The sequence below is a fragment of the Cygnus atratus genome, chromosome 14 (genome assembly GCF_013377495.2).
Source record: "Cygnus atratus isolate AKBS03 ecotype Queensland, Australia chromosome 14, CAtr_DNAZoo_HiC_assembly, whole genome shotgun sequence".
Taxonomy (NCBI): Eukaryota; Metazoa; Chordata; class Aves; order Anseriformes; family Anatidae; genus Cygnus; species Cygnus atratus.
This window is the reverse complement of record NC_066375.1, coordinates 18,387,959-18,532,137: the sequence shown is the minus strand read 5'-3', so window position 1 is coordinate 18,532,137 and position 144,179 is coordinate 18,387,959. Positions and strand designations below refer to the sequence as shown.

At 36.1% G+C, this 144,179-nt stretch overlaps 1 protein-coding gene across 7 annotated transcripts; it reads left to right on the top strand.

The window, feature by feature from the left end:
• The first annotated feature begins 66,085 nt into the window (after positions 1-66,085).
• Positions 66,086-108,754, top strand: GABRG2 (gamma-aminobutyric acid type A receptor subunit gamma2). Of its 7 annotated transcripts, XM_035563959.1 has the most exons (9): positions 66,086-66,142; positions 67,125-67,345; positions 71,303-71,385; positions 71,603-71,740; positions 99,150-99,188; positions 102,769-102,921; positions 104,980-105,185; positions 106,968-106,991; positions 108,449-108,754. In XM_035563959.1, the coding sequence occupies exons 1-9, from the start codon at positions 66,101-66,103 to the stop codon at positions 108,722-108,724; spliced, it is 1,182 nt and encodes a 393-aa protein (XP_035419852.1). In that variant the 5' UTR covers positions 66,086-66,100; the 3' UTR covers positions 108,725-108,754. The 7 variants fall into 7 exon arrangements, with proteins under 7 accessions (XP_035419852.1, XP_035419857.1, XP_035419851.1 ...); XM_035563964.1 differs by lacking the exon at positions 99,150-99,188 and having other exon boundaries at positions 102,772-102,921; XM_035563958.1 differs by lacking the exon at positions 99,150-99,188.
• Positions 108,755-144,179: the final 35,425 nt, after the last annotated feature.

Here is a 144,179-nt window from a genome sequence, read left to right as displayed (position 1 = left end):
TCATAGGATGAACTGGCCCATGAGAAATACATGGTAATTAAATACTGGTGAAAGTTTGTAGTTCGTAGGTCTCGCTATTATTTTTTGATGTGAAAGTAAATCATGTACTGTCTATTCTAGAACTGCTTGAAGTGACCCATTTCACTATTAGAACTGGACAAGTTAATTGCAGCAAATATTAGTTTAATTCATTCTTTTAAATTAATTTAATAGATGAATTAATTGAACTTATCTCTAAGCTATACAAATTTGCTTATTTTAAATTATTTAGTGAATGGTTTACGTAGGCTAATCAGACTAAGAATTAAGTGTTAAATTTAAGTTCATCTAGACACCTTGAATATATCGACTCTTAAAATGACAAAAGCTACCCTAATTCTGTTAGAAACAGCCTTCTCCCAAAACAATTTGAGAGGCAGCTTATTTGCCTTTCAGACTTGAACAATTTAAATAAAATAAATCAACTCCACTGTAAGTCACTCTTCATGAATGGAGAACCTTTCACTTCAGGAGATCTGGCAAGTTGTAAGGACTAAAATTTGCTATGAACAAATGTTAAAGAAATGTATATTAGCTGTGCTGATCCCTTGTTCAATGCTAGCAAAACTATACTTCATGACTACCTTTTAATGATTTTTCTGACTCAGATTGTAAAGAATATATTATCATTACTTCTCTAGGTCCCAGAGCTGTGTTGCTGGAAAGCCATTTGCTGATGGAATGGTGTCATCTGCCTGATCTGAATTTAGTCCTTCCTTCACCTTGTTTTATTTTTATTTTTTTAAATTATTAAACCATTGGAGAGCTGACCAGACCCTCATATACTGCCATAGCTCAGTCAGTTCTCTGGGTTTCAAAGAAAGAAAAAATAGAATCGGGCCTACTGTGCCTTAGCTGAAAATTACCAGCTGTTTTGAAATTTTGATGTTAGCAACATATGCCATTTTTATTTATCACAGCTACCATTCTGGAACATGCAAGAACCAAACATATGCACACATTTTGGCCAAGCAGTTAAAAATACCCATGGAAAAAGTTAGAGAACAGACTTGGCTTGCATTACATCTGCTTTTTATCTCACATGGCTGTCACTGCACAAATTAAATATAGCCTTTATCTGAATAATAATTTATGTCACAGGATTTGAGAAGGGGTAGAGAATATCACCATAAAGTCATGTATACTTCTATTGACAGCCTTCAGCACAGGAGAGGGGCAACTTTGTGATGATGTCTGCCTGTGAAAACAGCCCCTCCGAGATCACTGCAGCTGGATGTGAAACACCAGTCTCCAGGGAGCTCTCATTTACACCTGTGATTGAAGTGCCCAGCAGTAACTTTGTGATAGAAAACTCCTTTTTGCCGTAACTGCCATCTGTTTCTTTGCCAAGCAGAGCGCCACTGATTCAAATGGCCCCTAAAGCTTACCATAGTTCTTTCGGACAAAGTTTCAGTCTTCACTCACAGCCCATAGATATCATTTAATGACAATTCATTAGATTGCAATGAGAGTTTACTTGAACAAGCTGTGATTTCAAATTTGTTTCAAGGTGACTTTGCCCTATATTAAAATGAAAGAAAACAACAACAAAAATAAAAAGTCTCTCCCTATCAACCTGCCACAGCCTGCTGTACCCAGTGAGCCCATTCTTTTATTGCTGACTGTTTGAATTAAAACATGGTCATCTGTTTGCATTCAGCTCAAGAGGTGAAATAGGACTGGAATCTATAAAACTGCATTGTGAGCCAAATATTGAATTTAGCCCAGCCATTTTTCCATTATGTAAATGCTCACTGCATACAGACTGTCTTTGCAAAAAGAATAGCTTTGCACTTAATTTCCTGCATACTAATGTAGTCAGAAAGAGGAAACATTTGTGATAAGCTTAGTATGTCACTCAATCTTTCCAGCAAGACTTTTTCAAAGGAAAACTGCACCAACTTACACACACACACACCTGAAAAACCTTTTGAATGCTTTTCTCCAGGTATCCAAATATGGATTTCACTCTAAAATCATTTTCAAGATAAATACTTTTTTTTTTTTTGTGAAGTATTCCAAAGTTCTTTCAAATAAATACACACCAAAATTCTTCAGTAACACGATGAGATGATTCAGATTAGGAAATAGAGTAACAATGCTGGGAAGTTCCCCTCTACTCCCTTCCCAAGCCCCCCCTCCCCCCCCTTTTATTTTTGCATGATGTTAGCTCCATTAGGAGGAGCTCTTTCAGTATTTGGCCTATATAGGATTCTGGTTTGGCTAGTTATATTCAAACTAATTACCTAGTAAAAAGGGACATGGCTTTAAAAGTCAGAGTGACAACATTTGAAGATGTGTGTCTTCAACCTTACAACTTTCATTATCATCACTCTCAGAAAACAGAAAGGTGAAAAGCAACAGAACTGCTTTAATAGTAGTGCTGGCATTTGTTTGTCTCAGGGCATACTTTCAGACTTGCCCACAACATACCAGCCCTAAAAAAGTGTCACAAACATATGCTGGGAACATAAAAATGTTAAATTACAGGACATAGGTAGAGTCAGTCATGAGCCATACCCTTTGTGTTACCACAGTAATAATATATTTTCCGCAAAAAGAAAGTAATGGCATATCCTGGCATGGCAGTAAATACTAGAGTATCAGTCTGACATCCATTAAGCTTCCTAACTCTATTATATGCCTCAATGACATAGAAATGGCAAAATTTAATATAAAGGTGCTTCTGGGAGATGTATCCTGAAAGAAATTGAATTCATTTCCAAAGAAAACACAGAAACAGCTGTACAAAGCCTAGTTCCTGCACACAAGATCACTGTACATTGGATGCAGTGGTGAGACAACATTCAGGACCAGAACAGAATTTCAATACTACCGACTTGGGTAGTCTTTATTATTCAGCAGGTACGACTACCCAGCACATCTTCTATTGCTTATCTGACCAAGACAAAATCAGACATCTCATGAAGACGGAAAAGCCCAAAAGTAATAAGCTTCAAAGCACCTACTGCAAGTCCCTTTAGACACGTAACTGTACGCAAGTCAAAGTACAAAAGCTGGAAGCTTAAACTCCTTCATACAGTCAACTGAGACACACAAACCTCAACGCACATAGTTCAGTGCTATAAAATAACCTAAGGAAGAAAGCGTCAAATGCTCTGTGAAGCCAAGCTACCAAATGTATAGATGAAGTTAAAGATAAATTTCACTAATTGTTTTTAGAAGAGTTTTCATAAACATTTCAGTTTTGCCAGTTATGTCCAATTGCATGTTGATTTTCACGATACTTCTTCTTATTTAAGCTCCACTTGGCAGTCATGCACCATTAGCTTTTTCTCTAAAACAGCATTTACTCTACTGTTTGGAGAAAGGATACCATACATCATAAAACCTGCCCAGTCTGATTAAAACGTCCAATAAGACAGCAACTTTCAAAGTTTCTTGTTTGAAGAAGCTTGCGTTAAGTTTCTCAGAATATGTATTAATAGCAAGGAAAACTGAAACAACATTCTGCAGTGGTGGAAGCTGTTACTTCATTTATTTTTTCCTTTTAAGCTGCTATAATATCCAACTCTAGGAAAAAAAAAATCTGACTACCTGGTAAGTTACTTTTTTATTTACTATATACTTTTTACGAAGAAACACTTATAATGTGCTTTTATCTTCTACAGAATGAGGAGGAAGTGACACAGCAAGAAAGTTAAGAACAAAGTCTGTAATACTTTAAGGTCTAATTTCAAATATAAGAATGGTCATATTAGATAAATATCCATAAATCATATATATCCTGCTGGACTTTTTTTTTTATTATTATTTTTAAGTCAGTAGCAAATTAAATCCTTTTTAAAGTGCTTCAGCTACTATGCTGGCAAAGACAGAAAGAATGAGTTAAGTTCTAGTTCTGCAACTGAATTTATTTGTACTTGTTAGTTCATAGTAAATTCTTAATGAAATTTTAACAATTTTTTTTTTGGGGGGGGTGGTATATATAAACAACAGTGTTAATTACTTTTAGGTACCCCATTCATTTTAAAAAATACAAATACTTGGTTAGTTATTATAAATAATTCATGTAATTCAACTTAATGCGAACATCATTTCTTGCATGACAAGTTATGAAAAATGTGGATTGCCTAGGTGCTATTTTTCCTCCTTGATTCACTACTACTCCTTTGGAAATTCAGGCTAATTTTATGCTTAGTAATATTTTCAGACCCTGTATTTTCATTAATTAAATAAATGTTTCACAAAGACAGCTCTAATGAGAGATCGTATCTTGAGAGACGAGTTAAAAGAATAGCCCAGTCCTTTCTGTAATCAGGGCTCTTCTCTAATTAGATTTATATAGTATACGTAGTGTCATTGTCAAACATCAAGTACCATGGAAGTAAAAGGTCCAGTCACAGGAGCACTAGAATAATTATAATGTTTTGATTTAGCAAACACCCTCCAAAATGAAGAGGACAGCATTACCTTGCTACTTCTTGACAATTGAAAGCTTTTGACAGAGAATGATAAAATATAGCATCCTGAGAACCTACACAGAGGCTTAGATATAATACAGCTTAGTGATGTACTGGAATTGTTTGCACTACTCAGTGACTGTCTCAATGAGCAGCGATAAAGACAGTTACAGATGACATTTCAAACTCAGTTCAAAATATGTTTACATAACATTGCTTCATATTTCATAGGTTCTGAATCTGAAATGCCTTGAAGACACAAACGAACAATGGGATAGTATTAACCAGCAAGATCATGAGTAATTACAGCATTTTAGATAACCACCCTATATTTTGTGATATAATTAAGGATATTTAACCTTGACATTTTTTCCTCTACAATTGTTACTGTACTCCGTAGCTGGGTTGGTAAAATTTAAAATCCACATTTGACAGAAAACTGCCTCTGAAAAAGTTTGAAGAATTGTGCATATATGAAAATAGGAACAAAAAATGAAGCATGGGAGGCAGATGAAAGAGCTGTAGTCTTTGAGAAAGGAACCAGTATAAGGCTATCTTATGTGTTTTTGTCTAAAGAGGCAGTAGAGTCATCTGCGAGGACAAGTCAAGAAAACTTGCTGTGATTTCACATTCAGGCAGTGAAGTTATGTCAGACTGCCGTTCTAGAAGCAGGTTGAAAAGAATGTTTGCAGAAAAGAACCTCCAGATATATGACACGGAGCTACAAAAATAAAAGCACAAATGTTTAAGAGAATATACGTGAAAAAAGTGCTGAGGAAGTGAGTGACAGAAGATTAAAGTCAAGAGAAGATTGCTGAAAATGAAAATAGACTTGCTCAGATATTGAGATGATTCTGCAAGAACACTTAACTCTAATGGCTGGATATAATCCTTTATAAAACCAAAGAATATGAATGGTATCAGATCAGATACAGCTGATGATCATGATCACCAATGGTCATGATCCCTAGACATGAGTGATAGATCAATATGTATTCTCTGGCAGTGGCTATAAAATTGTTTCAAATTTTCATCATCCTGAACTTGACCCTGGTTGTAAACTTGCAAGGATTTAGAATGTGTAACTCTATGACTGCTGTGTATCACACTGGCCAGCTTGCATACACACTAGATTTAAAACCATGGGATAGAAAATGTTTTTTTCTTTACAAAAATCTTACTGCAGAGTCCAGTAATGACGATATGCGTTCCAAGAAAAAGTACAGTTATGGCACAGCTACTTGCATAACAATCAAAAACAAAAGAGACAGCTACACAGATTTTTAAGACCATCATAAATGATGAATCATGTTTCAGAATACTGAATATAGTGTTCAATATTTTAAGCTTCCAAACCTACATGTAGGGGTATCATTTAAAAGCTTCAAAAAAATTATTCCTTAAATGGTAAATTCTTTAAGTTTTCTATTGTCTTTTTCCACAGATGCTTTTTAATAAAATGGTTAATTTGTCCTGTGCAGCAAGTTACTTTTCCTACCTAACTGCCAAAGACAGGATAGAGAATATATCATGTATTTTTCAGTTCTTTAAAAAACAGAATTTTGAATCTAAAATAATTAGAAATATGCCACATTAAATATTAGATCTCTTTATACATTCATATAATTAATCAAATACTCCTAAAACTGTTTATAATTAGAATATTCCTGTCCCAGTCATTATCAGATGTTATTTCAGTAGAAATACTAAGTTTTGAAGTTTCTTCCTTCAGATCTACATTGCGAAGTATATTTGTCAAGCCACTTAGATACAGAATTTCCTCCACATTGTATCTATTAAATTATTGTAGTGCTACTGGGCCATGTTGATGCAGTACATCTTTAAAACAAATTTGAAGAAAAATATATTCTTTTCATGAGGTCACAGAAAAACCTGTTAAGATGGATGCTATCATGCCTACCTGACAGATAACTAAACTAAAGCAGTACACTGGTTTATTAAAGCTAACAAGTGTGTTTTAATGGGAGTTAAACCTGAACGCATTGATCTTAATCTCATACCTCAAATGCTAGCCAGTCTTCCAGGAAGCACACTCCAGTAATGCTGCTGAACATCTATTGCATTGTTCTTTAACACATTTGAACACAATTTCATGCATATAATTCAAACATCATACTTAAAAGTTGTTACAATGAAAACTGCAGGCACTTAGAAATACTATGGCGAGATACCTACTCTCAATTAAGTAACACTTGAAAATGAGTGCAAAAATAGAATGGGAGCAGAAAGGGTGCTGCTTTAACTAAGTTTCATCCATAGTATTTACAGAAGTTACAGCAAAATTACCGAGCTCCTTCAATGTCCATACATTTGGATAGCTTCAGGCAGCATAACAGTTACAGTGCTTGTGCTGGACAGACCCTGCAGAGATATTAGAGTTCAAGCAGTTTCTAAATCAACAGCTGACCTGCTCCCCCCATTCCCTGTAAAAGTCTGGAAAGATGGATAAACATACAAATCATTATTTTTATAGACAGATCATAATATTTCAAATAAACCATAGTAAATCAATCACCACAAAATCCAGAAGTTAAATTTCACTTCTTTTTTTAAATGGTGCTACTAAATTCTCAAAGTAATATTACACACCTAATTTATATAAGTTTGCATCATATTTGCCCATTTCCACTCTCTTTATGAAATATGCCTACCATTCTGCTTTTAAACCATCAGTTGCAGAAAGATAATCCAAGATAATTATTTGGTTTTGACTTACTATATTTCTGGTAATATTCATCTGTTCTACTTTTTAAAATTTATAATATAATCTTAAGAACAATTAAAGCAAATTACAAGAGGAAGTTGTTATTGAATTGGATATTCCTTTATGGGCCAACAAGCTTGGTATAAAGAAAGTGTCTTGAACTCTAATATTGGGAATTACTTACCCTATCACCGGATCAAAAAAAAAAAGGATGTCTTATCTCCTTATCTCAAGCTGACCAGCATTATTTACAAAGCCACAAGGTGTACTGGGTGTAGATGCCGATGTTTCAGCAATGGGGGGTCTGCAGGGCAGGAAAGGCCTCTCTGTGAGGAGAGGCTGGGACCACGCCACACAGGCCACACCTGGTTCTGACTGACCCAAGCAGCAAAGCTGCGGAAATGCTTCCAGGTGCCCACACCCAGACCACCCTGTGGCCCAAGGAAGTGGCCACAATAGAGCAGATAGCCACACTGGAGCATAGGTGGAAGTTTCTGACAAAACTGCAGGTCCGTGGGGAGCCCACATCTGAGCAGGTTTTCCTGACAGAAACAACCTGTGGAGGATTTGTGTGGGAATAGCTTCTCCTGAGAGAAACTACAGCCCACAGAAGACACCCACTGAAGCAGATTTTCAGGGAAAATGTGTTTTTATTTTGTTGTTGTTGGTTTTTTTTTGTCTTTATTTCTCATTACCCACTTAAATTGGCAATAAATTAAGTTTTTAAATTGTTTTCCCCAAGTTGAGTCTGCTTTCTTTGTGACAGTAACATAAAAAAAAAAATGGTGGGAGAGACTGTTTATCCCATTTCCCCCCATCCAGCTAATAAGGGGCAGCTGGGTGAGCACCTGGCTGCTGGCCAAGGTTAATCCACCACCACAGGTCAGTCTTTCTACTGCTTGATTACACATAAAGGCTGTGGCTAAACAACCTAGCGAGAACAAGCCACATGATGTGTTATTCAGTGACTGCATCATTTTTTATTTGTTTTTTATTTAATAGTATGAGTGAGTGTTAATTACTGGTCACACTGAGGAATGTTTTAGCTGTTACTGTAAGTTTAACAGCCACAAAAAGTGAGATCTAAATTTCACTTACTCATTGTGGATCAAAGGAGTAGCCTTCACTTGGCCCTCACCTCACAAGAGCAAGGAGCACTAAACATTCAGTTATATTTTGATTGCCTCCCTATGAAATTCAAGGAGCATAAGAAGTCACAGTAGATTAGAGACAGTAATGTAAATTAAAAGAGATTAGAGATATTTGAAAGATAATATTTTAGAGAGTTTTTCCATGGACCTTCAGTAGATACAATAACTGTTTTAGCTTTCCTTACTAGAAGTGGTTTCACTATAAAAATATATAAGATTTGCTTCAGCTACCTACAGACTTTCAACTACTACTGAACTACCATGTCAATATGTCTTCTGAATGCATGTGTTATCAGCCTCTTCAATATGCAACTCTATTGACACAATACAATCACTTCGGCTCAACAGGCTAGAAACTGCTCAAGTAGGAATAGATAACTTCAAATCCACAGAAAAATCTATCTTGCTCATACTATGCTTATTTCTCAAGTTTAAAAGCTACTGTGTAAATTATTACACACAAAGTAATTCTGCTACCTTTTTTTTTTTCCAGAAGTGTATTATTACTGAACATTCTTTAAGAAATCACAGTAAATTAGGCTTTTTACTTGAAAAAGAAAAACAAGTTCTTGACAAACCCGTGAAGACAAATACATAATTCTTTAAAGAAACTAGTCATGATCAGAAGTACCAGTTGCACTCAATATAAAGAAGATAGGCTTGTATACTACCTTTAGGTTACCTGAAGAATAACATAAGTAAAACATGTCAACAAAAAGATTATTATAGGCTCCTATGTTTTATCCATTACATGGCAACTAACATAAAATGACAACTGAAATTTGATCATTTACTTCCTTTTAATCACCTCTGAGACAAATTCTCTAAAGACCCACATTACAAGACTTACCTCCTTCTCCTTTCAGTAAGTAAGCCCAGATTTTTATCTGCTAAGTAGCCTACTTTGATACCAGACTTTCATAGACTGAAGTTTTACCAAAGAGCCAACACCTGAGAACACTCTTTCACTAAAGATACAGTCAATCAATTGCAAACAGGACCTCTTAATTAGAGACTGCTGCTTAGAAGATGCCCTCTCTATTTCCCTAACATCTTCCTATAAATCAGAACTGTAGAGAGATGACTTTCATCAAAAATGACCAGGGGTTCAGTTTCAAGAGTATTTACGGTGCAATTTCCAAAGTACCTTCCTCACCCCATGTGTCATTAATTAAGTAATCAGTAAAAGCAAGGACTGATGTGTATCCAAAAGCAAACAAGTGATTCTAATGAAACATCATTTTCAAGATCTAACTAGTAAAAAGAGCTCATCTTTATTTCATATTGATCTTATAATTCATCACAAAGGAACAGATTATTCCATGACCTGAACAAATTCAATTCATGAGACCCTGAAAGTAAAGCAGTAATTAAAGTATATGTGAAAAGATGTCATTTTCTCTACTATTCCTCTTGATGAATTCTCCTCCTCAGTGTTTTGAATCTGAATATCCTGGCCCCCTATAGTTTGTCTAAGGAACTTTCCTTATTTTTCTTCTTCTTTAATCAAAACTACTTGCTAGATACTAAAAGGAATTTCAATTGGTCAAATTCAAGATAGCCTTAAATGTAGAAAAAAGAACTCTAATGATTTCACCATACATTCCTTGATTCCACATTTGGTTCACAGTAAATCTTTGGAGTAATTCACATATGGAGAAAGGCCCTATTATCCACTGCCAAAAGGAAAATAAGTTTTAGAGTTGTCATCTCTTTTTTAAGAGAGAATAAGAGGAGATGGCTTCTATCAACTTTGTTAGAATACGCAACCTCATGGTACACGACTGGGAACTTCTACAGCTAATCTAAGAAAACGTTAAACTTTACACTGGTGAAAGAACATGAGGAACAATCTGAGGACAGAGTACATTCTGATATTAAGTGAATACTATCACTGATATTTGTTTACTGTTTACACATTACCACTAAATAAATAGATAAATAAATAAGAACTGTAAATAGAGCAAAACCTATATGAATTCAGAAATAGCTTCCTGGGAAATGTGGAAAAAGCAAATCCTGATATAACTAAAAGCAAATCTTGGCCTAGAATCTTTAATACATTTTATTTCAGCAGATGATGACCAAGTTGAAAGTGGAAGGCTTGAAATTTATTTTCAATGCAGTGGGGCCAGTGCTGTGTCTTCTCATTCATGGTGTTTTTATTGCAAGCCTTTCAATGTACCTAGATGCCGAAAAAAAATCCACTCTAAGAAGAAAATTACGACCGGTACATTTGTGTCCAGAATGAGGTTTCTCCATTTCATGTGACTAGCACAGAAATAATAACTCTACGATGAATTAGTCTCATACTGTTCATAACTGGAACTGACCATGGACTGAAATTCTGAAATCGTATACTTTAAAGAATAAAATTTCAAGACAAAATGTTCTCTTCCTGTAATACTTAACCTTTATCTCTCCTTGAAGTTCTGTATTAAACACTACTTGTTAAATCAAATCCTTAACCATCAAAATATTTTCCTTGAATGTTTCTCTACCTTACAGAATATTTTTCTACCTTCGTATCATTTCTCTGTTAAGTGGCAGACAAATGTATTTTTCCCTTTAGTCTCTTGATTAAATTCAATGAATAATTTCCTCCAAACTACTGAAGAAAAGTACTTAGCTTGTTTTATAAATAGGTACTATTTAGTTACTAATGTTAGCAACTTATGGTCTGTGTTTTACAAGAATTATGTGGAAAACATAAGAAAAATTCAGGAGCACAAGCAATCAGTGGACAAAAACAATTCATCAGGAAGTGATCTTTAGCATCTAGCAATAAACCCCCTCAAAGGAAGCTAAACCTCAATTTAAAAGTTAAAGCAAAATGGATTAAAATTCAAAGAATTACCTTATTGCATGCATGGCTTTATTCTACTAAGAACAAGTTTTGTGAGAGGAATGAATCAGGCAGAAACAGAAATCAAAATAATCTTTTGGATGTCTATTATTTAGTAGCGTGGAATGTTCTCTTGTCAAGGTCACCTAACTGTTGTATATCATTACTGAAGGGGAACATTAATTAAAACCACTGATGATGTATACTGCATCTTTAGATGTTAATAAATGAAACTAAATGCTTGTTAGATTTTCCAGAAGTCAATCACAGCTTTAAATTAAATATCACACTAAATACCCCAAACTGGCACACAGTGCTTCTTCTAAAACCAGTACCAGAATACAAATTAAACAGAATGGTAAAGTAATACATCATTCTGAGCAGATTTTTCAGTTTTTTTTACTTATTTTTCTCTCTTGCATTTGATAATGTTTTTTTTTTTTTTAAATATATGATAGATTCATTGGCATTATCAATGTTTCCATTAATCATGTATCTAATGAATGTTACCTCCTGTTACTCTTGGGCACAGTACTGTCATGCAGGTTATTATATTGCTATGGAAAGCCATACAGTTTCCATTTAGGCCCCCTGCCCTTTCGAATAATTAATTTTAGAGCTAGCACATTTTCTCCATTCCTCTCTCTTTATTAGATCTAAGACTGTAGGGTTTGTGGTGTTTTTTGTTTGTTTGTTTGTTTGCTATGATATAAGACATTCAGTGGAGTCTAATTCAATCTAATTCAACTCTTCCTCTTTTCATTCAGTAGTCTATTGTGGTAAGTGCAGGATTTAATTTTTGAGAACATTAGTAGGTTTCTTGCACTTAAGTCCGTATGTCCAAGCCCAACAACAGTACTAGGGACTGACAATGACAGTAAAATAAGCAATGTGCTCTAACATAAATAAAGCTACCAGACCTGATTCCTACAAAGATTTAGAGACTGTATCTGTCCCCACTACTTATACACAATGTTTTTCTCTCAAGCTAAGATTTCTTGACTGCAGTTTTGCTGTTTAGACTTCAAAGGAAAAGGCCAGCAGTCACGTTTTCAGTTTAGGCCTTGGGGAGCCTGATTTCAACTACATTCTCTGCTGTTGACTTCCCAGTGACCAAAGGAGAGATGCTTGTTCCAAATACCCAATATTAGCTTGCAATCTAAATCGCGTTGATTTCAACAGATCAATATACTATTAGATGATAGTATCTTTGTGAATATGGAGCTAAGATTAAAAATGTCATGGGTTTCCTGTGACAGACAGCACATTCCATCTGCACATACAATTTAATAGAGTATTGGAGCCCCAATAAATGTTAGAAGCAGTTACTTTCCCAGTTCCCATAGTGCTCTCTGTAATATTTTTTCCATCCTATATTAGTGCCTGGGAGATAAAGTAAAATCTTAATCCCAAATCCAAAGCAGTGAAAGTACACACCAAAAGAGATTCTGCCTTAACAGAGAGATATCATGCCCTGAAGTACTTTTACTAAACATTAAGGTAGCTTTAAATACGTCAAGTTCTTAGATTTCCTAAGTAACTTCCAATGCATTACTTTGTTTGTTGTTTATTATGAAATACAAATCGATTCTATTTCTAATTTATCTTTCTTGCCAGCCCTAAATACTGACTCTAAATTCACATCAGGCTCACCTTCTTCAATAATATGCCTTATTTCTTGGCTATTCAACCTCCCTTCATATTTCATTATGTGATTGTTTTTTTGTTGTTTGCTTGTTTGTTTTTTGTTTGTATGCTGATTATTATTATTTTTTTGTCTTCATCTTAATGAGAAATAAAAATGTTATTTACCCAGTGGTACCAAAGAACCAACAGTTAAGAGAAGTTCCCTGCAATTTAAATACCAGAGTAATTAATTACCTAACTCTGTACTTTCCTTCCTAGTACATCACCTCTCAGGCTCAAGCAAAACTGAAGATTATCTGAGCACAGTTCACCTGAGCAAACACTCAGGCAACAAAGGCATTGCAGGGAGAGAGAACAACAGTTATATAGGATATAATGAAATTACGCTTTCTGTGGGTTGGACTTGTTTCAGACCATTGTGAAGATCATTTCTGTTTCTCTTTCAAATCCCCTAGTTAGAGAAAATCACATCTAGAAAACCCCATTAATGTTCATTATTATGCAATGGGATTCTTAAGAATGAGCTCAGGAATAAACTCTGAAGCAATAGAAGTTAATGAGTCTGGCCAATAACTTCCGTAGCTGTGCTCATTTCTTGAAAGTTTATCCCGGGTCCAGAACTTTAATTTTCAGATACTTAAGCTTTCTGAACTGCCACATTTTACTATGCAATTGTACCACACCTCTAGCATCTGTGACAATTAATAGTGCTATTCCCTTGCTTCTAAGAAATCAACCCCCTTTTTAGCAACAAGAGTTAAGAAACTAAAAAACAAACAAACAAAAACCAAAAACAAACAAACAAACAAAAACATAAATCAATGCAAACAAAACAAAACAAAAAAATAGGGGGAGCTGTTGGGGTGGCAAAAGAAAGGTCAGACGGAGCCTCTTTGTTTCCTCCATCCTTTGCACAGTCACCTGCGTTACCGTTTGGAATGTTGTAATTGTCCTTGCATAGAAGGACATTTTCTTTATTGAACTGAGAACTTCTGGTCTTGTCAAGGTCTGCAGAATGATATGCTATTGAATTTTGTACCAGTCAGGCCCAGCTCAACTCTTTTTCCTACTCTCAGCTAGAGTTCTCCTAATCATTCAGAACTGGAAAGTTATTATGCATTCAACATATCCTGTCTTACCATCAAGTTCAACTACCCCAAGAATTCCTGTCCAAGTACTGAGCAAAGCTGCCAAAGACACTGTAAAATCTCTTCATTTGCTTGTTCACTTCATTTACTTGTTAGACAGGCTGAGGGAGTTGGGATTGTTCAGCCTATGGAAGAGAAAACTGCAGGGAGACCTTATAGAGACCTACCTAAAAGAGACCTACAGGAAATCTGGGGAGGGACTCTTTGTCAGGGAGTGGAGGGATAGCAGAAGGGGGAATGGTTTTAAACTAAAAGAGGTAGATTGAGATTAGATATTAGGAAGAAATTCTTCACTATGAGGGTGGTGCGGCACTGGCCCAGGCTGCCCAGAGAAGCTGTGGATGGCCTATCTGTGGAAGAGCTCAAGGCCAGGCTGGATGGGGCCTTGGGCAACTGGGTGTGATGGGAGGTGTCCCTGCCCACAGCAGGAGAGTTGGAACCAGGTGATCTTCAAGGTCACTTCCAACCCAAAGCATTCTGTGATTCTATGGTTCACTGCACAGGAAGACAGAAAGACCTCAAATTGTTCATAAATTAGAATTTGATAGAAACAAATAAATGTGATTTTCAATAAATTATGTAAGCTCTCAGATAAGCCACTGACCATCTGGCACTTGGCAAAATACTAACTCATGAAATTACTTTGGTGAAGCTGTGGATTGACATATTACATTCTTTCTCTCTTTTGCTTTTAACTGACTCATAAAGCTGAACAGCTTACAAATTCCATCACAACAAATGTAATAATGATTTCTATCCTCTTCACCTTCTTAAATCCATTTTTAATAGCACTTTTCAGCAATCCACAGTGACATGTTGTAAGTGGGCTACCAGCTTAGAATAACTTCTACATACCTTCTGATTTCATGAAGCATTTGAAATAGAAGCCTGTAGGAGGGAAAATCCTTTGCAGATACATTAGTTGCAGGTCATGCTGTATATGCCCCTGTATAACTGCAAGATGACAATGTTAACAGTGCTAAAATTAGGGATAACATTTAGAACAAAAGTCTGCATGAGAGGCTTAGCAGTTTCAGTTTTCCGGAATATCATTTGTTTGGCAGTTGATACCAAGAATAGAGCAGATAATTTTAAGCATAATCTAAAATTGAATTTGAGCTACAAAAAGAACAATCAAGTAACATACTGTAGATGTTTGAACAATAATACTATGTTCCCGGCAAACAGAACAGAATATATATATTTCTTTATTTTTTAAAAGAACTGATGATGTTAGTAATTGAGTAGTCCTGAACTCATAGATTTAATAAAGCATTTAGAATTGATAAAAGTTTTCTTTGTTGAGTACAACAGGACACTTTGGAAATTCCTTCCATCATTTCTTGATTTTTTCAAAAGATTATGTTGAAATATATTATTGAATGTGTTAATACATTATGAAAAAAAAAAGTCTCTTAGGAAAAAGCAAAAAGGATTGAGCAAGCAAAAGGAAAAGAAAGATACTGTTATTGAAATCTACAAACAGGTGTAAAGGTGTGCAGATGAACAGGATTAATGGATAATAGGATTAATAGGGTAATTTAGGATTATATGATATAAAAGAAAAATCTCACTGATAAATAAAATGCATAATTTGTTTTATTAAATTCATCAAACTATAAATGTACAGAATTGTATAGGTTTTTAAATTGTTAATAAAGGTGGCTGAATTGTTCTCTTGTATGCAATCGTCTGAGCTAGTAAAGCTAGAGTTGTTTCCTATTGTACTTCTGGATTAGGAGAGCTCCACTCAGATTGCTAGTCCTCTGCTTATCTACTTAATAATTTCACTACTGCCACCTAAACATGAGGCGTGTTATTAATCTTCTCTGAAGGATGCACAATGTCACGTATTTTCAACTATTTGGTTACTACCTGCAGATACTGGAAGTGAGCACTGTCACAATCACAATTACCTTTGTAAATGTTCTTGTAACATATGGCTGGTTCACTAGATATCTAGAACAGGGGCAATAAATGAAATCAGACAAGGTCAAGATTGTATTCCACATGTTCCATTTCCATTGCCTTTTTTTTTGGTTGTTGGTTTGTTTAGTAGAAAGTATCTTGTGTAAACATGACAGTGTTATTTTAATATAAATACTGAATGACAGAAACAAACTTGAGTTTATAAATGTTGCAAATGTTATTGCTACAGGCATGAACATTTAGGATATATAGTTCAGAAAATCTAGAACAAACAGCTTCCTAGCATTTTTGTAGGTATATGACCCTTATGTGATAGGAATCAGTTCTCAAATCTGATTGAGAAATCAATTTGAAATCATTTTCTTTTTAAAAACAGAAATTCTATCTTTTCTAACAACAACAAAACACATAAACATCTACAAATAAGGAATCTAGCTCTCAATGATCATAAAATATATATTCAGATGAAGATGTGAATGTGCTTACTTGCTGACAAATGTCTCCAGGTTTCTTCCATCTGTGATTGAGTCTTACTTGCCAAGCTAATAAATAGAATGCATCACTGTAGCAGCTAAAACCCTTTATTTGCAGACAGTAAAATTCAACACTTGTGCATCAAAGGAAAACAAATAAACACATATTTGAAAAGTCCATCATATACTGAATTGTTGTTGTTTCATATATATAATTACAACTAAATGGGTTAAGAGACCATATATTCTGTTTTCAATGAAAATTAGTCATATTGTGATTTATTAAAGACGCTATAATAGCAAATACCTCTCATGTTTTGTTAACATCTTCAACCAAGGGTGACAAGAGAGACTTTCCTTGCTTCGAACAACATTTAGACATAGTGTGGATAACATATGAGTGTGAGGCCTGCCTGAGTGAAAAGAATAATTTTTCCATTTGCTCACATAATGCTTGTTGAATAAATTAAAAAAAAAAAAAAGAGATACCATCTGATATCACAATGAAGGTTGACAACTCTGAAAGAAACCAATAGGACTAATTGAATCAGCATGTTTGCCATCCTTTTTTTCCTTTTCTACTAGCAAATATATTTGCTCATCATCATTGTCAGGCTTGCCACTAGTGGCAAAATAACTCCTCACAATCAAATAAACAGGCTAAGGAAAATATACTACAAGTAATAGAAACATTTAAGAAATGGGCAAAAAAGGAAGTAAAACTCTGAACCAATGTTACTATGCCTGGTACAAAAGTGCCAAATACAGAACTTCTGTCATTATGTCTTGATTTGTATTCTTCATGGAAATCAGAAAATTACGTGCTTGTTGTGAAGAACAGCTCATTTAATCATCAAGATTACTTGTAAGTGTCACTTAATAATGCTACCAAACTGATAGAGGAAATGATGATTTGATTACAAGTGGCAAATCTGCATACAGTAACTCCTGTCATGATGTCATAGGTTTATTAAGAGGATCTGGCTTGATTTTGAGCTAAAGAGAGAGCCACTATGATCCTATGCACCAGAGGAAAAATGTAGACAGTTGACTTCTCTAGCACTCAGAAGCTTAATCTAAGTTCTTGGTAGTTAATTTACCTGCACTGTAATAGTGCTCTCACACCTGAGAACAGAACTGGCATACATAGTTCATGAACATATCACGAACTGTTTATTTCCTCAGAGACCTTATAATATACTTTGAAGGGATAGAGAAACATCCTTTTTAACTGTGTTTTATAGATGGGGAAATGAGACACAAAATCTGTGCCAGAAGAGGTAGGACCCAAATTACCTGAAAGGATGTCATGTCTCACCTACTTGTATGTTTTCTACTTTATGTGTTACTCTTGGATCAAGCCTAGAAGCAGAACATCTTTGTCTGTATTGATTTCCTTCTTGACCAGCTACCCCCAGAAATGAGTTATATAATAAGCTGGTATTTACCAGGAAAAATGGTAAAGACACTTCCACAGAATGTTAAGTCATCCAAGTCCTAATCATTTTTCTCATTTTATTTGATTCAGGTATGGGATTAGAAACAATGAGACCATCCTGATAGCAACACTACAGATTTCAGCTTAGTAACTGTTTAAAAGAATTCATGACATTTAATAGAGGAAACGGTGAGTGAGCACCTTACTCCACTGTTACCCCACAGAGCACTGGTTAGAAGGTTTTTGTAGGTGCTCTACATTCAGATATTCTCATGCAGCAGAAGGAAGTAAACCGAGGTGTTAGAAAATGCTGGATAAATGACAGTTTTAGATGCCTGCCTGCCTGCCTTTCTTCCTTCCTTCTTTTTTTTTTTCTTTTTCCCTGAACAGAACGGGAGGATCTTCCCTGTGCTTTTGTCAGCTTGTGAATCTGACTCTTCCTTGTTTATGCCATTTCTTCAAGCATTTGATAATAATAATATATATTAAAAAAGAAACTCTCAAGTTATATGAAGATTTTAATTGCTTTAATTTAATTCTAATTTGAAATTTATTTTTTGTTAGATAGCTGAATCGAGACCATCCCTGAAACAGTTTTATGAATAAAAGCTGTATACAAAGGTTTCTCCATTCATTGCTGAACAAAAAATAACAAATTTAAAAGAATAAATGTAATTAGAAGGTAGAATATAATCCTTCTGTGCGGAAAGTGAAGAAATTAACAGAAAAAGTACCATAAATGACTTAACAGATTAATGTATTTATGTCAACTCATATAGTCCTTTGTATTCATTGTGAATGTTTCATGTACACATTGATTTAAAGTTGGCTCATAAAGTATTTTGATTCCTATAATTGAACATATACCAATATAATTGAATATGTACCAATATTTATTTTTTTTTAAGCATGTGACTTGTCATGAAAATTGATATACCCAATTTCTACTCCCAATGCACATAAACTACAAGTTTATTATATTACTAATAATTTTTAATTGTGATTCTTGAAGGGTATTTTGAAATATTGCCAAAATTTCCATTCTTTGCCTCCAGCTTAATACCAGCCGTTTGCAATGTAATTTCTAATGAAGTCCAAGTGAGAATGGTAACTAATCATGGGAAAAAATCTCTATATTGCTAAGCTTCATTATTCTAGCCCCAAATGAAACATCCTCGTAGTTAATACATGTCTTCTTTGTTCTCATTACTGAACCTTATTTTCAAAATAGTGTCAAATTATGTATTTCTAATGAAACTGTATTATCACCAAGGGAAAATAAAAAAGATGAGAGTGAAAATAAAGCTAAACAGCAGTTAGGAAGTCAAAAGGCAGCTGGAAAAGCAAAATGGTACCAGTGTTATGCAGTCAATAACCAAGAATACGCAAAGACTTAGTCTGTTACTCTCCCTTCTCCTGCTCAGAGTAGACAGCCTAATTGTCGATGAACTGAGAGCTATGCGTATTTACTGTCACTGTGTTTATAAACCCTTAAACCTATTATAAATATATTTACAGCAGTATGATTTAGCTCAAATCAGTGCAAGCCAACAGGAAAAGAAAAAACTATTTGATTTGGCAGCAGAGATTTTCCTGACTGTAGCAGCTACTTGATGCATACATATACAGCAAAATGGTTGAAAAGTTTCCAGAAACACAGATACAGAAAATGCTCAGTGCAGAAAATCTTCATGGCATGATTTTTATCTAGTTTTATTTCACCAGTTTTCCTGTAATGTCTGCTCAATTAACAGGGATAATCTTAATTTAAATTATAGTAAATTTAGGAATTAACTTCCTAAACTATGAGACAGTGTGTAAAAGATCATTGGATATTATTTTTGTGTCATTATATGAATGTTCTATTACAATGCAGCATTCTTCTCAGAAAGCAAGTCACAACTACAACAGCTAACATAATTTAGGCAATTACTGTATGGATGATAACTGACCATTAAAAAGGCCTCCTTCCACCCAGACCTGATTCTACATTCATTAATACAGTGATTACAACAATGATACAACTCTTCACCTCACCTTGAGGCCTGTTTATGGTGTTTCCACAAGAGACTGTCTCCCTCTGGTTGACATACATTGCTGGGTCAGAAGAGTCTGAAAGGAGCTTATGGGAACATTTCTACCACAAACCGTGATATTTAACAGATAATGTTATTTCCAGATGGTTCAATTACAATGGGGAAATTTCTGATTGACTCTTTAGTTCAGTTTTTCCCCTCCATCACTGCCCTAAATAAGAATTGTTTTGTTAAAAAATAAAATTATCCTTCTTAGAAATGAAAGATTTATGTTATCAGTCTTCCATGAGATAGAGGTGAACATCTGTATGTAAAAGAATGATTGAATATATATTTTTTTCATAATTATGATATAGTTCTAGTGTCATAAACCTATATCAAGAATAAAATAAGCATTCATTACTCTTTGCATAGATGAACCATAGTTGCTCATGGAAGGTACTGTGATTCCTATCACATTTTGACTAGCTTTTTGTAAACAACTTTTTTTTTTTTTTTTTGGAAGGCAACGACATTAAAAGGTAAAGGAAAATGACTACTTACAATGTAAGGGAGCACCTTACATTATATTCACTGCTCAAAGCTGTGACTATAACGAAAATATCTGATTTTCCATATGAGGTAGGCATAGCCATAAAGAGGTTTATGGATATATTCTGAACAGCTGCTTGGATCTCTTCTAATTGAAAAGATGCATTGTAGCCAAACTAAATGGATCAGTGAAATATGTTTAATACTTATATAAAAATTGCTTTAGACAGAAATAGAGAGAAAGCATGTCTTGAATGAAAAATTTCTTAGCTAATAAGTGAGTGAAGATCATCTGATATTAATACTAAATTTTACCTTAAGACTCGTTGTGTTTTGGGGCACAGTAGATATATTAAAATGCTCCATTTTTTTGGTAGGTAAATGCATATTTCGGAAATTATATATATATTTAATTTCCCCTTTCTTCATTCTTTGTTCTTATATATATTTTCAGTGTGTTTGCCCATTTTCAGAAAAGGATTGGAAGGCCTAAAGTGAACTTTAATTTTAGGTGAGGGCACCTATGTTTTGAGATGTGTGACTCCTGACACCATCATTCAGCTCCTGTGTGACCTTGATGCAATCCAAGTGCTGTCAGGATGCTGTCAGGATGCTCCTGATGCTCCTGATTGTGTTTTTACCTGGTACCTGTTTTGACCATGCTGACCAGTTTTGCATCTAGTCTTCTTAAGCATCAGCAGCACTACTACAATTTGCATTCTACTACCAGTCTCATCCTAGCTGATGAGGTTCATAAATGTTTTGGGCACATAAGTAATATGTAAGAGTGTTCTGACAAATCAAAATCTCATATCTAGCACAATTTCATTCTTAATTATTTACTGCTGCAAACATGCAGTAATGGATCTAAGACAAGTCCCTAAAATGCAGAATGTGTATTGATATGTAAAATAATCTTTGCTTCATTCAGTACTTATCCCCATTAAATGAAATATTAAAAAATTAAACAAATACGCGATCTCCAACAAGCAAATTTTTAACTGGTATCCTGTTTTGTGTGATAATTGTTCCTCACAGTACAAATGAGATGAAGTCAGAAAATGAATAAAACCACTTTCCTCTGGGGATTTCACTGCCACTTGTAACTGCTCACAAAGTCTGTCAGGGCACCGCTGGGGCCTGGGCAGGCAGGGCAGGGCCTCGCAGTCATGGCCGCCCCGCCCCTAGCCAGGCCGCAGGGCAGGATGGGGGCAGCAGGACAGCCCCAACTCTGTCCAAAGCTCCTGTCACACAGCCCTAAGCTCTTCTCACTGGAAAGTGGTGAAAGAAACGGTTATCAAAGCAATGAATGCTGGAGTGCTCAGGTATGATACAGCTAGGGCTCAGAGTCAGCAAAAGGAGATACGTGTAAGAGTTATCTTCCTGTGCAGCTTTGTGCAAAGGGCCTGCCACCTCGGTGGGGAAGGGGTTGGAGGCTGGGGGCAAATCAAGAGGTGTTAGGGGAAGTGGTGAATCACTGGCTGGTGAATCCTCACCTTCCTGCAGACAAGGAGACATCCTCAGACACTCAGAAAGGAGGAAGGTTCACAAAGATGAGAAATGCAGCCCAGCTGGGACATAACATACAGAGCTGACGCTCACTTGAAGTTTTGTGACTGACTAGTGGAAGAGGGCTGTAGGTGACATGTTATTTCCCCATAAAGAGCACAGCTTCCAGAGCACTGTGGGTTGTTGCTAGTGAAGCTTCCACTGTGATGGAAGGCACAATTTTTATTAACACACTGTTGTTTGTTAACAAAAAGCTCTCCTTCCCAAATCTGAAGCACAAAGTGCTTCATGTGTTTAATTCTTCCTTACTTATGAAAATTAAAAAAGGTATCTACAGATTCATCAGCTAAAATACAGGAACTGGCAGCAATAAACCTTTCCACCAGATTTTGAGAAAATAATTTTAAATTACGTGTAGGATTCAGATCTATGAGCAGGATTCAAAGTAGTTCAGATAGGTACCTGAGTAATAAAATGATCAATAACTCTGTCTTTTATCCTCTAGAACAAAACCACAAACACTCCTCAGCTCAGTTCATGATCAATTTCTAGGATTTAGGAAGACATTCACTTATGATCAGATTATTTTGCAAAATTTTTCCATTTTTTCTCTGAGCCACCTGCTACTATCTCTGAAGTACATAAAAATCATGGATTAAGTGGATACTTCTTCGATAAGGCATTGTAAGGGATTGTATACATTTCTGTAATTTAGCAAAATAAAAACCAGGTGAGATTTTAGTAATATCCTTTCCTGACTGTCATAGATAGGTTATATAGTATGACATAGTTATGTCTCTTCATAGCTATAATCCTGAAAAAAAGATAAAAATAGATAGTAGTGAAAAAGAATCTTCACTGTCCTTAAGATAAATTGGTTTGGATGAGTTAATTATCCGTATCATTATATTATGCTTTGCTTTTAGTAAGAATGTACCATAGCTTCAGCTTCCTACCACTGTGTCTTTAATGTGCTTAATTTAAAAGCCTCCGCTATCAGAAATTTCCCCTTCTTCCGAACATTTTTTGATTCTCATATAGTCCCCCTTCTTAACTCTCTTTTGGATAAAACAGAGGGGATTTTTAGTATGTTTCACTCTAGGACAAGTTACTTTGTCTTCAGATCATTCCCATGATCTCTGTTTCAAATCTTTTCCAGTAACTCAATATCTTTCCAAAGTGTTTTTTGAGTAAGAAATTGCCCCAGGTTATGCATCCAAAGATCCCATTCATACTGGCAACTAAAATATTTCACTGAAAATTTGTCCAGCAGACTATTAACCATTACCAAACCATTACCTAGACCATTTTCACCATCATTGTATATCTCCTACATTTTGAACATGATCTGCATTTTTGAATCTTAAATGTATAGCTCTGTGTTTTAATACAATGCCAATGACAACGATCTTCTGAGGATCTGTCCAGTTTCCATTTTACGCAATGTAAAAAAGGCAAAGCTTTTGTCTAGTCACAGCCACTATGTTGAACAACTTTTTACAGTGTAGATTATGCAAGTGAGTCTACTCTGTTTTTCTTTTTGCGCAGTAAAATAAGAAGTGCTGCCTGAATACAACTGGAAGTTCTTTGGCAATGTTACAAAATTTTGGGTAGCAACTGTGCTCCCAAATCAACAGTTTGATATTGGAGAAATGAAGCATGAAGTGCAGTAAACAGCTTCAAGCCAAGAACTAGAGACACTTCTTTTTGCTTTGGAGACACATTGTGGCAGAGTATCTCTGATGGTTATTACTGTGAATTTGATTTGCAAATGAATAGTGCAGATCTGATCATGTAAAATAATTGCTTAATACTTTCTTTCAAATACATGCAAAAGTCTTAAAAAGCCACAAAAAGCAGATACTCATTGTGAGTATCCTTGCAATTCCAATTTAACTGATTAACCACTTTCATGTTGAAACTGGTAGTATTTAGCACTGAGATTTTCAGTTTCCACATAGGACAGAGAGAATAACTGCCGTTTATTAAAGCCATCTATTTACTTCATTACTGTAGATGAGCTTGGAAAAGAGAATATCAACAGAATATTTCTACTATTAAAAAGCTTGCAATTTACCTTTTTAGTTTTCCTCCTACCATTTTATGTAATATAATATCTAAAAATGCTAACTTAGGCCATCTGTTCTTATTCCTATTTTCAGCATACTTTTTTTGTTGTTGTTGCATTCCCTTAGTTTAACTCATTTTAGCAGTAATGAAGCTCATTCTGTGACATTTTGCTACAGGGAAAATCGATGTTTATTTCCATACAATTTAACACACACAATCAAACAATGAATATGCAATTCTGAATATGCAAGAGTTTTGAAAAAGAGAGCTGTGAAAAAAAAAAAAGAAAAAAGAAAGGTCTAGTTATAAATACAGAGCTGAAATGTTAGAGAGCATCTGTAATGAATGTTACGGTGCAGAATGAGTATTATAATTAGCCTCTAGACACTACAAAGGAATATATGAGACATTGCCCAGATCAACAAATAGAATAAAGAAAAAAATATTTAATTACAGTAAAAATGAATGGGGACAGAGCTAGAACTCTCTGAAGTTTTACAAATTAATAGTTTATTCACTGCCAAGAGGAGAACAGAAGTAATGAGAAATATTTGCATATATGGGTGGCATTTCAAGAAATAAAAAAAAAAAAAAGAATTTTCTATTTTAACATTTTGCTTTCTATGTTGGGGAGAAAGACAAGAATAACTGGCAAAATGGCTGGCCTAAACTTGGCCAGCACCTTTGGGATCCAGATGCCAAGAATTCCCCAGCTGCTTAAGCAAATTTTCTGTCCCTACTTTGAACAGTGTAAAAGAATCAGGGTTGGGAATGTGATCTGACAGAACACATCTGAAAATTCAGTTAAACCATCCATAAACAAAATGAAAGTATATAAATAAGCAAACATGTTGTTATGTATAAATAACTCTGGGTCATGTGTGTTCATCTGTCCGTTTAAAAGAGCCTAATTTATTTGTTTTCCCGGGATTGCCTTTCACAGATGCTGTGAAGAGATTTTTTCTCCTTCTTTCTTTCTGCAGGATTGTGACTTCAATGTCCATTAGGGAGGATTATTTTGAGAAATAGTCTCCCCATCTGTTGTCTCTTTCAAACAGTGTTAAGTAGTTTTTTTCCTCACTGGAAAGCTGTCCACATATTCTATTTCCACTGTGCAGCAGCAGATGGGAATGAACACCTAAGAAACCTGAGTGGAGCATTTTCAAATAACAGTGTTTGTTTAACCAAGAGTAAGAATGGTCTTACCTTCAGAAGGAAAATTACACTCATAAAGAGTGCATCTTTCAATGCACCATAAACTGTGGAATTTAATTAAAACCCTTCATATCTCAGTAACACACTCTGCCTGCAACAAGGCCACTTTTTGTTCTCTCCTCCCACCAGTGAAGCTTTAGTGGAGATACGTGGGAGCTAGCAGAAAGGGGCACAGCCTTGCCCTTCTCATCCTTCAGGGAGAAAGGTGTCTAAGAAGCGATGGTGCAGCTGCCTGTTTCCCTGCCTGGTACTTCAAAGCCAAACTCTGGGCAATAGGGTAAGCTTATCTATTTCAAGACTGGAAAGAAAGAAATTTCAGATGTAAAAAACAAACAAACAAACAACAACAACAACAAAAACAAATGGTGTCAGGAACAGTAGGCTAATTACCTTTAATGCAAGTAAAAATTGTCAAAATTTCTGTATTTTTGATTTCCCACATCTCCACCGAGGTCTGTGAAATTTCAGTTTTGGATCTGAACTTGTGAGCTTTGCCACACCTCTCTCTGTTTTTCTTAGTCTGTTTCATAGACCCTGATGAATTATTAAGAAATAAATAAATAAAAATAAATATTGTTCTGCTGGTGGTTATGCAAATAGCTACCTTAGAGGCACAACAAGTTGCTTCTGTTACTGAGGGGTTTGCTCTGAAATTATACAGATCTTAATTAAAAAGCATCTCTGAAAAAAAACAGCCACTTCATTTTATTTTGAATTCCTAGTTTAAAAAGATGCTGGTGCCTGCTGTTAGACAGACAGATATAAAAACAGCAGATTGCCCTTTATTCCTGGATTCATTTTGGGATCACTGTTGTTGACATCATCTGACTAAAGATGAAAGTGCACAGTCCATTAGTTCCTTGGCATTTTGTTTGGGAAAGATATGAAAAATTAAACCAATATTTGCTGAATGAAAATAATTAAATGTTTTAAGGAAATAAGTCTTGATTTTAGCTTCTGAGACATTTTTCTAAAGTAAGGGGAGAGTGTAAAATTAACCCAATAATTAAAAAGTACTTGAAAGCTTCCTCCTAATGGTTTCTTGCAATATCAATTCACTAGCACATCAGTACTATGTCAGAGGACAGAACACTATTTTCAAGTGGACAATTTTATCCCATTTTTCTTGTTTCACCTTTTTTTTAAAAATCTATAAATTAATATTTGCTTTAGTCCAAGTCCCTGCAATAACACATCTCAAGGCCTTCAGACTTCAAAGTAGGCAATGCTGCCTAATGTGGTTATGATGTTATCAATTTTAATAGCACAATTGTTTAATGATTACCATTTCTAACAATAATTATCTTAACCTGACTAGACATTAGTGTTTTATATGTTTAAATTTATTTGAACTTAAATATTTTTACATTTTTTGCTCTAAAATCAATTTAATTTACTGAAGTTCTAATGGGATTGTGTTGATACATGAACTCATTAGTTCTAATAAAAATCAGGCCCTCTGATTATACAGCCTTTACAATAAAAGAACTGGAAAACAGAACTAGCTACTTCTGAAAAGCAGTTTGAAATTATCTTTTTTTTTCTTCCACCAGGGGAAGTTGTGCAGATCACATAGCATACAAAGTGGGCACCCAAAAATAATTTTTTCTTTAACATAGAAGAAATATTGATTATAGTTTTTCTCAGGCTATTTTTATCTAGCAGTTTCACATTTCACATTTTATTTTTAATAAAATTCAGTACTAGATGAGATTGGATACACCCTCATCAAGTTAGAGGACAACACCAAACTAGGGCATGCTGTCAATGTGTTGCCATTCACAGAGACCTCAATAAAATGAAGAAATGACAGAACAGGAATGCTGTGAAATTCAACAAGAATGAATACAAGATACTGCACATGGGATGGACTGATCCCCCAACCAAGGTAAGGGTTGGGGACTGATGGGCAGAAGAGCAGGAAGAAATGGGAGTCAAGAGCATGCCCTGGAAATGATAAAGGCTACGAGTATTAGAGGTCTTCATTCCCCTTTACCTGGCACTCATTAGACCACATCTGGAGCATTGAATCCTTTTTGGGGCACCAGAGACAGAAAGTTTTTAATAAACTTGAGTGGGTCTCCAGAGTGCCGTGAATGTAGCCAGAGGAAGGGAAGGTTTGGGCACATGGAGCAGCTCTCCAGGACCTTCAGCAAGGTAGCTGACAAGGCAGCACTGAAGAAAGGGATCATTAATCCAAACAGGGCAAAAAATAATTTACTATTAGGGATTGGAATGAATTGCTCAGAGAGTTTGTGAAATTTCTGTCCTTGGAGCTTTTCTAGGCCCAGCCAGGCAAAGCCTGGTTTGAATTTGTGCTGATACTGCTTCTGATGAGAGACCCATGTGGTCCTTTCCCACCTGAGTCCGAGTACATCCCAGCAGTGTACCCAGACCTCAGCTTTCAGCCTGATGCTGAATTACATCTTTATATGACAGGTCTTCAGAGAAATTTTGTGCTCTCAGTCCTGATTGTGAGAGCTTTGTAGTGCTGAAGAGAGTAAAATCCTGAATCCCTATAATTTCTGTACTTCCTGTCACTGTATGAACTTGTAGCAGTTCCTCAAGCCTCATTTCATCAGAGAAAATAAACAGTAGTAGCTAGTAGGGGAGACATTTCTTTCTGTTTACGTTTGACTTACTAAGCGACATATATGGATGATATAGAACTATATCACTGTTTTGGGGCATTTGTGTTATTAAACACCTGGAACCATAGAGAAACATTGAAACAGAAATCTGCTAATATAGGTAAAGGCTCAAATCTAGACTGCAGCTGAGGTCATCACACAACCCACAGTTCAATGGAAAAGGGATAATTCCAATCTCATTTCTATTTTATTATTATATGGTCCTGTTATTTATATTATTATTCATGTCATTTATAGGTGCAAAAGAGGACAGTAAAAGAGAATAATGCTACTATTCACTGTTTAAAAAAAAAAAAAAAAAGTAGACAGGAAAAGGAAGGGGGAATAAAAGGATTCTAGGTCTTTTGCAGCCCCGGCAATTTGAAGTGATGCAGTTACAGATCTGAGTACATTGTAAGTAGTGCAAGACCAAATAACGTGAAACATAGTAAGGTTAAAGTTTATGTTAGGACTATGTTCCTGAAAATCATTACTTAGCAATAGGCTTTCACGTCAGAAAACAGAACTTGAGAGGCAGAGATGAAAAGAGGCTATAGGCTTTACATAACATCCTAGGAAAACACTTTTTTTTCTGATTTTCTTTTGATATTGTAAGCAATACTTCCAATTTCCTGTTATTTTTTCTCCATTTGTTTTTTATCTCATATGCCTAATTTCTCATTACTTTTAATATGTCATTTTCCTCATTATTTTTTTCTCAGCTAAATTGTGAAAAATGCTTTTTTTTTTTTTAGTGGCTTCAAGTGTTTTCAATGCCCTTTAACCTATTAAATGAATGAATTTCTATCAATTCTTACAGATAAAAAGAAATGTAGGATATTGACTTTTTACTTTCATGTTTAAAAGCTTATCTGAGAAATTCTTTGTTTAGCTTCAGACCATTTCTTAATGTAAGCCTTCAGCTACAACACAGCACTTTTGTATCAGTCATGGGAAAAAACACTGAAAAGACTTTGTATACATATTTGACCTAAGCAAGCTCTTTCAGTGTTCTGAAACTCCTACCATATGATTTTTTTTTTTTCTGTTTTCTCCAAAGATAATTAACCTAAGAAGCTGTGACAAATCTCTATCATACGAGACAGAAATACCAGCTATTCCCCTCCTCATTCCACCAGTACAGATTAGGAAACTTGGCAGAATTCCTCTCAGAAAAAAAATGCATTACATCACTTTTTGTTGTTGTTGTTGTTATTTTCTCTGTCAAAAACATTTTTCAAGACTTCTGTCTGTTCCTTCTGAGCTTTCTGAAATTCATCATAATTTATTGTTTTTAATCAAATTCCATTTTTGAAGGTCTTCTTGAGTTCTAAACCTGTTCCCTACAGTACCCAATCCCATCCAGCCCCAGGTTGTCATCCTTACTGAATATGATATTATTTATACTATCATCTAGTTCATTAATGAAAATATTTAGAAATCGACTCCAGAATAAACACATGACAAATCCTACTGAGTACCTACCTCCAATTTAAAAGAAACACATTGAAAATAACTTTTTGAGAAAAGATTTCTAGAACTAAATCATATATCCTTAGTTTGCTCGTGAGAACATCATACACAATGTCTAAAGAGTTAAAATGTGTACTCCTTGCCTCCTAACATATATGTATTGTTATCAGGTAGCATTTGTTTTCCAGTGTGTACACTTTATGGAATGTGATCCTACAAAATACTGAAATTTTAATGAGAAAATAGTGATTAAAGTTCTAAAAATTGACATTAGTTGAGGCTGAAGTGTTTTCCATAAAGTAGTGGCCTTTTGTTGAATTAATGAAAAAGAAAAGGCTACATCTCTCTGTGCAAAGACGTGGACTTAGATGATGATGTCAGAGACAGCAGTTAAACATGCTCTTAATGCTCATCAAAGTTGTGAGACTTAAATTTGGGCTTTATTATAAGCATGTATTTCTAGCTGCTTTTTGTAGTAGCCATTTGTCAGGAATTTGCAGACTTTACTCTTCCCCACAAAATATATGTATTTCCAGAAAAACTGATAAAATACTTCTGAAAGAAGTCTTCAGATAGCTGAGGTCAGTTATTTTCTCTTTCTTGTGCAGAAACCAAGTATTCAGTGTTGCTGCTCTTTTATAGACTAGGGCAATCCAATAGATGAATGAAACATGCTTCATTCTTCATCTGGAAATAAAAATAATATTGTATGTGTGCACAATTTAAATGAACTGAATTTAGCATCCTCAAGAGTGTTGTTTTTTTTTTCTTGTAAGAGTAAATCAGAAAAAAATCTTAAATTTTTAATTTTCAAAAGGTATAAAAATCACAGCCTACAAAGAAAATGAAAAGATTGAGTTGAACAACTAAAGAAAAAAATCACAGAATCATAGAGGAGTTGAGGTTGGAAGGGACCTCTGGAGATCATCTAATCCAAGCCCCTGCCACGCCGGGTCACCCAGAGCACTTTGCATAGGGTCACGTCCAGGCGGGTTTTGAATATCTCCAGAGAAGGAGACTCCTCAACCTCTCTGGGCAACCTGTTCCAGCACTCTGTCACTTTCACAGTAAAGAAGCGTTTTCTCATATTCACATGGAAGTTCTTGTGTTTCAGTTTGTGCCCGTTGCCTCGTCTCCTGTCGCTGAGCTCCACTGAAAAAGAGTCTGGCCCCATCTTCTTGACGCCCTCCCTGTATTTATATACATTGATAAGATCTCCTCTCAGCCTTCTCTTCTCCAGGCTAAACAGGCCCATCTTTCTCAGCCTCTCTTTGTATGACAGATGCTCCAGTCCCCTCATTTTCTTCGTAACCCCCCAATCAAATTGGTCTAGCATATGTGCTGCTTCTTAGATGATTTAAAGAACGCCTGTTTGGTTTCACTCCAATATTCACATATACATATCAGAAAACAGTTACTGAAAGTACCCTTTCAGAATGGTCTCCCCACATTTTTCATGTCTTTCCCTGTGCTATTCAGTGCTTATGTATATGTTGCATTTCTTCCTTCTCTCATTGCTAAGTACAGAATACATGCAGTTACAAAATTATTTATCCCATACAGATACTGAAAGATAACTTCCCCAGAAAAGTACACAAGTAGGTTGGAAGACCACTGATCACAACTGTACTAGAAATGATTGAACAGAACTCATCCCACTGGAAGTACAAATGGTTCCCTCGTTTCTCCGGGAACAGACTCTAGCATAATCCCAGAGGCAACAGCAGCATTACCTGGCTGTTACGCCTTGCTTTTTCAGAAATGAGAGAAGGACATCTCTAACATTCTCCTTTCCCCTTCAGTTTAGTGCTTGACTACAAGAAGCAGAGACCACCGTCAAAAAAAAAAACAAACATTGGTCTTCATCGTAGACATTTAGCACAAGGTACAGGGAGAAAGCTAGAGTTTGAACACAGGGTTTTGACCTAAGCTCATTATACAGTATAAACACGCTCAAAACACACTACGTGCAAGAAACCTTGCTAAAGACTAATACACATTTGAATATGTAACAATATACAGCTCCTGATAAGAATGCTTTTCTGAAACTCTTGTGGAGTTGAGATTTCTCTTAGGCATTAATGGTACTGTTTAGAAAAGAACCGTTATTGTGTTCCTTACAAAGTTTCTTGATATGGTGAGTTTTTCACATAGGAGTTAGTGTAATGGAACTGGGTCTTCAAGGTTATATTACTGGATGAGAAGAAAGCTTTGACAGGGTCACTGGCTGGGACAAGGGGAATGCAGTCTACTGAAAGAGTTTTGTGATAAAAGAATGCTAGATATTTATAGTAAAAAATAATGTTTGTTAAGGCTTTTCCTGGCAGGAGCTTGTGAATCTAAGTACAGTAAGAGAACTCTTAGCCAAAAACATATTTTTTTTAATATTTAAACACAAGATCAAAGCACAAAAACAAACACAGTATTTTGGGATTGTGTTTTCAGTACATGTAGGTTACGAGCATTCTTTCTTGTAAGTCAGATACTCAGGAAGCAATTGCTCAGAATAGAAACCTGATGAAACAGTTTAAATATTTCTGAAAAAAATAATCAATTTGCATAAAAAAATGAAATACTACTATGTACGTATTTTAGAAAATAGAACTTTTATTGCTAACCTCATAAGGAAATATAAAAAAAAACATAGATAATCATTTCCCTAGTAGCATAAGATCTTTTTTTTTTTTTTTTAAATAAAATTGGTAGGTTGAATACCCTGAAAGTTGACCCCAGCTTGATTGCTTTCTTGAAAGAATTATTATTTTTGCCTTTTTCATCTCAGTTTTCTTTTATTCTAGCAGCTCAAGTGAATCATCTTAATTGTAATAAATAGCACTGAAATGATGTTTAAATTCTACTTTCTCTGTTAAAACATAAAATCCATCTGGAGTCCTACTTTGCCAATCTAGAATATCCATCTTCTACACAATGATATGCAATCTGTCTAACTACATTCAGTGTTTACCAGGAGAAAGTAGTAGTGAGATTTAATATTACGAAATGATTATTATTAATGTCACAATAAATAATTAGTTTTAAGTTACATTTTCCAAAATAGAGAGGACTGTATATACGTGAAGCACTGTAGTTTTGAGTTCATCTACTTAGCCCTGCTATGAATGGATTAATTGCAGTAATGTTTAGTTAGACTTGATTAAAACAAAACCAAAAAAAAAAAAACCACACCTCTTTGAAATGGCCAAAATTTCCTCTCCATTGCTAAATAAATAAATGTTCCTAAACTATGATTTCAGTCTGTCACTAAAAAGCATAGTTTCTCTTCAGTCCACATACATACGACTTCTTCACAAAATATCTAGGAATATTTTGTGCAAATGAATTAAAAGTGAACTAGACCTCTAGGTCTTCTAGTTGAAATCTCCACCCACAGTCCCTTGACTTGGCAGTAAGTAGTCAGACCTAGCAGTTCCTACTCTAGTAGAGAATTTTCTTTATCAGTGAGATAATAACCTATCAGGAAAACACATACACACACACACACAATCACAGACATACGTACAGTAATAGCCACTTAAACCATGAGCTATCTTTCTTCTAAGAGATGAATTTGTTCTGCAAGATTCATTTGATTTCTAGTTGTTTCCATTTTTAATAAAAACGTATATACCTATTAGTAAACAGAAAATGTTTTAGAATATGGGCCTTGGGGGAAGTCAGCAATTGTATCAAAGCCTAGAATGTCATCTAAGGAACACTTTTTATTGACTTCACTATGCTAGGAGGATCTTGGAAGAAACCAAAATTCTATCAGTGTTGCTATTACTACCATGAAATTTATATTTAGCTTTAAGGAAGTCTTTTTTAAAAAATAAAAAATAAAAAAAAGTTTTAGATTCATGCAGTTCAAATGACTTTTTTTGTTTTACTTTGTTCTTGATCTTTGTAACTAAGATATTTTATTTCTGGATAAAAATAACTTGAAACATTTCATATATTTTTCTAAGAATCATAAGATTAGGTAATATGAAATTAACAGTGTCTCTTAAATCATCACTAGGCAGCTTAGCTACCGAGAAGTTTTGGTGTTTGTGGTTTTTTTTTGGTTTTGATTTTGTTTTGTTTTGTTTTTTATTTTGCCTTTGAGAAACCATCTTTAACATGACCTATAAAAGCCAATGTTATCTCTTACTCAAATTTTATGCCACCTGAAAGGTAGCAAATTAGTTTTAAGAACATTTTATCTTTTTTTTTTTTTTTCCTTGTCTAATGTAACACAAAGAATGACAAGCTGAAACAGAAAGGACTTCCAGATAGGAAAAAATGCATTTTATCTTTTCTGTGGATAACTTGGCAATCTATTTACATTGGCAGTGTACTTTACTTTACCTGTTCTGTTCTGTTCTGTCCTGTCCTATCCTGTCCTGTCCTGTCCTGTCCTGTCCAGTCCTATCCCATCCCATCCCATCCCAATACTTTCCACAAGCCAAAGGGGGTGCTTTTAGCCATGGAAGAAACTACTTTGGGAGCAGGGAATGAGTAGATGGCTTGACCTGAGTTCATTAATGTGTATATATATATTTCATTTGCTTTTTCTTATATATCCTTTTGTCTTCTTTGGTAACATATGATGCAATATTTGATACACAGGAAAAATCATTTTAATGGTAAGGAAGAGACAGATTTTCTTTGGGCTTAAAGATATAGACTGCTCAGGAAAGCAACGGGAGCTGGGAGCCTGTTTGTAAATGAACAAGATGTCTGACAAAGAACAGTAGGATTCTCTTGTGAGTATTGCTCTAGTCTTATACAGGAAGTATGTTTTTGGAACAATCACTTCTGTGTTTAATTATTTTTCATAAGACATTTTTTCCATACAAAACCTTTAAGTCATTTGCTGTGAACATGCCACATTTGTGCTCAGGGATGAGTTAATATGTGGGATTGATTTATCACATACAAAGTGTCAGAGAAACATTTGACACTAGGCAGTGTCCTCATGTAAATTTGGTCCTTTGTGATAATTTATTATGATGAAGTTCCAAAAGATTGCTGTCTGATTTGAGCTTGTAGGCACAAAATGCAGAAGCCTGTGCTTCAAAGACCACATGTTCAAATAGAAAACAGCAACAAGATTTTTGTTTTTTTTTGGAGCAGTTACATCTGCTATAGATAAACAATATTTTTCCCTGCAAGGGATATCATCATAACCAGAGATTATAATATTGAAATGTATTAAGAGTAAAATCTGTTTTTGCTTTCTCTTCTTCCAAGCCAAGGCTGAAAAGAACTGCAGGATGATTTTGTATTTGGAGTTACAAGCAAATTGTCTATTTCTTGATTATTGGTGGGTAATTTTTATGAATCATGGTCAAATATTTTGATACTGAAATGATGTTAGCTCTGTATCTACTGTCAAGGAGCACTGAAAAATGTGACTTGGCCTTTGTATGGTCCACTGATTGTACAAGATGCCAAAGACCCTAATTCCCACTACCTAAGTTGATGCCCAAAGGCCAACAGCATACATCTGAAAATAAAAAGTGAGGTGAACAGTAGATCGTAATATGATACATGAAAGACCACTGATATCCAATTACTAATGTAAATAGAAAGGTACAGTTAATACCATACCTACTAGAATAATATTATCAGTGGGCTATTTTTCTGTACATCTTAATGAACTCCAAGCAGTGGAGGATTAATATAACACTAACTCTTTTTGAGATAACCTACATGTGATGGGAAGCCCAGGGAAAACAAACAAACAAAAAAACCAAGACCCCCCCCCCAAAAAAAAAAAAAAGAAATTTAAGAGTTGGCACCAGAAAGTTTTTCTTTATTTGCAGGCTCTTTGCCTCTCTAGAGGAGCATAATGAGCTGGACCTCTGGAGTAAATCTGCAGAACAATTTTGTAGGAAGTTTTCAGACAGGATGGGTGTGAAACATTTTGCTATGGGACAAATTTCAGTAAATAAGTTGTACTGTAAAGTTGATATTTCCTATGTTACATGAGACAGAGGTGCTGTAGCTAAGACAGTAACATTTGCATGCTTCAGATGCTTAGATCAACTATAAGCAATTTTGACTCCCTAATCAGAACATACACAGCACTGTTAACCTTCAGAGGGATGTTTTGATAACTGATGAGAGACTACAGCAGTAAAATCACAAAGGTGTCATGTTCACAGGTAATGAAATGAACTATGAGCAAATATTAATATTTAAATATGCATACATACATACATATATACACTTACACAGAGAGATACGTGGAGACCATTTGGAATACTTGATAGCTTTTTATCTCTGAAGTAGCTGTATTTCATCGATTGGTGAAGTGACTGAATTAAGAATAAGGCCATTGACTGGAAATATTAAGAAACAGGCTCATAACTTGGTATTTTGCTTGGAAACACTGATAAACATGCAGTGAAAGTGTTAGATATGGGCTCCAATTATCACAGAAGATAAAAGCCATTTCCAAGATGCATTTATTTCAACTAATAACATTGATCGCCTTTTTATTGTTGTAGTTAAATATGATGGTTGAAGGCTGGATATTTGTTTTTTGAGACTCTAGGAAAGCAACTAGTGTACTTATCTGTTTTTGATGGATAAATTACATTCTGCATTTGGACATTGGGAGTTACCAGATTAGCCCAAGTATTGGCAGGTTTGAGCAGGGTCCAAGTGTCAAATTTGGTTCAGGCTACTCTCAGAAGAGATGGAAATGTTGCTACCTTTATTCTGTGAGAAGCATTTCACTTGCTCTCCATTTGAGCACTCCTTAAAAGAATTCTTTTTCTTTTTTTCCTTTTTTTTTCTTTTTTTTTCCTCCCTTGAGCTTCAGAGGGGTGGGTTTTGAACTGAAACAGTATCAGGTTGCAGCTGCCATTTCCTGATGATTATATTTGCACACCAAGCTCTGGTTTGTAAGCAGGTTTGAGGAAGCTTAATGCTGATATTTGCCTTGCTTTTAGGCAGAAAAAAAAAAAAGGGGGTCCAGAATTTATTAGTGTGGGTCATGGTCCAAGTGCCTGTTTTAGAATGAGGTGCTCTGCCTCTGCGAAATCATGAGATTCTCTGTTTTGTGTTTTTTTTTTTTTTTTTTTTTTTTTTTATTGCCCTAATAGCAGCTAAAATTCATGTTTGTACAATGGAACCTGGGATTCTGGTTCCAAAACTTGGCAAGATCCAGCTTTTATAGCCACCTAGTGTTTCCCCTTTGTCCAGGAAGTATTTCCTGTGTTGGTCTAGCCGGATTTTATTAGGGGGAGGGGAGATGAAGACCTTGCATATTCTCCCTAATCCTATCACACACTAAATCACCTCATTCATACTGACTCCACCAATGCTGCTTTCCCCATTTCCTGAGTTACTTAGCAACAACCATCCCTCCCTTTTCCACTCCCCCGATCCATCCTTTTATTTTTTTCCCTTTGCAATCACGATTTCCAAGCTGTTTAGAAAAATGAGGATGCTCAGCAGCATAGGGCAAGCTTTTCCTTCCAACCTCCCTTTTTATGCCTGCCAAATCCTTCTTGCCTCCAAAACGAAAATCCAGGCTGCCTGCATATGTGTAATCAAAGGTTAAAAAGCACCACGGCTGACACCACGCATGTGTTAATCTGTGCTGCTGCAGCAGAGTGCATCATTTCCACTTTGACCTCGGAGTTAATCTGCATTCAGGCAGAAGCTCCATTGCTTTATTCATTCTTTTTTTTTTTCCTTTTTTTCTTTTTTCTTTTTTTCTCTTATTTACTCTTTCTACTGCTGTATTGGATTGTTGCATGTATGTGAGTGGTTCTGTAAATGTGTGCATGTGTATGTGTTTCTCCTTCCCTTGACTGTTTTTATTCCGCGAGTGTTTGTGTATCTGCGGTTTTTCTTTTCTTTTCTTTTCTCCCAATTATATTATTGCCCTAGATCTGGAAGCTGCTGCTTGCTGCCTGAGCTGACGTTTTTTGATTATATCTGCAAAGGGCTTGTGCAGATCTAATTTCTGCCCCCCCTGCATATTAATTCCCGCAGCTGGGCGCAATGTATCATCCCACTGACGGGACCTGGTAGGGAGGGGGGGGAGAACCACTACCAAAAAAAAATTAAAGAAGGGGACGGATCCATCTGCAGCCAAGAGGAAAGGGGAAAAAACAGGGCTGGGGGGAGAGAGAGAAAGAGATGATTCCTCCAAATCCAACAAGCCTGGGGAGCACTGCACTCTTGAATCCTGCATTTTCTCTCAAAATGATGGTGTGGGCACTTGTGTTCCTCTCTCTCATCCAGTGGTAAGATGTGCTTTCTGATTCTGTTTGTTGGGGGGGGGGGGGTGAGGGGGGGAGGAGGGTTGGGGGTGAAGATGCTGTTTGCAAATTCGCAGAGCTGTAGTGAGAATGCTGGAGGTTTAGATAGTGACATTACATTCATCTATCTCCTAGCAGATGAGATCCTATAATGTTTTATTTCTCTTACAATTGTGGTTGCTCTGAAACGGACAGGGAGTGTGAGCAGCGGGTGTGTGTGATGGTGGTACATGCCGGGTGTTTCATGGAATTTGGTGCCATATTAATGAAGCCTTCTCCATCTGAATTATTGTTTGCTAGAGTGCATGGAGTTATAATGCAGCTGTGTTTTGTGAGCAGAATGTCCATGCATTCACGCTTGTTTCCACCTAAGCAGCCACATCATGGCCGTGCCTGGGCTTTGGGCTCCGAAGCGTTGTATATTTGTTCTGTAAGGAGCCAGTGCAAGGATTTAGGACCAAGGACAGGGATGCAGATCTCTGCAAAACCTCCGAAGGCAGGCAGTGAGCTGCTGCCTGCATTTGCTGGTTACTGAGATGCTTTTAATGCTGATGGAACATGCAGTGGGATGTAATAGAGTGTGCAAATCACATAGCCGGTCAGATTAGACAAATATTTACAGTAGCATTTAGCCCCACATGCTTACACATGTACTGTTTGAAGACAACCTGTGCAAGAATGCTGCATGTGTGTATTGTATACATAAATGTAAAGAGGTAAAAATCTAAATAGCAGAGGAAGGAGTTTATATGTGGATGGGCAGAAAGTGGAGGGGGAGAGTAAGTACTGCTGCAGTGCCAAGCAATATGCTGAACCAGGCATTCTTGCAAAAATTTCTGGACTGTACATTTAACAGTTTAGATGAGCAAGTAGCATTGCGTTGTAAAGTACCTGGTCTTTCAAGTTGTAATAGACTTTTCCTCACAGCTGCACAAGCCGTGTTGACATTTATACACGCTACAGAAGTTAGTACCAACTCCTTTTTCTCTTATTAATGCTGTAGTCATACAGGCTCCTCATTCAGATTTACCTTCTTTCTGCTCCCCTCCTTTTCCTTAGACACTGCCATAAAAAAAAGTGGCTTCATTTTGTTTGCCTTTTTTTTTTTTTTTTAAGAAAAAATGAACTTTGTAGCTGCAGATGTAGGATTTTAGTTCCAAGCAAAATAAAAGACAAAAATTACTGGCCAGGGAAATTAAAAGTTGCTGGATTTTACAGTAGCTTTCATCACAAACAAATAACTTTGTGAAGAATTCCCCTAAAATTAAATGTAAAATGGTTGAAAATGGAGTAGAAAGTGAAATAAAACTTAGTGAGCCTACCAGAAGAGAGACCTTGTTGTCAGAAGTAAGACAAGCATAAGGCATGTCTGATTTTGTAAGAATTCTTTATGATTACTATATGAATAGAAAGCAATGGAAAGTGAGCTTTTATTGGATTTCAAGAAAGCAGTTCACCTGAGTAATGCCTAAGGACTTCAGCTGAGGTGACTGTACCTGTTTGTATTGCCCTGTGTAATTCTTCCTTCTTTCCCACTGGAAAGTGCTCACTTTACACAGACACAGTCTCCGATTATTTTACCGTAAAACTTCCACTAAAATGATCCCTGATAGTTACTTTAATTCACTTCCTTCTTTTCACTCACTTTTCAGCCACAGAATTTTGCCAAAATTATTTCATAAGCTTTAAAAGAAACTCTTTGTAGTAGAAATTGAACTTTTAGCTCAGCAAAAGGTTCTGTTTTCTGTTCATAACCATCTGATAGCCAAGATGGTTCCCTCTGACACCTTCCTGACATCATATTTTAAGGAAAAATATAGACAGAGAAGTAATATTAAGGAGCTACAATTAAAGGGGAAAATTCTCTTTAGTGCTTTACAAAAATATTTTCAATGGTTCAACATGAAAACATGATTTTATTTCTAATAATCAAGACACCTTTCTCCTCCTGTTGTGGAAGAAACCTTAGTGTTAGCTTTGGGAAGTCATGGACCGAGAGAGAGTTAGGAAAGTTGAACTTAGTGTTTATTTATAGCCACAATGAAAACTTTTCTTTCTTAAAAACTCATCAAACACTTCAGACAAAGGGCAATATAATTGTATTATGTGTCACTTGTCTTGGACATTGAAATTCTTATAGGGCAATGTAACTGAACACTAACATGTGCTCCATGTTATGCGTGCAAATAAATGTGTTGGCAACAGTCAGTACACACAGAAGTTTAACTATTTGCAGAATCTGATCAAAGTAGCTGAACATAAATTGGTTATTAATTTTGTGCAGAGGTTTTTCCCTTTTCAATACAAAAAAAAAGTTATTCTCTGGTGTAATTAGTTGTTTCACAATTGTTGATAGTTCAGAAGATCAGAGAAAGAAGAGGAAAGTTAGAGCACTATTCAGGTATCACTGAAAGCAACAAACCATGATTTGAATCAATTCAGAATAAATGTCACATTATAGCACAGCAGTACATTACCTTTACAGTAATATTATATCATTAGTTTCATCACATTCACACAGTACATCTTTACAACTCTGCACACTAAAGTTTTAGGAAGTGTTTCTTTCAAAATTTCGTAAGTTCCTAACTGTGCTGCAAATACTGCATAAAGTTAAGTTCCCCCATCATCCTATCACTCAAACCAGCGTAACAGCACTGTGCAGCCCATCCTTTTGACTGAAACACTCATGGAAAATGAGTCAAACCAAATTCCAAATGTCTGTGCACCATAATACTGGGTTTGAGACAACATTTTAAAAATGTACATAGAATACTTTAATATTTGCACATATCAATATGGGGTTTAATTGGAAATAATATTTGATTAAACTTATTGTATACTATATAGGTAATTAATGGATATTACATGTAATAGAGCTCACTTACCAGCAAAATTCCAGATAGGTTGAAAGCTATACCCTGTGTACTGTTTACATATGGGTTTTATTTGTTATTTTTGTCTAGTCCTTAGCTTTAACAAATTGTCAACAAAAATCACATGAACACAGTGCAGAGTAATGCCCAGATGCTGGGACACTGACTACTTTTTTTTTTATTTCCTTGGAAGTGCCCAAGTAGTGGAATGACAATGTTTCTATGCTACAACTAAATAACTAAAATTGAAAACTGTCAAGAATGATCAGGAGAAAAAAAAAAAAAGCACAAGACAATCATTTTAACTCTAAAATACTTTGGTGCATATATGAATGAGTGTATTTTTCTTAGCAAATTACCCAGCATGGAAATAAATAAAATTGTTTTGTTCCTGTAAAGCACTAGCAGTGTCAGCTGGCTTCTTGCACTGTGTGATACATGATATAATAACAATGATTAAAAGGGGCATGAATATCCCTGAGCTGAACAGTCATTTAGAATTACTGTAAAGGTTGCTAACATCAGTTTGGTATCAACCCTGCAGATGTAGTTATTCATACACTAGCTTCCAATTCTTTCATGCAGTGCATAGCACTTCTGTTAAGTCAGAGGTCCTGTGGAAGTCACCTGGAGCATTACTGGAGTATGATGTTGCTCAGCAAGAGACAATTTCTCAACAAGGAATAGTCCCTTGTAAAGAAGCACCACAACAGAAGTTGTGAATCTAAATGCTGTTAAATGACGACTTTATCCATGTCTATGGTACTATGAAATTGCAGATTTAGTGCTGACTGGCCTATATACCACCGTGTGTTTCAGCAGAGCTGAGACTGCATGGACACAGGACCTGCACTCTGCTTGAAAAATTCAGGGGTAGCAAGGAGAGTGAGATTGCCTTTGGGTTTTTCATAGCCATACTGCATTCCTGACTTTTATCAGCTATCAGCTGTAATGGTGGGATACAAACTGATTTAGAGAAGGAATTTGGAACAGCTATGATTCTAATAAAAAGACTGCAAAAAGCAATGATACAAAGCAGACTAGAACATGTAAATAACATTCTCACTATCTAGTAATTTTAATGGAGCATAAAATATTGTAGATATTTTCTCCCTACTTGCAAGTATATAATGGTTTGGAAATGTGTATTAAACCCTTTAATTAACTTCTGTTTTTTGGCTATTCCACTTAACCATAACTTGCATGCTAATATTCATGTATTCCAAATTACTCTGATGAATATGCAAAGTGATCTTAGAAAGCCTTTCAAAAAGTTTGAATCCTGGAAAATCTGAGAAGTAAAACTTGTTAATAGTAAATAAATAAATAAACAAACTAGCAACAGCTTTAGAAATGAATCTAATCTTTAATTGTAATATTTACCATGCAATTCATATTATGTGTCTTCTCAGTGGCCATCTAAACCATGTCTTTGGTCATGAATTTAAACTGTTCTAGTTCAGTGCTGATCTGGAAAAAAATACCTTGTTGATTTGAATTGTGATCATGTTGTTTTCCTGTTGAGGATATATTTGTTCTGTTGTTATATGTCAAGAAACTCTGTAACATTGTCCAAAAATTTAAAAGGAAAGAAGATTGACAGGAGTGAATGTATGAAGGCAAAGGAAGTACATATCTGGTCACAGGAAACTCATTGCAGGTCTCCATCCCACTATGCTTAAACACTTTTGTACCTCAGTAATGACCACCCCTTGCTCCAGAAAAGAACTGAATCATGACTTAAAAGCATGAGTTATTAGAAGATTAGATAACATGTAAGTAATCTCCAAAGAAGAGGCAGCTTAAGGACCCAGGTCCAGACCTCCAAATGGCACTTTCCTGCAACATGGAGATGCACTAACCCATTTTAAGTTAGCTCAGCACCCTGTACCTTTCCCTTGTTTTGTTCAGCCACTCTAACTATAAAACTTTTATACATTCACAGATACAAACTTTGTATTGAAGTAATAGTTCATTAGTTCTTTGAAAACATGCAACAGAATACCTAGAGTGTAGTGGTTGTCGGCATCATCAATGCGGTCTGAACTGCTGCTTTACAAACTACTGCACCTGCAGCCCCACTCAGTCTTGTACAGAACAGGTAGGTTATGTCAGAATGGCAGGGGAGAGTACGATGCTAGCTGAGGGCTCACTTAATATGGATTTGGGCTTGGTATACACACACACACAAAGATTGACGTAGAGATGTTAGAAGTGAAGCTGTTTTTAGTTTTGATGCTTCATAGCTTATCTAGTGTTGTACTTTCCTTATGGACATTTATTGCACTATAAATTCCCTTTGACACAGATGGTAAGGTTTGATTTTGCATTTTCCTTGTGATGTCTACTGAGAAATCAACACCCTATCCTACAGCTAATGCTGAACATCTCTGCAGTCTTAGAAATCTCCTCATATCATGGACCCAGTTTAATCTTCTCACTAACGCTTGACCAAATGAAGTCAGTCTCTTGCTGAGAGAAAAGCCAGGACCTACAGAGTATGAATTCTTATAGGTAATGTGTTTAGAGCTAAGAACTGAGAAATAGCCCAAAGTTAAATTGTAACTCCAGAAGAATCTTCAAGAAGTGTTTCTTACACTGTATAGTGCTTTTACTCTGCAGAAAGCTCTCAACCTACATTCCAGCTAATTGATTTACAATAGCTATGTTTGTTGTAGTTGTTTGTTTGTCTTCCAGGGTGAAATTCATTCTGTATTGAAGATCAGCTTAAACGTAACATTCCATTTCAGCCAACAAACTATAGCATACATTGATCTTAAGTCTCACATAGGTTTTGTCCTGACCCTCTGGATATAAATGATATTCTCTGTTGAAGAGCATAGCTTGTTTTCTTGTTCTGCACAAGAGCTAGGGAGACTTTGCGGCAGTAAAAGACCAAGATGCATGTATATTTATCTCTTTTTAGAATAGGTGTAACAACTGATGATAGACATAGATATCCAAGTAACTTTACTGCAAGTAGAGAGATGCTTCTGGGCGCAAAGGTGGAGGATGTTTATTTAGAAAAAGTAACATCCATTTCATAATGAATTAAAAGACTAAATTCCTGCAGAAAGTAACAGGAAAGAACCACAAATTGCAGGAAAAAGAAATCCATTGCCATAGTCAGATAACTATTATTATTATGAGGTAAGGAAGAGCCTATTTCAAGAGACTAACTGAGCCTAACTGAGACTAAAACTAAACTTGTTGAGCACTAATGAATTTAGGGAATATGATTAACCATAGTGAATATATCCATAGCATGAAGAAAAGAAAAAAAAAAAAAGGTGAAAAGGTGAAGAGCTATTTTAGCTGAAGGATACAAGTGATATGAAAAAGGAACAGCTTAAATGGTCCATTCTAAATTCACTGATTTTAGACTTTAGACTCAACATGATTAGTGACTTCTAATGACTTAAAACTTAATGTACATATTACATTCCTTCATTTGATTCTGGATTATAGCCCATATCATTATAATGCTAACAAAAAGCAGGCCATGAGAGTCTGAATCCTCCAAGCATATACACCTAGAGGGGCATATTATCTTTACAGGTATTTAGGTGAGCTCCTGACTCCGAAGAGCTCCAGTGCTGTCAGTAGGAGCTTTGTTGTTGTTTGAATTGAGTCCATCTTTTCTTCTGTTATGTCTAGAAGTAACCTGCAATTTTGACCCTTCCAATTAAGAGGAAATTAAGGTTTGCTATAAGCCAGGAGGTGGAGAAAATATCATTTAATTTTATCTTTGGAAACAAGAAAATAATATTTACTTTTAAATTTGTCATATGGTTAGAAATTCATTTATAACAGAATGTGTAATCATCTACTTCAATGTGAGAAATTTATATAAAAACTATAATTTTTTCCATCTTCCTTCATAGAAGAGTTGGAAGAGGGACATAGTGGGTACATATTTTCACAAGTCCCAGCACCTGCCAGCTTCCTGAGACAAACTGAGGTAAAAGCGGGCTGAAGGTGGTAGATTGAAGAAAGCTATTGAGGGTGAAAATCGTTGAGTGTGATTCTGGGTTATTTGTACAGTTGTGCCAGGAAATTAATATGTGAGTCTCATCAGACTGAATATTTGGTATTCAGTCTGACACATAGTGATATCCTCTTATTTATATAACTGGATAATATTTTTAACACAACTACTCTCAAAAAAGGGAAGCTTTAATGCTGCTGAAAGCCATCAGGAGAAATAATTCAGTGACTGCATAAGCAGAAATTTAGCAAACACCTTCCCATATAAATGACTACTTCAACAGCATAATGCATTTTCATGTGATGTCCTAAGCAACCAGAAGGAAGTTCACTACAGAAGCATTATTTGTTTTCTCTTATAAAGCGCCCGAATAAATTATCATCAGCTGTGTGAAAATTTAAGGAAAGTTTATCTTTCTAGCCAGTGAGGTAACTGCAGAGCCTAAAGTTTTACACAGGTTCAAAACCAAGAAGAGTACATCAAGGAGCACTGAACTCAGTGACAAGATTTTGTTACAGGAAATCTCCAGCTGCATGTTTCTGGAAGCAGAGATTTTACCAGAAAAGCATTGCTATGTTCTTGCCCCAATCTTTTGCTCTTAGTTTCTACTATTGGCATGTCAAATGCAAAAGACCTGGCATGATATATAGCTGATCGGACCCAGAATAATCATTAGTTTAACCTCTTATATCTCCAAAGCAATGGCAGGTGGTAGAACTTCATTAATTTATACAAGAATCCCAATGCAACAAATGGTTATCTTTAAGAAAGAAATTCACTTAAGTGTAAGTCATATTTTCTTATCTACAGGCTCAGTTATATTTTTTCGGATTTAGTTGAAGGACATTTTCACACATAATCAGTAAAGTACAACACAATGTGTAGGCCTAACTGTGAAATCTGGCCATTGTATATGAAACTAAATATTACTCTTACAAGAAATAACTTTCATCTGTTCACAGACAGACAGCAAAACATTAAAGAAAAAGCACTTCTACACAACCTAAACCAACATATACAGATTATTACCATAAATAAAACATCAATATATGGAAAGAAAAGTGTCTGAAAGGAATGAAGGCTAACAATGAGCATTTGAAGGAATGGAACGAGAAGATATCTACTTTTTGTGCTTGCATTAGCTTATTCCAAATGATGCAGGTAATCATGTATGAAATTGTATTTTTCACTGAATGCCATCTTGGACTTTGGTGTGAAACCTTGAGATGAAAGTCTAGCTGTTCTCTGAGCCATTTATCATCTTAAATTGTTTGAACTCTCCTTTTTTTTTTTTTTAACAGAAAAATAGTTATGGTTCTATAGACTGATGAGAAATGTGTTTTAAAAAGGTTCTCATGCATACCCAGAATAACTCTCTGACAGAATTCCCTGGAAAACACTGGGTGACATCAGAAAATGTTTTCCTTCAATAATGATTCAGTGCTGTATTGTGTAACACAAATAGCATGTTCTGGTCAGATGAAGCTTTTGTTAATCTGTAGTAAGATATCTTCAGATAGAAACAGAAATCTGCCTGCTGCAACAGATTGAGGATTACCTACTGAATTGCACTTTCACTTAATTCATCCTGTAAAAAAATGTCTCATTTTTCAAGAGAAGGGGGAAAAAGAGATAGAAAGAGGGAGAAAGATAAAAACAGTTAACAATTAATATTAATGAGGTAATGTTTGTTAGAAAACCGTATTAAACTAATCAATATACTATTCAATATGTTATTAGGTGCACTTCTGGCACTCAATGATCCATGCGTATGGTTGGTAAAGACAGAGGAAGCTACCAAACCAGTCTAAATTACACTCATATCAGTCAGTTATGAGATTGGTCACTTAGTCATTTCTCATACAACCTGTAAAAGGGAGGTATAGGACATCCTCTGCTTTTTTTGCACTGATGAAGGCACAAAAGACCTCACACAGTAGATTAACAGTTAAAAGACTTCAATTGGGTATATAGCAAATAGTGATGGAGTCAAGGGAGCACAGTTAATTAAGGTTCATTAGGTTCATAAAGGTCGATCATCTTTCCTCTTTTGATATCCTGATTTCTGCTTTTATAGGCCAAAGAGCCATTCTACCTAAATTAAGGCACTCAAACTGCCTCCATGTGCAGAAAGGTAATCCTCTGACCAAAATAAGCAAATAAATAAAAATCAATAATATAGGTCTATATGCAGGTCATTGGCTCATACTGATCTGTAGTAAAGACCAATATTTTCAAAACAGCTGAGAAACCATTGCCCAAATAGATACCACACTAAAGGCAAACAAACAGACAGATGTCAGTGAATGAAGAATACCACCAAATAATTGATATACAATTCAATTTACAGTCAGCTTGAATCTCTGTAGGTGAATCTCTGATAGCTCTTAGAGGGACTTCCTACTGAGAATAAAGGCTTTAGCTATCAGCCCAGAAAGACTGTTGTGAATAGGAAGCAGAACTGAAGGATATATGGAAATGAAGGCTGGAATTAGACTATGTTTTGAACATACTGACAAGAAGACTGGCATTACTGCAGATAGGAAACCAGTGCAAGGACTCAGAAGGGTGAGTTATTATGATCAAATTAACAGACAAAATGCAGGGCAACCTTCTCTATTAAGTGAAATTAGGCTGTGTATATCTTTATTAAGTATATGTTAGAGGGAAGGGAGCGTGCCACTGTGGAATAAGAACAAATGAGAAAGTTGATGGTAGCTCACATTTATGCAGGAAAAGGAGAAAGATGCAAAGCAAATCCATTACCACAGTAAGCAACTTTGGCTGAAGAAGTGGTGATGTGATAAGAGGGTTTAGAAGATATGAGGCATGTTATCTGTGTAATAATATTTACATTGCCAGGAACTGTCTTAGTAGGTAAACCTGAAGACTGAAAAGACACCTTTTTGCTTCCATATAAATAACTGAAATGATGCATTTTGGTCCTACATCCAGTGAGGCTTGTAAACCCAAATCTCTTTGTGTACTACGCTTTCGTTTCATAAATTAGTAAAGGAATCACCATTTTCTTGGAAGGGGAGGATTTGGAAGAGGGGAAGTTTGCCAGTAGTAAAATGCTTTGAGGATTGTCCTTAGAGGATAATCACAAATACTGTTGCTCTTTTATTGAGCCAAAATAATTAACTAATGCCAAAGAGTGCATTACAGTAAATAAACCTATACTGATATTTGTAAACTCTTTGGAGCAAAGACAATTAGCATTACATCATTAATATTTTTTTTCATTTTCTCTCCCTGGATTCTATAGTAAAAGCTCAAAAACCTTAGTAAGCTGCTTTAAAGACTTAAAGTATGTGCTTAAAATGACTTAAAACCTTACTAAATCTCTAATGCAGCACATGGGATTAAGTCACCACAAATCTTTAGGAGCAAATTCTTAACTTCCAGGTCCAGCATAACTAATCAGGATCTGAGCACAATTTTTAAGAGGCCACAATTAGCAACGTGAAAATATTCTTCTCTTCCACTGATTATCATGATACAGATCCACAATTCTGCCTCCTTGATGTCAAAACATTTGTAAGGCTAAGATACCTCTATTTCCCACAGTAAGGACAGCGTTCCTTTTGTCTTTCAACATGGCAATGTGCTCTAGGTGGTCCTGCTCAGCAGAGGAGTTGGACTAGATGATCTTCAGAGGTCCCTTCCAACCTCAGCCATGCTGTGATTCTATGGTGCCATGGCCTGTAGAGAGATTTAGTTTCTCAATAATAAAATGAAGCATTTCCAAGTTACTATTTGCTGTTTATATCCAACCACTTTTAACCCTTTACTCTCTCTCCATAATGGTTACTTTTATGAGTTCCAGAATTTACTACTCTATCTAGGGATTATATGTGTGAAAACAAACCCTATATGGATATGATTTTAAAAGGGAATAGGAATAATTTTAGCCTTACAGATTTCAAAAAGTGGATTTTATTTTATGTTTTGCAAAAAAATTATTCATTGGCCAGAAACCAAGAATTGTAGCTCACATGAGAACTTTGAAAATGCTCTGAGTGTATGAAGAGCTTCAGAGTATTAGAACAGAAAATAATTTGCAGCTTTAATTACAACATTTGTTAAGGAAGGAAAAAAAGAAAGGAAACCTACTATATCTTTAAAATCAATTCTTTTGTTATGGTACCCAAAGCAGTATTTCTTTATTCTCACTGTAGTAGATTAGCAGCAGAGGTGATTAAATTCACTGCAATATGTATTCAGATTAAAGAATGAGAAACACTTGTTATCTGCAATTGTTACCTGCACACACAATGCTCTGAGCTCCTCAATAAAACAGTATCAAAAAGATTTAATGAAAGAAATGGAAGCTTAATAATCAAATTATGTTCAATCATAAATAGTACATATATTAAATAGGACTTCTTATTTTAGTTTACCTGCAAAAACTCTAAAGAGCACGTGAAGAATGTATTCTTTTAAGGGAGATGTTGTGTCTGCCAATGACACCTCAGGAAACAGTGGCTGTTACCTATGTTTTTCTGGACATGGTTTTCTGGACAAGAACCAGAATACTAAGCAGTGTGAAGAGCATAATCCCAGAAAATCTGACAGAGATATATAAAAATATCAATGTTGCCAGTTAAGTGTATTCCAGTTATGTCTCCTGGAAAACTTTAAGTCTTGGAACAGCACCTGTTCTTCATTTAACAAAATCTTTTGAGGTGTATTTGCCAAATTCCCTAGGAATTCAGGAGAACAAACTGCATGTAAAAGTCTTGTTTTGCTGGCTTCCAGTGAAATTTCTTCTCAATACCCTACAAGATATTCTGCATAAATCCATAGTTCATAAAAAGCTGTTGGAACTTTAGCAAGTAAAAGTGAATGTGAATTTAGCGTTGTGGAAAATATGCTATAATTAGTAAAACATCTCCATCCCTCCTTAGCTTCTGCTTATGTTCTGGTAATTTTAGGGATTTCCCCTCTTTCCAAGTTTTCAGGTCTCCATCCTCACCTGATGGTCCCATCTGGCTTCTGCTCAAGCCTGTTTCCTGTTTTTAAATAGATCTTGATTGTGCAGTTTGAAAAGTACACACATGATCTCTGAAGCACCATCGTGTTGTCAGGTGTTCTACATTTTTTACTGAAGAGCCTTCTCTGCACACGTAGAAAATGGGTTCTGAAACCCATCTGCATCTTACTCTTGGATAATATGATGCTTGTGCTGATACCCTAATTATCTCCATGGACCCAGCTTCAGTGCTCACAAATAGTACGTCACCCATAAGTGTCACCATTTGTATCTGCTGCTCTTAAATGGAGACCCCACAACTGGGAATGGACTAGTTTAAAATGAGCCAGCAAAATCAGATGATAGCAGCTGCCTTTCACTGCTAGGTTTTGCATCTGTTCAGTTTTAAAACTTATCGCTGTCATGGCCACAGTGAACGCTCCATAGGGCTCTCAGAAAGAACCAGGGAAAGCTGCTTGGGTGCTAGAACTTGTGGCCTTGAACATATGGATGTTTGGGTTTATGTGTGAAAAATGCTCTGCAGCACATTTAGTGGATCTTTTGATTTAGCCACAATACAGAGCTACAGTGAAGACAAAAAAAATATATATCCTCTTACATAATCTTTCAAACTGAAGAATACATTTTCACTTCTGTAGGTCTTTCTCTACTTAGCATCATTCTCTGCGGTATCTTCTGCACTCCGTACCTTTCTATTGCTAAAAATATTCTGAAAGTCTATTTACCTGAGATTTACCGTACATCTCTGAGACCTTAATGTGTTTTTATATCCTGTAGGAATTTCAGAAATATATCAGTAATAGTTATACCCTATCATCTTTGTTCCCAACACAGTTTTTCCTAGGTATGTTTTTGGAATATTGTCATGGTTACATCTACTGCTATTTCTGACCCTCGTAGCCAGTTCCACACATTAATCAAACTCACTCAGACAACTTTCTTAGCTTCTGCTCATACTCAGTTATCATTCCGATTCCTGCCCTGTTTTTGAACTATGAGGCATCCATCTTTCCCTATGCCTATCTTCTACCTTTAAAATAAGCTCCTAGCAGCTTTCCCTTTAAAAATTTAATTCCTTTTTACAAAGAGAGACTTCCTTGATCATAATCAGTGCAATGACAATTTATAAAATAAAATCCTACTGTATTGATGACAGGGAGTGAAAAAAGGTGTATCAAAATATTTCTGGAAAAAAAAAGAAAAAGAAAGAAAGAAAAGTCTGTGAAGTATATGTTTGTATGTGTGTAAAATAGAAATTTCTCCTATTTCTATAAAAACACCTCCTGGTGTTTTGACTAGCGATAATAGTCACAGTTTAAACATAAGGGATGGGAAGATAGGCTTTGCAATGATCATTATGCCCAGCCCACTCAAATGTCAAAAACTTGAGAGGTAGGTAAAATTTGCATATTATGTGCCTTACATTTTGTTTGTTGGAGACTGATAGAAGAAATGAGAAGAAAGAAATAAGACAACAGCTGAGTGAACCCATAATCAGTTTCTTCTCATTAAAATAAAGTTGCTGAGTCATCTTATTATTATTAGTTATCATCAACAGTTCAGCATTTTTTTCAGAAAAAAATGAAGTTCTTGCATAAAAAGTTGAATATAATTGATAGCAAGATTTTCCTTCAATGTAACAGATATCCAAAGTACATGTTTTACATCTTTTTCTGTACCCTGGCATTGCTAACAACAGGCCGTAGAGCCACAGAGTGGGACAAATGTGGTTTCAAGGTAATAAAAAGAATCGTGAAATAGTATTTAACAAGGTCAACTTATATAGTAAGCTTGGATATAATGTGGAGCTGCAGACCAGTGAAGGAAGAACAAAGACTTAGAAGCATGTCAGCAAAGAGAGAAAAATGATCCCAAGTGGATCTTGGGGTGAGAAGGAAGAAACTATCAACATGACCATCCTTCCAGCAAAAGATGCCAGATGGTGGCAACTCACTGTAAGACCTCACCACCACCGTTACGAAACCACCAACCTCAGGAGCAGGGAAAGGGTGAGCCTAACATCAGGAAGAGGCATAGAAACTAAAAACTGGGTATATAACAACTTTAACTGTATCGTTATTATTGAAACTTTTTCTGCAAAAACATATTCTTTCTCTACATAATTACATCTGGACTACGAACAATTCTTGTCAGACTGTTCAGATTCCTATTATAATCACAATAAATTCTTGGCTTGCTATGTAAGGTGTGTTTCCTTTTTGCCCACAAACAAGATTTTGAGCACAACAGAATGACGATTCCCATGCCCATGGAGTCTGGATACTTTGATGACTCTAGTGAATATTCATTCTTTCACATTACAGCTTTAAAGGACCTTTAATGAAAGTGAGACTGCCTCAGATAGCCTTAGATTCTTTCTTCATTTCTTCAGTGTCAGGGTGAGATCACCAGGACAGTCTCCAGAAAGTTTCACCTTCAGAAGTGCTCTGTTGTTTAAGTGGAGGAACAACTGTTCTAATCCCTTGAACTAAATGTCTTTCCTTGCACTTGGTTTGAGTTTGTCCAAAAGACAAATCACTAAGGGATTCTTTGTATCTTCGCTGGGAACTGCAGCCCTGCAGAAATGAAACTTGGGTTCATAATAATTTTTTACTGTGCAAAGAGGGAAAGGAATTCTGCACAGCTGTATATGTGTCAGATCCTGCTCAATGAAACCTGGCTGCTCTGAAAATTCTCTGAAAACCAGTCCCTGCCATAATAGCTACAAGCTTGAACATGAGAGTCCAGAGACTTTTTTTTTTTCCTCTGTTCGTGACTCTGTTTGCTCACAGTCACCAATAGAAAATTAGTTTATATCTCTCACTGCTGCAGATCTGTAATGATAATCGCTCTCTTCTGACATATACTGAAGCTTGATCTGTGAATGCTTGTGGACATGATTTTCTTCTGTAAAGTGATTTAAAACTGGAAGGGCTTAAGAAACAACATTTTTACAAGTTTCTCTTCTTTAATATTTCATTGAAAAATTTATGTGAAAAATATATGAAGAATGTATCAGGAAATGAATATATGGAAAATATATGAAGAATGTATCTTCACTGCAAAATAGCATTGGACATCATATACAATGGGAAAAGGTTACGTTTCTCTTCTCACATGGCACTGGAAACTGAAGTTTTTTGTTGCCTTCAGTGATGGGAAGAAACATAACCAGCCATCCCCTCTGAGTGGGACAGATCATTTCTTGTTTATTAATAAGAGACTGAAATATAGTTCTAACCATATTATAGGATTACACTCTGACCCCCCCCTCCCCTTTTTTTTTGGCGGGGGGGTGGGGGGGTGTGAGTGTAAAAATTTATTCCTAGGGAGTTCCAGCTCCAACACGAAGGAAGAGATTTGTAAAATCAGGTGCTACTCTACAGGGACAGGGCCAAAGGTTATATGTACCTGTCTAGGTGCATATGACAGCAGAAGTGCTAACAATCCTTATCCAGAAGGATATTGTTACTTACATTCTTAATGTATCACACATCTAACCTGTGATCAGGACTAAACTCCACATCCACCCCTGCACAGTCTGTTTTATGAGTGCAAACAGCGTCTTGCATGATATAAGCTGGTTTAAGTGGGATTGCATGGGTTACTACTGGTTACCGTGCATTAAAAATGAAGTGAAATCAAAAGCATTGTTAAAAAATAAAAGTTTAATATTCATTATTTGCTTATACTCATTTTGTGAATGAGTTAGCTTCATGATGAGTTAAAGAGCTGTGTATCAAGCAACTACTTGCTGTTCATTCAGCTCGCTCTTCAAGACACATTTTCTATCTGACAAACATGTCCGTAATGATACTTCCATGATCTTAAAGAAGCAAGAAACGAGAATATACTCAGAATGAATAAATAAACCCATATTGTTTTTAAATTTATTGTTGCCTGGCTCCCCAATCATTCTAAGGTTATCTGACACACCTGACGTACCAAAGATATGGGCTATAACGTGGCTGTTAAGAGCAATGGAAGTGTGATTCCCAGCAACGCAACCTTATTTCCAGTAAGACACAGATAATGATTGCTTATTCCTTCATAATAAGGCCATTTACAATCATGCCTAGTCTTCATCAAACACAAATAACTAGGCACATTTATGTGAGTATTTATTTTGTAAAAATAATATACACTTACAAGAACAGTTGATAGAACTTCCCCAACACCTTTCTGCAAAAAGCACATTTACTGTAAGAAAATACGTTGGTTCCTAGGCAATTAGGTTCCAAGATTAGATAAAGTCCATTCAGGTAGAAGATGTAGTCCAAGGGTTTCTCCAGGTGACAGAAACAAATTTGCATTCAACAATATTGTGTTAACATATCTGAATAAGATGAGTCAATTAGCTAAACGAATCATTTTTCAGAAGTGGAAATTGCAGAAAACCTGAAGAGTTTACTTCAGAAGGAACTCTGCTGAGAAAGCCATAGAAAGTATTCAATTTGGCATAAGCAAATCTGAGGACAGAACTTGTCAGAATGCAGATGCCTATTCTAGGAACCAGGATGGAATTCCTTAATTCTGACTGATATCTTAAGCTTGAATGATGAATTGCATGTTAAAAGGAATAAAAGAAAAATATTGACACCATGGATTGTTAGAAAACTCATTTCATTTCCATGTATCTGTGTCTAAATGAACTGTTTATTTAGGTCATCGACATTCTAAAATCCAGATCCTCCAACACCATTGTTTTCACACAAGATCAGGATGCCCCCAGACTTAAAAAGTAACCTAGTCAGAAACCTGGTCTAGTGTAAAAGCTTGTAATGAGGGACATTGATTTGGACAAGAGGGCTCCTAGTAACAAGTATTACCTGTAATATCCTTGGCTAGAGAGATGCTTCAGTCGTGCATACTTACATAAGTTTAACACCAATAAATGTTTTCCTTGTGTAAAATAAGTTCCTTCTCACTTTCCTGCACTTAAGCCATAATAGAAACTCCCTAGTTCAGCCTTGTAAGAAGATGAGAACTCTGTAATCTTATTATTATTATTATTCTGTGACCTGTGTAGAGCTTTTCAAGATCTGTTTCTTTATGTTCAAATTGCACTGTCATTTCTGTCTGGATTATATGCTATTCAGAGTTTGGTATTATGTAGCACTGATGTGGTGATAATCTCCACGTCAAACTCTTTTTTTTTTTTATTGTTACCTTGTTAAGACCACGCACAAAGAAAGAAAGAATGAAATAAAAAGTTTAGTTTTCACATGCAAACAGACTTTCCCATTCATTAATTGCAAAAACAAGTGTCTCCAACAAAAGCTTTTTTTCAAAGGTGAGGAGGCTGTGCTTGAGGTATTTGTTTCCTCATCTTAGCTAAGCAATCCATTCTAAAACTGGGTGGAGCACGGCAAGATTTTTTTTTCTGTTGTTATAATTGCTTACAGCTTTGCCTTTCTAATAATATTTATTACAGTGCTGTCAGACCCAAATCAGAAAGTGCCCTATACAGTGGAATATTATTAGCTGAGTATTTGTTAAATGAGTTGACTCAGTAGAGCAAGAAGGACACTGGTCCTTTAAGTGGGATAAGCATTCAATGTTCCTGATTTCCAACCCAATACGGGGAACACCACACTACAGTGTTTTGCTGTGTATTTAGACATAGAAGATGAGAATGAAAACATTCCCTGATGCATTTCAGTCTAATGAGGATTTATATTCAGTTTCACCTGAATTTTGAAGCTCACATATAAAATAAAAATAAATAAATAAATAAATAATCTAAAATAAAAAGTTTAGGAGGGTTATTCAGTGAGAAAAATTGCTGAAATTACCAGCATTTTACATGTTTGTTTCTAAACAGTGACAGATCATGATGTAAAGATAACTGCATCATGAATGATTGATTCCAGAAGTGAAATTACCATGCTGGCAAAATACACAAAAAATGTGCAAGTATCCTGACAAACTATGAATATGAGTACCTTACAAGGTATTACAGAACAATAACCTTTATTCTTCCATTTTTCAAACCTAATTGAGCAATAACATTTTTTTTTTGAGATAATATTGTTTAAATAGGTCGCTGCAAGGCATTCATGTTTTCCTAATTTTACTGAGAATAGCATTAAGCTCCATGCTCGTCCTATTAATTTACAGTGAGATTTTAAAGTAATCTTTTCTGAAAAAAAAATGTAGCTTATTTGAGAAGAGAAATTACGTATAATAGTAACAGATGACAATTAGATACAAAAAAACACAGCCAGAACAATTGGTGAGAACTCACACTAAACAATACCTATTCAGATCACATTTCAGTAACGGTTGTTAACTTCATTTCTTGAGCTCTCCCAGCTATAGCTCAAATCTACAGGAGCTGAGTAATAGCAACAGGCAACAATCATACCCCATGTGCCTCAGATTTCACATGCAGAGATGCATAAAACAGTTTTAAAAGAAATGAAAAAAAAAAGTGGGGGGAGGGGAGGGGGAAGAGGGAGGTAAATCAAAAAATAAACCTTCTGAGATTCAAATAATTCCAAAGTTATGCTTTTTACAATTAGATGTGCCTAGATAATTTCAAATAAAGTCAAAGCTAAATTCAAGCTAAGATTACGATGCAGAAGAATACTGAAATTATTTCTCAGTTTCTGTTCATTTCTACCTAATTTTGTCCTTCACTTGCCACTTAAATGTGTAGCCATAACTACAGTAAAAAGAGAGATGAGTAGATTATATAACCTCACGTAAACAAAATAAAACATATTTATAAAAAAATTCCAGCTCAAAAAAAATAAAAAAAATGAAATGATTATCTTAAATTACAGAACTTTATCTGAATCATCTGAGTTCGTACAAGTATAAATGCTGCTCTTCCAGCTCAGGCCATTGAAAATGAATTATGTGAGCTTGGTTTTATAATTATCACTCTGTTTTTTTACTGGCTATAAAAGTTTGTTTCATGCCTCTACATTTTGTTATCCTTCCTGGGGATGGTATGTATTTCCTCTCCCTGCCCAAAAGTCTTATATGATGGTATTTTGGTCCGCTACATCACCCTAGTCCAGTATATCTGACAATAGAAATACTTTATCTATTTATTTAGCCAATGTGCCTCAACTTTCTGCTGGATAAACTGATCCCAGATTAGATGCTATGTTTCAGCCTCCATTCCATTTTGTTTCTTTCTTAGGGCTGCTAACACTGGTCTCTGCTTCTGGTAATCTTAGTGATAATTGGCCACGATCCCATTTTGTTTATACTAGAAATATTTAAAACATGGCAATCATTCTCATGCTTACTCACAACTTGAATCAATCAGTTGCATAATGCAAAAATTACAATGCAATTTTTCAGTAGAGCAAACTAGAAAACATGGTAAATACTATAAGCCAAAAGTTTTATGGATAACACTGTCAATAAATGGACCCCAAAGTTTTCTTAAAAAAAAAAAAATCATTTTCAAAAACTTATAAGCAGCAAATAAAATTTAAACCAAGTTTAATTTGCATTTTCAACCTTTCTCTGTACACACTTGCTATAGCCAAATTCTACAGAATCTGCAAATATGGAAAATAGATGCTTTAAATATAACTACCAAAGGCTAAAATTTATGATGTGATCGGGTGCAGTAGCTAATATGAGTGCACATCTTGGGGCAGATACAGAATAACTGGTCTGCTATAACTGATAGTTTTACAGTGACTAATAAAAAAGCTTCATTGCCATGTAATATTTAAGACGTCAGTGAAAGGGTTTAAGAATTGGATTGCTTTACTCAAAATGGCTGACAAGTGCCAGCAAGGATGATATGAGTTGCTGAATGATTACAAGAAGGTGTGTAAAATATATGTCATGATACTTAGGTGCTATGTTTTCAGGTACCATCTTATTCAGTAGAAAACGAAGTAAATATTCAAAAGAATCCAGCCAGCCTTTAAATCTTGAAGTAGGCGTAATTTTCAGAAATGCTTGTTTGTTTGCTGGCAATCTAGGGTCTTCACATACTGTAAAGACTGAAAAGTCATGTGCTGGGAGCACTCATCTCTGCTATTCTAGAGATTTTGGGGTCCTAAATACTCCCTCTGAGACTTGTGTACTCAGTCCCTACTTAATTTTGTTTTGGTTATAGCAATTTATTTGTGAGAACTGTAGTATTATGTTAATCACTTTTCCTTGTATGCCTCAGTACCTCTGTGACTTAGGAAGGATAAAAAAATTCAAGCAGTACTCCTGGCTGTGAATGGGACTACACAGATCTGTGCCATTTACTGCTGCTACTAGCATTTGCTGTTACACTAGCCTTCCAAGGCTTTAGTCTGATCATTTTGTGAGCAGTTTTTGAATATTTTATATGATTAGAATACTTCATGGAATGATAACTGTACCAGTAGCATAGGAAATAAACTGTGTTCCACGGGTGACCTACCTAAAATCTAACTACCCAAACCATTAAGTAGGGGTAAGAACCATTTTCTTTCTCCCTGTTGTGAACTTGTTTAGCCTCCTTCTCCCCATGACTAACTAAATTGGCCAAAATACAGTTAATAAACTCTAAAGGCTGAGTCTGAAACAAGCTTTTCTGGAAACAATGTGACTCAGCATTTCATGGTTTGGTCTAGTTCTTCTGGAATAAGGCTCCATCCAGATACCAGAATCATGGTCTCACTGGTGCCAGAGGTCTAAGAGGAGGGAGCAGGACAAGTAAACACTTTTGTCTGATTTCTGAGCCCAAATCTTCCAATGCAGTTTCCATTTCCTGTTATGGAACTTCAGATGGCTAACTGGATTTTCTATCTTCTATTCTAAGCAAAATATTATCTTCAGTTTCTGTCTCCGGTGTGGGAACTGACAAGTATGTTAATTGGGAAGAGAATAATCTTCACATTTACGTGATCTACAATTCTGAGAAAAAAATGGTTGGGTATTGTAGTGAACATTTAATAGCAAAACAGAAATAAGTACCACTGTAGCGAGGTCAATGTCAATCTCTTTTCTCAGGTAACAAGTGTTAGGATGCAAGAAAACAGCCTCAAGTTGCTCCAGGGCACGTTTGGGTATCAGGGAGAATTTCTTCACAGAAAGGGTGGCCAAGTGTAGTGGAACAGGTTGCCCAGGGAAGTGGTGGAGTTGTCATCCCTGGAGATATTTAAGAGACGTAAAGATATGGTGCTTAGGGACATGGTTTAGTGTGGACTTGGAGGTTTTAAGTTGATGGTCGGACTTGATGATCTTAAAGGTCTTTTCCAACCTACATGATTCTGTGATTCTGTGGGAGGCCTGGTCCTGGGCACAACTTTGGTGTTTAAACACTACAAACAGACAGAACAGACGTGAGCAGGGAGAGAAAATTGAACACAGTGCTTTGTGAAAAAAAAATTTCTGTTTTAAATGAGATATTTTTACTTAAAATATGATCAGTAGTCAACAAGAGAGAGTACAGATACAGTTAGATTTCCACAGACACAGTAATCTCCTGCAAATGTGCTATTCACTACATACGTCTTGTATGCATAGAGCATCTCTGTATCTGCAGTGGGAATGTGGAATATGTCCTTCCCTCCCAGTGACTGTATTATCATCATGAATAATGTATAACATACAGATTACAGTAATTTTTTATGTACAGCAGAGAATGAATTTAGTTTGACTATTCATTAAGTTAAACAATTCTGTTAAGTAAAACAGCAAGCTTTGTTTCAGCCCTTCACTCAGAGGTAGAAAACATTTGTGCTATAAGTGGAGATTTACTGTGTGCGTGAGTAGTTTATTAAATCTTTCCTGTAGGCTCTGTAGCTTCTATAGCCTACTTAGTATAGAAGATAAAATTGTTCAGATTTTTTTTGACAGATAAATTTTAGTTGGAGTTAAACTAATTACTTGTTGGCTATTCAGTACTGCTAAAAGTCTTTTTCTTTAGGCACTGTGACCACTGTGATTCTGCTTGCAAACAGCAGTGCAGTAGCCAGCAGGTTCCAGCAGGGATAATTGACTCTTGTGTGAAGTTTCATAATAGAACACTTGGAAATGGTTAAAATTCATTTTCTAAATTTAGAAAAATTAAAGGACAGAACCACAGCAGGTATAAATCAGCATACTTGGTTGAAGTCACTGGAATTTTAGAGATTTAGACCAACAGAATACATGAGCTCCCATCTGAATATTGAAAGACTGACCAATCACGACAGGTTTCTGCTTCAGAGAAAAGCATTGTTTCCCTTCTACTGCTTATGTCATTATCCAAGTTATGAAGTAACCAGTTGTGAAAATCATATTCATATAGATTAATATTTACCTTATTTTGGAGGCATATCCTTTGTGAGTGATTGCTCACTAATGAAACAAGATGTGCCCAATCTTTCCCTCAGTTTAGACAGAAAAATTATTGCTGCAGTCAGTAATTTTAAATGATCAGCAGTGCATCTTTACTGACAAATGGTGGTGTTTTTCCAATGCTACATATGGTTCTTCTGAAAGTTATATAAGAATGTCTTTGATACAGAAATGTTGTGGAACAGCAGAGATCATCAAAAGTTATAATTCTGACTTTAAGTTAGCAAACATGGTACTTTTGAAGGAGTTAATCCCTTCTTTAGTTTGAATTTTGAACTGAAGAATTTAGGCCAAATGACTCCGAAGGATAATAATTTAAGTCAGCTAAGTACCATTAATATATGTATTTGCTGAATTTTACTAAAAAGGTGATCATTTTTGCATTGGTCTCAATCTTACTGTCAGGGAAACGAAAGCAAAAAAGAAAAGAAATCATATTGATCCTACTGAGAGGAGGAATAGATTTCAGAACTGTTACGTGGATATGCACGGTTTTGGACTGCTAAGAGAAGAGTATATCAACACATTAATGAAACCTTTGACTGGTGGGCTTTGCTCTGTCTTCTGATTCAGAAAGGAAGACGGGAAAAAAAAAAAAATTTTTTTTTTTCCTGAGGCTTCAGTAATTTTACAGCAGAGAGATCTTCTCAGACTGACTGAACTAATCTACTACTGTTTTAACATATTTTCAGTGTAGAAATAATGTCTTTAATGCTGAGGATTCTGTAAAAGAGGCTATGCCAATCAAATAGAGCATCTCTATAGTTTTTCACTCCTTGGTAGGAGAACCCATTCCTAGCTGCAGTAGGTACCTCTGCCCAGAGATGACAATTTCTGCATGAATGATGACCAAATGTTGCCCAGATGGTATTGCAAAAAAAAATGTATGGATGATGTGCATTAGCAAAGATATGGAAAATCTGGTCCTGAACATTTAGCTGGTGTAATCGCAGTTTGAGCTAAAGTTACACCTCACCAGCGAGGACTCCAAAGAGCTATTTAAATGTTAGAAGTCAAGGAACAATTAATTTAATGTAGAATTAGGACTAATATAGTGAGGAAGCTAAAAAACATGAGATAAAACTTGTTAGATCCTGCCATTGTAAAAACCTCACTGGCAGAATGGCATTTGTATGCAATTGTAGTGATTTTCCAGTTTATAGATCTTATGCATTTTATCACAAAATGAATGAAACAAGTGACTCAGTCTTGTGCTGTCATCCATCCACAAAGTTTCCCATAGTCCAAACTAATGCACCAATAAATACTAATGCACTAATAAATACTAATAAATACTAAAAATAAAAACTAATGCACTAATAAATACTTATTAACATTTTTCTGCTCTCTATCTGCTTTGTGATGATGTGTTTCAAGTAATTTGACACATTCAAAGAACCCCCCAGAATTTCAGGCATTATCATGGTTTTATATAAGTAATTACAATGAAAGCAAGCTCTTGCAGGACCATATTGCAAACTGAGAAGGGACTGGACCAGAAGACCTTCAAAAGCACCTTCTAACTTTAAAAGCACCTTCTAACCTTTAATTTCTTTACTATTTGAAGTCTTAAGTTCATATTCTGACCCCCTTGAATCATGTTTTACAAATAGGAAAACTGGGTATCCGCAGATTGGTTTGCACACGTCTTGTTACAACACTAATGTGAGAAGTGGAAACATCTCAGAGTGAGATTTTGCATCAGTGTCTGAAACACTAACTTTCAAAAAATGTACTGTAATCTGCAAATAGGTAAATAGATGTGGTTTGCTTACCTCTATTGATAGACCTGAATATGTCTAGCAGTCAAAAATAAAAATAGATTTCAGTACGTATTTAAGTGTAATCTGGGCATTATCAATTTTTTTTCTGGACATTAAAAGCACTTGCAATATTTAGGTCATATAATCAGAAGGACTGATCTGAAAGTCTTAAGGAGATGAAAAGGGCTTTGTCATTATAACTTTCATTAGTATTAATGGCACTTGCACAGCTAAAGCCCTGCTCATCTGGATATAGATGCACCTCTGATTGCTCTGGCTGGTATGCAGTTTTACAGACACAGACATTTAGGCAATTGGATATCCATGTTGACTTATGATCCACTTGGAATTCAGATAAAAGATGGAATTCAGTGGCCTTTATCCCTAGTTGCATTGGCCTTGTTCCCCTCCCTCTCTTTCACACTAATCTCATAAAACATTTGCTGTGTTTTGAGATTTGCAGTGCCAAAATGGCTTGGGATGCCAGATGAGCAAACAAATAGCTATTTCTTTCCTACAAATCATTACCAAAGGGAAATGCAAGTTTTAGTGCCTTCAGGCTGCTATTCAATAAGGTTATTCTAGATTTGAGAAGTGTCCCAGACAAGCACAAGGTTTTCCATCTTCTGATTTCACGCTGTCCAGTACACCAGACTCTACTAACTAGCTGCTTAACTTCTGATGTTTTTGCAGCAACTTCATACTCAGGGACTCATTGTCTCTGTGAAAGGATGTATTTGATTTGCTTTTTTCTTTTCCATTTAGAAAAACATTTCTTCTTGGAGAAGGGATGTTTAACTGGGTTTACAACAGGAGTACGGTGTTTTCTACATAAAGGTTTTATTTATTTATTTATTTACTCTGCAGACTAAAAACATATAGTCTAATGCCTTCTGTTTGCAATGACTCTATTTAGAAGGATTTCCTTTCCTTCGGGAGGGAGAACCCTGCTTCAGTTATGTTCCTTTGAATTGCAGTTAGATCTCTGAACCCCAGACAGCTGAATAAACACATTTCCCTCACCGATTTAATTATCCTGGTCCATTTGTTAGTACCAGCAGAATACTATGTAGCACATTGCCGGTTAAAACTCAGCCTTTGATTGCCAGTAATACATTACAGGTTCAGTCTGTACAGCCAAAAAGAGAAGGCTGGGTTGCCTATTGTTTGATCTGGAAAGCTGAAGCTCCAAGATGTTAATGCTGATGCAGGATGGGTTAGGTGGTTCCCAGAGGCTGCAGTCAGTGGTACTTGGTACAAGCAGTGAGGGTATAAATCAACCTAGCTTCACTAGCAAGCTCAACTCAATGTAATGCAAGACTTGCTCTCTCATGCACGCTGTGCATTCCCACTTGCCAGTGTCTTATGCACAGTGTCATGCTGCTTCCAAGTTCTCTGTGCCTTCAGCACCTCCTAGGAAAAAGAGCCTTATATGAAGAGGTGCTGTGGCTCTTTGCTGTTAGGCTATGTTCATGGGGAAGACAGAAACAAAAGCCTCTTTCCTTATTAAGCTGTATTTGTGCAGTTGGCTTCCAGCTCCCAGATGCTCAACACAGGAAAGCATTCGGGCCACCCATGCTGGGTAGGTCTAAGCAGCATGCATCAGGATAGTGCTGTAGGTAGGAACGTGCAAGACCTCGACTGAGCGAAGGTCTGTATTAGCGGAATGGTTCTCTTAGCATCTGGGACTGCTTATTCCTTTTCTATCACACTCATAAGCATGGTCTGCTGTGTCTGTTTTCAATCACGTGTCAAGCATGAGCTCCAGACCCCATAAAATCTGCTTCTCTGCACTCTTCCCCACTTCTGTGCTGTGCAGGAGAGACTGTAAAGATTCAGGCTGACACAGGAATATTAATGAAAATTTCTGCTTTTAACCTACTCATATCCAAACCCACCATCTTGCTTAAAACATTTGTAATATCACTAAGAATTTCAATATCCAGCAGTGTTTAAACTTTGTCATAGAAGCAGGTCAGGAAAGGAGGGCACTAGCATACTATGCAAATAAATATATAAATAAATAAATAAAATAAAAACCTTACATGGAATGGCTAGCAACATTCAGCTTTGATTACCGCTGACATTCTCAAATGAAAATATCTGTTGATGCCATATACTAAATTAGATTCTATGTTCTCCTCTGGAACTGGAGGCACAGATTTCAAGAAAGGAAAACATCCATTAAGGCTAGTCTATACATTTCTGATGCCTAACTTGCCCTTTTACCACACCAAGATGGTTGAATTATACTAGATCTGTTGCCATACTGCTCAGTAGCAGAAGAAGATTAAAAAAAAAGGAAGAAAAAAAAAAGTAGAGTATTTTTATTCTCTGGGTTCTGCTTAGCAAAAGTGAAAACAAAAACACCAGCAAAAATTTGTGCTGAACTTCCCAAATGAACAATAAGCTCAAGTTCATCAGAGTGGAGAAAAGCTGTGTGACAGTATGTTTGAATGAATCTAATTATTGGCCTTGTCAGTAATGTGTTGCATCAAATCATTCTCTCAAAGGAAAGTAATGCAACAACATTGTGTACATACTAAGTGATATTTTGGTGGAGAGTTGCATAACAATGACAAATAGATTTGTTTTATAATAGGTCCCACCTGAGTCAGTGAGAGAAAAAATAGACATGCCAAAGGTGATAAGCACTGAAGTTTCTTCAAATAGACAGTGTGATCTCAATTGTATTAAAAGGAAACTTTGCTAAAGTGAACTGTAACCTCAACTATTATGTGACATCTTTACTGTGAGTCTCCTTTTATAAAGCAGGCTACTTTTCAATGCTTTGTACAGTACTATTAAAACCAGAATTATATGTGCATTGTCCATGTCCAAAGAGGTTGCCTGTAAATTCATCTTTTTCAAGGCTTTGCATTTCTTTGTTTTTATTTGTTTTTACAGTTCCACCCAAAAGGGAGATGATGATTATGAAGATTATACTTCAAATAAGACTTGGGTTTTGACTCCCAAAGTTCATGAGAGTGATGTCACTCTTATTTTAAATGGCTTGCTAGAAGGATATGACAACAAGTTGAGACCTGACATAGGAGGTATGTTGGTTTTCTTTTTAGTCCAACTTTGAGTGGTGAAGAGAAAGCTTTTTCATACCATATTATACTACACAGGTAGCAGAATCCATTGAAATTTGCTATGAAAACGAAGTAAGATGTAGTGAAACATCACTGGCACAAAAAGTACCCATGATTTTGGAACCTGCCATAAATTGTTAAGATTGCTAAATCTAACCTAAGACACCTAACAAAACCATCATGATGTGCTGAATCAGGCTACTTGTAACCATGCAGGTTAATCCTGGCACACTCAGGGCCGGTGACCACTGTCCTGAGGAGCCTGTCCCAGTGACTGACAACTGTCTCAGTGTAGAACCTTTTCCTAACACCCAGCCTGACCGTCCGCTGTCCCAGCTCCATGCCATTCCCTTGGGTCTCTGCTCAGCAGGGCAAGAAGTGACTGGGGAATGAGACAGTGAGAAAGAAGGTTTCACAAAGGATAAGTGCAGTCAAGCAGATTGACTTGATTTCCCTAGATTTCCCCCACAACTGATAAAACTATATAAACCCAAGTTCAGACTCATAATGGAAGTCTTATTTAACTGGAAAAACTTTTGCAAGGATCTTCCTCTCCACTGATTACTGAGGGAGCTGAGAGATAAGGGTCCCTGAGTAGATAGGAGAAGGCCCTATGTGTGTACAGAACAGCCAGGTGATACCTCTGTGGAAGAGGATACAGAAGTAAGATTATAGGAAAACACAAAGAGAATTCAAAGATGAGGCAGGCAGGCAGAGGAATGCATAGAACAGCAAGGTTAATGAAAGAAACTGTTTCTAACAAATTTACAGAGGCTTACAAACCAAGGACATTTTTTTGGTGAATGAAAACATGAGTGTTTAACCTTCAACATATGCAAGTAGTCTAAAGAACAGAGGAGTGTGTCTTACTCTCCCGATCCAAGGCATTAAAGAGCAGAGAAAAAGTAAGCATTTATAAAAAACATCTAGGAAAAAAATATGTTTTAGTCAGGGTATTTGAGAACAATAAAGCTACAGTAATTTCAAAATAAATTAATCTAGCAACTGTTTTTGTTCCTGCTTTAGAGCCTTGAGTATTAATATTACTTTGGGTTCACGAAATTGTTACTTATCTACAGGCATCTCTGCAGGCAACAGCAGTCACATTGCATTCAGCATTATAATGTTAAATGAGTGATGCAACATATTGTAAGAGGAATAAGTTTCCTTCCGTTGATAGTGTTTTGTCAGATGTGTTGCTGTGATTTGACACAAAATATACATAGTCAGATATGACTCACTAAAGTAATGACGCTGGTTTCAGTATTTGTTCTCACAGCATAAGTAAATATGTTCTGATAGAATAAATTGTATAAGAATTTGTCTCAAAGTGTGTTTAACTAATTTCAAGCTGGAGAAGTTGCTGTAAATTTATAACTATTGGATATGCACATTTAAATGTGAGGCAACCATAGCCATACAACAGAGGTACTAAAACAATCTTTTTCATTTGTTTGATTCTCTTGCAGTTGGTTTTGACCTTCATTCATGGTAGTGATTTTTGTTGTTTCCCTTACAGTTAAACCAACAGTAATTCACACTGACATGTATGTAAATAGCATTGGGCCAGTGAATGCTATTAATATGGTAGGTAAATGATTGCCACATTTTCCTACAATGTTCAAAGTTGAATGTCCATCATTTTTGGCATTACAAAGTTTCCATTAGTTTTAATGTTGTGTTATACCTATATTATTTAAAATCTCATTGTTATTATAGATGTAAGGACTGCATGAGCTATGAGTCTAGATGAGACAGCAAAACTGAGCTGTGAATAATAACAGTTTTAACATCTCTTTGCACATCCATGTGCTGTATTCTGCAGTGCTTTCTGACAGTTTAGCTCTTGTAGGACTGACCTTCCAGATTGCTACAAATCAAGCAAAGGCATTCACCAGTGATATTACTACTCCTGCCACCAAGAGATAAAAGGAAAAAGCTCAGATCCTAAAAGCAAAGATCCATAAAGAAAACTTGAATTCTATCTTCATATAGCTGACGGAAAGTGATTTAGCCTGAGCACCACAATGTCTATTTCATTCTAATAGTTTTCAAGTGTAGCAAGAAATTTTACATTGCTCTTTTTCATTCTACAATTTCTTTTGCTGTTTCTGGCTGCCGACTGGCTACCAGGGAAAGTGAGACTTCAGCACTTCTGACATTAACTGGGGAGGGTCACAGGCAATTGGGTTAGCGAAATCACTTCAAATCTTACCTGTCCTAGATCCAAGGGAATAAGTAATTGTTCTCTAACCTGATCAGGTGTGGGTTAAGGGGTGGGGACACGGAATCAGAAAGGTACATACAAATATGACTCTATTTTATTTTAGCTCAACCTGTCAGCAGGAAAATAATGAAATAGGGTTTTGGTTTGTTTTGTTTAACAACAATCTTTGGTAAAGAATCTCCTCAAAAATTCACAAAGAAATTGTTTTTATCAGTTCTAGTATCATCTTCTCTATTTCACGTTTGTTTGTTTGTTTTCTTATGAAGTTAAGGAAAGCATATCAGGAGTAATGTGAAATGCCGAGTGCTATGTTTTCATCAGTATTTCTGGTTAACACAACAGGAATATACAATTGATATATTTTTCGCCCAAACGTGGTATGACAGACGTCTGAAGTTCAACAGCACTATAAAAGTGCTCAGATTAAACAGCAACATGGTTGGGAAGATCTGGATACCAGATACATTTTTCCGAAATTCCAAGAAAGCTGATGCTCATTGGATAACAACTCCTAATAGGATGCTCAGGATCTGGAATGACGGCAGAGTGTTGTACACACTGAGGTATTTACATCCGACTTTAATTTCAGTTTCTCAAGGGAAAACCAAAGAAAAGGTCCTGTGAATTCAAGTCACTGACATTAACCCTAAGGAAAAAACAATGTTGTTTCCTATTACTTACGTGTACAACACTGAAAAAGGAAAATATTAGAAGTTTTTTTTTATTATTTTCATGCAATATATTTGATATTGATAAATTAAAATGGTTTCATTTCTACCTATAGATTTTTCTGTCTTCCTTCCCAAATAGTTACATTTCTATACTACAAGAATATGAGCATGGTTATAGTAATTCATCTTCATTTTCATGTACGTTCTATTGTTTACCAGTAGTTTGGTCCATACTGTCTTTTACCTTTTTATTAGGTTAAACTAACAAATTTGAAATATCCTTGAATCAAATAGATGTTAGAAATGAGGTACTGCAAGCACCAGAAGCCTCATATTCTGAACTGATTACTGCTTAGTTAGATTAAGTTCCACCTGAGAAAATATTTCATTCCTCAAATATCTTATGAAAATAATGATTCTCTTTTTATGATTGATCATTTATGGCTTAGGTCAATACCTACCTATATGCCCTGTTCCACTAACATTTTCATGAAACTAAACTTGGTATGCTCATCTCCAGATTTCTCACTTGCCTGGATAGTTTTTCTTTTGAGACAGATTATCCTTATAAGTCTTGTAAATAATTGTTACATGCACGCCTACATTTAAATGTTACATATGCAACATTTACTAATTTAAAAAACACATTCCCAATTATCATAATATATTTCCTAAATGTGGAAACCCAAGGTGCATTTTTTTTTCTAATGTGATATAATATTTGATTGTATATAAAATGTAGATAAAAGAGGTATCTGTTCAAGAGACCTTATAATTTAAAATAAAAGTACAGAGTCAAAATTATCAGGCTTAAGACCTTCTGAGTTTTAAACTCTATTTTCAAAGTGTTATGGATTTTTCTGCTTTTGTTTTACTGGGTGGCAAAAAAAGAAAGTTTCAGGACAGTATATTCATTAGCATTTCAATGAATAGTTTTGAATCTTTCCTTAAGACAACCTTTTAATGTTGCAAATGTTTGAATTACAAAAAGGAGTCTTATTTCATAGTTATTTTACATTTATTACACATTGCATCACCAGAAGAGATAAGAGAATGATTGGAATTGAAATCCAGTGCAAATCAAAGTCAGCCTGATAAAGAATATCCCAGGTTCACTTTTGAAATGTTAAATTGGACTTAGCTACACTAATGTCTCTCTGGACTTGGTACCTTTTTCTTCAAACCACTGTTTCCCTCATTAGAAAGAGATATATCTGATAGAACTTAGAAACAGTTATCCAATATTTATGTATGTCTAGTTGTCTAGGTGAGTCACAGCAAGCACCAATTAGGATTCATCCAGAAATGCAATGTGATAGTATCATTGCAAATCTGCGATTCTGGCTGCAGAGAGGAGGGCTCCAGGGGAGATGGCTGATTTTCTTATTGGCTCCCCCAAGCTCAAGAGCAGTCCATTCTGACCAGCAGGAAATTAAGCAAGGAGGTCTGCATGGATTAACACAAAGCTCCTGACGAAACTCAAATGTGGAAAGAAAACATACAAGAGGCAGAAGCAGGAACAGGTGACCCAGAACACTGTCCAAGCTCTCAGAGACAGGGTTAGAAAAGCCGAAGTTCCTCTGAAATTGAATCCAGCAAGGGACATAAAAGCATAAAGAAGAGTTTCTTCACATACATCCTCAACAAATGGAAGACTAGGAAAAATGTGGGTGCACTGCCAAATGGGAATGGGGATCTGGTCCCAAAGGACACAGAAAAGGCAAGGAATACAATGCTGCCTTTGCCCCAGTCTTTACTGGTAAGACAAACCTCCAGCAATCCCAGGTTCCCAAGATCAGTGGGAAAGCCTGGAGCAAGGGAGGCATACCCTCAGCGGAGAAGAACCAGGTACAGGCTAAAAAACTGGACAGCAAAGTGGATGGAAAACTTCATGAGCTGCCAGGTGCAAAGGGTTGTGAGCACTGTCACAAAAGAAGGAAAGAAGCCACTAGTGGTGTACTCCCTAGTTTGGTACTGAGTCAATACTGTTTAACACCTTCACGTCTTCATTAATTACCTGAACAATAGGACAGAGTGCACCCTCAGCAAGTCTGTAGGTAATACAAAACTGGGAAAAGTGATTGGTATATCATAGGGTTGCGCTGACACTCAGAGGGACTACGACACGCTGGAGAAATGGGCCAAGAAGGATCTCACGGACTTCAACATAGGAAAATGTAAAGTCCTGTATCAGGTGATGAATAGCCCTATGCATTAGAACAGACTGGGTGCCAGCCAGCTGGAAAACACAAATGGGAATACAGGAAATTCTGGTTAAACATAAGAAGAAGCTTTCTTACTGAGAGTGGACACATCATGAAACAGGTTGCCCAGGGAGGTTGCGAGGTTGTGAAGTCTCTATGCTTGGCGATATTCAAAGCTTGGTGGTGCTTTGTCCTGGGGAATATCTACTCAATTCCATAAGAGAAAACAAAAGGAAAAAAAAAAACAGTAGTGTAATCTGATCCCATCCCAGATTCAAACAATGTTAAATTTGTTTATCAGAGAAACGACACTTGAAGGAAGAACCTTTTTTTTTTTTTTTTTTTTGGATCCATGTTATAATTTTCTTCAAATGAAACTGAAGATGATAGAAATGAGAAGAGAAAGAATGGACAATGTTCTTAGCACACAGAATTATCTCTCCTTTTGTGTCACAAACACATCATCCCTTAGTTTCAAGAGAAATGAGTTTTGTTCCTAAATCCCTAATGTAGAAAAGTTTCCTTTTGACTTTATTAACTTGTTGACTAGCGGCCACAGCATTCCTCTATAACACACACACACACACACACAGTGGGAGATTTAGGGAGACATCTGCATATAGCACTGACATGCATGAACCAGGAAGCACGCTCAGCCCACAGAGTTGCTCATTTGGACACCAAGGAACCAGAAAAAAAAAAAAAAAAAAAAAAAAAACCTACAGTTTTCATATGAACAAAAGGAGCAAATAAACATCACTGCTCTTTCCCCCCCCACCTCCTCCCTCCTGTCCACAGCCTTTTCTTCTTATGGGTTATTTGCTTACAGCCCATGCAACATGCAGCTCATGTCAGGACTGGGATACGTATAAACTAGAAACAAGGAAGGGATTAAATGAAAAATTGTGGAGCTTTTAGCAGGGCATACATCTAATCTAATTTTGGATTTCCAAAAGTACATGTGTCTATGTGATGAATATCTATAGCACCTACATCACTTGAGTTATAATTGAGACTTTCCTGATAGTCAGTGGAGAGAAAAACCTTCCTGGTGCATTCCTCTTCCAATTTAATTCAGATGTCTATTTTGGAATGCAACGAAGTATATCCCAAGAGAATCTTTTTTTCCACTGGATGCAAAGATGGCTGAGATGGCTATCTTGGATGCGGATGTCTAAAATTGGACTCTTACACATCATTTCTGAAATAGTATTTTTTTTTTCATGTAAAATACATTTCCCTAGTGCATTATGGCATGTTGTGACACAGAGACTTGTCACTGCTCAGGAGAAAACCTGTGTATCCACTCAGGGACTTGCCAGTCATGAGTAATTCTGCCATTTCAGATGCATAGGAACAGAACTTTTAATATCTCATTCTACTGTACAGTAGATGGTAAGAGCCAACATAACAAAAAAAAAAAAAGAAAAAAAAAAGACAATAAGCATGTCTTCCTATGTTTGGAATAGCCAAATTAATATATCCGTATCAACAGTTTACTTTTGCTTTCTATATTCATTATATATATGCATATTTCATAGTCAGATTCCACCATAGTAACCACCCTTGTTTTACTTGCCGTGACATAGCTTTCAGTACAAACTTCTCAGGTGTGTTCTGTATAACCTGTTTTCTTTTTCCTCAGGCTGACAATTGATGCTGAGTGTCAGCTACAGTTGCACAACTTCCCAATGGATGCCCATTCCTGCCCCCTGGAATTTTCAAGCTGTAAGTAACGTGCTTAAAAATAACTCTTTCCTGACCCATGCTGAGCTACTTATTAAAAAATTTGAGGGAAATAACATACATATATATATAATTTACTTGCAATATGCTTCTCCAGTTTTTTCCAGAAATAGAAAATAGTATTTTTACTCCCCAGAATACATTAAAATCCTAGCAATGACTATGAAACAAAGCATTCTGTATTTTCCTTCGCAATAAGATGGCTACCCAAGAGAAGAGATTATATACCAATGGAAGCGCAGCTCAGTGGAGGTGGGGGACACGAGATCCTGGAGGCTTTACCAGTTCTCCTTTACGGGATTAAGAAATACAACTGAGGTAGTGAAGACCACATCAGGTAAGACAACTGATTTATTTACCATCACATTTATTTACGATTGTATTAAAAGAATTAGAAAGAAGGAAATCTCTGACTGTTTGGAACTTGGCATTAGCACTTCACAGAAAAGATACAGGGTTTAGTATTTCTGAAGAGGAACTCACAGAAAGAAAAGTTGTTGCCTATTGTCCATTCTTGCATTGTCCTCCAAGAAATGCTTAGAAGTGGCAGAAGAAAGCTACTGCTGCAAGGGGTGAGTGAGCGAAGGTACTTCCTAGCCTGCTTCGGCATAGAAAACAGCACAGTTGAGCCTCCAAGTGATAATCTGATATTGGTTTGAATATTTTACAGTTCTGTTCCCAACTCCTAGAAGCAGAAAGTTAGGCCTGGACAGAAATGAAATTCAAAGTCCTAACCTCTTTACTACAGCAGCTCCAAGTGTATTTTGCTCCTTAAAACAGGGCACATTCAGCTCTCATTAAAGAGAACAGTCTTGCAAGCCAGAGTCTCAGATGATTTTCCTGCATATTTCTATCTCCTTGGAAACAAGTAATGGAATTTAAAATGATAAATGAGGAAGGACTCAGATTTTAATAAAAATGGCAATTTTAACCCTACTAGCTAAGCAGGAAAATACATTCTTCTAGACATATATTTTTGTATTTGTCAGTAGAAAGGAAATCACTGAGTATGAGAAAGGATGCAAAGAAGAATTACGTATTAATATTCTTGTACATGCATGATATCCCTTGTCTTTGATTTCTTAATGAAAGCAGTTTTTCTTTTCAGGTTGCTTTTGACTTTCACTTTATTTTATTGTTCTGACAAATATGTTGGTTTAAATTCAGACATTTGTGTTTATTTTGACTTCAGAAATATCCCCATCCATTAGAAAGAATAACACAATTATTTCTAAAAGTTCAGCATCACTATTATATTCAAAAGGAGAGTGAGATAACGCTAGAGCTGAGAGCAGCCTGCTGTGCATTCCACTGTAGTGCAAACAAAGAGTTTGAGAATTAATTCAACTTCTAACTCCTGAATCACTGGATGACATCACCAATCACCAATGACATGTTTGGTCTTAGGAGCAGGCCAAAACAGAATGAAGCCTCCAAGCAGTAGCCACATTTGCCTTGTGGCCCCTTCTGGCATTTTATCTGAAGGAAATATTTAGTCAACTATTCAAGAAAGCATTTGACCTTTCTCATTTTCCCAGGGAAATAAAAATACAGGTGCAAAAGAGGACAAGATAGCAGTGTGCGTGGGAGCCATAGCTGCTAATAACTACCATTACACATGATATGGTGGAGCTGATCTCAAAGCAAAAATATAAACAGCAATGCATCTCACCTCAGACTGCCCCTGCAGCAGGCACAGCGCAAAAGGCAGCAGTAAACTGAAGCGTGGCCTAAGATCTCGTCCTGCCCCAGCTGATCACTAGATTTATATTAGCCATAACTTGAGTTCCCCTTATTTGCTCCTTTTCTTCATTATTTTTTTTTATTAAGCGATTCTCAGATAAACTTATTTTGGCCAGAAATACAAAGCAATAAAATCTTAACATACTACAAGCTTCATATCCACATCTTGTGGTGGTGAATCAAAAGCACTCTAATGTTCTGCTAATGTGAAGTGAGCACATACTGGGAAATAAGCAGTAAAGCACAGAAAGAAAAAAAGATACTTTCCCATGCAAAGAAAACCTTTTTTTTTCAGGGAACAGCTATTCAAGCTTGTAGCGCTACCATAATGTTGTACCAGTAATTTTCAATATGATGACATACACTATACCTTTTAATTTGCTCAAACAAAAATAAGTGATTAGCAGTTAGCATGTCCTTTAAAGCAGAGTCCCTCTAGTCATCCCTCAACTCCTAAGAAGAAATGCTCATGAAAACTACTCAGTATCCTGACCTACTCTAAAGATCTGAGTACAAAAACTTGGAAAACAATCCTGTGTATGTTTGTTCTCCTATGGTTATCTTAAATTTGATTTTCCTTGACTCTTTGGTGTATATGACTGCAGATATGCAAGAAAATTTGATCCAGGTGCAGAATCTAAATAATGAGAAAGTGAAGGGAAAAAAAGAAGAGATTGTCATGAATATGGTCTACCTCCTACAAATATTGTGATAAAGCTGGCAGGGCCCAAAGACTGTTTGTTGTTTACCTAAATGCCTTATTGGCATGCTGGGAACTATATTAAGTACAATATTTCTCAGCACAATTTATTACCTACCTAAAATTACTCTGACATACACATATTATTAACAGAGCTGCCCCAAAAGAAAAGAAAAATAATCCAATCTAATAGATTTACTTGCAACCTGTGTACAACCTGAGTACACAAGAGTTTGAATGCCCAAATAGCCAAAATTAGTCACGAGGCTTTATGCAACTAATTGCAGTGCTGTGGATAATGGAGTTTAGATACAAACTAATGACAGTCCCACAGGTGATGCTTTGGAAGAGATATGAGCTTAGGCACAGTGGAGGAGATTAAGGAGATGTCAGAAAGAGGACTGTACTGTAATTCCCACAACTCTTCCACAAACTAAATTTAGGTGAAAACAGAACCCAGTGAAACCTGAACATGAGATGTTAGTGTATGAGACTGAATAGTTATAAAACAGGAGGAGCCTGGGGGTAGTATTAAGGTATTTGAAACTGGAGTTAACTTTCCGTATCTATGTTTACTCCATTTTAAAAGAAACTCTTGATTCTCATTGTCTCCCAGTGACTAACACATCCAAGTCCTTGAGGGCTATGCTGGCTCAGTGACTGGAGCAGAGAAGAGAATCAGAAAGGATGGCTGAGACTTGGTTATTAAAAATTCCCTGCTACCTCTGTTTCTGTCATGTCATAGCTGAATGTTCAAGATCTGGGCTGAGTTAAGGGCAGAGGGAAGCAAGAACCGATGAGTGTAAGCTCCTTAATATCTGATGAACTTGTCGAAGTGACATTTGTCTGCAGCTCTTCCTTTGCAACCAGTGCAGAAATATAAGTAACTGAAAGGGCCAGATGTTGGAATTCAGTTTCAGCCCCCTATTAGTCAGAAAACCCTGATAACAGCAGCAAAAAGGAACTAGAATAAGACAAAGGTGGAAAAATAAGGCAAATCGGAAAAGACAAACCATCCTGTCTGTCTCTCTTATCTGAAGCGAGCCATCCAGAATCATCAGGTTGTTGCTCTCCACACAGAACATCCCAATGTGACTCTAATGTTCTGCGAAAGTCACAGACCAAGCAATAAGACATGACTTAGCTAATGGAATCTGCTGTCCATAATAACAGGAACCACTAAGAAAAGTTAACTCTTAAGTCACTGCTTCATGAACATTTAATTGAAATTATTAGATAGTCTCTACAATTAGCAATATATTACCAGTATATATTTATTGCTTTTGCATTACCACCTACGTTGTGTAAACAGCAGTGATTAAGCTTAGATTCTCTGGAATAAAATGAATGTTAAAACATATTATTTGAGTTATGTAAAATATTACAGTTGACCTGACATAAACCGAGATGGCTTTAAGATTTATTGAATTGAATTATTGAATTACATCCGTAATCATTGCTCAAATAGTACATATCTTGGATCAACTACTAAGAAACTACCAATTGTCATGTGACCTTTTGGCTCACAGTGTAAGGTCCCGTTCCTGAATGGTACTGAGATTCTTCAATAAAAAATGAACGAGCTAATGGGAAAGTCTAGGGGACAAAAAAAGTAGCTTTTTTTTTTTTCCTGAAGTTTAGATGGATGCATTCATGAGTAATCCTCACAAAGCAATCTGTTATGTATTTTACAAAATCCTACCTCAAACCTAATGCTGAGGGACCTAACTGTTTTTCTTTTACATGTTCAGAGTTCATGATATTGCCTTTGGTTATTTAAAGGTGTCTGATCTATTAGATATGTGTTCTACACGTTACAAATCTAAAACTAGCGTGGCAGAGAGTGGACAGTTAACACAGAAAACAAGTTGTATTATATAACAATTATATAACAAGCAATAATAATAAAGAGAAAAACAAAAATGACAGCTCTAACACAAGTTATCCTTTTCCATCCTCAATATTTTCTTTTAGTATTGCACACCACATGTAATTTAAATCAATGATAGTTCTTGGCTTTGCTTTAAAAACTATCTTAAATCCAATTTCTGACCTTTCAGATTCACCATGGATTAAAAACAAGGAAAAAATGTGGTTAGATAATAGTCCAGCAAGTCCACCACTTTTCTTTACTTTGGATGTCAAAATGAAAATTTTACAGAGTGTAGCCAAAATCACGTAAGAGAATAAAAATGTCTATAGGTTAGGAGGGACTTCAAGGAAGTTTTTCTACACAACTCTCTCACCTCTGATTTGACTAACAAGAAAGATAAGCTTTAATCTTTCTGATTATTACTGCAATGCAACAAGCAATACAGAAGTACAAGATCTGCAATACAGAATGCACAAGTGAGTGTTACCAAACAGGGAGATGTAGCGCGTTGTGAAAAAGATAAAATAGGAAAATTCAAAAATCTGCAATATGTTACTTAAAATAAAGAGTGAAATACGCTATTAAGGAAATAATCAAATGCACAAATATAAAAAGGTCAGGAGTTGCTGAAAGACAGAGAGAGAAAGAGAGAGAGAGAAAGAAAGTCCAAAACTACACCAGGATACAGAATGTGATACTGTTGCAAAGAAACTACTTTTTTTTTTTTTTTTTCTGGGATTCATGGCCCCAAGTGTTGTATATAAATTTGAGTGAAATATCTGTTCTACTAGGTGAAAAACCGATGCCAAGTTGTTGTTGTTCTTAATTCAAAAAAGTGTTTAAGTGCAGCCTTGTAAGAAAGTGAGGGGAGTGCAGGAGATGGTAGTAAGTAAAGGGTGTAGAGAACATGACCTATGCAAATATTTGGAAGGATGTGACTAGTCTGGAAGAAAGAATAACTGGTGATCAAGGGGCTAATGCTCACATTCTTCACTTAGGGTTAAGGAAGAAATAATGAGCTGGTTTTAATCAAGTAAGATTTAGGCATGAGAGTAAAACACTCTTTTAAAACCATAACAATAATTAACACTGACACATAGGAAGATTGTAGAAATGCTAAAATCAGAGGGTTTATGAAATATGAAACAGGCTAGAAATATAGCGATCCTACCTCAGACCAGGAGGAAAGGACTCTTTCAATCAATAAGTTTCAATGAATTTCATAAAATTACTGCACAACATGCAGTTCTACTGATTATTCAGTGTTTTTGAATGGACATCCTGCTATTGAATACTGTATTATGCCAAAGTTTGTAAATGTGTAATTATTTAGGAGAGATGGAGCTTCTGGTATTCCCAGTTCATTTCTGTGACTGGGTAGTTCCTTTCTTAAACCAGACATTGCATATGCCTTAGTCACAGAGCCAGTCCTGAATTTTTAGTTAGATACACAGGCATTATGAGTATAATCAATAAACAGCAATTTAGCAAGCTGCACAGGATCCACGAGACTGGTGAGCCAACACCTGTAAATTCCATTTTATTTTCTTTCTGTTCTGTATTTTGCACAGCTAATCAGAGCTGTGCAATAGAGATAGTGTATTGCTCATATCTGATAAACAGCATCAAATTGGTAATTAAATATTTATCTTGTTAGACATCTATTTAGCTACATAAATAAATCTGGGTCAGGTTTCTGCTTTATCAGGAAAATGTGGTCAAGGCTATTATTTTGTGGAAGAGGACATATTTGGAGACTTTTATACTTTATCTTAATGTTGCCGTGTAATGAATTGAACTGTTGGCAGGCATGCAGTCCCCAGAGGTCTCATAGCACTCCAAAAGAACAGGAGCCTTGTCTTATATTTCTTTATTAAGTCAAAATATGATGAGACATGCATAAAAAATTTGAAGATATTTCCCCCTGTTGGGAAATAGGCCTGGCATTAAAACATACCCATAGGTGGATTTCAACTACGCTTAGAAATCCCTGCCAGCCTGACACACCGTTCCAGTGCCCAATACGGGCTGATTACAGCATACGGCATTGCAGGGAGGTCCTTCTGAAAACTGACAAACGTTCCCTGTCTAAAGATATTGATCTAGTGAATTGGCACAAGATACCAGTACCCACATTTGGATTTTGGCAGAATTTAAACATACTTTGTACCCAACTTTGCAGAGGAGCAAACTATGATGTAAGCTGTAAGTCAGAGAACTCAGCCCACTGTGTCTTAGCTTGTCCTGTGTATCTTGTTCTCCTGATGGCTTTGGAGGGTATTTATCTCAATATTCTAGTTTTTTTAAAAACTATAAGAAATTATTACCTTTCACATTCTTGCTAAAAGGATACTCTCTGTAGGAGAGTGAAACATTTAAAGCAGCAGGCAGACACAACAGCCTGAAAGGCCTATTTTTATGCTTGCTGCTTCCACGGAAACCCAGATCTCCAAGCTAATATCCTTAAAATTCTTAAGATATCCTTCACAAATGTTAAGATTTTATTATTAATATAAATATTCTTGTCACCTCTGTGGAAAGAAAGCACCAGTGAGTAAATTACTTTTTTCTTTTGACATTTAAACTTTCCCTTGTTTTAATAATGCAGGACTACTCACATGAACCACTGTTTCACAGTGCCATACCTAGTGTATCATTTGAAAAAAGACAAACAAACAAACAAATCCAGAATAAACTCACTTATTTAATTTTCACGTACCACCATTATGAATAGTTACAGATGATCTGTGAGGAGGAGGAGTATTTTTGGTTATGGTGGTGACCTACAAGTTTGATATTGCTGTCAGGGAATAAGACAGGTAAGGTAACTATGCCTGCATATTACTTATGAAGGATAAGGAATGTAAATAACAAACATTTCTCAGATACGCCAGATACTCATGTCTGTTCAGTCATTCATCAAACCACAGCGATTAACAAATGTTTGCTGAAGTTACGCTGAAAAGTTTGCTGAAAACAGTCTACCTCTCAGGATGATGTCTTCAAAGCATAGAGATGTAGTACAATTCCCTCACTCCCATACCTGTTGTATTCTCCACATTTTCTCATCCAAATTGGTTAATTGTGTGGCAAATGAGTATTCATAGATGAATTCACATGACTGCATAAATGAGCTCATTCTGTAAGCAGGCTTTTTGGTTCCTTCCTGTTGTGTAGACAACCAAAACCTACCTATGCACGCACACCTCTTCTGAACTGCTAAATCAGAACCCCTTAGATCCATTTATCCCCAAATTGCAGCTGTGAGACAGACCAGAAGACAGGGCCAAGCTGAAAGCTTTCTGTGGAACTGGACAATGAGCACAGGCAGGAGGACAGAGGCCTCTCCTGGGATGTCTGGGAAGAACTCGAGTCAACTTCATTCATGTCTCTTCTCTTATGCCAACCGCTTCAGCCCTTGGTAGCACCTCTAGAGACCTGAGAATATCTGAACAGTTGCCCTTCCACTTCCTTTATCCATCCAAACACCACTTTTTCCATCATCTGATATGCAGTTTTTGAAATCACTACACACCCACCCTTATGACAGCAAATCAACCCATGGCACGTTAACAGTATAGGCAGGGGAGCAGAGAATTCAATGGAAATGACATGTCCAACAAGCAAGCTTGTGGATCCAAGTAATATTATTAAGAGCAAGTTTTAGCCTTGGTTTCTACTCCATGTTCAGTTTTGACCACAGTAAAAAGGATCTTTTCCATGTCTTTAACAAGTGTAGTTGCACCCATTTGAAATGCATTTTCCTAAAATTGTTAGCTGCTGTAGGACCCCTTGGAAAGAGCATGATGGTCAAGCACTGAGAACTGCCAAGCCATGGAAGTAGCAACTGAGAGCGAAGGGCTGCTATTGCTTGGGTGTTAATGCAAAAAAGGATCCGGAGCACCAGGACTTAGGTTGGTTATTTCTGTTACAGTGAAGGGTTAGATCTTTGAGGTTTAATGGGTGGGAAAACAAAACAAACAAAAACACTATTCTTATGGAATCAGTATATTTTAAATTACTATGGACTGAAAGAATCTGTTTTCTCTACAGACTTGTATCTATATAGCTTCGGGTTTAGGCAATCAAGTTCACCTGCATCTAACTAATTATATAAATAGAGTTGAAAGCCTCTTTGATGATTTTTTATCTTTTGAGAAGTTTTTAAAACCTTCTTAACATTCCAGTGACAGTAATTCAGCTCTTTTAATCCTGGTTTTCCTAGACTCAGTAATGTCAATTGAGTCACCCCAGCAAAGTGAAATCATGACTGTCCCTGAAGAAAAGGGTTGTTGTAGCCAGAAACCTCTTGATTTCCCAATTGAACAAAGACTCCTGGGGGTCATTTATCTTTCTGAAAGTAAGTTTGTCTTTCTGAACATTTGCCATACTGAAAGCATGGCTTGCTCCAAAGTAAACTGAACTTTAGAAAGGTTGGGTAAGGATAAAAAGGATTAATACAAGGAACCAGAGAATAAGGGATAATATGGAACCTTATCAGCATTTCCACTAAACCAAATGCATGACAATTGCAAAAGCACAGATGCTAAAGGCAAGACTGGTTTTCTAAGGAACAAAATTTGGGGGATATAATACAACAGTACATTTAAGAAAAATATTTGTTCATTTGAGAACAAGAGAATAATTTGATATTTTAGGAAAAAATAAATTATCTAAAAACAATGTGTAGTTATTAATATTTGTTATTAATATTATTTCAATTTTTATTCTGCTAATATTATATCAAATTTTATTTTGTTAATGTTATTTAAACTTTATTAATTTTATTTTATTTTATGACAAAATCAGCAAATAGAGTAATCCTCTCTCCTAAAGCATTTCCTACAAGCAACTTAGTACACAAATTTCTGTGATGTCACTAGTATATCTGTGAATATATTTATATAGGTACTGATTACTCTGAGACACAAAGAATATTAACACCCCAGGTCCCTTTTTTAATTCCTATTTGGTAATAAAATTGTCATACCTCATCCACTGGTTAACTTTCACAGAAACTGTTGCAATACCACAAGAGAAAATCACTGTAATGCCACTCTTTGCAACTGATGCCAGATCTAATTATAACAAATCACTGTATAGCTTAGCAGTCAAAGAAAAACATATGTGCAATTATTTTAGCATCACTATAAATGACTATTAAGCATTTTTAGTAGTTTTCTTCATAGTGAATAGGTATGTTTCAATTATAGATTTAAATAAATGTTTTATTGTATAATTTGAATAATTAAACCTCAAGCAATCCTGTAATAAATTGGAGTTTTCCCAAGCAGTTCAGCCTTTCAGCTATAAAGTCAGGAAGTAATCTTTGTAACCTGTAAATTGGTCAGCATAGCACTGATGCTTGATTTTTTCACCAATACTTCACTTCTAGACCTTTTTTATGATCAGAAAATATGTTTGTAGTACAATGATTTTCAGATAATTTCTTTCATTTTTTTTTCCCTTTGGTCTCACTCTCCTTATTACCTTCCTGCTCTCTCAGTGAAGAAAAACAAAATTCAGGAAGGATGTTTGAAGGTGATGACAGTTTAATGTTCACAATTTGTAGAGTGTAGGGGTAGCTCGTTTGAAATAAGTTTGGATTTGCCTGGGGCACATGCATGTCCTAAATAATAAACATATGCTTCAAAGGCTGTTCTTGTGCAGCTAAATCCCTTCAGTTTGCAAGCGCACTTTCTAGCTTCTCATTCTCATAGCATTACATTGCATTTTCAGCAACCTACTTATCTAAGGTGCTGTTTTGTCGGGGGAGATTATCACTGTATTTGAATAGATACAATTGTAAGTCTGATTGGAAGAAGGATACACAAGACAGTGAAACAAGACTATCAGAGTCAGGTGCCATTGATGGGAGCTAATAATTCTCAAATCCAGCCAAATATCTGACTTAAAAAGCAAATGAAACTAATATAACACCACTAAGTTTAAAGACAATACTAGTAAGCTTCGATTTGTAATTTGGTATGTTAAATAAAAGAGGAGACAAACAAACAAAAAGAAAATAGACCAAGGCGTTAAATAAAAATGTGCAGTAAGTATAAACAACTTACACTCTCCACAGGACCTTATGATTGTAAGTGTTCTACTTATATTTTTAGATACATGTGGTCTGCAATTCCATAGAATGATTTTATAATGTTGACAGCACATTCTCACAGAGGAACATTGTAGCATACACTAAGGATGGTTGTAATGTTCACATATTTGTCATTATCATTTTGTTTAATAAGCATTAACCCCCTCATTTTTATTGTTAAAATAAATTCTTAATTGTAAATAGTGTGCTTCAACATTGCCTTTTTTAAACAAGACATAATTGTCCTCATTTTGATGCACATTATAGAAGCTATAAATATGGCACTTATCTCCACAAGCGATACAGTCTATTAAGTGAGCTCTTTGCTACTTTCTCAAAGACTGCATAATTAAAGCCAAAGAGCTGCAGGATAAAATTTATGTAATAATTCTTTCTTGTATCACGCTCTACATAGGAAAATCTTAAAATATTTTTCAAGATGTAATACATAAACTACCACAACACCCTTTGTGTGTCTCAGTGTTAATGACTAGGAATGATCATGAAACTAGTTGTCAACTTGCTGTTTGTTCTTGTATATAGTTCTAAGAATTGATGAAATGATCAAAAAACTTGACTATTACAAATAATGTGTTCTTGTTGGTTGAATCTCATCACTTCTCTTTTAATCTTGAGAATATGAGCATAAAGAGGAATTAAAGAGTTGTATTTTATTAGTAACAGTCATACAGGGTTGCTTATCTTCTGTGACTGTATGGGTCAAGAAAATAATATAAAAAAAAAAAAAAAAAAAAAGAAATAACTCTCTTCCCTTGTACTGCTCAGAAAATCCTAATGAGTTCACACTTTGCCCATTCAAATTACACATAGAAGTAACTATTTGACCTTTCTTAATGTTCCTTCTCTAGTTAATCAAAATACAAAAACATAAAGTCAATAAATAATTAGTAACAACTTCCTAGACTATTTTCTACTGTTATCTAGTAACATTTATTAAAACAAAATAAATCCAAATCCTTCCTACCATTCTTGTGTTTTACTAAAATGCTCTTTTGTATATCACTGCAGCAAATTACTATTCTGGAACAGAGCTATTAGAAATAATCCAAAAAAAGGTAAAAAAATCATTAAGTGAAAACACCAACATCTTGGAACTGAATATCTTAAATAAATAACATAAGTAACCTGGGTAATTTATGAGAACACAATGTCACACTCCAGCTATGTTTGCAACAGAGCTAAGGATCTGTGCTATGAAACGAGTTCTTGTAAAACTGTTACCATTTGTTTTCTTTCTAGAAAAAAAAAAAAAGTATTATTGAATTTGAAGAAAAGCAAAAATTTTTCTTTTGCCTATTTTTTTTTAACTCAGAACTGTTGAAAACAGTAGCAGTAGGTTTAGCAATAATGCAGAAAAAAGTCTTTCCTCTCAATTCGCAGACAGCATGTGTCCCTGTTGATGAGAAAAGCAGAGAACTTTCCGGGGAGAATGTATTACTAGCAAATAGTGAAAACTAAGTCAGAGAAGAAAAATAAGTCTAAAGAAAAATGCAAAAGGAAAACATCAACCTGCTGAATACCGGAATACAGAAACAGGAAATTTCTGTCAACTTGTGGAACGTTGTGTGTGGAGAGCAAATCCCACCAGTGCCCCAGAGAGAAAAGGCACGGTTGTAACCTCCCATCCCCCAGAGGACAGGGCAATTTCTGTGTGGACATAGTCTCAGCTGTCAAGGTAGCCTTATGTCAGAGCTTGGTAATGACTAAGACTGCCCCTGAGCTTCCTACCAACTGGCTGATCTAAGATCGCCCGGTCAGCGCGCCATTAGAGGTGGTAGTGCCTGTTCTGTGCAGGGGGATGAATCATTGCATCCTCATGATTTAGCTACCACAGCTCCTGGAGGTTAAGTTCTGAAACAATTCAGTACAAAAGCGACCACAAGCAGACATTCCCCTGCTGAGTTTGCCAGCTTTAATGCCCACCCCTTCCTCAGTAGGTGGCTCCAGGATTAACCATACCCCTTGGAAATAATGTTTTGCTTATGAGGCTGATAAACTGGGATGAAAAAAATCTCAATTTACCTCTTTCTTTCTGGCCCTACCCTTTCTTATGGTCACCTTCTTAAAAGTTTAAAATGCATTTTTGTTTCACAGTGTGATAGGAGATTTTGTCTAGGGAGAATTAAAAATGAAAAATGAACAGTTCTGTGAGCAGAAGGCTGATTTCTTACAGATTAGTATCTCATGGCAGAATTCCCTACTGCCTAATGGACATGTAAATCCCAATTTAAGCTTTTTCAGCAGCTGAAGCATTCCTCACAGGTGCTCTCTTAGTTTCTCTGGAGTCTAACAAGACCAAATTCATGCCTTACCCTTTCTTGGCAGGAGAAATGTATGGAGCAGCTGCAGAAAGCAGCATTGTGGCATTATAAGACAGCCTCTCTGATCCCTCTACATGTCTTTTTGACACTTTGCAACTTCTGTCTTAATAGTTACAGTTGATCAATGCATTCAGAATTATAAACAATGAGGTGCTGAGATAGTATAGCCTTGATTTCTCTTACAGGAACAGGATAAAAGGCAATATGCATCTCTAAATTTCACCAAAAGCTTAATCAGTACCAGATTTGAAGCTCTAAAAAAATCCCTACTCGTTATTTGTTTCATTTTTAATTAAATTTCACAAGCCATTGCAATTTCAGGCCCCAGATGGGACTCAAGGTCTATGAGCAAAAATACTGCAATGAGAACATTAGAAATTAAACTGAAATCGGGAAATTACTGAGAGGCTTTTGGAAAACAGAGTTTTCAGCCTAATATTTGTAAGTTGAAAAATGGAAATCATCTTATGTATAGTTCAGATAAACAATTTGTCTTTGGTGTGTGAATTAAAGAAATAGTCATTTTCTAATAGTCACTGAACAAGTGTATGAAGATCCTCTAGCACACCTGAGGGGGGAACAAAAATAATGCATAGCAAATGTTCTCAAAATAATATTTGACTCTAGCACCTCTTAAAAGGAGGAAATTCAGCCCAAGCTAAAGTTTTTCATGTAGAGAGTCTACACTTCAATAAGTAAGGCAAATGAATTCCAACTTCACTAGCTAAAATCAAAGATAAATGTATGATAATAATTAATTTTCCTATCTGAATGGAGTGTCACAGGTACTACCCAAGCACAAAACTTAAAAGACACTATATAAAAATAAATTGAAATGAAGTATTAGCCTTTTAGAAAAGGGCAATGAGGACTAATAATTTTTAATATGGCAAGGCTGTAATTCTTGGTAAAACAAACTTGGGGGATACAAACTTTGCTTCTTCTTGATATAAATTCTCTTATAGTAAAATTTGAGTCCAAAATCAGGGTTGCTACCTCATGGTAATACAACTAAACAACAAATTGTATCACACCAAGAGCTGCTTGGAGAACTTAGTTTACACCTGCGTTCATATTTTCAAACATTCACTTTGCTTTGCCTAAAAAGTTATTCACATACAGTTGTTAGGATCAAGAAACAGGAAGGAACCTACCTCATATACCAGGTTGCAAAAACTACCATCAGTCATCTTCTTTTGAACTTATTCAATTACTAGAAATAATAAAATGTTTAAGATTCATCTGGCTGGGAACCCTTTGACGTGTAATTTGGGAACAACACTGCTGTCATTTCCACAGTAAAAACTAGTCATTAAAAAAAATATATATATATTTTCACTGTACTGAAGTATTTTAAATGCTCTGTTGGCTCCAGCTAGTCTTTCTCTCCCACCTGCTGTATGCAGATGTGAATGGCAAAGTTGCTGGCGAATGGGGCCAGCAGAGCCGAACCCACAAGGAGTCCCACTGCTGCATACAGCGCTGGGGAAGAGGAGTGCTGTATTTGCCAGGTGGGAACGTTAGCTTCTCAAGGTAAACTGGGTGGCATTTCCATTTCCAGTCCCCCATCACTGCCAGCCCCCCTTTCCAGGAAATAAACTCTTTTCAAAACAAATATTTTCTTGAGTGTAAGGAGTTACTGTTTACAATTGTATTATTTTGCTTTTGTGGAATCTGAGGCATCTGAAGTAACTTGGTGACCAACTTTGCCTCATGGAGAATCTCTGTAACAAGCTATACCTGTGAGATATGAACAACCAATTTATCATTTCTGCATCCAGCCTCACATCTCAACTCTTTATCTTTTATGATAGCAGCCTCCACAGAAAGATAAATGCAAAAACCATTAGGTAGTTATTTTGGCCATATTAACTTTTTTTGGTGCCTAGCTCCCGTCACGGCCTTTGCTCTGTATGGAGTTACAAACACAGGAGATGTTCATAGAATCATAGAATAGAATCATAGAATCATTAAGGTTGGAAAAGACCTTCAAGATCATCTGGTCCAACCATCACCCTACCACCAATATCACCCACTAAACCATGTCCCTAAGCACCAGGTCCAACCTTTCCTTGAACACCCCCAGGGACGATGATGCCATCACTTCCCTGGGCAACCCATTCCAATGCCTCACTGCTCTTTCTATTCCTCTAAAAACCAGTCTAGGAGACCTTACAGAGAGCTAGTTTCCAGCACCTTCATCACCTATACATAGGGTATGGTCCAGCCTACGTAGTAATTCTCAGTCCCCAGTTCCCACACCTCAGTCCTGGGGCACTCCAAATGCATCCTTCTTTGTATGCCACACAGTGTTTTAGATCCAGTATTGCCAGGTCATTTTTAAAAGCTTTGCAGGACATAACTTTTTAAAACTTTCCTCTTTTAACATTTGAAAAAGACATAACCCATGGGATTCACAGTGTTATAACCCCACATTTTTGAAAAAGATTAAGAGGTTACACTTCATGGCCTGAAAACATACAACATGATGGTATTCACACTGTGATGTGGAATGGAATCCCAGGGGAACCTGTTTTGTAGTAGCTGTGAACATTATCCTGAATATATCTGAGAAATAAATGGATCCTCAAAGGTTTTCTCTTGAAAAGGGCGAGTCATTTAAATACCTTGTAGGATTTGGACTAGGGTGATTACACACACCTAGAAGCTCTACCTTTATTCCTGCAAAGCTGGTAACTGAAACTTCAAGATGGTATCTGTAGTCTCTAAATAAATTTTTTTTTTACATCCTAAGCTTGATCTGTTTGACTTCAAATGGCAATACTAGTTATAAATTATTCATGTTTCATAGCTATTTCTTCTGAGGCATGATCTTCAAACTAAACATTCTCTTCAGCCCTGTTCTCTTCAGGCCTGTTGCATGCAGACCTGTGGCCTTACTCTTGCACTTGGTATTAAGTGTAATTTTAGAACATCATCTCACCATTTGCCATTTTTCATAGTTTGTCTCTATCACTATCTCTAAGACCAACTTTTTTAAACTTGATACTTATTTACTATTTTAACCATAACCTACTTCTTTCTGCTTCAGTGCCTTCATTTCTTTTTCTCTGATTTAAAAATTTATTATTATTATTTTTTTCCTTCTGGTGGCTGGAGAGATTCTGGATTTGACAGTTTATTTTTTTTTCCTCCAAAGATTCTACTTTCTACTTAATGTCAATAATTTCCTCCTAAAAAGCTCAAGAAGTTAAAAATACACCCAAACACATTTGCCATATCCTTTCTTAGCATATAAATAACTGTTCTGTTAGAGCTAGTTGTTTCCATTCCATGTCCCCAACAATCACACCTTGGACTAATTTGCAACACCTCCTTTTGTCAGTGGATGTTTCTGCTGTGACGTTAGCTGTGATTGTGAACAAGATTAATTTGCACATTGCTGAAGGTTTGCACCTGGTTTCTGTGAGACAAAACGCTCAAGAAACTAGAAACAATTTGGAATCTGCTCGCAGAGCAGGCATTGTCCTCAGGCAAACTGATAGCAGGAGAATGACAATGCTGCTGTTTACCTCTCAAACATTAGTCCCCAATAGCCTTTCTTAGAGGATTGTCTCAAATTGGAACACAAATGCATTTGTGATATTTTTACTTAAGAATTTTTCTAAGTAGTTGTAAAAAATGCAATTCAGAATAGAATGTCTTATTTTAATAGTTATATAACTCTGAAGTAACAAATAGCCAAATTACTTGGAGTAATCTCTTGCAGCAATATAATGGATTTATCTACTTAAGAATATGAAATAAAATATCTCAAATTCTTCCACATTTCTCACTGGAAAAAATGGTTTTCAGGGGTAAATGGTTTACTTGGATGCTAAAAGTGGTTTTAAGAAAGTTAAGATGTTTACAAAAAGTTGACAATAAAAAAGTTACTCTCAAACAACAAGTGAACCTAAATAAAGATCCATATTCTTCTCATAAAAATCATTGTGAGTCTGAGTAGGATTTTAAGAAATCAAGGATATAACAGAAATAAACAATGTTTTATAATTTGTCATGAACAGAGCTTAATAAGTCTAGAGTTCTAAATCCAAGTAGTCACCAAATATCTTGAGACAGGTGCATACCTTCCTGAAACATGTACATTAGGGGGAGTAACCTGCCCTAGTATAGCACATTTGCATATAAGCATGGACAAAATTACAGCTCATGGGAGAGAACCTACTTGTGTGAGACAGCATGTACTCAGAAAGTAGATAGGCAACACGTCTACATTCCCTGAAACAGAGTGCGCTATTATTCCCATTTTCCCATTCCCAGACCACGCAAGATAGAGAAGAATGTATTGCTCTTCTGAGCAATGTGTATCTCTGTAGTAGCCAAAGGAAGAGTATTTTTCAGGATTCCTATGCTTCAGATTAGGTAACTGATTTCTTTCAAGTCTCACCTGTTCTCTCAGTCAGAAGGTGATCTCTAACCAATCCAAAGTGTTTACTCTGCTATGAAGTCTTATGAGCCATATTCTGGATGGGAGCTTTGAAGCAAGCTGAAATACATATATGCAGATATGCCTATATTGGCTATATATTATATATTCTCTCCAGAATGACCACTCTCAGAGTATAGACTAACCATTGGCCAATTTTAATTTCTAATTTTATTTGTGCAAGTTAAATGCAACCAAACTCAATTTATTTGTAAGAACTAACTGTAACTTAGCTTCCTTGGAGGGAGAAAGCCAAATACACTTTTGTGCAACTTTAGAAAGACTCAAAAATAATCTATATGGGACCTATCACTACCGTCACTGGGGGAGTGACTCAAAACTGAAGTAGCTCTGTAGGTTGCATGCATAGCTGGGAAGCTTCCTTGTACTGGACAGTCTAAGAAACGTGTTTCTTACAGTCACCTGTTTCTGAGGGTCATTCTACCAGTGTCCACGTCTCAAAAATATAGTCATTCTTTTTACAGACAATAATGTGGCACTAGAAAGAAACATGAAAGAAAAATTACCTAGCCCACAAAGGAGTAGTACCAACACTGGGAACCCTGACTGCAAGCACATTTGGGGGCAGGTTGAGAAAGATGTCATGCAGCATAAGCAGTAAGAGCTCAAAGTTTGCTTTCCTGGAATGCAAATAGACCATACACTACTGCATATGGGCAGTAAGAGCAAGATTATACCATAGTACACCATTATTGTAATTCTTAAAACATTGATGAGTTGATTTCACAAATAGCTACCGAAAACCCACAAACTCATTCTTCTCACTTCTTCCATTCCCCTTACATACACAGGCATGCCCAGGACAAACTGGACAAACCTTTGAACAGGGGGAGCTTGGGCTAATTTTCTGCTGATGATCAGTCTGCATAAAACAGCATACTGTCCCAGCTATGCCACTTCTTGTGCCCATGCTGATCCTTGTAGCAATAGCTTGAATATATGTCTGCACAACCATACACTGTGACATGTAGATGATCGTTATTTTATACCGGAGAATGCATTTAAATGCAACACTTTTGGTCAAAATTTTCCTCAACAGAAATTACATTTGCTGCTGATTATTCCAGCTCCATAACAAAATCCTCATTAACAAATTCCAAATGCTACAGGCTAAATACTGCCATTTCCTCCTGTTTTTCTTTTACTTCTTTTTTTTTTTTTTTTTTTTCCTTCTTATTCTTCCACGCTAGCATAGTGGTGCTGAATGCTAAAAAGCCTATGCTGGGATTGACAATTTACTTTTCTGGTGTTTGCTTTATGTAACAAGGAAACAGATTCAGCTACTTCTTGTTAATGCAAATGAATACTAAGATATGCACTGGAATTCCTACACACTCATACTGGAAAATCTTCAACAAGAACTTAGCACTAGAACACAGTATAACAAGGTCTGTGAACATCCTCTCTTCCTGCCTTTATCTTCTGGAATATTAGGGTAAATAACAGTTACTGAGGAATTTAATATGCCAACAAGTAGAAGTGGAAGCTGATGGAGAGGACTCCCTGCAGAACTCTGCAAGCTTTTCAACACTGAATCTCTTAGACAAAACCACACGTTTGTAAGCAATATAGTTATCTTTTTGCTATATACATATGTATATAATATATATATATGTCAATATTCAACAGAGGGAAAAAAATAGAAGTTTAAAGTGAGAAATTCTAATACAAATTTTTAATTACTTAAATTTTAATTAACCTCCAAATGTATGATTTGGTTACCATTCACCTACAGGAGTACCGTGTAAGAATCAGAAATACCAGGAAGTTCAGAATTACTATAGTCATTGCAGATGCCATATTATTTAGTGGTTAGTCAGAGTGTGAATATGGGCAAGACAAGGTTCAGGGATCGAGTCCTAGATGACAATGCAATAATTTAACTATCATGCGTCATCTTTAATATTCTTATTTCTTGCAAGCCCTAGTATATGAGGATCTATATTCTTCTCCAAAATTCTGTTACATGAACTTTTCTTTGGGGTATAAAAGCAGAGAAAAATTATCATATAATAAGCATAAATAGACAAAAAATATAAATCATATATTATGCAATGACATCAAATAATAATTTTTCTCCCTCAGCCACTCCCATTAAATATTTTCACTTAAGTTCAGAGTGGAATCTGTCAGGTGTTGAAGTACATACTGCACAAATGTTCCAAAACCTGCATGACAGGAAAGATGAGCTGGGAGAAGAGAAATAGTTGTCCTACAGCCCTACAGTTGTTCATGGAAAGACTTGAGACTAGACCTAAGATATCTTGCCTGCTGCTTCAGTGTCCTAACCAATAATCCACCCTGCTTTGAGATATTTTGGGGCTATGTTGTCTTTCAAGGAGCCAATTTATTTTTTAATATGTATTGGTGTTGGCTTCTTGTGCTCAAAGTCATCTTCTTTTATTACTGAGCAGCCCTAGCTCTCTGAAGCCCCTGACATTTGATAGCTGATCACACTGAGCTCTGGAGAAAGTTGCTTTTGATCTGGGCTACTTTTGCTCCTTTTGTGCCTTGCGGTATCTCACACCCAGGTGAGTTTTAGTCTTTTCTTGGTTACATAGATTGGTTTCCTGGGGGGTTAAAACTAAATATGTGCTGATGGAACCTCTAAAATATTTAAAGAAAGCCAAAAATAAATGAAATTAAGATCCTAAAATAAATATAGTGCTGAAAGTTGAGCAATAAAGCATGTTGTTTTCCTCCCAGCATCCCCTGGGCTCTTTGTTTATCGTACTGTCTTTCTAGTGATCTGCCTGTGCGTTCAGTGGAAGCAAGATGCTGGTGTTCAAGTGGCACTTTCTTTTATAAATATTACTTTTGCTGCCGGGGGGGGGTGTGTGTGTGTGTGTTAAGACAGAACGAATCTGTGAAAACCATAGCTTCCCTGCAGAACTTTGCCTCCATGCAGTCATGCCTTTTCTCCTCTGGAGAGGAAGTAGAAGAAAACATCAAGTCTTATTGCAGCCTCGGGTTATGTAATACTGTCTCCTGGCTCTGAAAATAACCGGAAACATTAAGACCAAAGATTAAATGTACAGTATCCTCAAATTCCTCTTCTGTTCTCTCAGAACGAAAGGCCTTCAGAGGAATTCCAGGATGACCTTTGCCACACAAGACAATTTAGAAGGATGTAAAAGCAAATCCAGGCAGTACTGTTGTATGAGCTGCATTAGTCCTGTGCAGTCACTTCAGCAACCAGGACATGCACAAAGCTTGTGAAATACTGCTAATTCCAGGGAGTTTGCTAACTCATCTGTAAGTCTGTTATTTAGACTAGACATAATAAATCATTTTTCTTCTTCTATTGTGGAGTTCATTGAATGTATCTACTTATATCTAATTTTCAACCACTCCTGAAAGACTTTCAGGAAGTCTGCAGTGGGCACATAAGTGGCATGATGGCATGTGGGTCTTCCTGTTGAGGCTGGAGTAGTTCTGTCCGTAGATTCATCCTTTGACCACAACAGAGCTCCAAGGCCTAACGTCAGCTGAGCTGAGATGTCACTATGACAGGAATTAGCTCACCTGAGATCTGACTCCCTTTGGGATCTCTCTGTCTCTCTTGATTGACCATTCACTTCTAACTTTGTTCTCACAGGTACTTAATGTTAGCAATTGTTAAAGCCTCAATAATCTAGGCGTCAAAGCTCCATTTTCTTGAACTTCATTCCTACCTTTTTTTTTTTCTTCTTTTTTTTTTTTTTTTGTTACATCTGACATGATTCTTATTATCCCTGGAGTTGCCCACACTCCCTTTTCACACAAATCCTTCACACAGTTGTCTAGAAAGTCCCAATATAGACCCATGGTAGAGTATAAACTTTGTGCATTACCACCCCTGTAAAAAAAAAAAACAAGCATCTTGTACTTTTTTCCTTAACACAAACTGCTGAAAATTTTAACATAAAATGTACATAGCTTTGACAATTCTTATTTCAAGCAGTTTCATAATCCTGATAGCGTGACTGATCTAAAGTACCAGGTATGTGGTGTATTTCATGCATTGAAGAATGGAAACAAACTAGTTATCTCCTGTATTTAAGAGCAGAGAGGATCAGATACTTCCAGAAAATGGGTATACCATCTGGATACCTTGAAATGAATGGAATATGATAAAACATATTTCTTATTTGTTCATATCACATGATCTCACTGCCTCTCAAAAAAAAAAAAAAAACTTATTATAAGACTGATAATAGCTCAAATATTCCAAATGAATCAAATCCTTACTTTAAACAAATGTGGAGCCCTTAGCTATAGGTCTAATTTATTATTATTCTTATTGGTTTTGTTTTTTTGAAGGGGACAGCCTTTACTTGGCTGTTCAGAAAACAACCAGACATCCAAAAGATCCAAGGACACAGGATGCCAGCACAGAACAGCATCCCAACTGGTTGTGGTACCTGGAAATTGTGGCTCTTTGCTTTTTCATTTGCCCTGAGATTTCTGTGAGCCTCACATTTCCTCATCTATCTGATCCTGTTTTGTACCACAATAAATCAAACAGGTTATTTAGAAACCTAACCACTTCTAACTGCCGAGAGATGGGATGCTGAGCTGGGCTGATGCTTCCTAGGGAAGAGGGGAGCGGGAAAGGAGCAGAAGGTTCTTTAATTTGCAGATTATTTACACAGTGGAGCATAATGGCTCCCTCACAGCAGCTGCAACCTATTACATCATGCTGCTACCACATCTGAACACTAATCCTGCACACTAAAAATCCTCCTGTGTTTGATAATACCAGTGTAGTAGCTTAGCTGTTTTCAAAGACAAACAAAAAAGATCAGTTATTTGTAATTAAGTCAACTAGGAAAAAAAAATAAAAATAGGCTTAGTTCATTTTTCTTTCAGATTTGAACTATTCACAGAGAGAGCCTTAGAAACATACACACCTAAGTTTACCTTCAGTCCCTCAAGACACTTCCACATACTGATATTTTTCAGCTATAAAAATATCTTAGGGTAAATCTTATCTCTGTGAATTCAAAGCGAAAGTAGGAAAACAATAAAAGATTTTAATTACTGTCTAGCATCATTACATTTTTTCCTCCTATAATTAGAAACTAATGAGAAGTGGAACACATTCTGTCAAATGAACTGAGAAAACAGCACTTCAAGTGGTACAAGTGGCCAAGGACCAAAAAAAAATCAGAACTGTTGGGCAGAAAGTCATGTCATACATAAAGAAATTTCATTTGCTTGGATAGCTATAATGATTCATCTCATTTTACAGGAGTTTCATCAGCTGGGGTTGTCATTTCGCACAAATGCAAACTAATTTCAGCTCCCCTTCCCCCTGGTCCTGGAGGAAATCAAGGTGTTTGACGTCAGATGCATTCACAGACATACACGTTACTCTTTAAAAACAGAGAAAAACAAACAAACAAACAAAACAGGAGATCTCCTTCTGCCCTCCATCCTGCTGTTCAATGTAGTTAGGATTCATCCTTTGGAATATAAATTGGAAACCAGGCTTGCAGCTATCAGAAACCCAGAGATAATCTTATATAAATGGACTACAGTACAAGCTTTGTGAAAGTCTTAATGTTGTTTTACCCCATTACATAATCAAGCTATAATCGTAGATTAGAAATGGATATTTAGAATTGGGATGGAAGTCACTTAGTACAGCTGCCGTGTTGGATCAGTGATGACCATGAATCGCCTTGTCCTTTACATAACACCCAGGCAGAGCAACCGCCAGCAGTCAGGTAGAGAATGAGACTGCTTCTGAGTGCTTCAAGACTACTGCAAGCAAATATCTACAATGCCACGTCAGATTTTCTTTCTTTCTTTCTTTGCCCCACAGGCTAAGCATTCACTGTTATTTTATTTCACATCATGACTTCCTGTGACACAATACTGGTATTTCACTGTTAAACCTCAGAGGGAAAGAGAATGTTTTGAAAAGAGACTTAATTATTTTTTGAAGCTGTCTGGCACTTATGCAGTCCAAAAATGAATCAATGAAAGGACAAAAACTGTGAAGTAAAGTAACAATGAAAAAGGTATCTGGCAAAGGATGAGATAATGAGAAGGTGTCATGGTCAGATATCTAGGGTACAGTGTCTGACTGTGCCTTTTCCCCAGAGTCTCTTCTTTCTGGCTGTGGACACCGATAAAACTCATAAATATCTGCTTACAATCAGCACTGTGATTAAATTTGTCTTATCTTGCTGAAAATTCATTTATGTGACACTGTGATCAAAGACTTTGGCCCAAATGATTTTACTATGACATATGTAAAAACATACCGCAAGGAGAAGCTAATGTCAGCATCTCCTCATGTGACAAATGACCAATTTTAGAAGTTCTATTTCATTAGTACTGAACTAGGCAGACCTAAGAACATCCTGATCCAGTGGAAAGAAAAAAACATCAAAATGTGTCATTTTAGATGTTATACAAGAGAGTCTTTTGTGTAGGTTAAATCTGAATACTCATAGAAAATTGTGTGTTCAGAAAGGAATATTATGTTTTCCTTATATCACCGTAACAGTGCAAGACATATCATTGAATTGCAGTTTCAGGCTGACTTGCTACCCTCAACCAAAACAAAAAATGCCAGAAAGTATTCCAAACACAGGCTCTGTCAAGGCAAGAAAAGAGATGGGGACAAAAGCCAAGTGAAGATGAATTAGAACATGTACACCAATCTTAAACTATTTACATGATTTTTCATCGAAGATTAGAGCTCTATTGTACAGCCCACAGTCTGACATGGGTTTGAATTTTGATCTTTCAAATACATCACAATATGAGTGACCTTCCCTTGCGTCTTTTTTACTGAGATTGATTTAGAGTGAGAGCTTACCTAGAGTGCTGCTGGCAAGAAGTTTACAACTACAACTCCTAGCTTAAAGGAGGTATATATAGAACTGTTACTTTTTTAATGGTATTTCCATGTACCATGACTATAAACAAGAAAACACGTCTTTTCCATTAAGCTACATTTTATCTGTTCTTTCTTAAACAAACAAAACCAAACAAAAACGAAACAGTGTTAGCTGTGATCTCCACCGAACAGAAAATGAGACCTTTGGCCATGTTAACAGTGAGAGAGAGAGAGAGAGAACAGTGATGTTTCTATTAGTTATTTATGAGCAAAACAAAATAAATTCTGCTGCCATGGATGTTCTTCATTAACAATTTATGCAGTTTAAACTCATTATGTGTAGCACAAAGGTGATATTACTTTGCTAATATTTCTATCATACAAGAATTAGTTATATTCTTATAAGTGCTCCTGTATTAATATAGCCATAGAAGTCAGGCCATTCGAGTGGCCATATAAATCAATATGAGGAATAATCATAGAAAATTTTAAGATTCAGTTTTCCACTGGCAGACTTACAATCGTTGCTCATTTCCATTCTGAGGTGACAGTGCCCTCCTGTGGCACGATTTTTTTTGTTTGCATTTTTCCTATATACAGTCCATCCAGAAAGATGAACTAAAAAGGGTTTTCCATATATAACAAGTCATGTATTTATGTAATCGTTTATATAAGTTAACTGAGAAAAAGTTCCATTTCTATCTATATTTTCATACGGTTTCCCAAACAAATTTTTTACAGGTTCTTGCTCTTTTCTATTTGGTTTCTATTCAAATTAAGAAGAGAAAAAAAAAAACAGTGGAAATCTGGACAGCTGGTGTAAGTCTGGGTCTGTATGCACCATGTGGCTGCTATTGGCTGCATGAACAAAATCGTGCCTGTTACTTACTACATAAACAGTGACTTATGTTAAATCCCAGTTGCCAGTAATTTGATCAGACCTTAAAGAACAAATTATGGCCTATATGAAAAATTCTGGGAGATTTTGGCTCATAATACCACTCATAATACCACTGTCTTTTCTGTCTTTTTTTTTTTTTTTTAATAAAAAGTTTCAAAATGCACCCGGAAGAGGAAGAGTTCAAATTTTTAAGAGACATTATAAAGCTACTTGGTAGAATTTTTTCTGCCAGTTACTGATTCATCATCAATATTCTGGTACAGAATTTGTTTTCTCCACAGATTCTTACATTTCATGCAAGGATGAAAAGCTGCTAAATTACAAATATTATTAGAATTACTAAAACAGCTATATTTTCATAAAATTATACACAGGCAAAAATATTCAATGTAGTCGAATACTCCAGGAAACTCATTTTCAGACCCTGGGATAGAATACCTCTAGTTCTTGGGGCAGAAGAGCTCTTCTACTGCAGAGTCAGCATGAGGCAAGGACCTCATGCTCTATATGCTTTCAGCACTCAGAGAATTTCTGGAGATTTCAGGTATTGCACTGTCTAAAGGAACAAATAAGGTTTGAGAAGGAAAGAGACATTTCATTGTGTGAGCATCCATCTGTTTTTGGTGTGCTCTTCAAGGTAGCACGAAGCCTGGTACGAAACAGAGGTAGCATGGAGCTAGACAAAACTAGGTGTTATAACTTCTCAAAGAACTTCCTATGTCTGTGAACACATTTGTTGTTTTCCAAACTGTTAACTTAGCCATGAAGCATTTTCACAGAAATGCCAACATATAAAAAGGCCAGCCCTTTGCCTAATTGAATTTCCCTGTTGCAAACTCCATATGTTTAACAGAAATGAAACATTCAATTTTCTCCACTCCAAAACTGACTATGAGAATGAATTGACACATATGAATAACTTGGTCAGGTGGCCAATATAAAATTTCTGAAGCTTTTCTGCATTTCTTTTTATAATATAAAACTAGTGGTGTTTTAAACAAGAGAAAACAGAATCTTATAATAGTAAGGGTGAGATGATCTGGGCTGTAAGTGTTGCTACCTGAACTATAATTAAGGCACCAATTTCCTGGGATGTTAGAAAGCTGTTCTTTTCTCTACCGTTTGTACTAGCTTCCAAATCACTTCTGAGCACAAATTAGAGACTTGTTTCCCCAGTACCTCACACTTTGCACAGTCACTTAAACAGGCATAAAGAGAGTACTAATAGGTATAATTTCCCATTTGCGTTGCACAGGTATAAGCAATTCCACAACCAGGACGCAGTGAAGGATCACACCCACTGTGCTGATTAAATCAGCCAAGTGCAGCGTATGCCCCCACAGCTACGCTTCCTGGCACGACTAATTCCTTCTATTGAACCTTTGGGACTTAGGCCAGGATGTATGCACAGATGGTTCCTCAAATCATGAATTCACTTCCCCTAATGTCTAACAGAGCCTGAATCAAGTATTCAAATTACTGTATCACACAAGTATATGGAAGGAAGAGCTTAAAGTTCTCAGACTGCTTTGAGACTGTATAAATTAGAATGGTACAAGGCCCTTTGAAATACAACCTTTTGTAAGGGCTTACGAAGGTCGTAATCACTGATACTGATGTTATGCATCTCCTTTTCAAACTATATCCTACTCTAGATGTGATTTAAGGTCCATGCACTTTCTCTACATGTAACAAGGATTATTGCCAAGAGAAATCTTCAGCTTCCCATTCAGAATAGCAGCATGAGGAGGCTGTGCCTCAAGTCAGAATCCTGCCCTGCGTCTCCTGATCTGAACATAATCAGCAGGAATATGCATTTAGTAGAAAATATGATATGAGTATTTATACATGCATATAAGTATGATCTGAATACCGTTTTCCCAAGGGACTGCATTCTGGTTTAAAAATTCAAATACATGTTACTGAAGAAATTGCTCAACTGATTATCATACCTTCAGACTATGTCTATCTATCTATATATACTCACACAGATGAATAGAGGATATATGCATATTCATGTGGAGGGTAGGGGAACGATGTCTAAATATATGAAGGATGACTTTTTATGCTCTTCAGCATAAGATTATTTTTTCCAAGGGCAATAGAGTGTTTCTCAAAAAAAAAAAAAAAAAGGAAAAAAAAAAGCTAGCTATTTTCTAGACATATACAATGATGTATATACATCATAAAATGGGAAGGATGATAAGATCTCTAGTGAAAGGCTAAATCCATAATTTTCTAATTAGGGTGCCAAATGTTAAGTACTTGGTTATGCTGTGTTACCAAGATACTGTCAGGCTGCATTATCAGTCATTTCTAGAAAAGTCTGAAAGTTTATCAGTCCTCCAAACAGCAATCTGGCAGTCTGAGAACCTCTCTTGCTGCGGCAGAAAAAATTGAATAAACAAGAGCCACAGCTCAGGGAAAGAGGATGAAGTAATAATGAAAAAAATATCAATTTACCAAATGAGGGCTAGTGAAAAACACTGTGCTAAGTATCAACTCTGGTCAGTTTTGACTAAAATAGAGTCTTAGCTTGACAGCTTCATGTAGGCACCACACCAGGAGTGAAAATGACCTCAGGCACAGAGACAACCTGAAAATAACAACAAGCATTTAAATTGGTCCCAGGTGAAGAGCAGAGAAGACCATGAATAAAGTCAGAAAAGAGCAAAGTTGGATAAAAACATGGCTGGGGCAAGATTCCATTATAAGAGATAATGGTTTTAACTCATGACAAGTGGGATTAAAGCAATGTACTGCCAAGTCCATGTTCCACAGAGGACTCAATACACTTTACCATGTGTTCTATGACAACTGGTATTAGGTGATAAATTGCATGTCTTTGGTCTTGCATTAATTTGTGTGCTTCTATAGCGTTACATATTTTATTATTGCCAGAATGATTGTCTTATTCAAAACCGTGTAGCATCTAGAAGGCCTGCTGTTACACCATTACATCACCTGCATAAACTAGGCAACACCTAACACCATGATTCTCTGGAGCATCCCACCACTTACTCCTGTTTTCCTTATTGCTTTATTTACAATTAGTTTAATATTAGTTAAAGGCTAGAAGATATATTCAGTACATTAAAGAACTACTGCATTGCCTCATCATGGCATTTCCTGTCATATGCTCGTTATTGAGAAAAGTCATCAGCACATCCAACTTCCCAAAATCCTAACCAAGCAAGGTAAGGAATAAATAAAATTCCTCTGTGGTATTAACATTATTCCTTTCTTTAGTAAGATTCTCTGAAATAGCGGAATTTACTCCACAACACAACAATGTTTGCAGCTCCAGCAGGCTTTCAGATTAGAAAGCAAGATTTAATTGAAAAGAATTTACATATCGTTAAATGCTTCTTCAGACTGGTCACCTCCATGCCGCCTGGCAAGTTATACCGGACACTGAGGTTCTGAGTTCCTCTGATTTTACTTCTCCATTCATAGATATATTAAAGCCTATTAGAGTATCTATGAGTTCTTTTGATTCCTTGAGCTTTCACTAAAATGTTTCAGATTCTACGAGGTATAAGAAATAAGGTCTGTAAGAATAATTCTGTGGGCTTTCTCTACAATTTCCAGGAGCTGATAAAAAAACATTTCCTGTGCATATCATTCTGGAGTGGTTTGTTGGTTTTTTTTTTGGTGGTGGTGGGTTCTTATTGTTGTTTGTTTTACTTTTGCATCCATTAGGAAGCAAAGTCCTTCCATAAAAGTAACTGCAATGACATTAGTGAGAGATGAACAAAATCTAGAACAATTGCATTACTTTTAACTTTTGGAAGATGTTAGTAGAGATATACTATTTCTAAACATAATTGGTTAAGTCCAGTCTTTAAAAACAAAATAAACAAAAAATAAAAATAAAAAAAGCAGTGGGAATTGTGTTCATTTATATGCAAAACATTTCCACCTGGACTGTCTCCAATTTGTGTAGCAAATGCTCTGTCAGGACACTGCTGTTGCTCTGTGTAAACGGATTGTCCTCACAGAATCACAGAATATTAGGGATTGGAAGCATGTCATTGAGCTAATAGAGAATTCAAAGTAATGTCTCACTGCTGCTGAATGGACCAAGGCCTTTACAAGTTAGTTAGCATTTTAAAGCTCTTATGTTTTATATTTTGAAAAAAATATATATATATATTTTAAAATAATATATAAAAGGTTGTAAAATATTACTGTGATAGCTTAACTATGCAAAAACACTACTTGTATTAAGGGAAAAATCCAAACAAATCTCCATGGAGCCAAGATAATCTGCATAAGGTTTTCTAGAGAAAACATGGTAAAACAGTGTTTGTGAAAATGGTCTATAAAATGGAAGGACTGAAGCTACTCTCTCTCTCTGTATACATATGTGTATTTGTGTGTTATTCGCACCAGCATTTGACTGGAGTTGCATACAGTGTTACTGAACATGGAGGGTCTACATAAGCCTTCGCAGAACACCCTGGTCTATGTCAGCTGGATTTATCTGCTGAATTTTTCAGCACAGGTTTCAGCTGAGTTTTGGATGTGGCTATAACACCTCTGAGCGGCAGCTTTGGCTTCTGTAATAGATCCTGATATTTTCTATTCTTTTGAGCAAAAGATTCTACAAGGCAAGAGTGCTTAAAACCACCAAAAAGACCTGTCCAAGTACAAGACAAAAAATATGGACAAAATATAGGAAAGAAGTAGTTACCTAGGATCCAATATATCTGCTCAGCTACTCCACAAGACGGTCTATAGCATTTACAACTTGAGAAAAAGAAGTAAAAGCAGAGAGAAAACAGCCAAATTTTATTTCAATGCTGAGCTTATCTTTTGTAAATTTTTACATTCTCATATATGTTTGGGTTTATATTTCCCATTTTTCTTCTGGTACTTCTTTGTCTCATTAAAGTAACATAACAACACTGCACATGAAAACGGCCTTTTCTTTGAGACTTTGCTTTGAAGTAATACAATTACTACTTTGAGTTATCTCTACCATAATATACCTGGAAGAAATAATACCATACAAATTTGAAATACCAATTATTAAAATTGCATATATGAAGGTGAATGAATAAAAATTAATTCCCCAAATTAATGAAATAGTCACTTTCTAGGAAATTAACAGATGACCTACAGAGATGAAGAATGATTCTGGCTTCAGTTTTATGGCTGAAGTTTATTGTACATGAAGGACAAACACAAGATTATCTGTGAATTAAGGGGATAATCAGACAACACCTAATTGTTAAAGCTGGTTGCTTATATTCAACCAGATTGCCTTGTAAATCACACATACACCATTTGCTTTTTTAAGTTTCTGATTTTCTTATAATAATGACAAATTATAAACCAGTTAATCCCTGGGATAGGGACATTCACTCTGAAAAGAAAAAAAAAAAGAAAAAAAAAAGCACCACCTGAAAAATGAGCTCTGAAGTTTCTTCTGTGACTAGATTTAAAGGGATTATTCTGGGGAAATAAAAATTTTAATTATGCCTGAAAACAGAAAACTCACTGTTAAGTAATGGTACTGATCTAAGCAGAATACACATTATCCACAGAGTCTCTTTGATATCTGTGGAAAAGTATCTTATTCTGGATTTATAAATCCTATTCTGTTTCAGTTCAAGACTTCTCTCTGGACTGTTTTTCACAGAATTGCAATGAAGTTTTTTGCAGCCTGGGGTTTTGCAATTCTTTTGCAATCAAGATTTCCCAGGAGTGCTGTATTCTGAAGAAAAGATGAGATCTAAGGTATTTTTTTTAGTTTAGAAGAAATACATCAAAACCTGAAGCATTGCTTTAATCCTGAATCCAGATGTAATTTATTTAATAGTTTGACAGGGAAAAAGAAACAGAATAGAATCACAAAGCTATTGAATGCTTGAATGCAAATTATGTGGTATGCACACCAGAGTAATATATAGCCTGCCTTTTTGGGTACTCTTTTGGCAAACATGGGTTCCAATCCTCTTAGAGGAGATAATACAAAAGAAGATCTGCAGGCAAATTGAAAATTAATTACTGAGACAACCTTGCCCTGAAAAATAGTTGAGACTTGAATAATTTAGAAAGTACATCTGAAAGCATGCATTATTTGAGAGCAGAGCTGAGAGTATGCTAACAGGGACAGGATGATGACTGGAGGTGTGCTGGACCACCAGCAGTCAGTCAGTTGCTGCAAGAGGACCATCCAGGCATCTCCATGTTGTGACGAGTGACATGGTAAGAAAGAAACCTGCTGTGCTATGTACGCAAGGGAGACTACCCTTGCAATCTGACATTGTAGTTACATGTATGACTTACATACACTTCAGACATAGAATAGGAAAGCCCTACCTAGCACCTAGAAATTCTATGACTTGTTTTTAAACGTATTATCCTATCTCAATATGTGTTTATTTTACAGGAGACTATGTAGTCATGTCTGTTTACTTTAACCTGAGCAGGAGAATGGGTTATTTCACTATTCAGACCTACATTCCCTGCACGCTTATCGTTGTGCTGTCTTGGGTCTCTTTCTGGATTAACAAGGATGCAGTTCCAGCCAGAACATCACTGGGTGAGTTGTTTTACCTTCCTGCTTTTGTTCAAGCATTATGATGTTCAGTTAACACCTCTATAGAGGTTTCTAAATGTAAGAGAAAAGACAGTTTTTCACAAATTCTCATCATTTAGAGAGATGTAATCATTTCCAAGGAACAACAGCTTAAAGCATATTTCTCTCTCTTCCATTTTACTATGGCAGACCCTAACTAGAAGTATTGTAGATTGCCTCTAATAAAAGCTTTTGCCCCTTTTCTGATAACAGTAGTATTTTATAAACACCAAAACATTTCTGGATTAGGCACAACAATGCATTAGTTTTATTTGCTCTACTTCTATATCATAGTGGCTAGCAATACAAATGAAATAAATGCCAAGAATGAAACAATCTTTCTGTGTGACAGTTGAAAGAAGGAGTGTAATACCTGACTTCTACTTCAGGGACCAAAAGTCAAATGTAGCCTTCAGACCACAAAATCTACTGAATTTGGTGGTATCTAAAATCCTATACATGTAAATGTGACATGCAATTAATCAGAATTAGCAGTTTCTACACAGTTAGCATGCTGTTGCACAAATAAACTAAGAGCTACCAAATTCACTTGCTTGTACAAATCAGCTGGATCTGTAAGAATTAACAACGTGGAAACCTGACTGTGAAGACAGGTAGAAACACTCGATTTTCTACTTCTCAATTAAAGTCACGCAAATAAAAATCATTTTAGTTTTTCCTTTTGCAGTTATATTTTTTCACAGAAATGCAGCAAAGAGCACTGGATTAAAAAATAAAGGGTAGCATTTTGCTTAAAGAGCTCCCTTGAAAGAACCAGAGGAATAGAGAAGCAGTGGCCCCCATAACAAAAATGTTTTAAATGTTTTATTGCCTTTTCACACTAAAACAAGGTCATAAAATCAGCTTTAAAAAAGTAGATAATTAATAAATGCATTCAGCTCTTTTTGTTTGTTTGTTTAGATGTACAATACAGATTGGTCACTGTTGAGAACTAGTCTATTCATACCTCTGAGGAGGTGAAGTCAGTGGTTATGAAATTTGCCCTAAAAAATGTGATGGATTTTAAATGTTCTGATGCATTTTTAATGCTCTTCTCATGACAGTACAGGGAATAATGTTCTGAAAGGAGAAGGGAAGGTGAGGCATATCATTGTAGCTCTCAGTTATAGACTACAATCACTTACAAAGGCCAGAAGAAACACTCCTCTGGCACTGCAAGAAATCTGACCTCACAGCATGGCAGTTACAAAGAGCCCTGAGAGACTCTCCCATCCAGCTTTATTTACAAATCACTTAAATAACCAGCAGCAAAGAATGTGTGTGGGAATTTGGGGCTAGCATCTTTTGCGAACATTTAGAATGCATTTGAATGAGGAGAAAGGAAACAGTCCTCTTTCTTTATGTAGCACATATGCAGATATATACACAACCTCTCCTAAATTTTCATCTTGGTTACAAGCTTTCTTAAGAATTTTCATGAATTTCTCTCTCATATAATGCCTGTAAATGTGTTTCTTACTGGCACTGTTACCATTACCAATATCAATTCAATAAATGAAACTTAACCTGACAGCATGGAAAGTTTTAGATGGGCCTTGAGAATACAATGAAGAATGAACTGAAGCGATAGACCTATTTCCATTCTCTGCTCTGACTTCTCACTCTGACAGAAGTTCTCTTCTCTCTGTTTAAGTAGACAAGTACACAAACCCTAAAACTCAATTTCTCAGTTAAAAATAAACTAATGATGCCTAAAACCTAAACTACATAAACTACATAAATAAATAAATAAATAAAATACATTCTTAGAACCAGAATCCAACTAATGAACGTATTTTGCAGGGCAGCACTCTCAGTAACTATGCAAAAATGATTCACACTCCCTGTTAATCCTTGAAGCTCTCAGTTGTATCCACATTTCACTGCTTGGGATGTGCTGTTTGACATTTTTGCTGTATGTCAGAACTCCAGGCATCCTTCAGAAACAGTCAAAGACAACTGGCAAAGTTGTTTTGTTACAGGAAGTAATAACATTTCTGTTGTTTTCTGTCTATTTACCAGGCATTACAACTGTCCTGACAATGACCACCTTAAGTACAATTGCTCGTAAATCTCTTCCAAAAGTCTCCTATGTGACGGCAATGGATCTTTTTGTATCAGTCTGCTTTATTTTTGTTTTCTCTGCGCTGGTGGAATATGGAACTTTGCACTACTTCGTCAGCAACAGAAAGCCAAGCAAGGATAAAGACAAAAAGAAGAAAAATCCAGTATGTATCTTTTTACCAGCAAGGTATAAAATTCAACTAGGTTTACATCCCTCCTCACACCTGTACTTTCATCTGAGAGTTTGCTATTACATATATACTCTTCTTTTGTACTATTATGAATAAAAACATTCACCTTGATAATTAAAAGCTCATATATTAGTTGTATGGATGCCAGAGAAACTAATTTCTTAGAATAAGGGCCCTTTTAGCCAAATTGTTCTGCAAATCACAACTGTCCCCAAAACCCTTATTTATGTTATAGAAAGAGCTCTTGCTATGACCTTTATGGAAGAACTGTCAGCTTCTCTGTTTTAGCTTTAGTAATATTCTCTGCCATTAACTTATGTCTGTCTTATTGATGTGATTCTGTTTTTCTTATTATCAGGACTACATTTAATCTTTTATATTCAACCTATGGACTGTGCTTTTTTCTAATTCCCCCTTTAGCATCTGTTTCCTTTTAATTGTTTCCTTATCTTCTTTTTCTTGTATTTTCTCCCTTCTTCATCTATTTCTCTCTCTTTGAAGGTGATTTGGCAACAGTTTGCAATGTTACTTATACTTTTTTTTTATTGTGTAGCATGCACCCAAATAATAGCCACAGCAAAAAAAAAAATCCTGGAAATACCCTCAGTAGAGGTCTGGGATCTTTCCCAGATAGGTAGAAATATGTGCTTGTCTTGTCCGGAACAGACTTCAACCCATTGCAAAAGGGAAGAGAAGTGTGTTGTCTAGAACCTGTGAGGTGAAAAGAATTAGTGTAAAATACTAGAGGGAATAAAAAGTAACCCAATCTTCTTCAAAGAAGCCAAATATGCCTCTGCAAAATGTGAAGGACACAATAGTTTTATATTAATTAAGAATATTTTCAAACATCTAGGGAAAAAATGAAACCACTTGGATTTGCTTTGCTAAAATCTTCAAGGACTTAAGATATTCTCTCTTAGTTATAATATATAGCAAATATAAATAAATACAACAAAATGTATTAAAATCCCTTTTATTACACGTTATTTTTATAATTTCACCCCTAGAAGCTTTTTGGGAAAGTCGCTAAAAAAAGAATAGCAGATGTACACTGTAGTGGATAAATAGTCAGCAAAACATCCCTAATGGAAGAATTTTCACCTTACTTTCAATTTGGATTTCATCATAGGCTCTCTTTTGGTCAAAAGAAATAAGCACTTCTGGAGGGTGACACATTCTGGCCTGGCTCAGGTTGAAATAAATTGCTGTTCGTGTGCACCTATGTTTTCCATATGCAAAAGAGCAAAGATTAACTCAAAATGAGTTGAGTTAGAGATTGTTCTTTACATTACTTATCTGTGACCATCTAGGGACAAACAGAAATATAACAGATGCCCAAATCCTAAACCAAGAGTCTAGAAATCTTAAGAGTAGAGTCTTCAGCACCCAGTCTGCAGGTAAAGAGATTTTCTTCTAAAACTTACTTTCATAAATTGTGATCAGTTTCCTCTTTTAAAACAGTTCAGCATAAAAGATTGGAATCTACCGGGAATATGAAAAGATCAACTGAAGTTTGATGTTCTGTCTTTGGCCCAGATGTAGCTACAAGTCAGTGACAAGACAAAAATGTGGGGTTTTATATCAGATACTTGTTGAAATGGCTATTACTCCAACCTTTCTACAAATTTAGTTCTTTTTGACTATGTTTTAGAAACATATTTTTAATTTACATTTTTTTTCTCTTTCTTTCTTTTCTTTCTTTCTTTAATTTAAAACAAAATCCTCTGATTCTCTTTTCTGTCTACAAAATGAAAGCTTCTTCGGATGTTTTCCTTCAAGGTATAAAGTTTTTTGGAATGGAAATTCACTGCATGCAACTGCTGAATTTAACTATTAGAGCTTACATGAGAGTGCTATTGTTTGTTTGTTTGTTTTTAAGTAGACATCCATTCTACTCAAGGCAACTTCCTAGTTAAGTAGAATGATTATGTATTTCTAAATAATATGTAGAGTTGATTCAGCAGCCCAAATATTGATTCACTATGGTTTTGAACTTACCCTAAGTTCAAGAGTGACCAACATTATTGGATCGCATGAATTAAGAGAGTTTAATGTGTTGAAAACCTTTCTGCTTGTCTCTTACTCAATTGCCCATGGGATCCAATGCCACCAGCTACACCAGAAACCTGCACTACACCCTTTTAGAACTCAGCTCTGATCCCTCTGTTTAACCTTTGCTATTTAGCTTCAAATTATAAAACCAAATCTGGTCTGATGTTGACCTGAACAAAATTCATTGTCATCATCAAATGCTGTTTCTTATACAAAAAAAAAAAAAAAAAAAAAAAAAAGTCAGAGTTTTGAAAGGGTTTAAGATGCATATGTTTATTAATGCTGTCACTGGATCAACACATTCTTAGCAAATTAGCAAATATATCTATGTTCTACATCTAAATCTTACCTTCATTCAGAAATGCAGAGATTTTGTCCAAAAACAAAAACCAATCAAAAAAAAATTAAAGCCAAGAAATTTACATACTCATGGAATCAAATTATTGTAATTTTACCCTAGTATCTATCACCAAGAAATTATAAGACTTTTCATACTAGTGTTTACCAACTGCTTAATCATATTTTAAATGTTTAATTTGCTCAATTCATTCCAAATATATGTATATGTATACTTACCACATAAAATCTGGAACACACTGAATCTTCTAGTTGATGAACATTAGTAGATGGTGAACTGCATGTATTCAAACTGCTGGAGAGTCTTATCAAGATTCTCCTAACCTTATTCAAAAGACCCACTTTTTGCCTTTTTTTTCCATATATATATTTGCCCATGTCTAAACATGAACCAGCCCTATATTAAAAATAATCCTGCATTTCCAATTGATTATTTCAGTGCTGTCCACGTGCAACACCCAAATTGCGTTCATATATCAAGCAGCTATGTAAAGTCTAAAACAAAATCAATTCAAAATACCATCAATTACGTTCCTGAATGTTTACTTCAACCTCTATTGTGTACTTCGGCATTAAAGCTAATCGTCCACAACTGTTAACTTGATATTGATTTGTGCTGCTTTCCTGTAAAATTAAAGTGTATGATGCAACTGATTTTAACAAGTTCAAGGTAATATTACCATTAGAACTTCTTAGCAATTTGCCATGTACCCCACGCAGAACCATCATTCATGTGTTGCCCATCAGTCTGTCTCCCTGTTGGTCTGGTGATAATAACAGAGTGTCTCCCTCCTGCCATCTTTTTCTTTTTTGCCACTTCACCTTAGGCACCTACAATTGACATCCGACCTCGATCAGCTACTATTCAAATGAACAATGCTACACACCTCCAAGAAAGGGACGAAGAATACGGGTATGAGTGTCTCGATGGCAAGGACTGTGCTAGTTTTTTTTGCTGCTTTGAGGATTGTCGAACAGGAGCATGGAGACATGGAAGAATACATATCCGCATTGCCAAAATGGACTCCTATGCCCGCATCTTCTTCCCAACTGCCTTCTGTTTGTTTAACCTGGTGTATTGGGTATCATATCTTTACCTTTAAATGCAAAAGGAAATCAGTGATATGAGCCTTACTCACTGAATTTCTTAGAGAGATGGTTTCCTAAGTCCACTTGAAGTATTTATGACATGCTTTATAGTGGTCTGAATTCTTTAGTGCCATAACCCAGTAAATACCAATCATATCATTTGTCCAAAAATTGCCATCAGGTTGTTGTGAATTAAATGTCCGTTCAACATGTTGAAATAATTCAAAATAAAAATCTTATAAATAGGTAATATACAGCTATACCTGATGGAATAGAGAAACAGAGCAGACAGGGCAAGGGGAGCATGGCAACATCACTTAATAGTTGGCACTGCCATTTCAAACAGAAGTGACAGAGAGAATTCCCAGGTAAAGTACTGTACAGTTTGTTAACATTGGCTATAATTATGCTATAGCTTTATTCTCTGTGGGCTTTTCTTTTTGGAAGAGTCATCTCTCACTTTGAATAGGTATTATTAAGCTAGGAAAGTAACTTCTACTCCCACCAAAATAAAAACAGACCTTTCCCTTTGCCATCCCTTTAAGAGCACATGTACAATGCTGTAAATATTTCAATACCTTGTAGTACATAAAGTCTAGTGCATGCATCCTCTGGGGGCCAAAATAAATGAAACAAAGGTACCATAAAGTATTGTCTTTTATTTTGTGTCTCTGGCTGTGCTATTGTAATTGAAATGTGGATTACAAACATTTTTCCTTGAAAAATTTCCCCTTTCCCTCATGCATGGAAGATCCAAGCAGACAGCACTTTCATGTAAGACATTAGAGAAGCCTTAAGGATTCAAATAAATAACATGTAGACAAATCTGTATGGCCAATATAATAGCTCATAAAGTGTACTGTACACGCCTGCTGCAGTTGTAGCCTTCATTTTCCATTGATAATGTTGCTGTATTTCAACTGAATTTCCAGTAATTATACATTGCAAGATCAGCTTCTAAATTTAATCCATGTGTTTCCATTGTTTTTACCCATGTTGAACTCTTTGAACTCTATTTTCTTCACACAACGGTTTTTTTATTTCCTCTTTAATCCAGTCAGGAAATAGCTTTTATTGTAGACATTTTTACATAAGAACTTCAAGTTCGTTTTGAAATATTAGGTTTTATATTATGTATATGCATACAATTCTCTGCCCATTCGTCATTGATCAGCAATAGTTGTTGCTAGTGATGCTTTTCACTCTGTGAGTACCTTTACTAAACAAACCCTAACACCATAGCTAGCACACAGTTTATAGATAGCCTTGAAAATAAAAGGGAACAAAGAGTGTCTTGGCTACTAAATCATATTTATGCAGTTTATGTGTATTTAAAAAATTCAGCCCACCTGGCTGAATCTTGAAACCCACTTACCCACTGGTTTTCAGAACCTGTATGATGCTCAATTATGCAACCTTAAGCACATGTAAATATTACTGACTTCTTTTATAATTATTGTCAAAGATGTAAAATGTCACCTCCAGAAATGTGGGTTTGCAGATTGAAATGGGAGATATTTAATTATCATTACAGAATTACTAATAGCTAAAATGGAGAAAAAAGTAAGTTTTCCAATGTTTGTATAGTTTTGGAAATAAAAATGTATAAAAAAGGAATAACCTGAACATCAATTGCTCCTTGTCCAATATATTTGAAAACCTTTTAATAAAGGAATTGCACACACCTGTGGACTTTTTCCAATAAAACTGCTGCACTCAACTCCACGGTTTTCTTGTAATTGGTTTGTTAAAATCATGCTTCAAGGACCAGACATCTTGAAGATGCTGGATTCATCAGTTGCCTAAATATAACTGATTATAATCCTCATAACCCTCTGCATTGTCTCATTTTGTAGTCAAATGGCTCACTCATGTAACTTTCATGGTTGGAGACTAAATCTCTGAAAGCATTTTTAAGATTATCTTATTCTTAAAAAAATAAATTAAAAAAAAAAAAAAAAGTTGGAATCATCCCGAGGAAAAAAAGAGAACTTTTTCCTTCTCCACTTTGAGTGTCTCCATTCCCTGAATGAGTTTCAATCATCTTTCACATGGAAGGGCATTTCAGCTGCTGCCAGAAGGTTCAACGAATAATTATTTTTTTTCAGTGGTCATTGATGTAACAGCTTGCTGTTAGTTCCTTCCATTTAATGAGAGTGGCTGATGTAAAATATGTAAGAATTCAATTTTTACCTGTATCTTTTTCTTGTTACCAAATAGCTTTTATACAGATCAGTATGAGTCTCAGCCTTAATCAGACCTTTAATTTGCTGAGGTCAAGTGTATTTCAGTTAACATTTTTAGATATTTTTTTTCTGTCAAGACCAGTGAAACTAAGGATTCAGTCACTCAAAATCCTTTATACTAGTTCAGCCAGCAGACCGCATGTGCCTGTAGAAGGCCTGAGGCATGGCAGAATTGCACATAGTACTGAGGAACAAGTGATCGAGGTGGCCTCCTCCTTCCAGAAAGGAAGGAGTTGAGTTAAAAATTACAGAAAAGTATGCCACCCCTGTAGTTAAGAATTTGAGTGACCATTTCTCACCATCTGTCACTAGCCGAAGTAGAGCACATAAGCCCTTCCTCATTCATGACCCAACACATCATCGGCTTCTACTGCTTTGATTTAGGTGATTTGTAACTTCCTCTTGGGGCAGATACATGAGACTCAAAAAGACATTTCATGGCAAAACATGTAGTTACCAGTAAGGACGTGACACCAAAGCACAATGCAATGCTGTCTGAGCAAAAAGTTTTGTGTTGTTATGAACAGAGACTGCATTAGCTATTCAGCACAGAACCAAAAGAATACCCTTGTATTGTAAAGTTAGACTGCCATCAAAGCAAGCAAAATACCATTTGGGTATGATAAGGGTTATTATTCAGGATAAAACTGCTCAGAAACTGAACTATAAAGACATTCACACATTTTTATATATATATTTATATATACTGATATATTATACACATTAACCCATTCCAGCTGCATTCTAGAGAAGAAAGTCCTCACTCAGCAGAATTGTTAAAATGTGTTCATCACACTGCAGACTGCTACTACAGCTCTGGGATATGTCTGTGGATATTCAGATGGTCGTTAAGAGTTTTGTCAAGCATACACTAATGGCAAAATTGTTTGTGTTCCAAGAGTATGTAGATGTCCCGACCAAGACAGGGTATTGATATCCCAGTGATTATGTCATATATGACATAATGACATATCACATCAACAGAGAACACCCTCAAAGCTTTTCTAAATCTTCAAAAATGCATAGTCCTAGGTTTCTACATAAAAAGGTGGTATTCAGAGAGAACATAACGCAGCAACAGTTCTCCTGTCATCAAAATGTGGCAACCACAAATGACAGATGATATTTTAACTAGTCAGTAGCAAAGAATTTTAGCCTCTGTACAGTACTAAGTGCTAAAGCCTCCTAAAGGTGCTGTTCCCAGCACATGATATACAAACACACACACAAAGTGGTTTTGTTTCCTTTTTCAATACACTCGCCTGCTCAATATACGAGTATTTTATTTCTACCATGTTTTTCCACAGCCACATAAATCTATGTAACATGAATGAACTGGTCAAATATTCTATGTGTAACAGTTACAATGACACATCTATAGCAGCAAATATTTGGCGTACACTGAAGGTACGAATATTTGGACCTCCTTCACACTATGCCCGAAAGCCCTTCAGTCTAAAAACATAGAAAAAGGAAAAAAGAAAGAATAGTTACAAAAAACTCCAGCAAATGAATAACATGGGTAATGGAACAAGAAAGCTTTGTTAACTACACAGATTTTAGTAGCTGGCATCACTGTACATGGAACCAGTAAAAGAATGGGGAAAAACAGAAGAACTATTTTACCACAAAAGCTGGATTTTGTAGGATCATGAAGAAGAGCTGTAAACTGGGATTTGAAAGAGGATAAACAAAGAATTCCAGGTTTGCTGAAGTGTTTCTCATGCAACAGAGGAAAGGCAGGACCAAGTAACGCAGACATTGTGGGAGAAGATGGTAGTTGAGGAATGAAATTAAGGCATGATATGACACAAAAGCTGAGGTCGATATCGAGCTAATGTGCGCTATCAAGCCTGCAGCTGACGACTGAATTAGAGAAGCAACTGAAAGAATTTACTGAATTAGGTACACTAAGGGACTAAAGAGGCAGCTCAAAGCAACAAGCAGAGAAGAGAAGGTAGGAGGCAATACAATCCACAGAAGGACAGAGTGATTGTGAGGGCCAGAACAATGAAGGCTGCAGTTCTCTGAACCAACTAGAGCATGTTTAGGGGTCAGGTTTCGTCTACGTGGATAAAGAGCCAGCATTTGTTATTTATGATGTTTTTTTCTAAATTTTTTCTAATTTTTTTATAATTTTTTTTCATTTTTCTAAATGTTATTTAGAGATGAAAAGGGATGTCCAAGATAAGAACTAGGTGAAGAGTGAAGCCTGTTCATAGGCTTCTGCAGCTGGAAGAAAAAAAGCCTGTTATAAACTAAGGAATACATGGAAGAAAATGTAAAAATAAAGGAGCCATCTAGATGAAAATTAATTAAGGCCCAGGGGAAAAAGTAGCATTTTAAAATGCAAGCGTTGTCTTTCATAAAAAATTTCAATTGCTTTGTAAAGAGAACTCAATTAAATCTTATGAAAAACTTCACAGGTAAATCAGCTTATTATACCCATGAGAGATATATTGTTTCATTTATAAAAATTAAAAGCCAATGTGCCTTTCTTCCTTATTTAGAAGATTTGGACTTGCTACTTCCACATTAGCATGTTTTTCTTTTACATTCAAGATTTACAATGGAAAATATATCTGTTGAATATGTAAAAGAAAGTTCATGACCTTTAAAAGATGTTGAATAACAGACATGAACTAAAAGCTTTGCTTACACACCAGCAAACCCCCTTGAAAAATTCATTTCAGAATGTTGAATTAGTTCAGAAAAATAGATACTAAAAAAGTTTGCTTTTCTCATAGGAAAAATAAAAAGCACAGTATGATAAGACTGGATAAGATTTTCTCATTTCAACTTACATAAAATTCATATCCTTTATCAAAATGAGAAAAGGGGAAATAAGAAATGAAGAAGCATTAATATAACTTTAATTCAACCAGTATGAAAAACATTAGAAATATTGATCTTCCCAGACACATGCTTTGTGATACTAGCGTATTGAAATCTCTATCTGATGAGATAGAAGTTTTCCTGACATCACTATTTTTCTTTAGAATTTTCTGATGTGCTATAAGCCTAGCTACAGATTCAATCATTTTGCTTTGAGAAGCTTAACCTTAATTTACCTACAACATACACATACAAAAACTTCTCATTTCATTCCTAAAGTGAGACACAAGCACATAGAGACATCTTTCCAGTTAATATTTTTATATGATATCTATAAAAATTGTAGCTTGTGTAATAATCTGTTTGAAAGTCAAATAGACATGCTAAAGGGAATGTAGCCTAGCTGAAGACTGTTTAGGATTAAAGAGAAAAAAAAAAAAAAAAAACACAAATTTCTCATGCTTTTGCTAAATAAATATGTGTGCTTGTATTGAAAAGACAATGCACATTCATAGATTCTAAAAATTCAATTCAGTGTTTCCCTTCAAACTAGGAGCAAAAGACTGGAACAACAATTTCAGCAATTCCAGATAGCATTTCCCCTTCTATAATCTCACATCTATTCAGATTCATATGTTTTTCTGCTTCTGAGATCCTTGTCATACTTATATCAGGGCTTCCTAACATGCTGCCACAGTGAGATTTCATACAGAAAAAGGAATTTTCCTTTTGCCCTTTCCAATTCTTTTGTACTCTCTGAATTTCCTCATGAATTTGATAACTTTCCTGCTTTACCTGGCAGCACTTCGTCTTTCTTGCATGCATAATGCTTCTATACCACAAATCACTGTACTCACAGCTTCACACAGATTTCTGTGATTCTAGATCAATTCTGAAAAATTATTGTAATTTGAAAAATTTTAAAGAAACTTCAAGTGAACCTGTATAGTTAATGGACTCAAAACTACGAAGCTAGTAAGAGGTAAGAAAGACATACTGCTAAGTTCAAGCTTGCCTTTACTTTACTTGGTTTTGCAGAACCAATGCCAGCTCTTAATAAGACCCAGTCTGTCAACGCTGAATTTTAGTACCCTGGAGAGCACCCTTCTTTGCACAGCCTGCAAACCTTGGTGACACGTAGTTGTAGCCTAAGTCTCCCCACAGCTGTACACTTCCTGTATAGCAGCAGTCCTGCTGGTATCAAGTACACAAAGGTGCCTTCTACAGATGCTCTAGCTCCTTGAATATTTCTGTCAAACAAAGACAATGGTCATGCAGCCACAACTGTCATGAACTCCTTCAAAACCTGAGTAACGCTTCAGGAGTGTTTTTTGGCTGCCTTCCCTGGATCCAATAGCTTTGGTGGCTTCTCAGGAGTCTTCAGCAACTCTTTTGGAATGACATACACTTGCTGAGCATACTCTGCATGGCTCTCAGGGGACTCTCAATGTCAAGAAATCACAGATACTGACTGCTTTAGTGTGAGCTCCCCTTGATAGAAGACCTTGACAACTGAGAGAAGGTAGTTCACTAAATCTTGAATTTATAATGTCTGAATTGACAAAACATTTGTTGTTCAACTTAAACACCTGGGATATGGAAGAAATAGTAGTGTTACAGAATAAAAACACTCAACAGAATGACACTGCAAAAGCACCTTAAGAAATCTCCAATGAGCTATTAAAGCATTTCTCCCCCATTATTTCTACAGATTATTTTATGAAAAAACTACAGCAAAAAATTCACCTGTATTAAGAAAAAAAATACACAGAATATCAAGTATGGCTCTAGTTTTGATTTGTCAGAACAATTTACTTTCAAATTTGCTGTACTGATATGCTAAGTAAAAATTTGTTATGAAGTTGAGTGAGCATTAGTGGGCATGACTGTTTGTCCTCTAGGTCCCATAGAACATTTGGATAGACAGGTAACAGACAGCTTCCCTGCGAGAATGTTACATTGCAAAATGCATTAGCTCAAATTACAAATCCATCCAAACTCTCTGGAGTAGAAAGTAAATATGTGTGAAAGAAACCACCTTGCAAACTCCTAATATGCAAGAAGAGACTTGCTTCAGACTACTCTGTATAATCTGCCATAGTTAATTAGAACTTCCACTATTTGAAGAGTCATCTTGTTTAAGTACATTAGTCTGTTTTTTTATTAAAGTAACATTTTAGGGATTTCTGTCGTTTAGAGCATTCACTTTCAAGAAAAGGTAGGGCAGTTCCTCCTTCCAGCTCTGGCTGACCTCATACCCTACCATTTGTGTGCAAAGAAACAAATCCAAGCCCCAAATAACAGAGTAGACCCGAACAGAACTCCCAGTTTAGGAGACTGTTTTAATCAAAAACAACTTTCTTCCAAAATCTTTCACAGAGCCATCTTCCCTTCCCATGAAGGAATTTAGATTTCAGAAAAAATGCTTCTCATTAAATGTCCTGCAGCTTTCTCTAAGCGTAAGTAAGCTTCTCTGTAACTGTATAGTTTAGAGCTCTTTTGAAGTAAACAAAAATACAGGATGCCCACCCAGCAATAATTAAGAGGATAGGTCTGCTCCAGATCTCTGGAATTTGAGAATCAGTTAATACACTTGTGTGTCTGTGATTCTGTCCTTTATAGGGAATTTAAGGACAAAACACTGACCTTTCTGAGAAGTCCAAAAGTTCATCCCAAGCCTGAAATAATATATGTTATGGTAAAATTTCCTAAGAGATGAGCTGGAAAAAAGTTAATTGTGTGAGCATATAATTTACCCTCTAGAGTTTGTTTTTCCTATCTGTACAAGGAGAAGCAACAATAATGCTTCTGTAGAGATGAGCAGTTAATGCAGACACATGGGTGTTGATTATGTAAATAGGTGGAAGTTCACAACCCATGCACATTTGAGACAATTGTAAAATCTCTTCTGAGAATTTTGCCAAATAAACACTAAGTATTATGTTATTGCCCCTTCCATCTTCCCTCTCACACCGCCTGGCCCCTTGGCACAGGAAGTGCTAGCTCTCTGTAGACTTGAACTCATGGAGGATTTCTCCTTTCATATATGGTGTGAAGGAAGAGTACAATGCAAGAAGATTCTCCTTTTCAATAAAGGCCCTTACTTCACCCCATTTTTAGGAAAAAAAAAAAAAAAAAAAGCCACAGAACTGAGAAGTGATATTTGGGCAAACTTCTAAATTTACAAAAAAGAACAAAAATAAAATAAAATAAAACTAACTCTTCAATTAACATTTATAGGTAAGGAAAGAAAAATGCATTGGAAGCCTAATTCCTGTTATTTGTCCTCATTAAAATTTCAGAAGATTAAGAAGATAGTAATTTAGGAAAGGAATCTCGGTACACTAAGAGTATTATGACCAATCCTATGAGAAGTACGCTAGTTCCTAAATCATTTTGAGTACTGGTACAATTAAATAATCCTATCCTGCCTAAATAACTTGTCACAGTTCCAGTAAGTGGATTGACATTCTGATATTACCTAGAACATGAGTACAATGAACATTTTTAAACAGACAGGGAGAGTACCAGTTTTCAACCTTAGTAACAAAAGTCTTATTAATTTCTTTAATTCTGTTTAATTCACAGGTAACAGGCAAAATATCAATCAAAATGCTAATCAAAAATCATGCAAATTATAGTAGAAGAATGCATTTTATTCTTAACAGTCTCAACAACCAGTCTTTAAAGATGCTCAATAATTACTGTCAGTTTGGAGGAATAATATGCTTTTAAAAATTAAAATAAAGTCCCCTACTTACTAATGTTAAGAAAGAAATGAAAATAATTAAATAGGAAATGAAAAAAAAAGAAAGCAGACAAAGGAAGTACATCTCTGAAAATACAACAAAATAATGCAAACCACAAGTTTAAAAACTCATTAGCTACTTTTTTTTTTTTGAAGACTTAGCACCCTTCAAAGTTTACATTCTTCTTTTCCCTTAATTTGAAATACATCTCTATTCAAAAATCTGAAACATTGGAGTGTTGCCCAACACTTAAAATAATCAATAAATACATCCCCAACCTGAAAGTTAGCACCTGTGTTTTGCTATCTATAATTTAGTTTTATCTTGTTCAGAAACAATTATCAATCCTCTTTCTGAAGCTTCCCTTAAATATCTTTTTTTTTTTTTTAATGAATCTCATTTTATCTAATTAAAGTATGTTTAAAGAACTAAAGTTTATGGAGAAAAGTTAAAACACTAAAAAAAAAACACCAGATAACTCAGAACATTTTGGAACATAGCACTTAGTCATCTATCTGGACTTCAGAATCCATATTTTCACATTTCCTCCTGAACTTTTATAGAGAAAACACTGAGGCTGTCAAACTCTGAGGGGCAGACTGCTTTGCATGGTTACTACTCTACACTGCTATGGCATGTCCTTTCCCGTGTAACAGATCTACTACCTCTTCCCAGCTGCTTCCATGAATAGCAGGATGGCTCTAACACATTTTAGCTGCTGGAGATCTCAACAGAAGCTTTTGGGCAGGTGCGTAGAAAAGTATACACGTGCTTATAACAACTAATTTTTATGAAAAAAAATCTCTACAAAACATAAAAATATAGGTTATTCATTATCAAGACAACATTAACACAGTAAGAACATTTACTTCTTGTGCATTGGAAAACAGAAAAAGAAATGTTCTTTAATAAAGTACCGAGTAACTTTTTGTAATTATCTCTATATCCTACATGCCCATCTTGGGTGTACCAGAGAAATCCCCACTGAGGTCTAGCACACAAGCACACAATTGCAAGAGAATATTGTAACCAGTGTTAGCAAAAATGGACTCTAGAACTATGGGAACATCTTTTGTGATTTGACTTGCTGCATTTTGTCAAGGATCTTATTGACTATCCCCAAATTCACAGAGGTATGTAGTTGGAAGCAGAGCTTAGCATAAAAAGGGATAGGCAAGAGACAGTTACAAGGTTTTTTATAAACTAATAAGTATTTTTCCCTCTTCCCAGATTGTTGGACAGGTACATGCAGAATTTAGACAATTATCAGTTCAGTGATACAATCTTCTCTTTGCCATACTTCCTTGTATAAAGTTAAATAATAAGCTTTAAAAGGCAACAATATGTTTATTTTACCACTTAATATTAAAAATTCCATTTGGGTATATGACCTTATTAAGATACCTTCAGTTTTATTGTACTAAATATTTTGCAGCAAATTTTGAAAACAATAAATTAATCTGTTTTATGAGATTCTTAAACATTATCTAAATATTCTTTGTGAGATATCATGCTGCCTGGTTATGTTCTGAGAGCAGGTGAAGCATTCCTTTGCATTTTCAAACTGTCTAGCAAACTGCCTAACACCATTAAGGAGAGAAACATAGAAAATACCACTGTAGAGAGAAGCAGACTTAATTCTGTCTTTTATTTATTTTTTTTTTTTTTCAGAATAGGGGGTAATTTATAAAGGCAGACTACACTATTCATTCTCTTTTCAATCTAAAAAGAGATTTTCTGTTTCAAGAAACAATAGCTAAGACCTGAATCCTCCTTCAAGCAATCACACTCAGCTAGCAATACAAATTGTGCCTTGATTTACCTCGTACAGGCTTTCTTCAGAGAAATTCCTTTTGCTACTCCACAAACCAGAGATGTATACTTTACAGCTGATCTGCAAGTTTTTACTCATCCCCTGGGCTGGCTCATTTTAAGACTGAGATGCCCATTTGGAGTCAATGATGAACAGAAAATGTATTTCTGAAGGCTATTTTTCACAGGAGAAGAAAGAAGTGAAAGGGAGCCCATCTGACAATAGGAGAATGATTTAGTTCCTACACCTTCTAGGACAGAATGACAAAAGAATCAAGCAGACAGCAATTGCAGCACTTTTGGACAACTGTGCAGAGCTTTCCTACTGTATAGGCTTCATGATCTGCAAGTAAAAAGCAGGTATATTGGTTCACCCTGCCAAGCAATTCTCCCTATCAAGATGATGTCTGGTGATACTATCATGGGGCCAGTGGTAAATGCAATGGCCATTTGTTCAAGCCTCTTTTTAATCCTTTTCTCCATTCACTTGGTGGATTCCTTTCCTCCTGAGCCTATTTTGCAGTCTGGGTGAAGCAAAAAGTCATCTTGAGACATGGCTCTCCTTTCCTACAGATATTAAAACTGTCAGCAGGTAATATCAGAAGGGTTTCAAGGAGCCATTTAAGGTTGCTTAACGTGAAAAACAAAACAAAACAAAACAAAACAAAGAAACCTTCCTAGTTCCATCAGTTGGAAAAAAAAAAAAAGTTTTCTTTGTAGAACCATCACAAATTCACTCTTTTACTAGCACAGAAATCTTCACTTCACTGATACTATAAGTCTAAAAGACTGAATGCCATAAGAGTGTTTGCATTGTTTCCCAGTGCACAACTTTTTGTTATTTGTATACTTCCAACATACAAATAACAAACAAACAAAAAAATGTTAAAATTAAACAAAGCATGTTACTCCTAACTAAAAAGGAACATGGTTTCATTGCGAGTTTAACAACGTAAAATTCAGATAAGATATAAAACAACATCAACTAAATGTGAATAGCATCAAATAAGTTGTCTTTATGTAAGATAACATGAGTAAAAAATAATAGCTTCCAGTGAGAGTGTTTTACAGTGTTGACCTGCATTTCAAATGTTGCTGATGTTAGACTGGAAATATCCAGTGCTGTCTGTGCAGCACCAAAGAGATGAATATTCATTTATACATACAGATCAGAGATAGAAACACACTCAAATATAAACATACCCTCATCCTTCTCACATCACTGAAACTTGCTTAACATTTTCTTTGTGCTGTGCAGATTTCATATTGCTAATAGTAATATTTGGCACATTTAATTTGTCTCAAAAAACTCTGCGTTTTCCAACTTTAGCCATAGTTCAGGTGAGAATATAGAAACATACACTGAGTATGATCTCAGCCACACATCCCAAAGGGATGTGCACAGGCACAACTGCATCCCTGACTGGAGTTATTGTGTAACACTTATCAGGCCTAAACTTCAGATTATAGCAAAGTTAACTGTCCCAGTACAACAGGGCATTTTTTAGATTACAACATCTAAGACGACTGAGGAATGCTATCATCCACATATTACAGAGGAGAGGAAAAGAGAAAAAAGATACAGGCAAGATGAAGTCTAAACTGACACATATGCAAAGCTTATACCAAAAGATGTAAACTGAACTAGAATCCTTTGAGACTCAGTCTATGCCTTAATCACAAATCTGTCCTTTCTTTGACACAAAATGAAAAATCTCTCCACCTGCCTGTCACCCAGTGACAGCATTGTAAGAAGATGAAAGATGAAAGGTTTTACAGAGGTTTTTAAACTTCAGATCTTACAGATTGCTCATTTCTCTCTCATAAAGATTTTATATTTGTTCTCACTTTGTATTTTAGTTTTCCTAATCCAAAATGAAAGTCATTCAGTATGAAATGTATGTTTTTCTCTTTGTGCACAAAAAACACAGCAAAGAAACTGTCAGTGAAGATCAAACTGAAAATAAACTGCTTAGAGAGAGCAAATAGGTGTGAAAAGGGTTCTTGCATAAGTAGAAATAACTAAAAAGAGCATGCATCCAAGCAAGTAAACTAGTCTATTGTTCAAACACAAGTTTTCAGTTTAATTAAAAATGTGAAAAATCTTGTTATGTTACAGAGTAATATTTAATATTTTCTGCATATTCTCCTGAATAAATGAGCAGTTTTTAATAGATACTGCAGCCTTTCTGATTTCCCCTGGGACTACTCATGGGGTGAAGACAGACAGTGAGCCAGCCCTAAAACTACTCACAATTATATCAATTAGGCAGTACAAGCTCATTTCCCTTTTCTTGGTACATTAAAGTCACACAGAGCTTTAATAAAGCTCACGGGAGGGTGAGGAAGGGTAAACAAAACTTTATGAACCTATGTGTGCTAGAATACCCAATGTCTGAACCAGCAAATCTGTAGAGAAAGCATTTTAAATGCAATGCAACACAGAGCCTTTACCTCAACTGAACTATGAGGAGCTCCCACACAGGTTGGACCGTAACAGCAGACTGTCACAATGGCTGAAACCCCACAAGTTTGTACTCCTACCACAAGTTATCCTCTTAACAGCCCTGCTCATGGTGCATGCCAACCCCACATCTCCCGCTGAGCCCATGGCTCAGAATGGAGTCATTAAGTCTCACTAATAGTAAACAGATCACGTTGTGTCTTGTATTCACCAGCCCAAATTCCTGATCTGTTTTCTACTTAAAATCATCTTGAAGCTTGGAAGATGCAGCAGAACATTCCCTGTTGTGTAGCGCAGCCACACAGCATAAACAGTTGTCTCAAGCCAACATTTTCTATTTCTCTATACTGATTTTAACAGTTTGTTTTCCAAGTTGTAGGCAATGCTGGTTCTTTCTCCACTTCACAGTATGCGTGCAAAAAACACATGTGTGTTGCAAGGTGCCATGATCTTCTGCTTTGGTCCTTTCAGATCCTATGGCTCTCTTTTCTCAACACACCACAGCCGTCTCCTAATAGTGGATGGAACGTTCCCTCCTGTTCCTTCTTTTAGGTTTTAGAAAGATGTTACACCGTGGCAGTTAGTTGTTTGGGGTGACAACCTCCAGCAACTGGGAGAACCTAACAACACCCACCACTATTTCAGCCACTGTTTCCTCTTGCAGAAATATGAAGCAGCATTTTGAACTCATTTTGACACTGTATTTTCGCTTTTTCATATCTTTCTTCTTATACTTCTGCTGCTCCCTGAAGCTTTGATATCCATTTATAACATTGCAGACATTTGTTTTCAGTTTTCTGTTGAACAAAATGTCAGCAGCAGGTCATCACATTTGTTCCACCCTATTGTAATTTAACAGTGCTAAATACAGTTTGGTTCGACTCTACATATCTTTCTACCCCAAGGTCTCTGGCTGGAGTAGTATCCTGAATCTTCACCCTGGACACACAGCCCTTTCTAATAGTCTAAAGTTTTATCTTGGATATCTCAAGTTTATCATGGGCTTATTTGAGTCACACTAAAAGACCATATAAATTTCTAAGTTCTTGCCATGGTCAGCAATCTGCTCTATTCTTGGGAAAATGGAAATCTGCAGAACTTTCTAACCTCCCAGCTTGCAGGATTAGTGGCTTGTTCTTTATCTGCTTCTCCTTTTTGAGTCTCCAACTGTGGTAACCATTAGGAGTCTGAAACAATTCAGTAATTTGAACATACAAGTCCCCAAGGAAAACTCCATGATGGTGATATGAATGGAACACCTATATACAAACATTGTGATAATTCACTTAATTGATTTATCCTTTTTCTCTCCAAGCTACCAACATTATATCAAGTTATTACAGGTTGTAGATTTCAATCTGTGGGCTGTTCAAGTATTCAGTCCTTGTATTGTGATCAAACTCACATTAGATTCTGTTCCTGATTGCATGATCTGACCTCTGTAAACTATTCCCACATGTTAAAATCATGTTTTGATTACACAAATCTTAGTATCACATCAAAATTTGCTTTTAATGAGCATTCACACACACCAAATCACACTTGCAAAAAAGCATATAGAGAGCCAGTATGTGAGAGGCTATGAAGAATCCAGTTTTCTAGTTAAAAGTCCAAATGTTTAGAAATTATATTTACCCACTATATATTAAAACATGCTGATGAGCTCCGTTTGTTTGTTTTGTTTAGTTTTGTTTTGTTTTCTGAAGAGGTTACTGTATAAAATATAGCCCTATTATTACACTGGGGCTGGTGCCTCTGTCAGGATTTCAGCTATTATGGCAGAGAAAGGAAGACAGTCAGTTGATATTTCATATTCTTCAAAAATCAAGCAGAGCACAATTGAAGAAAAATGCCCTCTTTTATACTGTCAAATTGATTTTAAAGGCAAGTCAGACGTCTATGAATTAATTGCTACTCTAAGGAGGGTGATATCACTAAGGCCAGAACACACTACATGAGAAAGGGGAGCCTGGAAAAATAGGTTAAGTTAAATACAAACTGTCATTACATTACATTTTAATACAGCACTTGCCATTTGCCAAAAGCTCCATGTGGCAGAGAAGAAGGGCTGTCTTCCTGTTCTTCGCAGGCTCTCCCCTTATCATCAGCTCAAGTCTGAAGCTGACATAGCCAGCAAAGGCCTGTGCTCGGAGGAGCAATGGCGTCAGTGCTGCTTGCGTTCTGAAGATCAACAGAAGCTAAAATAAGCCTTGCACTTTCTTGACAGCCAATGCTGTTTCAATGATGCAGATCATGACTGAGGAAAACACTTACATACAAGTTTAGTATTAAGCACATAAACAGTTCTTTGACTCTAAAGGAAAAAAATCAACCTATTTCTCAGTTTGGATCAGGGAAACTAAGACATATCAAAGGTGTCTCGCGCTCTATCCTGCAAAGTCACTTTTATTAGAAATGACAGCTACTAAAAGTTAAACTGCAGAACAGCATATCCCAATATAGAAATATGATATTTATTGAATTCATAATTAGAAGTTTATTATCTATCCCCAAACTGTAATTCAGCTATTGAATTTCTTAGCTCTTCTACTGTAATATATGTTTCAAAACTATTGTTCAGAACAAAAGGTAAAGCTGTAGGGACTTTAAGTAGTTCTAAGTAGTCTTAAAAAAAATAAAATCTAACATTTAATTTGTAAAGGAAAACCAAAACAAAAAAATCATCTAAGAGTCAATAGGGAATTTTTTACAATTTGTGTAACAAAGCAATTAATCCAAATCCCAAAGGTAATTTTTCTTCAACCTATTACTCAGGTTGAAATATAAAGAGAGTGAATATAGATGAATATATAGATTGCATTCATAGTCAAATACAACAGGTAGACAAGTACGGTCCCTGTCTATGATCTGTAAATTATTTACATTAGGTTCTTTTATATAATGTGTAATCTTATAATTCACTGGTATGTGCAAGTATTTAATACTTCATATAAATATTTTCATATTTTTCAAAGCGCTACTGAAAATATACACATGTAAAAGTTCTTTTCAACTGTCTTCAGAATAAAAACTAGTATTGTTTCATTTTGAAAACGCTAATGTTTTTTATTTTCTTTACATTTTTAGTTTCCTTAAGCCAGAACAGTAAGACACCATTTTTTCCCCCCTTCTTGAAGAATTTGTTAACCAAAATTTATTCATGAATTAAATTAGGAAAGGCATCTGATATTTATGGGCTTACTGTAGTTCATTTGGCTCTTAAAATCTGTTAAAATTTAATTCAACTTTAAAAAAAAATAATTAAAAAATAAAAGAAACATATATCAGGGTTTGAGTAGAGAAGTGCAAGGCACGGATTTCACAAGAATTCTTAATTCAGTCTCACAGTAGCAGTGCTGACTTACACCAAGATCATAAGGTTACTTAGGGATTTCACTCCTCAGTGAGGAAAAGCTTATCTTGGGGAAACCTCCTCTCTCTTTCCTACTTACCCCTAAAAAGTTTTTTTCTCTCTGCAGAGACTTTTCAGGTGTTTATGATGTATCTGTTGAACCATCACACAGTAAATAGGCACTGACTTAGGCAATAATGTGCTGTAAACAGTGCAAATTCTTACATGAACAGTTGAGTTCCCTCAGTACAGTGGGGATACAAATCTCAGCATGTATGTGGAAATGGAGCAGGAGGCAAAAACAGTCTTACAGCCATCGTAAGATAAGACTAAGACTGATGTTATGACTTTTATCAAAACTTAAGAGTTTAGAAGCTTGCTTTCATTTTTGTTCATGTCAGAGCAAAATCTCCCCAAGAATTTAGGAAGGGAAATGTTCATATTTCTCAGCTGTGCCACAGTACTCCCAATCCCCTGAAAGTGAATTGAGAGTTTGCCCAGTCCTCTGAAAGACTTCCTGCTGAAAACTTAATTACACTCCTGGCCCAAAGGTTTGGCCTCAGCAAATGAGGCTTATGATTAAATAAGCAACAAATTGTAAGGAGTACCCAGTTCAGTCTTCTCTCTCCCAAATATTATCATATTATGTAAATAAACACAGCTATCATATTATGTAAATAAACACAGTTGAATTCAAATCTACTATGCTTTTTTGTTCTGTCTTCAAGACAAAAGTTGTACTCCAAAATGTCTTAACCACATTATCCCCTCCTTAATTCCTACAATAGGCAAAAGAGTTTTGCTAACACAAAACAAACCTCTGTAGTATCTCAGCCTGCACAAAGTGGCCTCACACAGTGTGAGTATTTCAAATTTGAAGGCTACTTTGCACTTGAACATAGAATAAAATAGCTTTAGCTGGATTACAGATTCTGGCTCTTAGACTCCTGACAGATAACAGAGATATATGGTACATGCTGCTGCAGGCAAGTTGGCTTGATTCAAATTCTCAACGAGGCTAAATCAGCACTATTGTTGGAAAAAGTAGGACTCAAAAGCATAAGACATTTAATTAACCTTTCATTTCAAAGGACCAATCCCCCACATCAGGGTTCACGTATGTCAGTCCTATAGAACTTGGCAGTGCTACTGTCTGCTCTGTGGATGAACAGCTAACCTCACAGCCCTCACCTTTTGGGAAAGTTCAGATGCATATAGAAAAGTGGCTTTCAGAAAGCCTTACATTCTGGCAACAGTCCAGGAAAATAGTCCTTTGTAATCAACTATGTATGAATCCTTTAGGGAGGGACTAAAATCACATTACTTGGCTGCCAGTGACCTAGGAAGGTCAGGAGAGTACTGACAGATCGGCTGGTGTCTTGCTTGGAACTTGCACTACGAAGTGGAGTTTTAGTGAGAAAGACAAGTCACTGCAGTGTTTCTGGAGACAAAATAGAAATACTTTTTCCAGGCAAAAACCTAAGAAGACTATGCTCAGTTAGCTAGTTTTGTCTTCATTTTTCATAGCTGCTAAGCCCCACAGCTTCTACTGCCTTCAGGTTTTGAAATTCAGGTCACTGAAAACAACCAAAAGAAGTTTTGGGCCAAGTGCCCAGTAACAGTCAGGTATTACAAATGACTGCTGATGGAGGACAGAAGAAAGGGACCTGATGGAGAAATTATTGCTAATAAGTAGTGCCAAAAAAAAATCAAAAATATTTCTGGAAAGTTGCCTATATCATTTATCAGTGGAATGGATATGAATTAAAAACTACTACATGAAAAGAATAGAGCATGCTTTCAGGGGGAGATGAAAGGAGGCACTGAGAATATTTAGAGAAAAAAGCTTATAATTCAAATATTTACTTTTTGCATCATATCACCTCAACTGATTAAGTACAACGCCCTGACACATTAGCACAAACTCATCAAAGAATACACGTTGCTGACAAGAGAATGCACCAAGATCTAAATGGAAGCTCAATAAAATACAATGGGTTAATAAGGACAGTTTTCTTGGTTGCTTATCTGCAGTCAGAACTACTGCAAAAAAACATAGCAAGTCAGTTTCCTAATATGTTTTTTGAGTTCTATCCATCCATTTTCCTGGAACTAGCACAGCTAAGTGGAACTAAGATTTGAAACCAAGTTCTGGGGAATACATTTTTAATGTTTAATTCTGAGGAGGGAAGCATACTTAGATGTATCCCTCATTTCACTACTACCACTTCAGTATTTTCAGTGCATTTTGGAGCATGACCCGAAAATGACACTAAATTCTACTGCTTGACCTGATAATTTTACTACAGCTATCTTGAGAAGTGTCATTTGCTGCTCCTGGACCTTTCCCTACCAGTTTTCTTGCCCATTTATGTCTGCTCTGTTTTTGAAGTCTTTTAAGAAAACAACAAATAAAAAGATACCAGCTTCCCAACTCCAAGCCTTCAGCCTTTATTACTTCTCTTGTCACATGTAAAGATTTTACTCTTGAAGGTGACAAACTATACAAACCCATCTAATTCTCAGAAGGTATTTTCAAAGAGATTCATTAAAAACAAATAAAAGAGAGAAAGTGGCAGCTGTGTAGGAGGAACACTCAAGAGAAAATATCATTTCTGAAACACCTCTAAGAGAGGTTCAGTAAAGCAGTAAATGAATTCCAGAAAGAAGTGCCCATTCTGAAAACATTTTTTGGGGGGAGTTATCCATTAGACTTTCATTCCCTTCTCTGTTTGTTAGGTTCTTGTTCCTCTGTATGCCCAGACCTATTTTTCAAATGTCTTGTCAGGGATTTAGTTCCTTTGATGTCTGGCTTGTTTTCAGTACAAACACCCTACAGAAAGGCATTTCTGTAGGCAAGCTGTTACACCTCATTATCAGAAAAGATAGCTTTTTGCTAGCCCACCCATACTTCTTCCCGCATAGCTCCAAGATAACCATGGCTGGTACAGTAAGTGGATAGACAGATGCAGCTGCCAACTTGAGAGCAGTTATGTTCACACAAACTCACTTACTGGCAGCAGACATTTCAGTAAAAAAGCCTAAGTATCTTTATTCCCATTGCCTCATAAACATCTCTATCCATTTGGGGAAAAAAAAAAGGGGGGGGGAGGAGCTTTTTCAAATCATCTACATCTCCATCCAAAATATATCCTGCTCAGTGGCATCCATCTGAAAATTTTCAATGCACTTGAACAAATATGTATTTTCATAACTTTCTGCATTGTTATCTTTTGATATTGGATTACTTCTGCTAAAACTTAACAAACCTCTCAAATTTTATTAGAAACAAATCTCCTTTAAGACCCAGATAAAGCATTTCATTGTTTTGAGAAAGGATAAAGCGAAGGAGGAAAATGCTCCAATGTCTTCCCCTCCTTTAAACTGATAAGAACAACAAAAAAAAATCAACATTGGAGTCATAATAGAGCAGAAGTCTAGGTAAGAAGGAATTTCTTCACGCTGTAGAGTTTATTCTGTTGCATCAAGCCAAGCCCAGCTGTACCTACCTATGCACTTCCAATAAATCATCTAAATTGTTCTTAAAAATCAATTTGTTCTTAAGAATTACCAATGGAGACTCCACAGATATTGCATTTCTATGGTTCCTTATTTTCCAGCATTAAAAAAACATCTCCAGTCAAATTTGAAACTCTACTTCCACATTTTAAGCTGACATGACATTGGATAATAGATTTAGCACCATTTAGGCAGTTGTGTTGCTGCTTCCTGCCCTCAGTTCTTAGGCTGAAAAAATTTCCTACTCTTTCATTTAATCACTCCCAGTTGTGTGGGTTTTTTTTGTTTGTTTGTTTTCTAGAGGTTTTAGATTTCTCTCAGACCTGTGCACTTGCTCTGTGTCCTCCCTGATGGACAGCAACTAAATGTGAATGCAGTCCTCCAACTGAGAGACTGACAGCAAGTGAGTACGCAGGCTACCCAGACACAGAAAAGACTGACTCTTTCCCCAGCCCCAGTCGCAGGCCAAATCCCGAGTCAGTACTCAAAGCTTCAAGCAGGACAACAGAAAAATAACAGTAGAAATAATAGAAAGGAAAGTAGCAGAAAAAGAGGTTACGTTCCTAACCATCAACAGCGAACAAGGGGCTTCCACTTATGTCCTTTCTTATCAAGAAAACAGGCATGACCACTGGCTGTCTCTCCTCCCTCCTGGCACAGCATTTCTTATAGGTTTATCAAGTGCTTAACAATAGGAAAAAAAAAGGAAAAAAGAAAAGTTCCTTATAACTACCCCAGACTAATGTGGGGTTTGGAGTCCTATTGTAAAATTTAATGTGATCTCTGCTGTTTACCTCCTGAACAGGCAGAGTTAGCCAACATTTATCCTGTAAATCCTTAAGCATTTTCCTGAGAGCTGTTATCTATTTGTTCCAATAGTTTTTTCTTTCTCCTCTTTCCATCTTCAAATTGACTGTGATTTTTTTTTAATCAACTGACACATTCGATCCCTTCCCTCAACTGAGCCCATGAATCGCATTTGAAGTAGTTTGTTACAAGTGCTTCATTTTCAATATATGAAGTATTATTAAACTAAGTCATGCAATGCCTTTTTTTATTTTATTTTCTGATTAACTGTTTCATATAAATAACCAATACTGCTTAAAATGAGTGTTCTCTCTGCTGCAAATTACATTTCAATTGCAAATTCATTTCTGTGGACTTTTAGCATTTAAAACTAATGAGTACACACTAAATGCTTTTCTCATCTAAGCTTACAAAGGCAGCAATGCTTTACCTCTAAGTCATAAAATTGCTTTCTCCCTCCCTATAAAATCTAATTCTCCTGTATATATAAGGACATTGACTCCAATCCCTCTATCACAGCACTGTTTTTAAAATGTGGTTTGTGTATTTCATTGGTTTTTTTTCTTAGTCAGAAACTTACATACACTTGAAATTCCACTGAATAGCAACGTTCTTATTGTATTTTATCATGTTCCATCTATTTATCCTCTTCGCTTACTCCTCTTTTTCTCCATACACTATAGTTTCTGAATCAGCTCAAGTTTTATATATCTGAGGAAAAATGAGCTTCTATGTACTTCAGAATAATCTTCAGTACTCTGCTATGACAATACTAGACTTGGCCTGCCACTGTTATTGATATCCATTATGAAACGATTCATGATGCCAGTCAGCCCATTGATTCACCACATAATTAATATTTGCTCTTACAACAATTCAGTAAGTATATAAATCTCTGTATGTAGGAAGATGCTGGCAGAGCATCACTAACATAAACCTTACAAAATCATAAAACAAACAATCAATAATTATTTTATACCAACATTAAACATTCTTGGCATATTTTGGCGTTACTATTTTTGAACACATGTTCTCTAGAACAGTTTATACAACGAAATAGATTAGTGTTGATACTTATGGGCCTTTAGGAAATCTGTCCTAAAAGTCTGCAGAATCCGAAATGCAATAAAACTTTGGTTAGAAGATGTGGAATGGAAAACACTGGAAAAATGTTTTTGTGTAATTTGTTCTAGCATTTCTCTTGGTCAAATCAGAATAGCTAAAAGTTTTCATGTGTTGTCCCCTATTTAATACAAATTAGGATAGAAAATTTGTCACAGATTATTGCTTATTATATTAATGTAAATATTTGTCCAAATCTACTTAATAATATCCTACATTCACCTCACATCAACAGTCCTTGGGTATTCTTAGCCTGTGTGAGTTTACTACTGAGTCACTTTGCTACACTCTAGCCCATAAGCCACTATCAGGTTGCTCAAAATCTGGTATTTTTCCTGTATCATTTGGGAAAATGTTAGGAAAGTAGTTACTGTATTTTATTATTGCATTCTATAAAACTCTTATACTATCTCAGTACCATCACCTCTTGCTTGCCATTTCTACCTGTTTATTCTTCCTCTTTGCTTTGCTGAATATTGGAAAGAGTATTTGTTGAAAACTGGGAAGAATAGTTCCCTCAAAGAACGTACAAATATATAATTGCTGCTGCTTTAACAGCTAGTAGAGGTTGAACTCTACTTGTAGAGGTGTTCTCTCTTCCTCCTTTTTTTCCCCCGTTACTGAGCTGCAGCTTTTATCCATGTTACAAATGATTGTTTCCTTCATAGCTGTACTTCAGTATGTCCCATAACTGGACCAGAAACTCTGACAATTGTGAGTAAAAGCAAATTCTTCACATTACCAATTTTGAACAGATGAACTCCTCTGTCATATAAAGAAATACTGAGTTTGGAGAGCAGGGCAGTGAAATTCAAATGCCAGCATTCTCTTGCTTTTTATGAATTACAACCCTTAAAAATAGTGCTCTGTTTGATCTCTGTGGAACCCTTCTTTCATAAAATAAGGCAGAAAAAGCTGTGCAAGTAAAGAGAGATCTACCCTATGCTGGGCAGGAGCCAGTATTTATTTTTAATGAAAGATAGTTGCTGACGTGTAGGTTTGATTTTTCCAATTTTCATTACTCTCAGTAAATTCCCATAGTTTAACCTTCAGCCAACTAGTTTACAGAGCTTTATATTCATGTAAGAAAACAGTCAGCCATAAGCTTTTTACAGATCATGACATCCACTAATAAACTGTATTCAGAAAATTTCATTTCCTTATTTTCAAATATTCTCAAATTGCCATGAGTTTATGTGGCTATAGAATATAGCTACTGAAAAGAACTATTGAGTAAAATTAAAAAAAAACAAACCTTCAGACTTTGAGGCAATAGACAACCCCTCTGAAGGACAGTTTTTGAAAACAAATGTAGTAAGATGGCCAAGTCCTTGAAGGTGTCCTTGCCCATTTTAGGAGTGGTCTACATAAAAAGCAGATGAGTTTTACCATGCAACAGCAACTGCACTAGTTACCCATTTCTGTGTGTTCTGGACTGCTGTGAAGTGGCATCCTCTCTAAGGCTTTGTACTTCTTCAGTTTTATGCCACTTATTCAGAAGAACTTAATTAATAAAACCTTTGATATGACTTAACCAAGTATTTGGAGTCTTGGAGGTTGTATTTCTTTTTCCCTAGGTACAAGGAATCTATCTAGTTTTAAAAATTAAATACAACATCCAACAGAAACTTGCTTGTTTTTCTTTCTTGGTTTTGTTATCTCAGTACATAACAGGTACATAGCACTGTTGACTTCCCTGACTTGGAACTTCCCTGACTGTTGACTTGGAGTCTGTTTTCAGGCACCTACTTTACGTGCAGTAGGAAACCCTGGGAGTCTAGGAAGACCTCATTTCCAATAGTTGCAGCATGGCTTGTGTGCTGCAGACTCTGTATGCCATCCTAACTGCCCTGGTTCCTGCCACCACAAGGCTACAGGAAAGCACTTATCTCCATGCAGGGTCTCCAGAAAGACCGGCACAACATAGCTGTCTGCATGATCCACGTCAGATCTGATCACTAAGGGGGCAGTGATGCCAGAACAGAATTTGAGCTAATAAGAAAGCAACGCAGAATATCTTACAGGTCTTCAGCTTTGAGTCTTAATAAATAAATAAATAAAAATAAAATCATAATTATGCACAGACAACATCTGGACATGCTAGATGAATTTTGTGGGGTTACAAAATACCTCGTGACTTAACTGCATGCAAATTAGTTGCAGCTCTCAGATACCAGCGATTGCCTGAGTCAGATTATTTGGGTGCTCATTGCTTATAGAAACAGCCAACAAGCTCTTTCTGAAGGAGGATGACATGTAGATTCAGATTTATATGCATCACTCCCAGATAATTAATTTGATCTTGTTTTTCTCTGACTAAACTGTCTGAGGCAACTGAGCTGTGGTTGCCTGGGAGACACCTACTTGAAGATGGGTCTACCAATTGCAAATACATTGCAAAAGATTCAAATGTCCAGTCATCTTTATCCTTCTCTTCCTAGAGCTTTCTATAACGAGAGTATATCCCCTTCATCTGTACTTGGACTGATAAGGAAGAAAATTCTAGAATCACTGCTTCTTGATATTGGCCTTGCAATAGTTTTACACCTTCATTAGTTACATTAGAATAACCTAACAAGTAATGTGCATTATAATCTGTGAAAACATCCACATGCTACCAATGTATAATTCTTAGCACCTAAATTCCCTTAAAAATCCCTCATCTCACCTCTTAAGACCTCATAGTATTTACAGTATTTCAGATGAGCTAGAACAAAATCTCAATTTTAACAGCTACAAGACTTTGGCAACATGGTCAATCGGCAAGAAAAAAAAAAAAAAAAAAAAAAAAAAACACAAATACATTATAAAGAAAACATTGGAAACTGTGGGCCTGGGGAAATAGCTCATTTTACAAAGTGACTTTCACAGCAGTGAAAGTTCAGTTAAACTCTGCTGTTCATCTTCAGTACGAATGTACAGTGGGCTTTTCAAGTCCACCTGAATTTTTTCTTTATACAGGTTTTTATTTTTTTAAGGGAAAAAATGACCAATGATTGCTTGCACTACAGATAGGAAAAAAATACAAATAAACATTTCCTAAAGGGTTACCGAAGTGAAAGCTCATTCTGTGGATATACAGGCAAAAGGGAACAGAAGTTAGTCCTGTGAAAGGGAATTTGTGGGAACTATTTTATTTTACTGCCTTTATTCTCCTTTGCCAACCTATCCAAATATTTATTATTGCCAAGTAGATATAGGTACAGGTATACTCGAAGCAGAGTACCTCAGAAACCACTGAACATTCATTTTGCTGTCATTGCATTGCAAAACAGCTGAGAAATTTGCAAACAGGAACTAAAAGCAAGTAAGATGGCACTTTTAGGACATTTTCAAACGAAAATCCAGTTGGTTTTCAGAATATCCAAAAAAGCCACTGTCCTGCATAAGCCACTAAAACTTAAAATGTATTGTTAGCTTTTCAAAGACCCTCCAGTGATAACAAGCTGCAGCTGGAGAGATAAGCCACAAGGCACTCCATCTGGGAGCAAACAGACAATGGAGATGAAAGGTCTAGATTTATATTTGTTCAGTTGAGGGGAACTGTCACAGACTATCAGGGTGTTTGCTTGAACAACAAATTGAAGGCTCTTATACACATGAAGAGAAGGTATTCAGGAGGCCTTCTGTCAATTTTCTTGTAGCTGTGTGAGCAACTCTACAAAAAGGGCTATAAACTGAACATATTGAGGTTGTTAATATCCTGAATTAAATAGCCAGTTGCAAAGGTTAAGGTTAGAGTGAAAGGAGAACAAATACATAATGAAGGTTTGCCCCATAGGACATAAGTTACGGCTTAGAAATAATAGCTATCCCTCTGGTCTCCATTCTTATAGCCCTCCAGAACTACCTAAGACATCAATATATGTATTTTTCAAAGACAGTGGAGAAATGGTGAGTCAACACTGATTCATGGTTGCTTCAGTGCATCTAAACAGTACAAAGAGCTGCCCCTGATTCAGCTTTGTATTCCAAGATACTGTATTTCCAAAGTAAAAAATGCAGAGCACTGACATCTGCTAAAATAGGCCGGAATGCTATAGCACGGAAAAATTCTGGCCAACTATGAAATGCTTTTATTTTTGGTTCCAAAACCAAGAATAAGATTTAGTTATTAACAATATATTGTACATTGCACACTAAGCAACAGGCCAACAATTTTTAAATGTACCTATTAAAATGAATATTCGTGTTATTAAGTTTTCCCTTTATATAAAAATCTAAGAGGTTTTCAAGAATGTATTAAATATTACCTAAGACAGCAAATTTCGAAGTAGAATGAATCTCAGATTAGTAGATGCTAAGTGGCCTCAGATTACAATTTACATATTCAGAATGTGACTGCTTTCAGGAGCTGAAATTTTTGCAATGAATAACAGCTATTTATAGACACAGAGCTATATTTGGTAGTTTAAGAGGCAAGAACCAGCGGGGGTAAACACAGCACAGTAACAGCAATTACTCTTATGGTAACAAGATAAATATTGGAAGAAGTACCAGTTCTTCTGTTACAGCAATGTAAGAACTGTGTTACAACCCTCCAAGACAAGTTGAACTTGAACTTGAATGTGTAGACCCCTTTTCCAAGGCAGCAGAGGTATTCATACCTGTGTATTACCAAAATACGTTTCCCGACAGCGTAAACTCCATGGAGCTAACCCAATCTGTGCCAGCTAAACATTTGGTCCTGCACTTGTGAATTTGAAAAATTTTGTGAAACTGCCAGGATCTGCAGTTCTTGCTGTACAACACTGCCTTTCCATATTTTGTTTTGGTGTCTATATATAAAGCAGTATGTTGTCCCTTCGGGATACAAATTTCTACCTGTACTTGACTTTGCAAGACAGTGTTTCAGCAAAGTATTGCTCAGTTTTAGCCCTTTTCTTATTCCTATGCTACAGCTATTTTCTTTACATTTTGTATAAACCTAGGACATATTCAGCATACCAATGGCTGTGCCCAAAGCCTTCCAAAGAGCACACCAACATAGGCCACATGTGGGCTGTTTGTAAGTACTGGCCAAGGATGAGAGACTTTCGGGTGTGGTTTTTCCTGGTTTGATTTGGTTTGGTTTCCCCCAGCCCCTTTGGGGCCCAAAATTTCATCTGAGTAATTGGCAAACATCTTTCTGGAGCAAGTCAGTCTGTGGGTAACATTTTGCATATGCGTTTCCTTTCTGGTACATATTGCACGTTGCTTTAAGCAGGCCTAATATGATAGCCAAAACTTCTACCTTTATATACTTGGAGAGCTTCAGAAAGGAACATGGCCAGCTCTGTCTGCCTTCCTACTGCTGCATGTTGATTGTTAGAAGTTCACACAAGCATTCTTACATTATACATTTCCTTCTCCTTCATGAGCACATTTATTTTGCTTTAAAAAGTTTGATTGGCAAATGATTTTAGGCTAAACTATAAAAAAAAAAAAAGTCAGGATAGAACAGAGAAATTTAATAAGGAAAATCTATCATTATTACAAGCAGCTGTAACAGACAAGATCTGGTTGTGGGAAAAATGTTCAAACGAGCACGCACACTGAAGCAGCTCTGTAGGAAGATGCATTTTTGTGCACATTATTAAGTTATTTTTCTTGCAGGGTTCCTAAAAATAATTTCCTACTTGAAGGTAATGGTAAATCCTCAAATTTGCGGGATCCCTGTCATACCAAATCATAGTGATTTTCATTGAATTTTTAAAGAGTTCCTGCATTACGCTCTCCTAATCTTGCCTCCTGCAAGTCTGAAACGCTCTTTCAGACATACTCATGTTCCAAAAAGTCTACTTTCCGTTCTTCCCAGGGCTCCACACAGCTATAGTCTTTTGATTAGAGCCTGTGCAGACATAGCCAAATAAACCAGGATTATATTCAGAACGGTTAAAAGCAGTCAACAATATCACTACAGAAAATACATGTAAATGGTACTGAAGACCTGACAATTCAGATCCTGCTGGCAGACCTGGATCAAGAGCTCTCAGCAGTCAAGAGCTCTCACCCTGCCGCTAGGAGGATGGGTGAGCGGTGCCCATTGCTCCTGATGCTGCTGTGCAGCCGCTGGCAGAAGCTGCCCACCAGCCCTGCGCCTGGCTCCGTCCTGCACCATGCAGCAGTGGGACAAATGCCAGGGCTGGGCATGGGCTGTTTGCAGATTATGCTGCTGAAAAGTCAGGCTCCTCCAGCACAGACCAAGTCAGGTGGAAAGCCAGCACACCCTCTGGCAGACTGCCACTTTCAATAGCCACTGCCTTTGTCTACCCCTGTTTTTTAAATCTTATGCTGGAAGCTAACCTAAAGGTGCACATTTTGAGAGGTCACAGAATTCAGTTTGTGAAGGACTGTGTATTCTACCTGAATGATTAAAGCTGAAAAGGCCATGTGATTATGTTTTGGGTTCACTGAAGTCTTTCAAAGCCATCATTCTCAGTAAATTAGGCAACACAAAGTGACTCTCTGGCCTCATGTTAGCATGACTTAATTTAACATCATCTTGTTTTGCATTTTTTTGTTAGATATTGGCCACCATTCTTCCTGCTACCCTTGGATGACTGTTTGAGGCCACCATTTCTTCCTAAATTTGAAGCATCTTTTTAAAGAAAGATCTGTGAAAGGAGTTACTCATTCATTTTTATTTCAATTATTCCCAGTAAATGCCTGCTGTTCCAACATTAAATAAAATTTGGTATTAATGAAATCTGCCTGTAGGGGGCCAATTGAATGTGGCCAATTACATTAAAGAAAACCACGAGCAAACATGTCTCTCCTTTAACCTCTCACTATCTTTTTCTCCTCCAATCAATGTACAAGCAAATGTTTGATTATAAAGCAACTATCCAGAGCGCTAATTGTTTCTCACGCTGCTGAAATTACTGTAGCTGTTTCTCTATTACAGATATTCAAATCCATACTTCTTTTAATTTCAGTCCCCCAGAAGAGTAGAAATCTGATATTCTGATAAACTATTCTAGAAGACTGAATGTAAGATTTTGGAAGGCTCTTCAACTATAAGCAGTAACACTGAAAGAGAACAGCTGAAGAGCTTGCAGTATAGCTGTCTCTTGACAGTAATCATTTACTCCAGCTGAATGCTAACAGCAATCATTTACTCTAACTGAATGCTAACAATCCTTTCCTGAGACACAGCACCATTATCCTTCCACCTATTGCCTACAGCAAAGTCAATACAACGCTTCTAAAAACAACATTAATATTAAACCTTTCCTTAAAAAAAATTACATGCCACCATCTAGTTTCAAGTAGTACCTGTTGATTGGTCAGGGAATTTGGTATGTGGACTAGGCACTTTAAGTGTCCATATTCAAGTACTCCTGTTCTGCAAGATCTTGAACCTGAGACAACCACCCTGAATTCAGCTCAGGGCCTGGATCCCCAACAAACCTCTAGCTTGGCTACATTTCTGCTTTCTGTAGATCTGCTGCCGCACTAAGATCTGCCCATGCTATTGCTTTTTGCCCCATCCCCTGTTTGTTGTAGGAAGATCTCTTCTCACAGAAGACTGCTCTAGCTACCTTCATCTGTCTCTTCGGTTGGGAACCAAACTTTTTTTTTTCTTTTTCCTCTCGCCTTACCGACATCTGCAGATGTACATTTTAGCTGACTTCCCAGCTTTTAAGCAGGAAGTTCACTAAAATAACACATGATCTTCTCATGACTATATCCATCTCAGAGCATATTCTCAGTTTAAATTATGTAGTTCAGTACTCATTTTTAAACTCAAATATTTCAGTCAATTCAGGTACTATTGAAATACCTATTATTCATCATCATTGCACACGAATACTCAAATTAGAGAGGCACTGGAGAAAGAGTCAAACACCAAAAATCCTTTTATAGAAGTAAAATAATTATATTTTATTTTTATTTTTTATAACTAGTGAAGAAGCAGTTTATTGACTTCCAGTATGAGTTGCAGGTGCAGTATTGCAGGTATGATACATAAAGCAAGACCACTTGTGTCCCAGCACATTTCAAGTGACCCTTAATTGATCAACTCATTAGCTATGTGGAAAAGGAGCCATTGGGCTGTGCCCCCAGCTGAAGTTTAAGCAAAGTTTAGATTTATAGGCCATGCCAATTAATCCATTTGTTACTGCCAGATGTAAATCTAATTTGCATTCTGTATTGCATGAAAGGGAAATACATTTGTTCTTACGCCTTTTCTAAAATACGGTGTTCCGCACTGAGGTGGTGAATAGTTCATTGCCTAGTTAACCATCCATGAACGCGGATACTTGTCAGCATTCCAGGCAGTCAGGCATGCCTGATTCAGGGCTGTTTAGAACAGATTTGGAATAACATTAAGCAAATAAATGCAGCACTTCATAAAACATTAACGATTGTCATAAGTAATAGAAAACATCATCACACAGAACAAAACAATGGGCTTAAAATGCCCACAGAGATGCAATGCCAGTTTCATTTGCAAATTAAATATGCATTAGAGATTTTTCTTCCTGTGGTCAATAAAGTTAGAGGTTTGATAGGTGGCCAAGTTGGGTCAGTCTTTCTTCAAATTCTGTCAGACTGAGCAGGTAGGGAATAGCCTGCTTCATGGGTGAGCACTTGCTTAAAGGAGATATCTCAGCTGTTCATAGTCAATAACAGAAATAAGAGGTTCACAGCCACAGATTAAGGGGTATAGACATGATGGTATGTTCTGATATGAGGCATATTCTAACGGCATTTCCTTTTTACTAGTTTAAAGTTAGAGGTTTAATTTTGTAACTATCACTTGATTAGCAGTATCAGTTCAAAAGCCATTTCCTAGGCCAGGAAAAAAAAGGATGATCATTTGGAAAAAGATAGCTTCGTCAGGATACTGCAACTAACAGCAACCGTGTTAATAGTAGTAAGCATACTTTCAGTTATTGGTGACCAGCCTTATATACAATATGGCATATGTAGATATGCAATTCCTTATCAATGTACTTGAACATCTATATTAAAGAGCAGAGTTATGATTTCTAACCAAGTAACCAAAAAATCCCCAAATCATGCACTAGTGCAACTCAGCATCTGATGTGATTTGGTGAAACATGCAGAAAGGTTGCCTCAGATGGAGGACAAACCAGGAAAAAATTCCCAGCAACTTCACTTACAAACAACACAAGAGAGAAACAAACCCGTGAGACAGGAGAGGTGCCAAGAAAAGCAAGAATAGAGGTAAGTCAGAAATATAGTTGAAAGCATATTTTAATGTGCTTTTTCCTCACAAGTAACTGAATAATGATAGTGATGGGTAAGGCAAGAGCAACAAATTAATAACAGGACATAGAATTAGTGATTTAAACACATGTTAAAGGTGCTAACCGGGATTTGTTTCCCAGCTCTACTGCAAAATTTGTCAGTCTTGAGCTGTTGCTGTCCTCCCCATGCATCACTCCAGAAATAAAGGCAGTTCTGCTACCCTGACCACAAGTTCCCACCAAAAAAGCTTTTTTTTTTTTTTTTTTTAATTTAAAAAGATTCTTGACCCAATACCATACCTCTAATAAATCAGAAAATCTCGGAAATAATTTCACAAGTGCAACCAGTCCCCATTTTCCTCAGAATATAATTTGGAAGAAAAGCAAGTCTATGCAGCTGCATAGATTTATTTCATGACAACTTTCTCACTGGTCCTTATTCCTCAATGGTTAATAGGCATACTTTGCTATAAATCAACACAAGAAAATTAACTACCTTTCACTGGTTGTGGCATTTTTATCCGAGAGATAGTTCGGTGTTTGTGTAAGCAGGGTAGGTTTTGACATGGAGAGCTTCTTGACCACTTAATGCTTTAGGGTTGCAAAAAGGAGAAAAGAATCTTTGTTCTTAAGTTCAAGTATCATCTTTAATTCTTCTAGTTTATTTTCCTATGTAGAAGTTTTGCAAAGCTGCAAAATAGACAACTTGGAGACAGGTAAATTGGGGAGTTGAGATTGTAGTCAAAATACAGTTAGAGCACCACTAGAAGAAGGATGCTTTCCTCAGAATCAAGTGGTGGTGTTCCTCTAAGAGCATTATCATCAGGAAGCACTCCATGCCACAGAGTTATATGTAGTATTTTTATGATTTCAGGGACCCTCCTCTATGCTCCTTATAAATTAAGTCATTGTTAATTGTTAATTTGTATGAGTCATTGCCTCATCGATATTCATTTGTCAAGCATGGTGTCCTATTTATTTTACTATAACTGGTAACTAAGGATTTAAGTGACCCATAGGTGAGGAAGATGTATGGCAAGTTAAACTAAGTTCCATCATGTTCGTATGCATATCACAAGGCTGACAGGCTACATTTCATATTTGCTTTTTATGGGTACTTATTTACTATGAGGATAATTCAGCATTTGTTCAAATTAATAGGCATGATTTTGTCAAGTTCAGCAGGTTTTAGACCGTGGCCTAAAGGCTCAACTTCACGACACTTTTTTCCCTTGTTAAAATCAGAGTTTAAATAGAAGCTTGGTGTTTCAGACACTTGTCTCATGACCAATTTCATTCCCCTCAGGGGTGGATCAGCCACTTTTCCCATTGGCTAGCACTGACTCATTCTATACTTCCGTAGTTTCTATGTTTTTCCCCCTTAAAAACATTAACAGAACGTGAATATTGTATATGTTTAATCCAAGAATATCCTTATGAAGCTACATGTTCCATTTTTGTGGGTTATCTTTTCTTTCACGTCAATTGTTTTCATGGCATATGTTTAAGCCTCAAAGTAGTCCAAGCTTTTTCCTTTCTACAGCTCAGTTCTATGATTTCATCTAACTTTTCAAGTGCAGTGGTGGCTAACAAAGGTTTTGACTAATGAAGGCAAAATTTGGTCCCCCGTTTGGCTGTCTTAGATGGTTGCAATCACTCTCAGTACCCTGTTCTCTGCTATGTGAACACAGTCCCCACCATCTGAGTAATTTATACCACTGTTGGTAATTTTTTAGTAGTTGTAGTAATCAGTTCTCCTTTACAAGAATATTTTTGCTTCATGTTTTAAAGTGCTGTGCAACACAGGTATGAATTGCACTATGAGTACTACATTCAAAGTGTTTCTAGCTTGGGTTTATTACCTAGCTATCAACTGGGTAGGAAATCTAAATTCTTTTCAAGCAGGTATGCTATCTTGCAATATAAATAACTTTTATCGCTAGTGCAAAATTACTCGTTCATTTTAACTACTGGGATCTCAGTAAACATGTTAGCATCATTCAACTTCTAACTCTGTGAGCACTAACAATAAAACTCATTTCAGTGGTATAAGTACATCGTGTACCATTCATTACACTGATAAATAGTAACAATTGAAAAATGTGGAAATTAATTTGAGAAAGAAGACCTTTTTTTAACAATTTTTGATACATGAAAAAAAAATGGAAATCAAAGGATGTCAAAATATTACCCAGTGCAGTAAAAATATCCATGAACACTTGGAAGGCAAGATTTTAGTCAGAAGAATTAAACAGATGAAAAGCAGTTTATTCACCACTTCAGAAGGGACAAAGCTCAGTATTAATCATATCAACTTCAATACAAAACTCCTCACACAGCAGCTAGCTAGTGTACCATAAAAACATACCAGTGAAGATTTTCTGTAGCTTTTTTTTTTTTTATTTGGAAGTGAAATTTAAATATCCTTCATGTCTCATATGCAAAGTAGAATTTCGATTTTTTTTTTCACATGGAAATAATAGTCACATAGAAAGAAATGAAGAAACTATCTATAGAGGAGCATAAATCTGTAAAATTATGATATGCATACCACATGCCAGACAGCTGTCAGAAAACCACGTAGATCCATGGAAGACAGCTCAACTACATCCATACACATCAGACGAAAACCAGCACTAAAATGTTAATCTAAAAAGGTGGCACTGGAAATAGAGGGAAGATTCCCAGCTTACTAGTGTTCTTTCTGTAGAAGAAATCTATTTTTCCTCACTTTCCTACCTTCCTGCAAAGAGTAAGCAGAGTTCACCTCACAACAGGCAGTAATCTCCCCAAGTGTATGGTAGTATGCAGGCCAAGAGGGCCCACCTTCTTTGTGGAAAACAATACTAACTGATCAGAAAGGTTCCAGCACCTCAAGCACCCCTCCAAAAAAATCTAACAAACAAGACAAAGTGTCCTTTCCGCTGTTCACAAGCCAAAAAGCACTACAATTTTCATTAAAATTTTGTTCTCAAACTCCTTAGGGAAAGTTGAAATCTATTATTTTGTAAAATTTACTCTCCATTTTGTACGGAAGAAACTTCTCTCCACTATCCCTTTTTTTTTTTTTTCTGCTTCTATTCACAGGTCCACCTGGAACTGATAAATGTGCCCTACCAAAAATACACCATACACCTTGACTCCAGCTCTTCTGAGTGGGAGAAGTTCCATTCCATGTTTCAATAAATTGTTTCTCAGATCAAATTAAAATTCACAAAGTTTTACAAAAAGTGATACAAAACTGCTAATATCTTTGTAGTCTCACATTAATTTCCACAGGCTCTGCAGCATTTCCCTGGCAATATTTTTTCCACCATTTTTCAGTTCGAGCCATGTATTCTGTGCCAAAACATTTAAAAGATTTTGTGAACAACAACTTTATCTCTAAGCATCTCCCCAAACCTCTACCTACCAGATTATTTGAAATAAACTAGCTTAGAATTTGTGTGACTTCAGAGGTTTCCTGCAAGTAGGCCCGAGGGGGACAGAGGCCTCCAAAACTAGAGGCTGCCACTCGCTTTATGACTGACTCTGCACTATTTGGTTCTGTTCAAAACTTAACTACTTCTCGCTAATATATTTTTTAATTGCTCCTACACAGGGCACACACATTACTCCAATGAAGACATACAAGCAGAGGGGCAACTACCCTAAATCTTCAGGCAATAGCAATCTAAAATGGCTGCCAGAGCATGGTGAAAAGGGCAGCTACCTTGAGGACAGGAACACAAATAGAACACAGAGTTGTCTGTAAATGCAATGAAATATGCAGTGCAAAAAAAAAAAATAATAAATGTCAAAGTTACAGTGGTCTTAGCCTATTAGATGTTCTTGAAATAGGTAAAGCTAGAAGGCATATGCTAATAGCGCAGAGAGAATCACATGCTAAGGCTAGAATGCGTCACTGCTATCAAATGGTATTAACTGCTTAGATTTTTAAATAGGTAGTCCTGTGAGCACTGGCATGAAAAAATCTGTTTTTCAGAAATTTGTATCTTGTGATTGGCTTTTCAAAACTCAATTGTTCCCACACTGTAGTGGTAGTGCACTCTTGATTACAAATGGAGGCCACACATGGTAATAAAAAAAAACACTCATGGCAGCCTTGACCACTGTTCATTGTCAAGAGGTACCAGTGTTTTTCATACTTCATTGTTTTACTTGAGAGGTGTTTAAAAAATATTTGTTCTAAAAGACCTTCTTTCATATTCGGTTGTAATCACCTGGTTGCTTCACAATATCTCTGATATGGATATACATGATATGGAGTATAGAAATATTACTTGCTTCAAAAGTAAGAGTAAAAAGCGTCTAAGAAGACCCTGAGCATCTGATAAAGCTCCTAAAGACTCTCAGCACTGCC

Bases quoted from the DNA above. Each gene is read 5' to 3' on its own strand.
- GABRG2 (XM_035563959.1), top strand. From the start codon at position 66,101: ATGTATGTAAATAGCATTGGGCCAGTGAATGCTATTAATATG. The intron at 71,386-71,602 runs GTAAGTAACGTG...CTTCGCAATAAG, and splicing joins CCCCCTGGAATTTTCAAGCT to ATGGCTACCCAAGAGAAGAG. The intron at 106,992-108,448 runs GTATAAAGTTTT...ACTTCACCTTAG, and splicing joins TTCGGATGTTTTCCTTCAAG to GCACCTACAATTGACATCCG.